General features: G+C 46.1%; 4 protein-coding genes across 11 annotated transcripts; 3 read left to right on the forward strand and 1 right to left on the reverse strand.

The window, feature by feature from the left end:
• Positions 1-401: 401 nt before the first annotated feature.
• LOC120895753 (mitochondrial potassium channel ATP-binding subunit) lies at positions 402-3,144 on the forward strand. The gene is made up of 4 exons (XM_040299342.1): positions 402-642; positions 723-1,092; positions 1,160-1,257; positions 1,325-3,144. Exons 1-4 carry the CDS (start codon positions 587-589, stop codon positions 2,955-2,957), a joined length of 2,157 nt encoding a protein of 718 aa, XP_040155276.1. The 5' UTR covers positions 402-586; the 3' UTR covers positions 2,958-3,144.
• A 47-nt stretch (positions 3,145-3,191) lies between these two features.
• On the reverse strand, positions 3,192-4,587 carry LOC120895754 (zinc finger protein 25). Of its 3 annotated transcripts, none has more exons than XM_040299346.1 (3): positions 4,467-4,587; positions 4,017-4,361; positions 3,192-3,954 (listed from the first exon to the last, which is right to left on the reverse strand). In XM_040299346.1, the coding sequence occupies exons 2-3, from the start codon at positions 4,279-4,281 to the stop codon at positions 3,266-3,268; spliced, it is 954 nt and encodes a 317-aa protein (XP_040155280.1). In that variant the 5' UTR covers positions 4,282-4,361; positions 4,467-4,587; the 3' UTR covers positions 3,192-3,265. The 3 variants fall into 3 exon arrangements, with proteins under 3 accessions (XP_040155280.1, XP_040155279.1, XP_040155278.1); XM_040299345.1 differs by having other exon boundaries at positions 4,017-4,408; XM_040299344.1 differs by having other exon boundaries at positions 4,017-4,587.
• Positions 4,588-4,928: 341 nt separating this feature from the next.
• On the forward strand, positions 4,929-94,651 carry LOC120898750 (tyrosine-protein kinase Src42A). Of its 6 annotated transcripts, none has more exons than XM_040305075.1 (10): positions 4,929-5,125; positions 8,473-9,263; positions 21,343-21,437; positions 84,448-84,569; positions 84,674-84,837; positions 89,958-90,126; positions 90,263-90,421; positions 90,509-90,677; positions 90,748-90,914; positions 90,995-94,651. In XM_040305075.1, the coding sequence occupies exons 2-10, from the start codon at positions 8,991-8,993 to the stop codon at positions 91,201-91,203; spliced, it is 1,527 nt and encodes a 508-aa protein (XP_040161009.1). In that variant the 5' UTR covers positions 4,929-5,125; positions 8,473-8,990; the 3' UTR covers positions 91,204-94,651. The 6 variants fall into 6 exon arrangements, with proteins under 6 accessions (XP_040161009.1, XP_040160999.1, XP_040160988.1 ...); XM_040305065.1 differs by having other exon boundaries at positions 4,929-5,087; positions 8,445-9,263; XM_040305054.1 differs by having other exon boundaries at positions 4,929-5,087.
• Positions 94,652-95,029: 378 nt separating this feature from the next.
• Positions 95,030-99,377, forward strand: LOC120895090 (GPI ethanolamine phosphate transferase 3). The gene is made up of 3 exons (XM_040298117.1): positions 95,030-95,521; positions 95,602-98,667; positions 98,737-99,377. The coding sequence occupies exons 1-3, from the start codon at positions 95,339-95,341 to the stop codon at positions 98,929-98,931; spliced, it is 3,444 nt and encodes a 1,147-aa protein (XP_040154051.1). The 5' UTR covers positions 95,030-95,338; the 3' UTR covers positions 98,932-99,377.
• The last annotated feature ends 24,676 nt before the right edge of the window (positions 99,378-124,053 follow it).

The following is a 124,053-nucleotide window of genomic DNA, read 5'->3' on the forward strand; positions in this document are numbered from 1 at the left end:
TTATCCCTTACCAACACTGGAGTTATGTCTAAGCACATATCGGCTGATTCCCAACCTAAACTAATCCTCGATCTGAACCCATATACTAATCCCGGTCCTGAAACTTATTTCAAAACTACACCTTTCTTGCCCGGAAGCCACACGGTTCCAGGAATAGAATCCGCACCCAAACTATTCCTAGAAGAGATCTTGAACCCAAATCGATCCTGAAAATGCTTCCTTTCAAGCCAGGAACTACATTAACTGTACATTTTGAAAAAAAACGGAAAGATTTCACAAAACATTTCAGAAAACATCGAAACATTTCAAGTTCCTGCCGTTGAATGTCACGCTGCACAACCCTTCCACTGCTCCACTGTGCGCAACTGACAATCAGCTGTTGTTTACACCGGTACTTTTGACATGTACCACAGCTACGAAAAAAGCAGTTGGCAAAAAGAAAAACAAATCACAACAGTCTGTGCAACAGCGAAAGTGTTGCGTTGTTTTCAAACCAACCGGACACAAGAAGCGTCCACCGAGCGCGGACAACAATCCGTGGCTTACGAGCTACGCCCGGACGTGTTTTGCACTGGTTTCGTGAGCAATGCTGAAGTTGCTACTCTCCCCGCACCGACAATGTTGCTGGCAGGGACTGACACGGTCGGTAGTGGCCGATTCTGTAGAGAGATTGCATAACCTCAACCTCGTTCCCGTTGCTGCTATGTTTTTGTTTGTTTCAGGACTTCTCCATACACCACGGAGGGAAGGAATGTGCTGCTCCGCAAGACGGTTCAATCATTCGGACTGGGGAGGAATGGATTCCTGCAACCGATCCGGAACACCGTTCAGCGAACGGTGGTCCGACCCTCGCACACGGTTACGAAAACCGGTTCACAGGGATCGCGGCTGATAAGGGTGCTGCTGGGTGGAACGGTCGTAAGCATCACGCTGGGCTATCAGTACCGGAAGTCGTTCGTGCACTGTGAGGCGTCCGTAAACCGGCTGGCCGGCCAGCGGCAACTAGTGGACGACGGGGCGGTGCGATTCGATTGGTGGAAGTTTTGGCATTACCTGAGGCGGCATTTGGGCAAGCTGATTGGTGCCGTTATGGTGAGTAAATACTATTTTAAGGACAATTTGGACACCATAATGCATTAACAATGATTTCGATTTGTAGGCTGCCCTTGCCGTGGCATATTTCAACATTCAAATACCGAATCTGCTCGGAGTGATCGTTAACAAGCTGGCCCGATATGCAGGCAGCAGCCTTAAAGAGTGAGTGAAATCGCTTTCCCAATCATGGGGAACATAAATTCAAATGATCTTCTTCACTTTCCCTCAGCATCAATACGGCAAGCTTCTTTCGGGACATGCGGGGCCCTGCGCTGCAGCTGTTCGGCATGTATCTGGCCCAGTCCGGCTTTACCTTCCTGTACATTCTGCTGCTCAGCCAGATCGGCGAGCAGATGGCGGCCAGCATCAGGCAGGACCTGTTCAAGCAGATCATCATCCAAGATCTGGAGTTTTTCGACCACAACCGTACCGGCGAGCTGGTCAACCGGCTGACCGCGGACGTGCAAGATTTCAAGTCCAGCTTCAAGCAGTGCATCTCGCAGGGTTTGCGCAGCTTCGCCCAGCTCGTCGGTGGTGGCATTTCACTGTTCTGGATCTCGCCCCAGCTGGCCAGCATTGCGCTCGTGTCGGTCCCGGTAGCGGTGGCCATGTTTTCCCTGCTCGGCCGCTCGCTGCGCCACCTAAGCAAAAAAGCCCAGGCCCAATCGGAGCGAGCCACATCGGTGAGTGAGGAGGCACTGTCCAACATTCGCACCGTGCGGGCCAGTGCCAGCGAGTACAGCGAGATCGAGCTGTTCCGGGTGGAGACGGACAAATCGGCCGTCCTGTCGCAGCAGCTCGGTGCCGGCATTGCCGTCTTTCAAGCACTGAGCAATCTGTGCCTTAACGGGATGGTGCTGACGACGCTCCTGCTCGGCGGCCACTTCATGTCGGCGAACTCCATCAGCGCGGGCGACCTGATGGCATTCCTGGTGGCGGCCCAGGGCGTTCAGCGATCGCTCGCCCAGGGCTCCATCCTGCTCGGCTCGGTCATCCGCGGCATGACGGCGGGGGCGCGTGTGTTCGAGTTCCTGAGCCTGGAGCCGCGGGTCGACCTTAAGCATGGCCTGATCATCCCGGACAGCAATCTGCGGGGCGAGATACGCTTCGAGGGGGTTCAGTTTGTGTATCCCACTCGGCCCAATCAGCGCGTGCTGAAGGACTTCAATCTCGTGCTTCGACCGGGCCAAACGGTGGCACTGGTGGGCGCGAGCGGGAGCGGCAAGTCGACCGTGGCGGCGCTGCTGGAACGATTCTACGAACCGACGGCCGGCCGCATCACGATCGATGGGTACGAGCTGGGTCATTTGGCGCCGAGCTGGCTGCGGGGGGAACTGATCGGCTTCATCGAGCAGCAGCCGGTCCTGTTTGGGACCACCATCTACGAAAATATTCGCTACGGCCGGCCGAATGCGACGCGGGAGGAGGTGATGGAGGCGGCCAAAATGTCACAATCGCACGAGTTCGTCAGCCGGCTGCCCGATGGGTACGAGACGATGGTGGGCGAACGGGGCATACAGCTTAGCGGGGGCCAGCGGCAGCGGATCGCGATTGCACGGGCACTGCTGAAGCAGCCGACGATACTCATCCTGGACGAAGCCACCAGTGCGCTCGATGCGGCCAGCGAAGCGGTGGTCCAGCGTGCGCTCGATGCGGCCGTACTCGACCGGACCACGCTCGTTATTGCGCACCGCCTGTCGACGATTCGAAATGCGGACGTGATAGTGGTGCTGGATCAGGGACAGATCGTGGAGGTGGGCACGCATGACAGCTTGCTGAAGGCGCAGGGATACTATTACGAGCTGGTGAAGCAGCAGGAGCGCCAACAGCGGCAGGAGCACGATGCACGATCGTACGGTTAGAGGGAGGGCGGTGTGTTGCGCTTGGTTAAGGGTTTAGTTGTTACGGAATGGTTGGGGCCGGGAGTTTAGCAAAATCAAAAGACAATTATTGCTTAATAAAGCAACATCATGCACACTAGGGGCTATTTATTACACGAAACAAATGCTAACATTGGGTTTGGCTCGAATAAACGACGAGATAAAGGAATTTTTGTGCCTTTGCTCATAGAAGAAAATTAAAACAAATTGCAAATGTAACGTTTACAATCGTTTATTTCTATTGTCTTTTCAACAGTTTCAGGTTTATTGGTTTCGTTAACGTACAGTCTTTACACAACTTTTCCCTCATCCGCCGTTTGATGCTTTGCCTGATGAACGATCAGCGTTCGTTTGTTGGAATACGTTTTATCACACTGCTCACACTGGTAGCTTCGGCTTGCCTTAACACCTAATCCACCGGGCGGATGCTTCCGGGCCATGTGCTTCTTTAGACAGCGCGCCAACACCTTCACCCCACACTCCGGACAGTTCTTCGACAGATGATCGCGCTGATGGTCCACGAGCAGCGCCTTCGTGCCGAACACTCGATCACACTGATCACAGGGAAAGGTGCAATGTTCGGTCTGCGACACGATCGCCGAATGTTTCCGAGCGATGTGCATGTTGAGTACGCGCAGCTTTACCATCTGCTTACAGTAAGGACACTCTTTCGTTTGATGATTGCGCTGATGATCGATCAGCAGCGTTTTGCAGTAGAACAGCTTCTCGCACTGATCACACTTGTAGATGCGCTTCTGGGGCAATGCGTCGGATTTGGGATGGTTTAGCGCTACGTGCTCCTTGAGGTACCGGGCAACGATGGTTTTCTTGCATACGGGACACATGTCCAGCTGGTGGTTACGCCGGTGGTTGTTCAGCTGGCGAAGGTTCATGAAAGAAGCGTCACAATATTCACATCCAAATGGAAGCGACTGGTTTTCTGCATCCGTTGTACTTGTAAAGTGTTCAGTGGTATGATCTACAAAAAAAGAAGATAATTTGTACAGATATTCTACTAACTCTTTTTATTTGGCAACTTACCGTCCGTCATTAGCTGCTGTTCCATCGACCCTTCGTCGGTGGAGCTGTATTCCCTTTTGATTTGTACATTTTCCTCAAACTGAGACGCAATCGTTGTGGCACCGATTTCAATCTCACTCACAAACGACGATTCTCCGGCACTGTCCGTTGAATGCGCATTGCTTGCCGTCAACAAGTAACTTTCGCTCACTGTTCTATCGGCCAACGTTTGCGTCAATGGTTCAGTAGGATCATTTTCCCTTTTAATTTGATAGTTGGCGATCATTTTCGCGTAGCTGAGTTGAATTTCGGCGTGTGGAATGCTTTCTATCTTGATTCGGCCTGGAAGCTGCAACGAATTTCCATCTTGGTGTCGTACCGGTGTTGTGTTTGTCGTTTTGGTTGTGAAATAACTGCTCGTGTGTAGTTCAGATTGCATGGTGTTATTGTTTGAGCGTTGATTTAACTAACCTTCTACTTGTTTTCTGAAGTAAAATCTTTAGCCATTGCTAGAAATTCTAACTTTTTTCGTTTTCTGTAATCGATTTGCTGGTGCTGGAATGGTTTTGGGATTGTTTTGTTTACCAATAAGCCTGCTTGACAGTTGGCAAGTGCAGTACTAGCAGAGTGACCAGAAATACCGATTTATCTGTATTGCAACGTTTTCGAAAAAATAGCTGTTTTTAATCATTTACAGCCATTACAGCAAACAAATTAACACCATTATGAAAAGATTGATATATTTCGATAAAATGTACTTTATTTTAAAGATAAATAAATAAATAAATAAAATGCTGATGAACCACAATTCGCACGGAAAGTATACAACTCACTGCCATAAACCAAAAAACCATTTGACGTTTCGGAATGACACAGTCGGACTGAAAGCAACGCAGTCACACACACACACGCAAATCCGCCAATCCGTAAACACAATACCCCGACCAAACGGGTCATACGAAAATCAGCCAGCCCAGCGAAGGCAGCGCGTGTGAGTGTGGCAGACCGTGAACGTGAGCACAATTCACAAAGAGTCAGGCAAACAACTCCAAGTGGTGGGCGCGTCGTGCAGCGCTTCGTTTCGGCCGACAGGTAGGAGAAAGAGAAAATCAACCCAAAGCCTTGCCCAGGTGTGTGCATCGTCGTGGCGTGTGATTCCGAGGCTGCCTTGACTGTGTGCAGTAGCTGCCCCGTGGCTTCCAGAATTCGGCCCAAATTTGACAAGGGCAGGGACGGTCTGTGCGTGCAGTGTGAGAAAGATAGTGAGCGATACCTTCCCGTTCGGTAGAAAAGTGTCTCCTTTCGGGTCCGACTGCTTTGCTGATTAACTGCTAGTGAAAAGTGTGCATTCTTGCAGAGTGTGTGGTTGTTCAAGTTTCTATCCATTGGGCTGGTTTTTCGGTTCGGTGAAAGGCTAAACTTGAACGATCCACCACCCCTATGTCCCGTCGTGCGTGCTCTGTGAAAACCGTCCGCCGTAGTGTGTGTTGCCCAAAAAAGGGGCAACCAAAGGCAGACAGAACTGCTGCTTCCGGGAACCCGGGGCCGTTCCGTGCCCGACCAACTGGGCCAGTTTTCATTCAATAAAGTGCATTTACGTGTTTATGTTTCGCTGCAATAGAAAGTAATTGAGTGATTGGACCTCTGGTAGGGTGACAAATAAGTAAGAGGGAAAGAGAAGGAAAAATACACCACAGCCACGACACACAACGACGACGACGAGAAAGGGGCCACATAGCAAAGTGGATACGGTGTATGTGTGGGTGAATATGTGTATGAATTGCGAGATTGCAGGGTTCTTAAGACGATTTGTTAAAGGCATTGAGTTGGAAGAATGGAGTTTTGCACACAAAGTATTCTGGTAAAGTGGATAGTGTTTAAATGTTTGCCTATACTTGCCGAAGCTTCACTAGCAAACTAGCTAACTTATTGAAGAATCATTAAATGTAGTGCGGGAATGATTTTATTTCAATTTTCTTGGACAATTTGCATTGTTCAGTGTGGTAAAATATTTGATATTGTGTCAACTCTCTCTTTTTTGGAGCCGCTGGGATTGTCAAATAAGATGCGATTTCAAATTACCACGGTTGAAAGTGAATAGGTAACTTTCCACGGAACGATTGGTTTGATGGCGAATCTTTCCCCTTCCACCGTCAAAAAATGATTCGCGAACCATTTAGCATTTTTATGACACTATTATTCTGTGGATTCAAAAATGGTGATTTTATGAACGTATACACATTAACACTTGTTTCTACCGAACAGAAATCACTAAAACCCTCTAAACGAATGTTCTCCCATGCGCAGGAATCCCAAAAACGAAGTAAAATATACTGCTCGATTTTACGTTGCTATAGCAAACGATGGTTTTGACAGGAGTTTTCAAGCAGAAATCGTTCCGTCGAAACGCGACTAATGAAAAGCTCATACAAACTAGAAAGCGATAGAACATTTAGTATGCAACCTTGACTGTTGCTATAGGAAACTAGGAACACACTTGCAGATTGGAGCATATATCATTTAATAACCACGACAACATCATGTACAGATAAGAGGTTTCACAGATTTCAGAGGTTTTCGAAATTCTTCTTCTATGGCTCCAGTACCGTGGTCGGTCAATGCTTACCACTAGTGGGTTTGGCTTTCAGTGACTTACTAATTACACATAGCAGGATTGTCAGTCCTACGTATAGGGAACCGGTCCACTCGGGGCTTGAACCCACGGCTGGCATGTTGTTAAGTCGTACGAGGTAACGCCGGTCGGCCTGGTTTTCCGGGGTTTCCAAATTAGAAGGACAAAAAGGTACTGTCAAAACTGTACAATTAGGAGTGTTTTATTCGTATTGATGCTGTCTCAGATTTGAGAGAGTTTACTGTACATACTCTTGCTAGAAGATATTCTGAATATAACGCCAATGAGCTTTAAGTTTAATCACATAAATTTTAGCTTAAAAGTTTAACCTAAAATACAAAAGCAACTGCCTGAAGAAATGACTGAGTCAGCCTCAAGAAATCGATTCAATGTTGCATTCTTACGGTATCAATTACTGTTGTCCTTCTGCCTCTACCTATTTGTTGAGAAATTGTATTTAACAACTACACATCTTAACCAAAAACATAAGATAGACAATAGTTTATATTGAGTTAAATCATGACACGCTCCAACATTATGCTAGCTGCTGTCAAACCCTGCAAGCCAATCGATTGAAATGAACGAAAGTGCAGTGGTGTGCGTGCCGGCTTTCCTCGCCCTTCTCGTGCGCGTGTATGTGTGGCGCAAATGTGTTGGTGGTGCGTGATTGCAGCAGCAGCAGCAGCAGTAGCAGCAAAAGCTAGCTAACCAAAAGGAGTCGCTAGATTGCCTCAAGTGTGTATGCTGCTTGTGTTTCTTTTTCCTACATCCCAACAGCACAGTCGCACATACAGTGAAAAGAAGGGACGCTCTGCTTGTTATTTCGGTGTCGTGTGCCGTGCCGTCCAAAACTCAAGAAACTCCAAAGAAAAACGGGTGGGCAGTGGCCGTGAGAGTGCGTGAAGGTGGCGGGATGCTGTGTTGTGTGTTGCATTCTTCAGCGTACAGTAAATCACAAGTTTGGCATTGTTTTGAGCAATTCCCCTGATGAATAGGGTGTGTGCGTGTGTGTATGTGAGCGTGTGCGTGTGTGATACATGTTTGATAAAGTTGGAAGGGCAGGGAAGGTGCGCTGTGTCGGGTCGGGTTGGTTTTGTTCATGTTCAAACTGGTGCGACAACGCTCTCGGGATACAGCAAGGACGACGACACAGAGCGTCAAAAAAGGGAGAATTTATGAGGTCAGATGAAACACAAAGCACAAGTGCACAAGTGCACCATATCAGGGCAGCATATTTATGCTCCCGTGTGTGTCGTTGAGAAGTAAAACTTTCGAACAAACAAACAAAAAAGTACCGCTTTGTTTGTATTTTCTTTGTGCAAGTCGGGATATCCTTCCCGCGAAAGGGATGCTGCATGTTTTGGAGGGGGAGGGGGAGGTGAAAATTTCGAGGTCATTCGCGGGAGAACGGTGGCGTGGTTGCTCTCTTGTTTTTTGGCGGTGGGATGAAAATGAGCAAGTAAGCAAATAGAGGAAGGGTCTCAGGGCTGCTTTGATTGTGTGTGGTGTCAATGTAGTGGAACGGTTCGAACGGTGTGTGACAATTATCCTTCCCGAACTGCAGCGGGCGTTGCGTGTGTGTCATCATGTGTTTGCCCTTGTTTCTGCGAGTGTGTAGGTGTACATGTGTGCATTAAAATATGTGAAGAATTTCGAAAAAATAAACAAGGCAAACATACCCACCCACACCCGCGAGAAAGAGTGTGTAAAAGAGGCGTCCAATAGGGCCTCGCCTAGGTGTGAAGTCACAAAATTCCAATGTGGGCTCGCATTTTTCTAACAAGAATCCTAATAAAGTGTTTCGTTTCATTTCAAAGTGTTTATTCTTTCCCTTTGTCCCAACAGCAACAGTGCGTGTTTGTGTGTGTGATTTGTATGTGTGTACATGTGAAATGTAATCGTCTGTAGACGTGTCAGTGTATGTGAGCATGTGTAGTAGTTAGGCTGCTAGAGCAACGGGAAAGCTGGAAAAAACCGTCTCTAAAGTCAACCTCCTCCGCACCAACAGGTGAAATGACAGCGTCGTGGATTTGTGCGGATTAGTGCAGTGCAAGAAGAAAGTGTAGCAAAAAAGAAGAAGAAGAAGAAGAAGAAGTAGTGCAGAGAGAACGAGAGAAAGCAAACACTCCCGTCCTCCCATCCCATCGGCTCAACGGTTTGGGGAAAAGCATCAATGTAGAGTGAAGTTATCGAGGTGTGATTACACTTGCCAATTGTTGAATAAAAGTTCGCCAACCCAGCAAAAGGGGAAAGGCTTAAGTGTGGGTGCGTGTATCTGTGAGTGTCCGTAGTTTTGGCAACAAATAATTCCCGCAAAGCCACGGGAAATATCGTCGATTTTGTAAAGTGCTTCCGACAGAACGATGGGCAATTGCTTCAGCAGCACGGCCAAGGCCGACCCGAAGGACCCGATCGGACCGGGACCGATCGACAGTGAGCCGGTGCTGGCCGGCAATCCGGTGGCCACGCCGCCCCAGGAAGCGATCCGCCAGCCGATGCCGGCCCTGCCCGATCCGGGCAACGATTCGATCAGCACGGCCAAGATCTTCGTCGCGCTGTACGACTACGATGCCCGCACCGACGAGGATCTGAGCTTCCGCAAGGGCGAACATTTGGAGATACTCAACGACACTCAGGTAGGAGGGGACAAGGGAAAAACGCTGTGGGAATGTGGAAGGTTGTAGAAGAACTCCGCCAAGGACCACAGGAGAGGTCGTGTGGTCGGTTTTTATTGAAGATTTTTTAAATGCGCAGGATCGAAATCAATTTTTTTTTCTTGGGAGGATGTAGATGTGAGAACAGTCAAATTTCGGACCGAAGACTAACCCGCATGCGGATGTTTGTTGGTGTTGGGAAGGAGGGATGGGAAGCGAACGAGCAGAAGGACCCGCGGGAAGCCTATAAAATTACCAAATCCTCACGATGATTGCCCAAGCTGAAAGCCCAGAACCCGAAGGAAGGGAACAAACAAACAGCACAAACACACAGAAAGGGAGAATGAGAGAAGCGCAGCAAGAATTGGGCTGTGGCCTGTGCTCTCTGCTGACGGCCATCGGGGCCCGATCGTGTCTTGTGAGAATGGCTCGATCTAAAATTATCGCCAGCCATCCAGCCAGCCATCATCAGAAGCATTAAACGCAGGCTGACGATGATGATGGAGAATGGAAAGTTGTACAAGTTGCCGCAGAGCAACAAGCAACCGACAAAAAAGCATAAACCAGGGACAGAGGGATGGAATTTGGTGCCTTTTTTGTTGGTTTGTTTGATGCGAGCGGAGAATGAGAATGAATAGAACTTGTTCCCAACACACAAACACACACACTCATACTCGTATCCGACCCGATGATCTTTCATTAAAAGGTCCACCGATCGTGGGCCCATAGTGTGCTCGCCCCCGGTCCCCTGGCCGTGCCTGCTCTACCGGGCTGTTTGGCGTTTTTTCCTGTTTTGTTTGGTTCTGTTTTGGCGCTGGCCTGGGCGCTGGATTTGATCATGACGCAAGGGGGTAGTAACACTGATCGTGGGTACTGCTGGGAGTGTTCCAGGGTGCATATGTTTATGTTTTTGGAGCTCGTTTCTTTTTTGTTTTGCGAGCTGTTGTGGTGTCGCTTTTGGGCCTTTTTTGTCGGTGTGTGTGCTATGTTTCGGTAATCCGAAACTTTGATGGAAGGTTTTAGCTTCTGGGAGAAGAGCGGGAAGGGTGAATTCAAAGCCGGGTGGTTGGGTTGAGGCCTTTGATGTTGGTATTTCTGTTACTGTTGTTGCTGTTGTTGCCGCTATAATCACCACATGACGAGGTGAAATTGCCGAAAGGAACGATTAGTGGCAGTTTTTCTTTCGTCACAATAGAAAGACACCTTTTTGGCGGGCTCAGAACCATTTGATGGCTGTAAAATGGTTTCTGTTGCTGGCTATTGTCATTTGGTAACTATCTGTACCTAAACCTTTGATTACAGCGCGAATTATTGAGTGACATTCGGTTGTTGCTTTTTAGACTGTTTCAGTTTTTCTTTGGTTCTTGAGTTGATAGTGGTTATTATATTAACATAACAAGCTGATCATCTATCAGGTCTAATGATCCACAGAAAAAGATATCACTCAGAAAATGAAGAATAAAATGATATTGTGTTTGCAAAACTGTAGATAAAGTTCAGGAGAACTTGTTGGAAGCCTTATGGTAGCCGCAAGCTGGTGCGTAGACCTTCTCTCCTTTAGCTATGGATTAACTACGTGGTAAAGGGTTCCAACATGTCTAGAATGCCTTATAATGCCGGTCAGACTGCGTAGGGTGCTATGCCATAAAGAAGAATTCAACGAATAAACTTTACCCTTTCATCTGAAGGGTCGTTGATTAGTGATCATTTATGAGTTTGATGAATAAGTAATTCGGGAATATTGAACTGGTTCTGAGAATCTACTTTCACTATCAAGCTGAATTGCTTCGGATGGTAAGAATGAATCATTTTTGCAAAACAATTATCAATGGAATAATCGAGTGTCGATTGACTCATCCAAGTGACTAGATGTCTTTGAAACATTTGAAAACAAGTTAAATTCAGACATTTTTGACAATCCAAATGCATGCAGCATTGGGACATACACTACCCTTTGCTTTTTGTTACGCAACTTGGGAACTCGGACAGGTCCCATGCATATTGTGTACAGTAATTTGTTCAACATGTCGGCAAGAGCGAACCCTCCGAGGGACCCCGGAACCCGGACCGAACCAGCAGCAGCAGCAGCCGCCGCCGGCTTGACTCGATGATGTACCAATGCAACGGTTGAAAGTATATGCCATCTGGTTCCGCTTCGAAGGTTAAATATATCTCAAACCGTAGCAGCCGTAGTTTCGTGCAAGTTTGATCACCCTGCATTAGGTTCAGCCTCGATTGGTTCGGTTGGCAACCATAATGAGAGGGAGAGAGAGAGAGAGAGGTATAAAGAGAGGGAGAAAACTGCCCCGGACTACTAAACCTCATTAGGGATGAGGAACGATTTGGCCTGACTGCTGCCTGCCTTGCTCTGGGTGTTGGTGGCAAACGTTCTATAATGAGGGGTATGTCGGTATGTCGGGTTCCTGATCGACCACATTCCATTGGATGATGATGCTGATGAGCACATTTGCTGCGGGTAGTTATTCCGTGTTCTGCTTTCTGCCCTGGTGCCGTGGAATGACGAAATCGTTCAAGCAAACTGGGTAGATCTCTTGTCTGTTATCTATTTTGCTCGATGCAGTGGATAGATATCGAAGATTCGGTTATGTGTTTGTTGGGGAAAACTGGTTAAAATCAATACATAAATCATATCATGCAACACGTGTAAACGTGCGTGTTGTAACTTGCGCTATTTTTACACACCGATATATGGAACTCACTGGTTGGCAGGATTCGAAAGGTGTCTGTCGCAATCATCCGACTACATATCGCTCTTTCTCCCTCTCACACATCTCAATTACACGCGGGCTGATGATGTTCAAATCGGAATTATAATTTGTATGCCTTTTCATCTCCGTCTTTTTCCATGGCTTTACTGCGGCCAATGTTTCTAAAATGCTCACTATCGATTGTGTGTTGCCCAACGGACGGAGCGGCAACCCTGGTCCCGTGTATGCATCGAAAGGGAAAGTTTTTCGGCTCGACCGATGGCGACCGCTTCTCCGATATGTTGTGGTACCGTTTCGGTTGAATGCGAATCAAGAAGCCCCCCCCCCTCTCTCTCTCTCTCTCTCTCTCTCTCCATGAAATCGTTATCGGCTGCTCTACTCAGCTCTGTTCGGCCCGCTTGGCCCTCCTCCTTCCTGCACTGATAGCTGCAAGCCTGCCGTCTAATCGCATCATAACGACGGTACGCTTTTCCAGCGCTCCTCTTGTTGTACCCCTGATAGGGCGCTGACCGGGTGGCGTCTTTAACAGTTTGTTGCAAAAGTTGCGTCCCTCCCAACAACAGGTGGCGGTGCTGGTGGTGGTGCGTCAATTGAGAAAACATCGGGGCGGGTGGGAGAGACGCTGTCGAGAGCAATCACGGCGTGCGAATGGACCGACCAGTGGCCCCCAGTCCATTAGCATTATTAGCAAACTAATGGGCCGAAGCAGAAGACGCTTTTCTAGGCCTTTCTTTTCGTCGGTGAAATGAAGAGTGTTTCGCCAAACTCCCCCCGACCACGCAGAAAGATGGTGGTGGGGAGAAGCATTTGGTGTACATCTTGAACATCATCCACTCCCCTTTGTTGGCCTTCTTGTGGTCCCCGTGTTGTGGAAAGTGAACGTTGGCGGTTAAGCTTTTTCTGCAAGGTTTTTACACGCTCCGTTGATTTGCAAAATCGAAATATCGTGGTGTTTACCCCTTTTTTTGAGCTACCGTATGTCAATATGTTGTGCAAATCCTTCGCAGAACATGATAGCGATTAACATTGAGCATTATCTTGCCTTTTTTTTACCTTTCATGTCTAATCGGGTGGATTTGATTCCTGCTTTGACAGATATAGACGTAAAATTTAGGGATTGCTGGCAATGGTCTTGCTTATCAGTCGGTATGCTGTATTGCCTTTTGAGAAATAGCCATTTTTCTGGCAACTGATAAAGTAACTTTATTTGTTCATTACGTGTAACATGTATTTAGCGAGCATTTAGTGATAATTTATACCATTTCATCAATTCCAGTCCGTTTGATACCAATACGTTCGTGTGGAAATAGCAAATGTGTCCAAATAAGCAGTATCTTAAGCAAAACGTGTCTCTCAATCGCTTCTTTTATCTGAACTTTTGAACTAAATGCATCTCAAGTGAATGGAGTTTTCAAATGTGCGTTGATTAGTTTCGAACCATTTGCTATCACGGCTTTACTAGCGACTAGTCTACTCTCTATAATTGGCTGCCCGTTTAGTTTGAGCCGGGCCGCAAAATCACAGCCGATTGGGGAACGCTGGCTGGCTAGCTGGCTGGCTCACTAATTGTACGGCATCGCTGCTCATGCGTGACTGAAAATCCGCACCCCCTCCCCCTCCCCCTCATTTTCGGCCATGACTTCGGTTTCGGTGACAACTGTTTGCGCTGTTCGTTAAGTGTGTATTAGGCCGTGAAAAACGCAAACATTAAATTAAACGATGAGCCGAACAGTTTTGGTTGTTCATTTTGGGTGGACAATTACAAACAGGGTAGTTTTGTGTTCACAGTTCATAGTTTGATTTTAACCGTTTATGTGTGACTCATTTTAATGACATATATTTGTTGTTTTTTTTTGTAATAGGTTTTCGTCGTTAGTTAAAGTGTGATTTGGATAATTTATCTATTTTATGACCGTTTTCCAAGGAAATTTATGTTCTTTTCTTCCCGTTAAAGTCATATTTTGTCCATGTTATGTTTAACATTTAACATTTATCTCATATAAACTGTCCAAAACTGAAGAAAAGATCAAACCTTGTAAAACAAACATTGTTTGAACATTAGTCATAAATTGAGCTTTACTATTGCTGCGTGAGTAATATGCTACGACCGTTATAGCATAATGATCTTAATCATCGCACACATACACATTATCAGCAGCCCACAGCTCTCGCCTCGCTCATCCTTTCATGCCATGATTTTGCCGCAACAAACAAAGCGCGCAAAATTGCAACGTGCCTCGTGGAGCGCGCGCGCGGTGGGTGTGTGTTGGTGGGTTTAAGTACAGTGGGTTGCACAAACACACTTATTTTTTGCCCAATGTTGCACGTCAATTTGTTGTATGTATGTGTGTGTGTGTTTATGCGAGTGTGTGGTGGGCAATGAACCGTAACATTATTCAATGTTTTTTTCAACGATTGTACAAGGCGAATTAGTAGGCCCGGGACCCTCCTTGGACGGGGTGGCGAGGGGTGTGCACCAGGGTGGTCTAGACTGGGTGTGAAATCGGTATTGATTTTTTAGTGATTATATTTCCCCACAAGTTTTGCTAGTTCTCGATAGTTATCTTCTCGAACAATTGTGGCAAAACTCATTAGCTGTTCATTGCTTGTTTAAAGTGGGTTAAGTTAATCATGCAACTATGCGCTGCTTAAGTTTACCGTAACCAATTGATTAAATTAGGCTTCATACAATTGTTATTCAACTGTGAACATCGAGCTCATTTTTTGGTTTTAGTTTATGCAAGGTTTTGTTAATAAATTTATTTTAAAATTGCAATGTTATTGGATTTTGTGCTTTCAATAAACAAATCTCGCTGCATGTTGTACAAAGACCATAATGCTCCAAATTCCTCTGGTGTATGTCATGTTGTTGTTATTTTACCCTTTAGTATAGTCATGGAAACAGTTTCGCATGACACACACACACACATACCGTTATAAAGGGACAACACATGACCACGACGATGAGCAATCGCAGCGCAGGACGGCCCATGTCTGCACCGGAAACGAAAGTTTCTCCCTGGCGCAAATCATATGCTCCAAACGAAGCGAACGTAGGGAAAGGAGTGCGACAGCCGGAGAAAAGTCAAACGCGGCAGAAGCGCACCCCACCAAGCACACTGTACCAAGTAGAAGTGAAAAATCGTTGCAATGATGATTGGTCGTTCCGTGCGCCGGCTCATCAAATCGCAAGGCCCTGGATGGTCTGTCTCCGTTCGGAGCCGGGGAGACACGGTGCCAAGAAGGAACTGTCTGCTCAGCGTTCGCATGCATAGCCACACACTCCTAGTGCGGGTGGCGGTTGGGAGTGCCGGTTATGCTTTCATTGCCATTGCCGTTTTTTCCGCCTCGTGAAGCGCATTCGTCCCGGCGGACCCGGTTGCGTTGATTAGATAATGGCCCGAGCTAAATGGCGGTGCGGCAGCGCGTTCCGTGCCCTAGCCCTAGCGATGGGCATCATGTAGACACGCGGAAAGGCTGGTAGTTGAGCGAAGCTGGGGTGAAACGAAAGCAAAGCAACGGTTGCAGTTTACTTTCTCCTTCGTGTGGATTATGTGAGTTGTTTTTTTTTGTTCACTCGCTTGGTGTGTTGGTATATGATTATAGCTGTGCCTGCTGATTTAGTGAAGCTACTAGCAGGAGAATATGATTGATATGTGTGGAATTTGCTTATGACGAGATTTCGATTTAAAGCAACACTTTGAAGCTTGAACATTCAATTAGCTTAGGTGTTAAGTATGTTTTGTGTTACATGGAGCACATCCTTTGAAAGAAGGACTTTCAGTGCATGTATTCACTCACCATTTTAGGAGAAGCATGCTGATAAGAGGATGATGCATCGGAGGAAATTCCTGCATCCAAGTTAGTATCTTTTTGGTCAACATTTTAGAAGAAGCATGCTGATAAGAAGATGATGCATCAGAGGAAATTCCAGTTAGTAAACCATTCAAGAGAAAAGCTTTTTTATGTGTTCAAACTACTGGTGTGTTCATAGGAGCGCCTCCTCGATTCTGATCCGACTTCGACCATTTCCACCCAGAGTCGGAGTAGTCTGTAGTGAGAGTTGTATGGAGCTGGAGTCGTCCGGAATCCGGTCGGTGTCCGAGTCCGACCGACTGCCTCCGTCCAACTCAGATCGATTCCGATACTGGACGACTCCGGATGACTCCAGACGACTCTTAATGACTCCGGATGACTTCAAACTTCTCTTAAAGGCTCCAGATGACTCCAGACGACTCCGACTCCGGAAGACTATGACTCTGGATGACTCCAACCGACTTCAACTGACTTTGGATGACTCCGGAACACTCCGACTCTGGATTACTCCGACCCCGGATTACTCCGATTTTGAACGACTCTGGATGACTCTGGATGACTCCGAGCGACTCCGGGCGATTCCAGACGAGTATGATAGGAGTCGACTACGGATGTTTGCCAACTTTTCCCACCACTAGTACTAACCTTGCTGCACGATGTGTAAATCACGTCCCTGCATTGCCAGTACCGGTTCGCCCGTTGGGAGTGCGTACGTGTAGTGACAATAAATTAAAGCCATTCTCCCGTGGGAAATTCCCAACTTGATTGTATCGATGCACCACACCGTGTTTGCTGCACGTGGCTCACTATCAGATGCACTGGGCAGAAATTGCAAGCGATCAATTTATTTAGCAGAAATCTCGAAGTGGTCGTGACAACAGTGGTGATCATTTTATTGTCGCGCAATCTTCTAACCCCGTCTCTGGCCACGCCAGCAGCGTGGCTCAACGTTGGAGTTGAACTCGAAACACGTCAATCATCCGGGAACAGGCCCGGACTGGCGATGCGACGGAAGTCATCGGCCATTTTGCATTTGAAATGTACAGCCACACAGGCACGCCGCGGATCGATTACCGTTGGTCGCCGTATAGTAGCGTTAGGCGTGAATTAAATTAATTTGTCTGTGCGTGTGCTTGTGTGCTATGAGCAGTACAAACGGCTGTTAACCTTCTTTTTTAGTTGTTCCGGTTTGGTTACTCACGCTCATGCGATGCTGTTCGATTGCGGCAAAGCGTTATGTTTGTCAGATAAATTAGTTGCTTTTAAAATGTTGTTGAGTCTTGTAAAAGCTTTATAGGACAATTAGCAAGCAATTCGTGATTCTTTGAAATATTATTTGTGTTGTCTCTTTACAATATATTTACTGTTTTAAAATTTAGTTATAAATGTTCAGTGATCTCAACATTATGAGTGCAGCAATTGTAGACACTAATCAAATAGCACTTTGTCATATAAAAGTTCTAAGAAATGCAAACAATCAGTCCAATCGTTATTACCCTTTCATTGGTCTGCATAAGTTTGAGCGCGAGCATAAGAAACGGTTTTGATCAACAAACAGCAAAGGCTGTTTTGCATTCTCGTACGCCTAATGTGACATAAACAACGTCGTCGTCGTCGTCGTCGTTGCTTTCTCCTCCCAAACCTTATCTCCCAATCCCATCCGATCCGTCGCTTTCCCGTTCCAACAGAACGTGAGAGAATGAAGCAAGTGACGCAGCGATGCAGTCGCTGACTTCCGTCCAAACCGGACTTTTCCTTTTGCGCTGGGTCCCAAGCCATGGTCCCGCGTGTCTCCCGGAGGTTTTGAATCCATTTGCCGACTTCTTGGTGCTTGGTGAGACTTGGTATAATAAATGTCGGGACACGAGGGCACGATTGTTCGCAACAACCACCACCACAACGTGCTTTGCATCGGTCTTTGGAATATGGTGCTCGCTTCATTGTGTGTGTGTTTGTGTTGAATGATGGACTGCGGGACCTCCTCGTACTCCAAAACAACAACAACGCTTGGGAATGCCCTGTGAAGCAGCATAGGCCGATCCATCATGGGTGTGTTGCTCCTATCCGGGACGTATAATGTAGTACTTGTGCGCGTGTGTGAGCGTTAGAGCTGGGGCGTGGAATATTTCAATTATCAAAACGCCACTTCTGCCACTTCTGCAAGGCCGATTCTTGGTGCTTCTAGTTGCCTATGTACATAAGTACGCGTCGGCGAACTTTGATAAAAGCTGAAACACCAAAAACATACCCTTGCTGATTATCTTGCCGTGCTGACCAACCGACCAAGGGAGTGTGGCACACGGGTTGGGTGGAGTGGAGGCGTTGGGGATGGAGCCATCTGACCTTACATGTGCTCGCCCTGTTCTTCTACTGTCGACAGACGGCCCCCACGTCAACGATGATGGTGGAATGGAACCGGTTTGGGAAGACATCTCATCCGCTCACGCTCGACATGGGCCCCGGCTGGCTGACTTTGCTACTTCGGCCTGTCCCAGCTACTCGATGCTGCTCCAGTCATGTATATGTGTGTGTTTGTGTGCGCGAGGAGAATCGTTTTGTTGCTATATTTGTTGCGCTGTTGTATATTTTCACCTTTTGCCTATACTATTTCTATTCGTTTCTCTCGCGGATGATCTTCTCCTCCTAGCCCGGCAGCCCAGAACAGCATACAGACACTCCGTGCGAATGTACGTTTAGTACGGGGTTCGGTCTCATTGTCATCCTTGTCCGGCGATTGTAGCAGTGCCATTTTGTTTCAAGCGGACAAGCACGACCGACCCGGCTTGACCATACCGGATGCTAACCGGATCGATCGCTTGTGTCGTTCTGTTGCCTGACAAATGGCTATCCGGTGAAATATTTCGCACTGTGTGGCCCGTGTGGGACGTAAAAGGGTGCAATGTGAGGGGAAGCTATAATGGTGTTTTATGCTATCCATTGTTCCGTTTGAATATTACGGTAGAATCATAAAGCTGCTTTAATGAGCGATAAGAATAGTTTCTGTTACACAACCTTTCTAAGGAAAATTTCATTTTTTGGGTGCTTTCACGATATCAGTCAGCTGTTTTATATGGAGTTTGACAACTGGCGGCTGAAATCATGTCAACACTCCATACAAAACCACACACAAAACTTAGACTTTCAGTCTTGATTATTTCAGCCTGAAAAAGAATGCAAATAAACGACGATATTGTCGCAGGCGCGATCAGATTAACTCATAAAATATTGATTTTTTTGCTGAAGCATTTGCTGAAGTATATTGTCAAGAAAGGTTAAACATTGTTCGGATGATTTGTTTTGTTGCGTTTTATAAGTAGTCATATGTACTATTAATCATTTTTAACCGAAGAAAAAAATAACAAAACAAATTTAAAATGTATAATTGTTTGTATTCAATTGATGAAATCCATGAAATAAATACCTTTTTTGTTGGATGTTTCCTTTCGAGCTGTTTTGTTGCAACGGTTGTTGCGTCCAAATCAAATGCAATGAATAGTTTTTGATGTTTAAAAAGCCCTAGAACTAACATGTCACCAAAAAGTGACCAGCACTGTAGCGAAAGACACACGGACAGTGCGATAAAAACAGGTGGATTCGAATGGGAATAAGAATGAAGCAAATAAAAAAAGTTGTAACAACGGCACGGCTGTCACCGGTCCGACCCGACTCTCCGTCCGTCCTTCCGTCTGTGTGTGTGTGTGTGTATGTGTGTGGAGGGTTGGCTTAGTTCTCACGCTGGTGGATTGTGCAGGGCGCAAAATGCTGTGTGTTGCATTGTTTTGCACCAGTTATACGGTGCGAAAAGTGGTGGTCTCCAAAACAAAATAAAAAGGGGAAAAAAGGGTTTTTGCGGCAAGCTGCCAGCCGCCGCAATATATGCACACAGACCCACTCTTTCTCGTGTGCAACAATTGCTGCATGTGTTCAGGAGATGAAATGAAAGGAAACGATTGGCTGGTGCCATTCTGATGTGTCCGACTCGGGTGGTTGTTTCCTAGGGGTCGATGAAGCGTGGCGTGATGATAAAATGTGGGTACTGACCACACCAGCTCCAAGGTCGTCGCAGGTTTTGCGCAAATCGGCCCCGGCATTCATCTGTTTCTGTCCAGCGGAGGTTCGTATTCCCTTCTCTCCAGGAAGTTGCGTGATACGTGGGGCCAATGTTTCCTCTTGAAAGGGGCCGTGTACGACGTGTAACATCATTGAACCAATAAACATTTGGCGCATCAAATAAAGTGTAGAAATGTCTTTCTTTCTGTACGAATAGACGCATGAGATGAAGAGATGTGGAGAAGCGTTATTTGTTAGAAATTGCACATCAAATTGCAGACAACTTTACACCCCGCGTCTGGTGTAATTTTGCAAACATTTATTGCTTGCAGCAGATGACGTACACACGGTTTAATACTTTTATTGTGAACAAGTAACAATTTTTATGGTCTTTTACCTGATGAAACCTCTTGCATTCGTCCTGATTGTTTTGGTGTGGCAAATGTTCTTGTTCTTGTTAAAAGAATTTAATATTACTTCTAATTTTTGTCTTTTGGCTCTAATGTTAGGTATTGAAACATATGTGAAAGTTAGTTTTTTGTTTACAAATCCTCTATCTTTTTTGTGTAATGAACCTTTATGATCACAGTAATTTATGATTGATGATTATTTTAAATCCAAAAACTTTTCTTAGTCTTCTTTTAAACCTGTTCTTAGATCATATCTTCATGTCGATCGAATGGATACATCGATAGCCTGTTGGGCCTTTTGTCTAACCCTCACTCTACCAGTGTGTTGTAGGTGGAAGGGCACTACCACTACCGGCGTGTATGTTTGACGATTATTCACTTCACTGAAAATACACTGGCACACGTCATCCAATCCCAAGTGCACGCGAGTACGGGGGCAAGACACGATCGCTCTCGAAACGTAACGCGAGCGCACGTTACTCGTAAGAAGTGTGCATAACACACAACAACTCGCATACATTCCCACAAGCCCGAGCTGCATCGGGCGACAATTACAAGTGGTTGCTTCCGGTTTGTGCAAAACACACAGAACGGCTGCTAGTGCCGAGTGTTAGCTAGGGTGTATGGTACATTTTCACTAGCCCTGGCCCGGTCCCGTTCACCTAAATGTGTGCTTACCTGAAGTGCATTGGCAGCTCCAATCGTGCGTGTTACACGGAGGTGCTCACTGGTGTACCACACACGAGGAAACCCTACAGAAAGCGGTAGAAACCGTATCACATATGGTAGAAACCGTTTCTGGGGTTGTAGTTGGAGAATAGTGGAAGGTTAACGATGGAAGAGATTAGAGAGTGAATGAGGAAAAAAACGCACCACTGATTGTGCGTGAAAGTTCTAATTGCCGCTCGCCGCTGCTGATCGATCGTTCGATCGCTAATGAATCGATCGATAATTAACAAATTCTCAACTGGGTTCCTGATTCGACCATTCGTTTAATAGCTTCTGCTTATTCTCATTGATTTATCCTCTCTTGTTCTTACTCTTTTTGCCCCACAGGGAGACTGGTGGTTAGCTCGCAGTAAAAAGACACGACAGGAAGGCTACATTCCGTCAAACTACGTTGCCAAATTGAAATCCATCGAAGCGGAACCGTAAGTATTGTCTATTTTAATTCAGTTTTTTTGCTATCAAAAACAGGCCCAAAAAAACTTTTTATTATTCGATTTTAAAGCGATGAATGTTTCTCAACACTTTTATAACAGTCTTCAGCTTGAATTTGACAAACGACGATCCACCCAATGTTTGATTAGACCTCGATCGCCGGCTGCGTTATCTGCAGCTATTAATTACATGTATCTAGCCTGCTCGTTAGTGTTGCCTTTCAAAGATTCACTCCGTAAATCCCATTCAGTGGCCGATTGCGCGATGCTCGCCGTGGTTTCCTTCGTCTAATCTTCTCGCGTGAGTGCAGCTAATGCCGCGCGACCCGCGTTTCGTGCTCTGCAAACTAATTCATTTATCAATCACGGTCTGATTATTTTATGATTTTTTGCTCAGCACTTTACAGCACACGATCGTGTTGTCGGTGCAATCGGCTTAACGTGTTAAATCATCTCCTCCTTTTTTGGTCGGTGATTTGATTTGAGCATTCAGGTTGTTGTTTCGGCACCTCAACAACTCATCTTTTGCTTTCGGAGCTTTGCTCATTTGAACATAAACCGTTGGATGAAAATCGGAGGCCAATCGTGTTACTACTACATCAACGCATTTGCTCGTACATGCATTGTTGTGTTTGTTTCATCAGGCCGCACTTTCTTCACACACTGCGGTATGGAAATCCCAGTGTGGAAAGTGCATTCTGCGCTTCGCTCTCTGCTGGAATTTGGACGCTATTTAAATCATCGTCCCTCCTCCCTGCTCACAAACAATTGGGCATCGTTAAATAAAGAAAGAAAAAAACGCATTCCACATCGCAATCGTCATATGGTGCGTGTGCGGGCAAAAGATCGCCGCCGCCGCATCAAGATGTGTGTGCAACGACCCGCGTTGAAGCAGATGATGAAAAACGCGTGCACCCAGCCCAAACCATCTTCGGGTAATCGGGTGCCGCCGGGTGCGGCAAAGTAGAGCACAAACAACGCAGCGGTCGGAGGGAAATAGGCGCGCGGCGTCTTAATGAAAAGCAACAGCGCTGCATAGTTTTACATCTCCCAAATGGGACCGTCACAGCAGCAGCAGAAAGTCTCGCCAATTTGTCTGAGTTGAGCGAAGTAATAAGATGCTGCAAAAGCAACACGCATATTAAAGACATACGCACACGGTTGTATTTTGCTTTTGTACACTTCAACACGTTCAATAAGGGGTTATATTGTTGTTTTTTTGGAACAAGCTTCGTTGAAAGTAACAACAAATAGAGAGAGAGAGCGTATGGAAAACGACCGCCGTGACCCATCGTCTCGAAAAGTCGGAAACAAAAATAAAACATCGCTCCCCAAAAAACGATGCCAGCTGTTGCACGGATTGGTGAGCCGTCCGTGTTGGAAGCATAAACACGGGCCCAGCCCAACAGCAGCATAAAGATAAATATGCAACGAGTTCAACTCGTGGATCCAGCAGCAGCAGCAGCCACCGCGTCCCAAAACAGTTGGTAAGAAGGAGAGATGGATTTGGCAAATTTTAGGCTCGCGCTCACTCGCGTTTTTTTCTTTGAACTACGGCTCTCCAAGGGTTAACGCGATGGGTCAAACATGCGGTGCAGACGGTTACGGTTCAAGGTGGTTTGCAATGGGGATGGGGAAGGATTTTTCGTTTTCAAAAGCGTAAAGTATTTCCATGGAAAACGTTAAGATGTGGAGCGCACGAGCGCTTTGCTGGAGATGAAAATGAGTCTTGGTTCAAGAAGGAAGGGAAGTATGTAGGTCGCTTGAACTGAATTTCCCACGTGAACATCTCCATTCTGAGGTTAGCATATCAGATGGTGTGGCCGGTGCCGGAGTTTCTGAAGGATGAATAATTAAATTTTCGATTATATGCTAAGGTAAACGAAAGTATATCCACCTGCGCCCCGTTCCACACGGGTCGGGTCACACGCTGCATAAATTAGTTGCCGTGTCTGGTCGGTGTCATTTTCCAGCAGCTTTTTACAGCGGTTTGCTTCCATCGGAAATAGGACGATGGGAAATTAACAAAAATGTCCTTGAAGTATAACAAATAAGCAGAATAGGCTGTGAAAGTGAAGCAGTGTCGATAATAGATATGTTTAATATAGCTTCTCTTATATTTACAGGTTATTCAAACATAAACAACTTATTCAGCTCTCGCTTGTCGTCTATTCCATTCACTTTTGTAAAAAACAGATTGACAATTTAATTGCTAAACGCGCTGCCAACGTTTGCATCAAATTTACCCATTCACGTACAACCGGGTTGCCTATTATCATTTTCCTAACTTTATCCTCTTTTCGTGTCTGACTGCCGACAAAAGATGCCGCCTTATTTTGAATTACTGCTGTCCGCTCTGCTTACCCTACCCCTCTCAAAAGCTAACGACCTGTAGAAAAGTGAAAATTAAAAATTTAAAGCCAAAACTTTCCTTACGCATTTCACCCGCTTCCCGGCCATTTTTGTTTTGTTTTCCTTTGCTTTGCCGAGTGAAAATGTAAGCCGCTGGGCGAAGAAAAGCGAGAGCACGGTTGATGATAAACAAGTGCATTCATACAGGAGGCATACAGCATAATTTAAACGACGGCCAGTCCATGGTCTCGTATGAAGATGATGGCACGAAACTGCACTGTAATGTTGGTGGCGTTTCGGCATGATTGCTGCTCATGCATTCACTTTTGCTGCGTTGAGCTTGGCTGTTGCTTCGCACCCGTTTCCTTTTCATCCGGAATCTTTGCAGCTCACTTACTCTTTTTTTCTAGTTACATTTTTTTGCTGTTGTGTTTTTTTCTGAGCTGTTTGGAAGATTGTGTCCGTTTCAACGGTCCGTTAGCTTCGATGTTGCGGTTGGAAGGAAGGAGTTTTTTAACGTTGTGAGCGGTAAACGAAGCTTGCGGTTTAACCTTGGTGGCGTCCAACATGAGGTACGTCGCTGCGTGGAGCATGTTTTTCACCAGCCACGAAGACGACCACCACTGGTAAACCGAACCGTTTTTCCTACCACGGTCCCGGTGAAAGAGCAAGAGAAATTAGTTCATGAAGCTGTTGGTGATGGACGCTGAGGAAGCGCAGTCCAGTTGGGGTGCAAACTCACTTCGAGGAGTTGGGATGGAACCTGTAATTGATAAATGATGATGATGAGGATGTACCTCATGTTGAAGTGAACAGTGAAGCTGAAAAATAACTACACTCCCTCGGCCAGTAAACTGGAATCGATCGAACAGTGCACACAGTTTCTTTCACGGACGAGAGGAGAAAACTATTTTTGAACTTCGCCTCAAAACCCTTTCACTTGCTGTCCCTTTCCTTCTTGGCGGCTTGTTTAGTGAACAACACAATAGTGGAACGTTGAACCACGGGTAAAAGAGTTTAGTACCGACGTAAACGAAACTCCCATAAAACCGAGCGAGGCCGCCAGCATGTTTACGTTCTCGACCGCCGGCTCAGTTCCCATAGAACCATGTGCCTGAATGTTCCAGTAAGACAAATCGTTCCGAGCAGAGCCGCGCGCAATGAGTTGCGGGAAATTGAGTTCGATTTTTTTCGGGGGTGATTTATTCAACTTCCTTTTTTTACCTTTTTGGCATGTAATTGTAGTTATTGTACCGTACTGTACCTTTGATACTTGTACCATGAAATGAAGTACATTATGCCTCGTAAATGCTAAAGCTTCAACTACTGCTCGTTTCCCTTCATTTGCATCAAACAAATACGAAACGAGTGTAGAAGGCATTAAATGTTTGATTTCGCTGTTTGAAAAAAGGTACGAAAACCTTTGCATAACATGTAATTTTACAGTAATGCTTTATGTTAGTTTGTACATTTAAAAAAGAGAGTAACAAATCCTTTAACTGTACCTGTTAACCGTATTTATTTGAATATTGGTTTGTTGATTATTCTTCCAACTTTGTTTACCTGGTGTGGTTTAAAATGTATATAAGACACATTTGGCGAAGTCAACAATAACCTTAAAAAAGAAAAGAAAAGTAAACATACACAACATCTGTTGAAAAAGATGGCAACGACAAGAAAATAGAAACATCTTCACGAATATCTTATATTTCTGGTTCTGGAATTCTGACGGATGTATGGTCGTGGATTTAGCAAAAAGTATGCACTTCAATTTGATTTGCTATCAACTGTAATGATAATTATGTAAGATTTTTATAGAACGACACTACATTACTTTAGCTTTTGCATAATTAAACACTTCTGTTGTGTCGTTGCTGATGAAGTCCTTCAACCACCTGCGCTCCTGCGCGGATAAATTGTGCCATGGTAAACAGTTTTGCTCTACCGGCGCCCAACGGCCATGTAATGATACACAAAAACCTAGAGGATGTTGTACCAGAACAGCGCCATTTAACGATGACTTGATGACTACACCAGCAACGATAACGACTGATGTGCTTTTGCCGCCATGGTTTCGTTGCTCGGTAACTTCCGCTTCGAATTATCCACCGCTTACATCGCTTAGACGTATCGCACCATATGTGCGGCTGGGTGTGTGTGTGTGTCTAGTCGACCATCTAGTCCAAAAGACGTTGGTCGAACTAATGGGTAAATTTAACGTTTCACGAGTCTTTACGAAACCATTTCCTTCCCTCCCCCCGCTCGCGCACTGTAACTGTCCTTTTGCAGGCTTTTGCAGCTCGTGTGCGAGTGGGTTTGGTTGTGCGATTGCATGTGTTTTCGCTACCGGGTGGTGGCGCCGCCGCTCTATAGTACCGATTGTCGAAATATTCGCCCCCGGGTTTGCTCGGTTTGCCAAGCAACCCAAAGCAGAAGGCACTGTAGCGTGTAGCGGCGAAGTTTTGCCTGCCAAGCACGTCCTTTGTGCTCATCCAGCCGATTAGAGCCGCGCCGGAGTGGTGTGGAGTAAGTGTGTTATTAAATATGTGTACTATGACGGATTGGATTGGACGGCGATCCGCTCACTTCCCCGTTGCGTAGCGGGCCGTTTTTTATATAACAGTTGGCATTATTTTGTTGCTTCCTCATCGGGCGCGGGAGGAAGTATGCGGTGCACTTTGACCTACTGAACACAACGCATCATCATGCGTTTTTTGCCTTTTGCGTCTAATTTTGTTTACGTTTCCGTGCGCTTTCAATCGGATGGAATGTGCACAATGCACCAACCTGTCCATACGCGTGGAAGTTGTGATCAAGTGTATTTTTTTTATGATCGTGTGACATGCAATTCTCACTTTGCACCGGTCAAAAGCACCCCATGGCTTTTAATAGTCATTGCTCGGTGTGTCATCAATGGGTATGAAAATGTGATAAAACGAAACGTAACGCGATGTGTGGATACTGTCGTCGTAAACGTAGGGTGAACGCTGGAAGTATTGTCCGATAGTAGTTACGGCAATGTACTTTACAGATTGGGTGTTAATGCAAGACATTTCCAGTTTTTCAATTTCATTTTGATTCTAAACATATGCTATTAAAAGCTTGTTGCAGCATTTAACTTGTCTTATGATTGTTTTTCGATGGTACTCAAAATGGCATGAAGAAGACTTTGACAAATTGAAATAAGCCAATAACGGAATGAAAAACACTGTTGAATAATTGAGTTTTTTTTGTGAAACTTTGCTACATGAATCTCACTAACATGCATTATTGAGTGTTTTAAAATCAAGTTATCAGATCTGTGGTGTTGAAATTGCATCACTCTCTTTTTTTTAATTTATTAATTTAAAATTATGAAATAACGAGCAACTACTGAATTGACTCTGGGTGATTTTAGCCATCACTGTACCTTCGATCTCCTCGAAATAAGCGCCTGAAGATAGGCAATTCCCACTGCCCGTTCGTGCGCAGCACGTTCAAGCTTGCACACAACATTGCATTCGTGTTCGTGTACGGCCTTCGCCCAAGCCAGACAACAAAACAAGTCGACATTGGGGGGATGTGGGTGGTGGGAGCGTTGTGCGGTCGTGTGTTTCTGATTCATCATCTCGTTCGATTGTAGTTTCCTTCGATGCGTATGAAAGAATTTTAACACGAGCCCCAGAATCTAGACGGGTGGGAAAACCAGAACAACTTTTTCAAAGCCAGCTCCGTTGGCGATGCCCTCCATCGATTCTCGGAAACGATTACGCTAAATTAGAAGCATACACATTTGTTCAGGCGTTGTCGACAATTTTTGGTAGTTCAGTTTCAGCAGAGCAAGTATAGATACAGAGCAACAACTTTCAATTAGCACTAAAGTGCACGAAGTTGTTGATTCATGTTGTGGGATCTTTCAGTGCCATCTCTCTAAAGTACCGACCGGTTGGTGTCCTTATGTGGTTACCAAAAAAAAGAAACCCAACATCATTCAACCCTTTTTTGATACTTCGTTACTGTTGCGCAACGGCCGGGGAAAGATGCCTCCCACATTACGACCTTTTACTCGGTCACGAACAAAAGCCGTTAAGAAAAGCCGGGTCTCGTGGCATGGGTGGACGTTTCGCCGCTCCATCAGGTTGCGCCAGTTCACTGTCAAGGGCAGAACCTTTCTCGCTATGGTAATGAGCCAAGTGTGTAAGTGGCAACGGAATGGATGCCCTATGTGTGTGTGTGTGTGTGTGTGTGTGTGTGTGTGTGTGTGTGTGTGTGTGTGTGTGTGTGTGTGTGTGTGTGTGTGTGTGTGTGTGTGTGTGTGTGTGTGTGTGTGTGTGTGTGTGTGTGTGTGTGTGTGTGTGTGTGTGTGTGTGTGTGTGTGTGTGTGTGTGTGTGTGTGTGTGTGTGTGTGTGCGTGTGTGTCTGGTGTGCAGGATTCATTTTTGTTTCAGTCCCTCGGCCCCAACGACCTTTAGCTGTCGGTGGTTGTATTTTGGGGTGCTTGAGGATTACGCAGAAACAACCACTTTGGACGGAGCACGGAGGTGTTGTGTTCCGTTGGGACGCAGTGGTGGCATGCTTTCGTCTTGCCTTTCGGTGGCCCTGAAGTCGGTCAACTGTACAGTTCAATCAGCATGATTGGGCTCGTCAGCTGATGGTGCGATGGCGTTGATGGAACCGAACGACCACGCGGGGAGAAGGAGTCTTTATGGACCGCGCGTAGTGGTAGTTGCTTTAATGCACCACTCCCTCTCGTGGGGTTGCCCGCAGTTGTGGGGTTTTCCAATTCCGAATCGAATTTTATGTGCGAAACGCACGGAAGAAGTCGTTGCAGGTTTGCTGGAGAGTAGCTGATGGCTGGCAGCTTTGGATGGACATTTCTGAGGACTTTCCAGTCAAATATTTGCACTCTGCAACAGTTTTTTTTTTTGATGATGATTGTTGAAACAAAAGTAATATGTTGTTGTGATGTTTACCTTGTGGATATGTTGAAATGCTCTGTTAAGAAGCCATTCCGTATGCCATGCTCGTACCGCCGATTCTATGCCGTCCTTCTGCTGATCAAAACCATCAAATGATACCATCCATTTTTAATTTCTACCACAAATTCTACCCTCAAACACCATCCGGATCTGATTCGGAACATCATCATCACCATTGAACACCAAGAGTCTTTGGTTCCGATTTGGAGTTGTACCTCTTCCGGCGCACGTAGCCAGTGGTTTGTGTGTGTGCGCGCGCGCTCGAGGTATTGTTGTCCGTTGCCTCCGGGTCCAAGGAACGTTTGGTGGTAAACAAAACCAGCGTCGTGTCCTGCGTGCCATGCATCCGTGCTTCGCCGCCTCAGGGTCAGCCGGGGACGACGGGAAGTGTAGCCGAATTTCGCACCCACCCTAAAACCCCGTTACCGTTGCGTGCGTGTGTTTGTGGATGGATTGGAGTCCGCTTTACCTCAACATATGATTGATTTTGCGTTTTCCTACTTGTTTCTGTACGGTGTACGCTTATTGATTGTCGAGTAAGCATGCATGTCGGTATGTTTTGGTACAAATGGTGATAAATGTCCCAACAGATACCTCCCCGGACTCTAGAAATGGTTGGTTTTGATTCCGGCATTGTAAAATATTCTTGTTCGATTCTCACGTGGAATGTTTGTCGGGTCACATTTGACCTTCCGTCTAACAAGTCTGCGTGTGTGTTTCTGTGTGCTACATGCTTAAGCTTCCGAGACGTACGTAATGAGACGTGCAACAACGCGAATGTCATGGCGACCCGATGCCCGCACAAGATCGTCTTTGCGAAGGGTGAAGTGGGTGTGGGGGCTTCTTTTTACATTCAGCAAGGCAAGCGCGCAAGCAAACGAAGCAGCATTCCTGCCACCGCGATTGGAACGTGGCGATCGATAATTGTTAGTGCAGTTCAATAGCGCGTCGTCTGATGAAGACGTGGTGTGTGAGTAGTTTTCTTCAATTTTGTTTGGATCGTCTTTATGTCCGGCATATGGAAGAAGGGTAACTTGGACGGAAAGTAAAGAACATATTTGGAAGATCTAGATTTGGTCGCTTTTTGTTGGCCAATGCTAGCCTTATGTAAGATTGTTTTGGCATCGTTTTGTACAACGCTCTGTTGCAACAAAGCAATATATATTGAATTTTCCCTTCCAGCTTTAAACGCAACTATCTGTCCAAGGCCTTTGACCTCACCAACTGTTCTCTTTGAGTTTTTTTGCCAAGTCCTTTCTTCATAAATACGACAAATTTAACGGTACACCAGTCGGGTCGCGTTTCTTGTGCTGGCACATACATATGTGTGCCCGTTGTTATGCTCCGCGGCGGCAGATATGATCAATTCGAGTGACTTTGCGATATCCGCCGCTGCCCGTGCCTATGATCGCTCCACTTGTTTCCATTTCGCAACTGTCCCGATCAGTAGAATGACCTGGAAAAATGGGCTAATGGATTTTGGATTCTGAATTGCTCAATCCCCTTTCGAACGAGTAGTTTAAGGTTACGCTAAACAGAGAGTAAATTGTGAAGAAGTATTGGATATTGTTGTTGCTACGAAACCGCTCTCCAAATCCAAATATGTTAATATGTTTGGATTTTGTAATGAAATTTAAACATTTTTGGGCACTAAAAATGGCATTACAACCTTCAAATTTGCTCCCCACCCGTTTACCCCAGTTGCATTTAATTGTTTCCGCTGTTCCGCTGTTAATTCCGTCGTTTAAGGAAAAAAGCGATGTTTTGCTTCCGTCAAACGATTGCGCATCTTGCGGACACTGCACTTCGGTGCTTCGCGGTCCCACCACCGTGTGTGTCAACAGCATTAGGCATGCCCTTTCATCAACATCACATCAATATTATATCGTTTTACATTATCATAATTAAAATCGTTCGACATCGGCACTGGGGAAGCCAACAGCCCCCCCGTCCACGTTCGCCGTTCGGTCGCATCTTAATTAATTCCGCTATAATTTGGCCTCGTGCAAACGCGGGCATTCGTCGTAAACTACCTTTAACCGCCGCCGGTACCGGCAGCAATTGTGTAAATATTTTTCGCCGGACGAATATATATGCGACTAGGAAATGGTAGCGCGCCAACGTCAACGTCCATCCATACAACCAACCGGTGTGGTGGGTTGGGCTGCAAATGCAAATATGAGATATGTATCCTTCGGGACGGGCGCCAGGGGCGACCGAGACCCTTTTGTAGGCGAGCTTTGTTTTTGACATTGAAATTTGTGCAATTGTTCGTGTGTTGGTGTGTATTGTCGCGCTGCGCGGACAAATATTGTTTTATTGCGCTGACGCGCTCTCCTCCACCCATCGGTTTTGTGGCACGGCATGTTAAAGCCTAGAACTGCCAGAGGCCCCGCAAATATTGGCATTAAATGTGCAATTACCGATTGGGCGGATCGATTGTTCGCTGCGTGTACCCTCCCCAGCAAGGACGCGCGCACTGTAAAGTTCTACATTAAGTTTTTCCTTCGCTTTCCATGCAAATTACACACTGTCTCTCCCGAATGTGTCTCATTATTTGCGCGTACAGTCGTCGTCGTCTTCGTCAAGCTGCCAATACATTTTCAATATTTGTTCGGGCGAAACGGCCCCATCCAACCTCCCCTTTGATGCTCGCTTGCGGATGATGCACCACGGACGAAGCGGAAAGGGAACGATCGCGGCCCGCGCCACGTATCAATAAATTATTGAGCCTGCGGTGTGTCCGGTGCTGCGAACGGGGCAGAGGTTTGCGACCGATTTATCGTGCCCGTGCGATCGATCGGGCAGGTAGATAACAGGTCGTCGGCCACCGCCGTCCCATTGCGGGGCCACAAATCGCGCCGCGTTGTCCGAGCCCTTTTGCTACCGAGATCAGTACACAACGGTGTCGCCAGTCCGATGTGTGTGTATTTATTGAGCGCGATTAAATTGCAATATTATCCTTCCCGAGGCAGGACGCGACGGACACACCAGTCCGTCCCGGGACGGGAATAATTTGTCGCGCAAGCTGTAGGGACGGGTGAGCTGTGATTCACGCCCCGCCGCCGTACAACGAGCCAGTCGAGTGAAACATTTTAATTGAAATCGATTCTCGTTACACGGCGGGAGAGCTGTACGTGCGCTGATTTGCTTTTTGTTTACAGCACTGCATTTATGCGTATACAGGGCCCTTTTTGTGTTCTATTTTGTTTCTGGTGTTGACCGCGGGCTCTGCCAAGGCGCAGCCTGGACGGGGCCGATTAATTTCTTCGATTAATTGCTTTCGCACCATTTGCGCACCCGGAGGACCAACTCGGGCGCGCCTGTGTGCGAGTTTGTTGATGACTTTCGCGGTTGATGACGCTCTTTGGGTGTATTTGCGGTCGGGCCCGCGGGAATGGATCGATAAACTTTATGGCCTTTTCGTGTCACTGGTGAGATGTGTCCCACTCTGCGTCGTCTGTAATCATTCTTCCACTTTGGGTTTTATGAACCACTACAGTCAGCTTTCTTTACGACAGTAGAGTACTTCATTTTGAAGTGGGAAAATTGTTTCAAATATATTTTTACATTATTCTTATGTGCAGTGTTTGTTCCTAAATACTTGCATATTTTAATGCATGCATGAATGCATTTGAAAATCCATTTATTTTTATAGCAGTAGAACATGTTTTCAAACGATTTTACCCCTCCTGATTACGATTTTTGCAGAGAGAAAAGACTCATTCCTATCATAATTACACTGCAATGACGCTCTTAACATTTCACCATTACACTAATTGCAGAGAAATGCAACTTGCGCCTCAAATGTAGAAAACAAATCTACGTAGCACCACATCACTGTTTTCCCTTTTTTCCGTACCGTCGAAAGCGAACCCTCGAAGCTGCCATTTGCTTTCCAGGTATGGTTGGCTAGAATGGACAGGAAATGGAAAATTATTTTCCCTGCTCTAGATTCTCTTCGATTAAAAGAGGATTTTGCTTACCTTTTTCCACAAGCTCTCCATCTTACTTCAGCAGACGAGCTTCTATATTCGCTGGTCCTGAAGGTGACATCACGTCGTTGATGGGAAATATGGAATGTCTCGTCCCGTTTCCCCACCAAAGCTTAAGGAAATGGCATTTCCCGGAATATCCTCATTATACTGTATGCTTCTTTCCAATGACGAGTTGGGAATGTCGTGGGCAGCAAGTGCGGTGGTGTGAGAAAAGGAGGATTACGTATGAGCGAGTATTATTTTATCTTTTAAGGGACTATCTTGCGCACGTTCCTTTTCGGTAGATTGCCGTCGGAGCAATGGCACAAGTGTCGTTGGAGATTATGTTTTTTTTTTGCTTCTGTCGCTGTAGACTTCTGGCTTTCGTCAATATTATTGTTTTCGTTGAGGATTAGAGCATAGCGATAGCTTCAGGAGCCTTTTTAAAGCAGATGAGCTACCGCGCGATGTAGGCTTTTTGGATTTTACCTTTTGCCAACTGTAAGCGCTGGCGTCAGGATAATGGGAGCTGACAGTTAAACTTTAACCTCTTTCTAAAGTTGTACATTTTTCGGTACCTTAAAGGTGTGCGTCATTTGTATTAGTAATGCAACATTATTCTAGCTGAAATGTTAAACAAACTATCTACCATATAGATAGATAATTGACCACAGTAAGGTTCTTTGTTTTCATACTGCTCTTTTTCAACTGCAATAGAACGCTCTCGGGGAGTGTTTGCCTTAGCAACTTAGCATTTCTATCGATTACCCTAGTCCCCTTCGACCGCAACATGCCTTCCCCTTCAAGCATGCTGAGTAATTAAGCGTCCCGAGTCAACCGTGATTGCGTAAAAATCACTTCCCTCAACGGCCTCGCTGTGGTCCGCCACGGTGTATTATGCAATTTGTCAGAGCTCGTAGCACAAATCATCGCCTGTCAGTGGGCGGGTTGATTCTTTTGCATCATCCAATGCTTCGGTTGAGTTGTTTGCAAGTGAAAAGCAATCACTCTTTGCTCTGGACTTTTTTTTTTCATTGCATCGCACGATGACAATAGAGAGGAATTGTGGTCGGGCACATTCTCCAACGGACCTCTGGTAGGTTCTACCCGTCAAAAGGGGTGAAAATTATCCACGCGACAAACAGATGCACTTCATGGCCGGTGCATTGGGAGAAAAAAATACCACCCATCGGGTGTAGCAGCGCGCTCTTTCCATACGCCGAGAATGGAAAACCAATCGATCAAATGCACCGGGCGATGATCAAGCAATTAAGTAATATGGCAATCCATCGGCGGGTCTGTTGTGGCCCCTTGTTTGGCCCGTCCTGGGGCCACCCAGAGCGCGCGCGCGCGACTAAGTGCAACGATCAATCGTCTAATTGTGCTCGGCTACTGCTAGGCGGAGCTGGGTGAAACGAGCAAGTGGCCGGGACTTTCCCAAAACCATGTGTACAACTAACCGTTTTGCCAATGCAGGTTTAGCATCATCAACTCGAAAATAAAAGGCTCTCCTTCTCGATGGTTCCGGCTGATTAAGAAAAGCTTACAAAGAGAGTAAAACCCTTACAACAGACAACCGCTTTGATTCGTCGAACATTCGCAATTTGCACAGCTGGACTGTAGTATCGATCAAGCGAGGGTGTGTTTTCGTGTGCGCAAAATGATACACAATTGTCGCAGGAAACGGGATACACACCGAAAGAGGGTGTAAGCGTGTGTCGCCCCACTCGTTTTGGGCACCATCCGTGTGGAGCCGGGGTGCAAATATTGTTCTTGCCACTGCCACTGGTAAACGGGAGTTCGTTGTCAGCTCCACGGCTGGTGACATCCGGACGCTCGGCTCTACTAACCAGCGTGTAAGCCGGCACATGATGAGTAATTCTTTAAACGGGTCTGTTTACCTTCGACTATACGTGGCTCCCGATAGTGTCGCCGTACGGTTAGGTTAGAAACCTAAGAAAAGTCGTAATATGATGGAAAACAAATCAAGTCAACCGCTTTTTATCGTTGCATTCAGCAGCAAATGGAGACTGCTTGCATTGGAAATGAGCTGAGCAAAATGTTAAACATGAACGGTCGTTTGATTTGTTGATTGTCGTTATCCACGCTTCTATAAGGGCCTAAGGTACCTCAGAGCTGTCTCAATGATTAGCATTATCGTTTTTGTTTCAAGCCCCGGAGTGGAGCTGAAGCTGTCTCACAGAAGCATTTAAACGCATTATTACGAACGAATAAATGTCAGCACCCCGCGCACTGGACCCAGGCGCACTATGGGACAGAGTGTGGAGTATGAATAATTGCATTTAATTATATAAAAGTGTCTGACAGCGTAGAATAAGCCGCGTGATCTAGATTCTGCTCTATAAAAATCAAACAATCAACGAGGAAAGTATTCAGTGGAAATAATTAAACATTACATTTCGTTTTTTTTCTGCCATAGTGATGATACTAAATGACAAAATAATTTGTGTTCACAATGACACAGGCGCGCAATTAAGCGGCTTGAGTGAATGTCAAACCGTTTAATGTGCGTGGAAAGCGAACAGGTTAACCCTACCTAACTCGCGTGTATGTTTGAGTGTGTGCTGAGCTTGCAAATTGTGCACGACCGTGACAATCGAGTTCACGCACAAGTTCAATGGAAAGGATTAACGATTTATAGAAAAATGTTCCATTTTCTGGTCTACTGTTGGACCTAGCGACGGTAGAGAGAGAGAGGGAGAGAGAAAGAGATCTTGTAATTCTTGTTTATGTAACAAAAAACTGTGTCAACAACAATATGGGTGGAAAATCCATTACAAAAACATACACAAATGTTAAATCGAAGACTTCATATGTAGATCTGTCCAATATCAGCGATTGTGTTTCACCTGATTAAACTTTGACCTAAATAAAATCAGCTTCGGGAATGGTTTGCTTCCTGGAAGTGTGCTGTACAAAAACCCCTATGACGACAACAAAGGCCAAAGCAGCCAAATGTGTGATAAAACAGCTGATTGTGTGGCACACTTATCGATTTAGGGCGCGGGGTCCGTATGAGATGAGCTGCTGCTGCTTCGCCGCCGATACACGGGGGGGGGGGGGGGGGGACACAGGATATGTGTGTTTCGTGGCAAAAATTAGCACATCGTTTGCCATAAAGCATTGGCTTAGGCATAGAATTAGGTCACCGAAAATAGGGAAGGAACCACCAAAATCACCATCGTGCGCTCGTTTTCACCCGTTTCCTCCGTCTGTCATAAAGTCATTTCCACAAATTTAACAACCAGCGTCTGACCAATTTACATTTTATTGAAAGGTTGGTAGCGATTCTTCTCGTTTATATGACAGCTGGAAAAGCGCACACGGATTTGTGTGGCATCGTCAAAAAAATGTGGCAAAATTCTTGTTCCTCGGCCGGCTGTTGCTGCACTCTTTCTCGCTCTATCTGGGCTGTCTGAGATCATCTCGACCGATGGCCGACCAGCGCATCAGGTGCACACCCTTTCGCGCCCTTCGCTGCTATCACTAAATTCGAAATATTCTTCGCAGTACGTGCCTGGTGCGAGAATGCTCTATCCTCTACTCTCCCGCCACCGCTCGATGCTGCCGCATGTGTGCTCTCTGGAGTCGTGGCTCGGGCCGCTATTGCATGCGCACACATTTCCGTTCCGTGACTGTGAATGTGAACCGTTGGGCGGTGAATCATCGGCGGGCAGAATAGAACTAGAGTCAGATTGTGTGCGTGTTGTTTGTGCGTGTTTTTTTTTTCTTGTTTTTTTTTGCTCACACAATTTTTCTCCAGACGCGTGTTGTTTTGTGTGCACAGCTTCGTTCGCCGCTTCCCACCACACGCTACAGCAGTCCAACACAAACTCGTTGGTCGCCTGCCTTCCCTATTATCGAACTGTCCTGTTTGTTGGACGGTCCCTGCTACACGGCCAATTTGTGGTTGGCGTTTGGGTGGCTCGGTTTTGATAGATTTTTACAGTTTCGACTGGGGTACAGCCCGCCGTTTGCAGCGAGACACCGCGCCAAACATTAACCGGGGCATGCAAGCGCGAACAACCAAACCCGCCAAACGATCCAACAAAGAAGGAAGACATAAAAGGGAGAACAATCGCTCGTTGGTTTTTTTTTTTATTTTGTTTGAATGATTACATGCAAACTTGCTCCCATGTGCGTGGTGAAATGAGAACGGGGAAAGGGGGGGCGGTATCTCCGTGTGCGCCATGAGCCATGGGGTGGGGAGGGCATTATTCATTCCGATCGCCAAAATGACATTGAAAAAGGTAACGGAAGATCGCAACTTACGGTTTTTAGTTTTCATTTTCGTGGGGCTCAAGGGGGGAGGGAGGAGGTCTCTCTAGGCATGGGTTTAGCTTGCGGGTGGGTAGGTAGGTAGGGGTATCTGCGGACGAATGCGAATGTTTGCTAATTTGCTTGGTAAACGTTAGGCAGCGGCAGCGCAAAAAGGAAGGTTAGTAACGAATCGAATGTTATTCGCAAGGGATGATGATGTTGTTGTGTTTGGTGAGTTAGATGGCGTCCGAGAGATTGGTGTTTTGATTCCGCGGTGGCCAGACACGTGTTTGACAACATGAGATAGCAAGAGGTTCAATAGCTTCGATTGGCATTCGATCGTATTTTTATTTAATTTAATTAGTGAACAGTGAACATTTTTACAGTAAAATACGATATAATATTAACAACTATCTTGAAATAAAAATCAATTCGTATTGTAATGTATGCGTACGATTTACGATTTTAAGTTTTTTTTTTTATCGATAGATAACACAAACAGATAACACATCGAAAATTAATAACAATTTTAAGATTAATTTTAAATGTAAATAAGTGTTACAGATCGATTTATTCTTCTAATCAAGTAACTGCAACCCCGTTTATCTTCAAGCACGCTAGTTATAACCTGCATTAATATAGGAGATCTCACGAAGATGTCATGCCGCTCCCTAACTTTAAATAACTGTGAAGTCTTAGCTTATAAATCGATTCTCGCACATGGGGATGATCATGCAAAAAACTGTTGTCGATCGAGCCGCTTTTATTCAATGCATATGATACCGTGCATGTAAATAGAAAAGAAGGAACTACTTTCATCGTAATTTCAAATCAATTCTGTCTTCTAACGCCTGGGTGGCTTTTAATGTCTGTGCAACTTCACATCAACGGACGGGCGCGCGCTTGCGCGCACATTTGTTAGTATGACGTTGCAAATCGATGTCAATGACATCATTGCTTCAGACGTCCTGCCCGCCGCCCCTGCGGTAGAGTGATGCCTCTGGCGGAGGTAGGCTGGCTGGCTGGTTCAGTCTTGTTACAAGATCAGTTTTAGATCCTGGTCGTGAGGAGTGTAATGCCGACGACGAGCAAAGCCGCTCATGCTTGTCTGTGCACACGGATGCCAGCCACGAATGTGATTAGCCTGTGCGGAAACGATGATAAAGCTGTGCTGGACAGTTGTGCCGTGTCGTGTAAGCTAATTGGAGGATTTATGAGCGCTTTATTTAATTTATTTAATTTATTTCATGTAAAAATTAAGCCTCTTTGACCGGAAGCATTATATTAAAAAAATTTTTTTCTATCTTTTTCTCGTTTCAGGTAAGTTTACAATACCCTCATCTAAAGTGGTTAAGCTCTATATCAGTTAGTATTATGGTAAGCCCTTTTTACATCGAGTCCATTGGAATGAGATCTCTTATACCTTATATTACTATCAACAACAAAAAACTTAAAGTAAGCCCAAATGTGGATCTCTTCATGGTACCCGTTCCTTAAATCTCTGTTTCCTCTGTTCTGTTCTCCTAATAAAAGCCTATGGTGCAGCTCTAAATCCATTTTGCATCGTTTGTTGTGTTTGCTTCGAACAGCAAATCTGCCACTTCAAGAAGAAGACCCCGTGATGCATCTTCGCATGATGCAGCAGCAGCAGCAGCTAGCAACAACCAGACGCAAACGGGGTTTGAACCATATCGAATTGCCAGAGGGAGGGGAGATAGTATGCAAAGGTTGTGAGAAAAAAATGTTTTTTTTGCTCGCGTCCTTCATTAGCCGCATCATGGAGAAGTTGCTCGTTCGAATGTTGGGCAGCAGCGCTCGTCATGGCAAAAGCTTCCCAGCCGCGTGAGCTTTTGATGAGCGTGGAGCTCTCTTTCTCCACTGCTTTGCTCATCTCCTATGCTCTCAGCAAAAGTAATGCTTTGGAGAGACCACTTTTGCAGCATCGAACGAGATGATAAACCGCTTTGGGAAAACCGCACTTGAAATTAACCCTCTCTGCAAAAAGCTGCACCATCCCCTGGTCACTACTGCGATCGCGCTCCGAACGCTCAAATTGACCGCGATCGTGCCTTTTCCCTGCGAGCTCGACTCTCGGGCACTCTCTCACTCGCTTACGAGAGTTTTCGCTCTGTTTTCGCTCGGTCGCAGCGGTCTCTCCGCTCTCTCGTGAGCCGGAGCCAAGCGCCGGCACTACACCCCGGCTCTATGACTATGGGTGCATGCGTGAGCGCTCCTACCACTTAGTCAGTTTCGGAGGCGCGCTCAGTGAAGACGTGTGTCGTCTGCGTCGCGACAGTTTTACGGTTTTTCCAACAAACAAACAAAAACGCTTCAAGTTCTAAACACACCCCCTTATTTCGCGCTCGGGCAGCACTAAAATTGTGCATGCTCGTTTGTTTGGTCTGTCGGCGTTGTTTTACTCCCTCGCAGAGCACCACCCGTCGTCCGGGCAAGTACGCGCGAAACCGTAACGTCTAAAGTAGTAGTGCTTTCCCGTCTAAAAAGCAGTGCCTGGTGTTTTGTTCGAGCTAGATTTCTGACCCAGTGCTTAATAACACACCAAAACAAAATTACAGTTCGTTAGTGCATTGTGCGCCTCTGGTCGTCTCTGGGCGCAGGGGGTAGGGCAGCATATATACTTGGTGCCAATGGCGCTTTTCCCCTCTTCGGTTCTTGCCTAACCGCTCACGACGTATCCCCTACCTCCAACACGGTTACATTTTAGTCGCCAGCGCGCCTTACCGAGTAGTGAACCTACCCACCCCATCGGACGACCGGGGGGAGGGCATGTTTTGTGAGTTGCGCGCGTGTACGTGTACGCCATTTACTACTGCTTAAGATATATCTATTGCCGATGTGTTTGTGGCCGCCTGGTCGCAAACACACTGGCTTTTCCACATTTCGCTTTCCACAGAAGCGACACAGTTCATGGGTGACGATGGTGGTGGTGGCATAGAGTGTGTACGTGAAATCGTGTGTATATGTGTGTGCGCGCAATTGGTCCACGGTAGCTTGTGGTTGGTGGGCCCCACGACGGTATTTAGGTGTGTGTACGGTGGTTCTTTATGATGTCTCGATCAGCCCCAACATTAGCGCCGCGATCTTGAGCAAGCAAAAACTGCAGCAACGTGAGCATGGTGAAGCAAAAGAGGAAAATTTCGACCCGTTCAATTAGCAGCAACTGACGGCGGTTTGCAACACCCACCCTACAACAGCAACAGAAGCGAAGCTAACAATTTGACCAAACATAAATAATTAAACAAAAAATCCGTGCCAGAATTTAACGTATTTTTACGGGTGGAATTCAACGCGGAACGCTCAACAGGGAGAAGAAGAGGCAGAAGAAAAAAAAATCAAACAATTTAATATTGAACAATAGACTTAAAGCGACGAACTCGCCGTCACGGTAAACGTGAACGCGCACCAGAACCATCACGAAGGAAAAGTAATTGGTAATGCTTGATTGACTCTTGGTCGAGTGCTACGGGCCTATGTGCAATGTGTATCCATGTGCCCTGTATGTGTACATGTGTGAGAGTGTGCTGGAGTATGATCACGTTATGGGGGGCAAACAAACAAACAAACGCGGCGCTGCTGCTGCTGCACCTCTTTTTTAATGTTGATGTGTATTTTTATGTTTAGTTTAGTGGTTGTTTGAGTTGGCAATACATTGAGGGAAGCTGGGGGAATAGAGTACGCAGGGTTTTTTTTTTGCAAATGGAAATAGAGATTGTGTCTTTGCGTAAGATTAGACCATCGTTCAATCGGCTTCCCCTCCCGGGGAGGTGCGAAAAGTCAGCCATCCAAGAGTGTTGAATATTTATACCCCCCCCCCCCCCCTTCTCTGCGTCGCTCACTTACTGCTAGTAACACCGCGCTGAGGAATCTGGTTGTAATGGGATAGTCGCACGGGCAGAAACCGCTGTGTACTCCCAGGAAGCTAAGCCACCAGCAGACGGAGGAACTTTGTCAGCTGCTTGTGTGTGCTCCTTCGGTTCGTTTTTGTATAGAGTGGGGGAGACTATCGATCCGTCTATTTACTGTTTTTTTCTTCTATTCCTGAGCTACTCCGGTGCCGTTTTTTCTTTCTAAAACGAACTAAAGCCATCATGTTCTGCCCGTCGGTCGATTCGATCCGGTTTCGATCTTGTGACGGACTTGCCTCCCTACCTCCCTGCACCCTGGGTGTGTTTCACGGCAGCCACAACGGTTGGCGAGAACCGCTAACACAGACCGCCGGGCCTTGGTGGCTTTGGTGGAGTTGAACTGGGAATGGGAAAAGAAAAGCAGAAACCTCCAATGCTGAGAGCGGAGTACAATTTCTTCGGCGGTTTTTGCCGGAGTGGTTACGGCTCGGAGTGAACGATGGGGAAGAAAAAACTGCCCGACTACGAACTTATGATGGACAAGACACCCCTTTTTTTAGTGTGGTGACTGTGGGGAGAACAGGGGAGTGCATTGGTAGACGCGTCCAACTCCATTTCGCTGCCCTCGGTTCATCGGTGGAATCTTCCATTTGTTTCCATTTGTACGGCTGCGCGCAGTACACGACGATGGAGGTGACGTTCCAACGCGTGTATTTCAACCCTGCTCATGATTAACGGTGTAGGGTCCGCCCGCAAGACCGAGAGAACCGAAAACCATCAAACCACCGCTGGGACAGACGGGGATGATGGGATCAACAACTCGCTTCGGCCGCTGTCTGCGTTTTGCTCTGGGCCGTTGGCATCCAGACGAGACAGCGCAGCGCAGCGCACGGTGTAAAACACGCGGAAGAACAGAAAGGTGCAAGAGTTTTGGAGCCAACTCCAACTCCAACATAGCGATGCTGGATGTGTGTGTCTGTGTCTGTGCGCGCGCAAGTGTTTGTTTCTTTATGTGCCAGCTTCGCAATCAGCATATCAGTTGTTAGTGTTGCACAGCTAAACTCCAGACCACTTCCCGTGAAAGTATGCTAAGACGAACGCGTACGAGCTGGGTGTGTGTGTTGTGTGTAACTAAACGCCGCCCAGGTTTCTCACCATAAAAGTATCTTTGTGTGTGTCTTGGAGTGCTTTTTTTCGTGTTCGTTATTACTTTTATTGGACCCTTTTTTCTCGAACCCCCGTGCCGAGCGATCGACGCTACTTTAAGCCGGCGATTGACCTTCAAGACCTTCGCCATTGCCATTCGCGATGAGTTGAGGGATTTTTATTTCCCGCATTTCCCGCAGCCTCTCTGTATCTGCACACAAACCCCGCTTGGCCTAGCGCCCTCTCGGAACACAACGTGGCTGTTTCATTAATCAATCATTAACGTTGAATCGTCGTTTTCCGATGGGCGTAGTGTGTGTATGAAAGGTTTTTTTGTTGTTGCTTCTTCATTCTTTTTTGGCTCACATGTAGGAAGCGGGCAAAAAAGATGAACCGATCGGGCTGGCGTATTTGCAAAAATTTGCTGCCATAGACCCCATCCCGCTGCGGGTGTGCGAGCGCGTGTGGGATGAATATTGGCGAAAATGGCAATTTTGCAACGATCGGGCATCGAGTTTGTCTGTGGCTCTGGCTCTGTTACGTAAGCGTTCACATTTCGCCAATTTCTAATGCAAAATTGTGAATTCAATGTGCTTCACTTTGCTGCTAGCTGTGTCTTTGTGCCACCTTTGAGCAATCAGTAGAGAAGAGCTTTGCTCACAATTTGCTTCAGGTTAAAAAGCTCCCTTACTGTCCCTTTTCACTCGCAGGTAAAAGCAAAAGTAACGCCCTTTCACACCTTCGCGCGCTCCTCGTACCTCGTCTGCCTTGGGCCGATTGGAAACATACATTTCGTCTTTCTTTCTCCCCGCTTGTGTAATGCTACCTTCTCCACCTCGCTGTGGCCTCGCAGCAGTATCTTTTCTTTTACTTGTCACAGTGCGATGCGTCTCCACGCGCTATGTGACATGATTTTCAATGCATTTAACGCGCGCGCGCGCGCTCGCTCGCGCCGCTGACCGCATTGAACAGCATGCCAAGCGACCGGGCCAGCGCTGCAAAACCGACCGGCCGGAGTTGCCCATGGTGCCATTCAACTTTGGAAGCCCTAAGCAGCCCAGGAAACGCTCTTCAATCTGTACAACCCCTGTCGCTGGGGGAGCGTTTTGTAACAACGAAACAACAGAGAGCTTGAGCAGCACACTGGAGTAAGAAGGCGACCACCGCCACCAACACTGATGGGTTGGTATGATACGATCAAGTGGAAGAAACATCGCTTTGTCTAACGTTAATTGAATGAAAAATTCGCATTGCCTGTGGGCCAACGTTTTCAGTTTTGCACATATTCTCCTATTTTGGCGCGGATTGTAAAGCCCAATCCAGCCCAATAAAACAATAAATGTGTCGTGGTCCCCCTTTTTCCCAAAGCATGATGATGGCCACACGATCACGGCGGTTTGCCGCCGCTGCAAGGCTATTTATTCCTTCGCCTAGACCCCCTTCGAACGATTCCGATTGGAGCTGCAGTCCTGTTTCTGCGAGTCTGGTAAGATTTATTTTTATTGCACCACCGGATGTGTGCATTTTTATTGTACTTTCCACATTACCATAGGCCAGAGCCTACAGGCTGGCCAGTCTCCTTGGCTGCCAAGGCGGATGTGGGAAGGTTGGTGTGGTTAGTTTGATTTCTTTTTGCTCAGACATCACAGGCAACCCACAGGAGACGACAAACGTCTGGCATTGGTTTCTTGCAATGGTAATATTTTATGCAAAAACCAAATGCTTAAATTATTATTAGTGTGTTTATGTGTGTTGTATGCTTAACTTTCTGCAGTCATTGTGTTTTGCCGCATCGCTCGTTTCAACTTTGTTTGAACGTTGCCGGAATGAGATGAAGCTTTGCGTGATTCCTGTGCAAATTCTCACGCATTCCGGAAACGCTTTTCGCTTGTAAATTCACTCATTTTCCACATTTAAGCCTGGGGTTTTGGGTTCACCTGTTCGCCTGCCCTTTTCCGCAAAGAAAGCATTGGGCAGGTAATTGGGAACAATTTTGCTCCACGTTGTTCAACGCATGTTGTACACAACCGTTAGCTGATGAATCGATACAATAGCACTCAGCCTTTCCTTTGCGCTGGCGATGATCTGTGTTTTAATGTGTAACGCAACTGCAAGGGGCTTAAATAGAGTCAGCGAGAGTGTGCGTGCCGCTTCCCATACTCTCCCCCATTGGTGGGCCTTTTAGAAGGGGTAGCAGAGGTTGTCTATCAACGTGATCGCGCGCCTCGCTAACTGTCCGGCGATTAGCGATGGAATGCATCGTGCAGTGTGAATTGATCGCTTCGCGGGCGTGTGTGTGTGTCTGCTGTGCTCATCCCTGTACCAACGTGACCCGTTGGATAAAACAAAGCAGGGAAAAAGCGAAATCCCGCCCTACCCTGAGGAGTTGTGAACGCATCCCGCGCAACCGGGAAGATGCAACGCCAGCGCCAATGTTTCCCCGCCAGGGAGAGGCATCGGTGTTAGGGACTGCAATCAAAACGATATTTTTATTTGCCCATTAGTTGGTGCGCATTACCCGTCATTAATGGCATCAGTGGCAAACCACTTCGTTGGTGGCTGGTGGCAGCTGGCGCAAGTGGTTCGGTGTGGCCCGTGCCATATCGTTCGTGACCACCCGTGGGATACCATTGCCGATGTTCGTGACTAATCGTAAGGGAACGTGCAACACACCTTTACTGTTGGAAGATGGAGAAGGTACATGGGGAGTTTGCAAATGACGGATGGTTTGGTTGAGATTTAGCTGCAATTAGGAAAGCACACGCTTTTAAGAATATGCATCAAAACAAATATTGAATGAACATTTCTCAATTAATCCATATTTCGTCCAGAGTCGTCCGAAGTTGGAGTCGTCCGAAGTAAGAGTCGTCCGAAGTAGGAGTCGTCCGAAGTAGGAGTCGTACGAAATCGGAGTCGTACGAAATCTTAGTCATCCGGAGTAATCTGGAGTAATATGGAGTAATATGGAGTAATCTGGAGTAATCTGGAGTAATCTGGAGTCATTTGGAGTCATCTGAAGTCCTCTGGAGTCATCTGGAGTCATCTGGAGTCATCCGGAGTCATTCGGAGTCGTCCAACTCAAATTGCTAATTGCAGACGACTCCGACTTTGGACTACTCCGCCCAACTCTAGCAGGCTCCAAACGATTCCGACTTTGGACGACTCCAGAAGACTCTGACTTCGGACGACTCCGGATGGCTCTGATTCCAGGCGGAACTAGATTTTAACAGAGACGAAATTGAACTAATAATAGCTTGGTCGTGGTTCCGGTCCAGAGAGCACAACACTAGTATACATGACACAAGCGCATTGTGATTTTGATTGCATTATAATTTCTCAAAAACATCGAGCATTAAATCAAACCTCATCATCAAACCACAACGCAAAACGCTACTAAGCAACCGTTCTAACACTCACGCGATCTGAGTGTTATTCTAAACATCCAATTGAATAGAATATCTTTTCACACCCTACCGTTGGTCCATTTGAAATGAGAATCAATCCACCCAAACCGTCCAGTCAAGAGGGGGAGGGATCGTATTGTAAGTAAATTACGCTGATTGCAGAAACATCTCACCGTTCGTGTAACGGCTGCATCAAACGGAACGGTGGGGTAGCACCTCAAACACCCCAGCGTACTTACAAACACGCCTACAATGCTCCCCTTCCATCATGCGTGCGTCGTTTTACTGCGTACTGGCTGGCGCATGAGTTGCGTGTGTAATATTTAGTGACTTGTTACAATTTTCCCCATGTTTTAGTTTTCTTTTTTCGATTGTCACATCGTTTTTTGTCCGATATTGCATCGCAGCGAATGCTCTCTGACTAATTAGTAAACTACGCGGTCAGTTGGCTTCGTCACAGTACGTTTGAATTTTAATTCCATCGCAACATGTATGTGTGTGTGTGTTGATGTCTTTGAACTCTTTGGAAACTCCAACGAACGGAAGGGTTGCAAAGGTACCAGGGAAAGGTGTACTGACGGTGCAACCGAAATAAATCGTGTAGCACCAAAGCAGCATAAAAGTGCATCCAACTCCCGAGCAGCAATTTGCAATTTGGTTCGCAATTAAGCTTCCGGTGTTGTTGATTCGCTTCCTACCATTTGTCCGTTCCATGACTCTGTCTCGCTTGCACAGAGGTTTACGTTTGAACAACTACCACGTTACGTGAATGGTGGGAGCTTCTGAGCAGTGTATTTAGGCTGTTGCTTTTAAAATATAAAAGAAATGGGTTTCAATGTTGATGCCTTTACTTCGCTGTATGAAACGATTTCTAATTTTTATTGCCTACAATATCATGCAGAAATGTTTAAACGTTAATACATCATACTGCTTAATGCAGAATTAAATTGCAGTAAGTATAGTTTGTCATCCTTCTAATTTTCCCTTGAGCTCACTAACGATGTATTGATTTACCCTATCTTCAATGCAATACTGCTGAATGCATTACTGGGGCGCTCTTTAACGCGAGTGCTTGCTAAATCGATCCTTAATCACATTCAGCTGTGAAATGCCAATCCAAACAGAGAACGCAACGCTCAATCAACGGTCGCTCAATCGATCGCACGAAGCTCTAACGAGTCTCTAAGTGTGTGGTGTAAAGAAAGGGAAAATGGTTAAATTGTCGGCGCAAAAGGGTGTTGCTTTCCGATCGAAGACAGTTTGCTGTGTCCGCTTTTCCTCGCTTTGGTTGGTGGTACACGATTTATGCTCTCATTTGTGGGCACGCCACATGGGCCCGTAGCATACAATGTTGCCAATCTCGATGGGTTGAGTAAATTTCACCTAGTTCGCTGGTTGGTGCACAACACTTGGTGGTTGATCGCAGCTGTTTCGCAGCTTAAGCTTGCGGAATTGTTCCAGATTGTCGCCGTTTCAACGAGGATAGTTTGCTTCAGTTTTTTTTTTGCAGACTGGCGGCATAAAGCTTGTTAGTAGCTGCACTACGGATTCTCGTTAGCGCGAGCGCAGTTCTGCAGTGTGCTGCGTGACATTTAACGCAGCCTGGCTGGAAATCGAACTCCTCTGCACCAACGAGCGGGAAAGGGAAGGGGATGGCATTTGCCAATGCGTCTCATTATCGCATTGCGCACCCTTGCCGAGCTGTGCCCTTTATTTACCTTTACCAGCGTCGAGCACAGTGAAATCAATTAGCATAAATCTAATGGATGTTAGAATTTTCTCTTTTCACTCCACAAACCACTCCCGTTTTCTTTGTGTGTTTGTGTGCGCGCGTGTGTGTGTGTGTGTAGGCTGGTTTGTTGAAGTGCGTTTCCTGTGACGGTGTGTGTGCAAAGTGGTTTCTCCCATTTTACGTCAAACAGAGGGTTTGGCCCTCTGCGAGATATTGTGGTTTGTGCTTTGTGTTGATCTTGCCCCGCCAGACCAAAGCAACAGCTTCAGCATGGTCGGTGACGATCGAGTCGGCCTGCGGTTGCCTTTTCAGCTTCAGGTTCAGGGAGCGAGCGACCGCCGATAGAAAGTTCGCAGCAAAGCCGCGCGAATGCCGATCCGCTGCTGCTGCTGCTGCTGCTGCCGGGTCGTGTTTCGCGCGATTATCCTTGAGCTAACCAAACGATCGTGATCGTGATCGCGGGCTGTGTGGTTGTTTGTGTACCGTTTTCCATCGGTGTTGGTGCGGCGGTTCAATCGAGGAAGTGAGTGGCGTATCGCTTGCATGGAAACAGCTGATTTTTAAACCCCCACCGAGGGGGTATAGCGTGGTTAGAGCAGAACAGCGCTCCTCAAGCAGTAGAACTACATTTGCTGTGGCATTTTTGCCACTTCGCTCTCGAGGGGTTTAGTTTGGAAAGGAAGGCACAAAACAGACACGGTGGAATGGAGTTTCATAATTTGCAAAACAAAAGTGTGTGCCTATAAGAAGAAGCAGCAGTTGGAGTTCTGGTGTACCGCTCTCTCATACTCTGGTGACGATTTTTGGGTCGCTTGGGAGCCGTTTTATGACTTTTTTCATAAAAGCGTTTACGGACCATTAAGTTATTACCGGTGGGCACCGCTGGAGCTGTTGCCTGCCTCCAAGTGGAAGTATGTGAGTGTGCGATTTGGATTTCAAGGTTAAATGCCGTCTCAGAGGAAACCGTATGAGCAGCTCCAGCTATTGGCCCAAAGGTTTGCAAGGAGAGCTTCGACAGGCAGCAGCAGCGACAGCAACCGTTCCTTTTTTGTTGTTATTTTGTCGTTTGCGTTGTTGCTGCGTTTGCACGTACGCGGTTCCGTTGATAAGCGGCTGCTGCTCTGGTGCTTCGCGCATCGAAGCATTTGCTGGGTTGAATAATATCTTACCATTAAGGGAACGTCTTGTGTCACATTGTGAAATAATAATGCGGCTCGGGGCAGGAGCGTGGGTGCTGTAATAATACGTCTGAAGCAAGAATAAATTATGAAGAGTATTTTATTTTTTCTCATTCTATCGAGTAAATTTGTATTATTTCTTTTAACTTTGCTCTAAAGAACTTCCATAGCTTCAAGCTTGAGTTCTGATTTGTTACTTCGCATCACTTAGAGGCGCGTGCGGCAGCTCCGTATCTGACTTGAAGCAGAACAAAAAAAAACGCAAACACACCTCCTCCAATAATCGTTTGACTTAATGTGCACCCTAACACCACTCCCCAGGTTGCATACGATTATCATTCCGGTAGCAAATAGTAGACGGCGGACAAGGCAGGATAGGGGAAAAAATGTCACAGCAAAACGAGAACCACTTCTCCGTGGCAGCCACAAGCGCACACAGCGCCCGTCCCGTGCGTACACACAGAGACAAGTTTTTGTGTGTGTGTGTGTGTGTGCCCCTGTTATGAGTCAACCCTTTGGAGCTTTACGCCGTCAGATGCCGGTAGAGTTGGCTGCCAGCAACAAATTAATCCTAACCACCAGCAAGGAGGAGGAGGAGTAGTAGACTGGCTTTAACGTTCTGCGGGGAAGCCAGAGTTGTCTCCGTTTCGACGCACCGCTCACAACGCCGATCTTATGCAAATCAGTGTGTAATCTTGATTTTCCACACCACGCTCTCCTGCAGCCTTCCCTCGTACAGCTCATCAGAACTATTTGTTGGCTCTTATGCTAATGATTATTGCTAGCGACGTGCGAGATTCACGCCATTCGTCAACGTTGACAGCGCGCGCCGATTTCCCTTTTGGCATGCCTGTGACTTGGTGCTGGTGCGTTTGAAAATGTCTACGTTTGGATGCGCACAGCAGCGGTATTTTGCACACAGAACAAGTTTAATTTATGATTCTTGCGCGTAGATATGGTGTACAATGCTAGAAATGCATTATTACTGTACCGTTTATGTACGCTGAAATGCAAACTATTACTGTTAATGAAACAATAAGGAAACGATTGAGCGTTTGCAAAGAGAGTAAAAATATGCACTCAAACTGTGCATTCACTGGGCACAAACTATTCAACCCTTCCAACGCATATAGATCGCACACGAAAGTGACAAAAGTTGTTGGTATTTGTGTGCTGAGCACGTTGCTTCTATTATTAACACACATTTTCGCACAATTCCGCTGCGGACGGGGGTTTGCGTGCAATGTATGGGGCGAAAAAGTTTGCCAACTAAACACTGGCCTGGTCTGGCCATCCACCGACACCCCCCTCCCCTTTCGGCAAGGTTTTGCGCGCGCTGCTTGCTCACCCCCAGCACATTGGCGTTTTGGGGTTTGGGCGAAGGGTTTGGTTCTTCCAATTCTGTCGCGTGAAGCTGTGATTGAAGTGCTCTGTACAAGCGTGTGTGTGTTGGATGGAGTTGGAGTCCCTCTTACCACCCCTGTATGAAACTGTTTCAAGGTCACTGTGCACTGTGAATCGATTGTATATCGAAGGCACAGAGGGGCAATCTCTCGGTTCGAGCGCGGTTACTCTCGAGCTCAACACACTCTCTAGCGTGCGCGTCGTCGTCTGCACACACAACCCTTGATTTTCCGCGCCCCATTACGCTTATGATGGACCACGGTAGTGTAGATAGACTCAGTCGTGCTTCTGTGAGCGTCACATTTCGATTTCACCAACAGTTTTTGGTGATGGAGCGTTGGGGGCGTAGAGGCGGTAATGCGGCTCAGTGAATGGTGTTGGGGGTGCGTACCTAACGAGCCGTAGTTCATGATCGAGGCTTTAGTTGGCACGGTGATCGAGGCCTAGACTTAGCGGAAAGTGATGAAAACGAGTTTTTGATTTTACACAACCACTCATAACGACGAAGCGCCTAGAATACATGTGTATGCAAGAGGGTTGTTTTTATATTAGAGCATCATTTTTACTTGCCTGAAGATAGTCTGAGTGAATAAATAGGTTCTTGCCCTTATTCGTGAATTAGAACAAAAAAAAGGTTGAAGTAAAAAAGGCATCAACTGAAGACATAAAATTATTTACGTTCATCAGAATTCAAACAAAATTCATTTGAAATACAAAAGAACAAAAACCGAACTCATTTCCTGTCTGTTACTATTAGAACCTTTTTTTTATTTAGTACGTCGCCTCTTAGAAGTATTTAACACTTCTTGTGCTAACGATAGATTTAATGTCCCCAGGAATTTCAAGATTTTAGTTTGTTTAATGGTAGTGATAATGAACAATTAGAACCTTTAACAGCGTGAATTTTCACCTTAAAAGATATTTATTGTTGACATATAAACTCCTCAAACAGCACCGAGTTCGTGGTGTCTCAATAGATTGTTTCAACATTGATTAAATCGTTTGCATCATTGCTCGAAATAACAAAATTACCGAAAAAACCGAGTTCAGAACCATCTTCTCAACCACATCGCATGAGTATGCCAACAAGGCGGTCTAGCATGACATTAAATTCAGGAAAATTCCAACCTTTTACGATGCTTTTTAGAGCAAATCTCCAACAGCAGCATTTAGGGACAAAACAAATCAGAATCGCAAATCATACATCTTACGCTACACTTTATACACGCCTGTCTATGCAACTTATGCCTGTCTATGCTTGGAGTGCACCTTGCGACACGCCTAAAACGCCCCCAGAGCTCCCAAGACGCCAGCAGTTTCGTGGACACAATCTTTTTTTTCGGTTGTGTGTTGTTGCATCGGTAGCCAAAGGGGTTCGTCGCTTGGCGTTAGTCGTCGCTGCCGCCACCCATAAAGTAATCCACCATGACAGAGCGCCGATCCGATCGACTTTGAAGAAGGGGCTTTAGGGGTGGAGATGGAGCGGAGGGAGGGCTTCACCCGGTGTGGCACACGCTCACCGTGAAAAACTTTTCGGACCTCCTTTTTCGCCCACCGGTAGATGACCGGCCGAAGGTTTTTCCACGCCATCTTAAATTGGCTAACCTCGCGGCGACTGCACACGCGTGCGCACGATCGAGTGTGTGTGTGTACGTACGTGTGTGTGTGTGTGATGCAGCGATCGCGGCTACTAATCCGCTTCGCTCATCGTATTGAACTTAGTGGCGTTAGGCTGAACGTTAAGCGGAAAGAGAGGGCACACAAGGGTGTTTGGCCAACCGCTTGGTGTGTTTTTGTGGCGAATATTTTTTCATACATCTCGTCGCCGTCAGGTGTGTGTGTATGAGTGTTGTAAATATGCAACAAAATTATTGACATCTAACCCCGCTGAAAAACACGAAAGCAACATTTTCCCTCCTCTGTGCGTTTGTGCGCTTGGACCACACTGACTTTTAGTTTCAGACCATTTGTAGACCGCTCTCGAACAGTGCGGGCAGTGTTTACTTTTCACGCTTCGGTGCACCCCCTAGTGAATAGTGAAGGGCGGGGAGGAGTTGCTTTTCTTCTTTAGTTTAGCTTTATTTCACCGTCGATCCATGGCCGAACGCGCGTACATGCTTCGGCCGGCGGCGGCCACCACCAGCCATCCGATTGCATCGCCGTATAATAATGCTGGCTGGGAGACAGGAAGAGGCAGCCGAAATGGCCGAGCGCGCTGTTGTTGGGTAGCATTGCAATGCCAAATCGGGGTACCTGCGCAGGGTTAATAACGGTAGCCAGGGCGTGAGTGATGGGCCGCCGCACGGGTGGTGGGAGCCGCTTTAGTAGAACTCATTGCCGGAATACTAAGTACGCAGCACCACAGGCAGGCTTGAAGGGGTTTCACCTGATCACGCGGTAAGCACGTTTCGTGTATGTGTATGTGTGTGTGCGTGTGGTTTCCCTTGCAGCGGGTCGTGGTTTTGGGAAGGCACTGCACGCCACCAATTATATCGCACCGATAGGCAAATAATGGCATCGCATCGAATTGGATGTGCATCAGGTCGGTGCACAAATCATCGACCGATAATAGCGTCGTCCTAGTTGTGCGGAGGCGCTTTGGAGTGGGGCGAGGCATTGCGGTTGGCATTATTTCATAAATTATCTGTCGTTACTTAATTTGTGGCTTCATTCTTCTTTTCGGCTACGTAATATTCTTCTTTGACTGAAATTAGCCTTGTTTGGGATATTTTATTTGAGATTATAGTGGTTTTGAGATCTAGGTCACTCTTTGCTCATTCTTTTTGTACTTTTTTATTGGTGTTATACAAAATCGTGAAATTTCAAAACAAGTTTGCCAACTATCATATAGAATAGACAATAATCCTATGGATCAATGTCTGGGCTACACAGCGGAGGAGATACAATGTCCATTTTCAGTGTTTCTTAGTATTTTGTTAAGGATGTCGTTGCAGCAGTTCTTTAAAAAGTGAACTAACGGGGTTCGTCGCTTGTTGACAAATACCAAGATTTCCCTTTCGGAGAAATTTCCTAGCTTTTAAGCGATGGGTAATTATTTGCTAATATTCTTGTAATGTGTCCAATAGGATCCTCAGGAACATTTATCCACATTTGTATTAGTAAAGCAGAGATCCCTGCAATAACGCACTTTTTGTTACATCAGATTCCTTGTTTAGCGTGTTTTTTGTCTATTATTTGTCTAATAAGAGTGACCTTGTCGTATCAAATATTGAGTGGAACTGATGTCAAGATGTAAACTTTATGGTTTCGCCAAACGAATTAGCACAATTTAGTGAAATTGATGCAAAATGCATCCCCTTCCCGGTTGAAACAAAATGTTGAAATCGCCATGTTTGGGCAATAAACACGATAATCGCGGGCAGTCGTTGCTGAATGTCAAACACTCGACAAGCGTTGGTGGACTATCATAAATGGCGCTATGGCGCGCACACTCCCTCCCATCGTTGTAGGAGACACGATCAAACCCACCTGCCCACAGCACCGCCCAAGAGGGTGTCACGCAATTAGTAATGTTAGATAAGTTTTGGCAATTTCAGCAGCAGCTTGAACCTTCCGCGCGGATGAATGAATTTGAAGTCTCCTCCACCACATGGCGTGCTACTACTGCATACCAAACTAGCTGCTCCCCCGTCGGATCTATATTTAGATTTACAGCCAGCTCACTCCACACACACACTCGTCCCGTGTTAATGCACATAAAAGCGCGAAGTAGGTTGAGTAGTGTTCGATCGTAATACATTGCACAAATAATGCCGCAAACGAACGCGCGCACAGCGACTTAAGGATCTGGTGTGATAGCCCCACTGATCGGGGTTCGAAAATAGGTCTGCGCCGCGGTAACACGTACACACACTAATGCTACCACCGCGTCAGGGATGGGGTCGACGATCGTAACGTTACGACATCGCAACTAATCATTTTAATCCTCCCGCAATTCCACAAATTGCGTCGCGTGTACCCACAGAACCCACAGTAACATCGTCCATCGCTCTGTGACCTCTACGAACGTGCAGAACGTGCAGTGTGATAGCAAGTGTTTTTTTGGTGCAACGACGACGACAAAGCGACGAACCCTATTTTTCTCTCTCATACACGTGCGAAGTACAATCGACAAGCAGTGATACGAATCCTGTAACCATCTTGCCATTAGCTCGTAGTTCCTGCAAGGAATTGCTCCGTTTTGTTCCTAGTGTGTGTGTGCTAGTGCTCCCTTATTATATTGATCGTGTGTGCGCAGTGCATTAAAACATAGTTTAAAAAAAGCATCTTACAAAGGGAAAGAAAGAAGACTGCGTGAATTCACCAACCGCCAATATCAGTGCCCGCCCAACCATAATTCCATTTGATCGATCCGCAACGATTGTGACCCATTCAAATGTGACTGATTCGTTGTGCCACGCTGTGGAAGTGATTAAAGTGTGTAATTTCACCCTCGGAGTTCAGTGCCTTAGTAGCAACAGAGCAGTGGCAGTACAGTGTAGCGAGTAAGTGAGTGAGCGCAGTACACCAGGTGCGTTGTTTGAGGAACCGCGCCCCGAAATCGAACTGTATTTCATATTTTAGCGCGGATCCTTCACACCGTCAGCCGCCATGTCCGCGGTACCGGTCGTCTGGTGCTCGGACCCGAACTCGTCGGAAAAGAAGCAACCGTTCGCGCTGCAGGGCATCCAGCTGCAGGGCAACATCACCGAGAAGCATGTGCTCGCGATGAAGGAGCTGATCAATGCGGCGTCGGAGGGCCGGCTGCTGCTGCCGACCGACGGTGCCATTGTCCTGCTCGACTGCGGCCTCTCCATCGGCAGCATGGTGATCGAGGGTAAGGCAGGGAAGGAGGTAGCGGCCGCTGCAGCCGCTGGCAACCACAGCACGGCAAATGGCGAGCTGCTACTACCAGCGGCCGGCAATCATAAATCAATTCTGCCCTATCGGCCTGCTGCCAATAATTGTGACCAACCGTCGCCGGTCGACGGGGTGGAAGGAGGAGACTGTAATAATCATAATAGTAGCAGTAGCGACAGCAGCGATGAGTCTGATAGAATAGCAGCAGCAACAGCAGCGACTAGTAGTGATAGGAGATGGCGGCTCGAGGCGGCCGAGAAGCTGCGCGTCATGCTCGAACAGCAGCTGGACGGCCGGGGGGACATTGATCCGGATCGGGCGAATGCAACGGTACCTCGACAGCAGGACGAGGAGGACGTAGAGCATAGTCGAACCGGTGCAGAAGACGTAGAAGAAGTGACAGACGCTCGAAACGATCGTTTAGGTGCTGGTGAGCAGCAGGAGATGATTGATTTTCCAATCGACGACGCTGCCAACCACGTGGACGGTGAAGAGCGGCAGCAGGAGCACCGTGATGGCGAACAGCAGCAGGGAGCTTTGGAGCGAAGCGGAGGTTCGTCGCTTGGTGCCGAACTGCTCGGGCCCGAGCTGCTGTACGAATTTCTGTGCTGTGCCAAATGCATGAACGACCCAACGTCCAGCTGCTCCAACCTGCCCAGCCAGCGCACGCGCAGCCTGACCGCACTGAACAACAGCTCCAAGCTGCTGTCGCGCGTACTGAACGGGCGGGCGAAGGCGCGCCTCTACTGCGACCCAGTGTACAGCATCTCCAACCTGTACTTTAAGCGCTTCATCAATTACAAAATCACCAAAAGCCGTCGCCCGGTCATACGCAAAAGCTCCAGCCGAAGTGATCGATCCGGTGGTGGTGTTGTTGGTGCGGGAGACACTACGCCAGCAGGTATTACCACTGTCCCGGATGGTGGTGGCGGTGGCGGTGGCGGTGGCGGCAAGAAGAAACACTTCGCCGAAGGTTCGCCAGTGTACGCGACGGTCAACAAGAAGCTGAAGCTAAAGTCGCGCCTGGACGCGCTGCGGCGCAGCGGCCATATGGTGGAGGGACGGCGCATGCGCCCCAGCAAACCGCGCGACAGGCAGCAGCAGCAGCTGGTGGTGGAGGAGGAAGTCGGCGCCCATCCGGCAATGCCGGAAATTTTCATCTCCGGCGCGTCCGGTTCGCCGCTCAAGCACCCGCCGCTCGGCAGCACGAGCAGGAAGACAAGCTTCGACTCAACCTGCACCGTCAGCTCGATGGATTCGGGCTTCATCGACCAGCAGCAGCGGCAACAGCTGAAGCAGCAGCTACAGCAACAGCAACAGCAGCATAGCACGGTGGAGGAACGCCAACCGAAGGGTGGTGCCAGCAGTGAGCAGGAGGAAGACGATGGAAACGATCGGTTGAACGATCTGTCGCAGGTGCAGATCAAAGAGTGTCTGGTGACGCAGTCGCGCAATCGGCGCAAGTCGTACGAAGAGTTCAAGTCGCTGTTCCGGCAGGAGACGGCGGCGGTGGCGGCGGCCGCAGCACCGGCCAGTGACGTTGTTGGGCACGCTGGACGGGCCAGCAACACGGCCGGCCTGCCGCTGCCGAGCGTGGACGAGAAGGAGAGCGTGAAGGCGCGCCGCAAGTCATACGAGGAGTTCAAGGCGTTAGTCAAAATTTGTGATACTAGCTTTAGCAGTTTGAAGTCGACGGCCGAGGAAGAGCCGGACCGGGAGTCAAGGGAGCAGCAGGAGGAGGAGCAGGATGCGCGGGCGCAACGAGCGGCAACGCTGCCCGCATCGGCAGCCAGCACCATAACGGGCGCCTCGGCAGTCGGCAACTTGTTTAAGATGAAGCGCAAAAACTCGCGACGCCTCAGCCTGAAGAAGCCGCCGACGGTGAGCGGAGGCGGCACGCCCGCAGCAGACATTCAGCGGTCGGCGTCGGGCCGGGAGCTGGTGAAGGGGAGCACCATTTACGACATTCTGCGCAGCGATCGTAAGTCATCGGCACCGGCAGGGACGGCGGCAAGTCCGCTGATCAAGGATTTGGGCCAGCTGGCACTCACGCGGCGGACGGCGGATGAGATCTACCGCAAGAACTACAAGATCTACGACAAGCTGATCTCGTACGGCAGCAAGGCGTACAAGCGGTACGACAAGTACATGACGTACGGCACGATCTACGAGATACTGCACCGCAAGTCGGACGCGGCCGAGGACGTTTTTCTGCGCAAGCGCGCACTGTCGGAGAAGTACGCCAAGCGGAAGGTCGGCGGTACGGCCACGCACTACGGCTCGGTGAAGCTGGGCACGATCTACGACATACTGCAGGGCAAGCACCAGCACCAGCAGCAGCTACCGATAGGGACGAACGCGAGGAAGAAGTCTGCACCCGCCGGTACGGACGATGCTTCGCCGCCGACAACGCTGTCCACGATCTACGACATCATCCACTCGAAGAAGGCGGCCGATCCGGCAGCTTCGCCGAAGGATAAGGCCGGCAAGAATCGGTTCCTGGTGAAGAAGATCACCGAGGAGGAGCTGCACCTGAGCAACGAGAACGATCGCAACGAGCTGAATCTAGCGGCGATCGGTACCGCAACCCCTGCCAAGGGGAGTTCCCTGGAAGGAGCTGCTGCACAAAAGACTGGTGACGATACGGCACCACCATCACCCGACTACACGACACCGAAATCCGTTGGTCAAGCGAGAAAGCCGACGCGAACGCGCCGCTTCTCGAACATTCTCTCCTACAGCTCGTCGCACTCGCCGTCGCCGAAGGTATCCTGCCCAACGGTTAGCCTCACAGCGCCGGCCGAAGAGCCCCGGCTGGACAGTGCCCGGCTGAAGCAGATAGCGGCCAGCGATGAGGACCTGTACAAGAGCGCCACGGCGAAGCTGCGGGCCGCCCAGCAGCAGGTCCAGCGCCATCAGCTGTCGGTCGATGAGCTGTACGCGCGCATCGGCAAGATGCGCAAATCGGCCACCGTCGCGTCGGCGCTCTGCACGAAGATCGACGAAGTTGTTGGCGAAACGGGTGAAGCAGCGGCGATGGTGGAGGGTGGTGCAGTGAAGGTGCTGGAACCGCTGCAACCGACTCGGCCGCAACAGCAGCACCATCTGCTGGATGTCCCCGGTCGGCGGCAGTTAGCGTCGGCGGTGGATGTCGTTCAGCCCGGGACGATCTTTAAATCGAACTCGCTGGACATGCTTGCGCCGAAGAAGCTGTCGCGTACGGCGCGCTGGAGCAAGCACGTGCACGATGCGGCCAGCGGGCTCAGTGGGCCGATCCGCAAGCTGTCCCCACTGATCATGCCGATGCGCAAGGGCGAGCAGAAGAAGAGCACGAGGCGGCTGTCCGAGTTTACGCGCGGCGAATTTCTCAACGAGAAACCGTAAGTAGAGCGCTTTGGGGGGGTGAATTGTTTATATTGTATGCTTTTGATATTTATGAAGAGTGTTCTAAAGTAATTAAAATAGACGAATTGAAAAAGATTTTAAATAGTTTAAAATACATTTTAATATGAAATGGAGGCGCATGGTCGTTGTTACCAAAATTAATTAATTATTATTTGTTTTCTCAGCAAAAAGGTTCTGTAATATGTTTTAGAACAAATGATGCTTCGTGCCACTGTTTTTTCTTCTTCTTAAAATGCCTTCCAAATTGAAAATTAAACCACACAGGAGCTCTCATGGTTCGCATTTCTCCCTGCTCAACATTCATTTCCGCCCTATCCGAAGAATAAATTAGCTCCGGATGGTCAATTTATGCTTCTTTTTTGGGGCTATTTTAAGCACTGCTAAACCGATCACATAAATAATCGGCCTCCAGTCGGCAGGACTCTGACCTTTGCCAGTGCAACATTTTCGCAAGAAAAAAAAAAAAACATCCAAATTTGCAGCACGATCAGCATCATCATCTTCGCTCGGGACTTGGTGGTGGTGCATTCGATTTTAAACGCTCAAAATCACGGCATGGGGTGCTTTTAGCTACTCCACCTTAATGCTCCTCAATGCCCTATTGTGTTTCTGAAGCATCTTCTGCAAAGGAAATAAATATGAATAATGCACCCGCCGGCCGAGGACCGGTTTGTTCTGCGGCCTACCAGCCCCTTCGGGCAAAGTCGTAAATATACACCACCAAAACGAAATGAAAAGTTATTACTCTTCCCTACGGCCTAATGAAAATTAAAAAATTGTTTCCAAAACCCGAAATGGCCCGATGTGCAGCGAACTCGTCCCGTTCTGTTTCCTCCGGCGGCGCGGTACGGTGTTCTTCATTAGGTTTTGGGTGTTGGTGTTGGGCCCTAGGATGCAATCTTAAGCCCTCCTGTTCGCCCTCCTCCTCGTGCGAGCAGAGAGTGTACGTTTGCTCGAAAAAAGGAATTGATATTTTCTTAAACTATCCATTCTGACACGTTTCTGGCAGGTTCGAGCGAGATGTGCAGTTGGTTGACCACAAAAATTCAACCCCAACAGGAGAGGAAGAAACGCAAACCTCTTCTCTCTTCTTACCTTCAGGGCAGTAAAGTGGGACATACAGAAAATATGCGAAACGAAAGAAGGGAGAAAACGTCCTGCCAGCATGCGCAAGACGAGCGAAAAAACGTGATCGGTTTTTGGGCGTACTGCGGGGTTGGGGCTGGTGTTGTTAAATATTAATTTTTCTGAGAAGGGATAAAACATGATCTTGGCCCTGAGTGGCCCGGACCTCCTTTCATGGGCAAACGCACTGAGTGCGGCCTTGCGAAGCGTCAAAAAGGCATCGAAAACGTTTTACGCCCCGGTTCTCTTTCCTCTTCCTTCCGATACGGTGCTGCTTGGAGTTTGATTTCCAGTTTTATTTTGTGGGTTTCTTTGCTTCGGTTGCTTTTTTCCCTCGCGCGTTTGGCTTGGTTAATAGCCCGAAAAACCTTCCGAGCAAAACTGGAAACACGGGATCGCCTGTTGGGTTGGGTTGATGGTCGAGCCAACTTCTGCGCCCAAGTAAATATTGATAGCCCGTTGAACACAGTGCTGGGGCTGTCCACTTTTCGGCTGCTGCAGAACAGGTTTTTTTTTCGTCGTTCCCTTTTGCGCTTGAGGGGTTTCCCGTGTTTCCCAACCACCAGAATCGATGCATTCTTCTTCTGGTTTTGGGTTTGCTTTGCATCTGGTGCACTCAACAATCGCTCCAACATCGAGCAAAACTGCACACGCCGTATCAGTATTATCACTTTTCTGTCCTCCAGTGTGTTCGTTCGATTGGTCGATTATTTAACGACAGGAAACAAGACACCAACATGGCTGGGGTTTTGTGCCACGGGCTTGACCTTTCTGTGCACGCACGCACCTTGCCCGACGAAGCAGCATATCCGTACGGAAATGGAAATCCTCGGTACAAGTGTCGGAGCGGGCCGACGACAAGTTGTCAAGGACTTTCGTAACAATTCACTCACTGCCCCACACAGCAGGACAATATTGTTATTTAATTAGCGATTGGTGGTGTGTTTTTAGTTTGCGCCTAATGGTGGCCAATCAATTTTAAGCTTCCTTAAATGTTGAAAACATTACACAAGCTAAGAGCCTTTTGCTTTGCCCATTTTGAAGCTGACCAATCGTACGTAATGTTGGACACAGGTAAAGGGAAAGCGTAATTTTCTCTCGCCATGGGATGCGTCTTTTTCTGCATCTCGATGTAAATTGCGCTCATTCTCGCAAGTAACACACACACACACAGTCAGCTCGATCAATGATTGTAGCGCGTTGATTATTACAAATGTGTTGACACGATGAATGAGCAAACGGATCGTGGATTCGTGACAAAACGATCTGCTGATGCTGCTGTTGACGATTATTCATTCGACGAAAGGTGATGAAAGGAATGTGGTAGTAATATTTGCTGGTGTTTTTTAAAAATAACTTTGATTGCTGAACACACCACACCGCCGGACTTGCTGTTGCTCGGCTCGACAGAGATTAATCACTTGCCTTGTGTGTCGCTTTCACTAGACCGGCCAGCGTGTTCGGGAGGCGCATCATATCTCCGGTTGAGCATAATGGACGGTTAATGTAGGTTAAACGAAAATGACTTTCATTCTTACAGATGCTGGTGGTGCGAGCAAATGCATCCGCCATGAGAGGTGAAGCTCCGGCTCGGGCGGGTAAGGGCAATAGAAAATTGCACAAAACTGGTTGCACTTTTCTTTGTGTGCTTTTTCATTAAACATTAAACACTTTCGCTCGGGGGCACTGCTGAGACTGCGCACCGCGGCATCCTTCTTCTTCACTCCTCTCGATCGAATTTCTCTTGCTTGCCGTGGTACACACAAAAGACATGCACCACCAAAATTAGGCCAGCTCTATTAAATGTGGTGTGTGTGTGTGTGTGTGTGTGTGTGTGTGTGTGTGTGTGTGTGTGTGTGTGTGTGTGTGTGTGTGTCCACCGCGGAGGGAGAAAAGAGCGAGAGCATTTTCTGCCCCGTTTTTCCCCTCCCCGCCATTACTGGCTCCCGGAAACGCAACGGTAACGGTGCGCGACTGGTTCCTTTCTTAATGGCATGTTACGTTTCCCCAGTGCTGCGCGTATTATGTTAATTCATGTCACGAACCCCCTCACATGAGTATGCCGTGGTATGCGACCGATTAAACTGGAAATATTACACCCTCATCGGTTATCGGACAGCCGCCAAAAATGCACCGGTTTCAAGCCGAAACGAGCATTTTATTCTAATGAGGGCGGCGGAGGGATTTTCCTATACCCACCAGAGCGCAAGCACACATATTATCGAACGCTTCGGTGTTGTTGTTAGAGAATTCCAGCAATGCTGAAAATGAATGCTGCATTTATGTCTACGATAATCAACAATGAACCCGGTTCGGTTGGAGCAAATGTATTGTAATGGGAAGGGCCTTTCGCCCTGCCAAGACGGGCTGTTGGCCCCTCGATTGGAAGCCATTATGCTTTTAATAGACCTTTCGGACGTGGATAGTATCAGCGCAGAATAGCTTCCACTTAGAAGAAGCCTGCCTGGGCTCTGCTGGAAGCAAGCGACGAACGTTGCCGAGCGAGAGAGTGCATCAACTCCTAACGGCAGAATTTATTTTCCCTTTTGGTTTTTCACTGCGACTATGATTATGTGGCCGGTGCCGTGCGTCATCGTGCCCCGTAGCTAGGCGCTATTGTATCGCATCCCATCCGGATGGACACGTATCGATGACTCGACCGGCACCCCGAACACTCCGGAGCAAGGAGAGATGGTAGTATTATTATGCAATGGTACGGCTACGCCGAAGAGATTCAGTCCGGTTGGTGGTGCCGTTGTTGTTGCTGCCGCTGTGTGGCTTCATCCGCGAGCGCACAACACTTTCCGGATGCAACGAGCAAAAGCATCCCGTTCCCCGCAGGCGGAGTGGGCAGTAGGGGGAAAGGCAAAAAAAAGGTTATGCCATCGATCGACTTGCGATGCACATTGCTGCAGGGAAGACAAAGCGACACAGTCTCCTCTCCACCGGACACGGGCACGCGGGGAAACATCGGCAGAAGGAATACGGCCAATAAACATACTTTAGCCTCCGCCTCGAAACCAGTTGCAGCAGCACCGACGGCACTCGTTTGCCCTCTATTTCTCCCTGCTTTTTTGCTGCTGCTGCTGCTGCACGGCAAACGACCCCGTCCATCCGCGGCACAATGCACCAGCTATCGGGGGGAGTGCATCGGCCATCGAGTGCAGTAACACCACGCGGGGTTCGTCGCTTGCACAGCCCATCTCTCGCGGCGGGTGCGCCTTCGCGATGCTGTTGTGTTCTGGTTGCGCGCGTTGCTAATGGGTGATGGTCGTCTTCGTCTTCCTTCCATCCCGGATCCCGGTCAAGAACATCATCCTCCGGTGGGTGGAGCGAGAAAGGGTAGTGGAACCCGACTACATTGCGTTTTGCGATCGTTTGGCTTCGCGCGTTTGTGTTTGCCTCTTTGTTTTGGTTTTCTTCGAGCGCGCGCGCGCATAGCGGCGACAGAATGATGCAATGGAAATGATGCTGCTCACCGCCAGAATAGTGTGCCCCGTTTTGTTCGCGCACTGATCGGAGGGCATCAGATCACATTAAACGAATCATAATTTATAACGCGCACACATGGTGTGTTGTTGGGGTGGTGGGAAGAGAGGAGGGGGAGACGTGTGTGTGATGTGTTCCCTCTGTTCGCTTCTTGCGCTTACGATACGTGACGAAAAAAGGAATCACGCGGGGCCCTTTAACGGCTGCGATTAAAGCACACACGTACAACACAAAAGTGTTCCCTTTATGTGATTACAGGAGATCGAGAGACAGAGGGAATGAGGGATGGAAAGCGGGGTGGAAAATCTCGCGAGGTATAATACCCTTTGCCCCGGGGCAAATGAACCTCGCGGGGCGTTCGGTTTCCAAGAATAGAACGGTTTTCCTTTTTTCACTGCTGCGTTAGAGGTCGTTTGGCGGGGGTTTGGGAAGAAGGCGGTGGTAGAATGATGAGGTAAATTAATATCCTTATGTTAATGGGCATACGCGTGCATAATGTTACACACGCAACCAACACTGTGTAGCCGTAGGATAATGATCAGCGGGCAATACTTTGTAGCTACTTTATTACGACATCTTCGCGCAGAACAACGCCCTGCACGCTTATGTTCCCTTTCAATACTTTCTATTTCCAGAACGCCAAGCGCGTGTGATGCTCTTGCTCAAAGACTTGTATAGTACTTATGTCTTTATTGTTTTGAGAGTTTGAATATGTTCAACATACGTTTCTATTTAATTGTTTTTAGTACTTTTTATTGATTTCTTTTACGTTTTACTGTCGGTGTCACAACATTTTGGCTCTAACTCACATATTTTTGTCTGTAAGGCACACATGTTTGACAGTTCTCCTCAATTTTTGTCTTTAAGGCATCAATTTTCGACAGTGAGAGTCAATCGCTTTATTTACAAAATTCCTTGCTGTGTGTGCCAAACTTATTCTAATTATTTTTTGTGTTTAATAATAGAACTGATAGAATTTCAAAAAAAAAATCAACTATTTTGACAATTTTGAATGTTTTAATAGAGTGAAAAGAATGGCATGTATTTTTAGACGCAAACTATGTGTTGATAATTTATTATATTTCTTAGTATTTTTCAAAACATTGAAATGAATTTATAAATTTTTGTACTGCTTATTAAACAATTGTCATAAATCTGCTCAAATACCTTGTAAAATCATAATGATTCCTACAAGAGTCAACAATTGTTGACTTACAAACAAATATATGTGATTTAGAGTAAAAAATGAATGCCTTGGAGTCAAAAACCAGTGCCGTTAAGCCAAAATTTGGCGTCAACAACTGCAATTCGATAAATTTGATCATTCCATTGGATCATTGGTGTAAAAAGGGCAATTTATTGACTGAAATATGTAGTATTATTAAAATATTATGAATATATTACTAATGGATGTTCATTTTTTTGCATTTCTTCTCTTTTTTAGGTAAGTTTGCCAACCTTTCCCAACCTTTGTGTGCCTTTCAGTGTATGGCTCTATCTCCGCGGGTAAGCTTAACCAAACCAAAACCAAACACAAGCGAAAAGAAAACATTCCCCTCAGCAAGCAAGCAAGCAACAACCGTTCTGTCTGTCATCCATCCGTACGCGTCATTAACATCTGTAAACATCAGCCTAGCTGCCAGGCTCAAATGCCGCCAGAGATGCCGCTATGTAGGACAACTGCACCAACTTTCCATAATGACCATCGGTGGCGTTGTGCGTGCAAGGTGGTTGCTACTACGGGTGGTCCGCTAAAAATACCTACACTCCCGATATGGTTCAGAGCTTTTAGAAGCGATCGGAAACTTGGAAACCGTGGTGCGCCCCGATCGATCACGCGACCAGTTTCCGCGACCACAGCCAACGGCGCGGTTGATCGTGTCGCAGCACATTTCTTTCTACGTACATCAAGTGACCAGAGACACGGTCCATTCTGGCTAAAAATAGTTGCCGCGCACGAGAGGACACCAGGTGCGGACGATTCAGTGCCGTTTGATGGTAATTAGAAATGGCATGCGCGAGCGCGAGCACACCAACCAGGATGTTAGGATGAGGAAGCATTTCTTCTGCGCTAGAAGATACGTGAGGGAGCTGAAGAAAAAAAAAAAGGGTGCACAAAGAAAGAGTCTGTGTGCTGCTAAAGATCGATGGCAAAGCAACGCGCGCGCCTGTTTATGACGGAGGAAGACGCATTTTTTCACTCCTCTTGCAGCAGCAGGCACTGTACTCGCTACGGCAGGGGAGTTTAGAGGAGAAAAAGGGGGTGATTGGGGGAGCCTGTGTTGTCGCCCTGCCAGCGGACCCTGGCCTTCTTGCTTGGGACACCTTGGGACGTGGCTAATCTTTCACTTAATGGACATAATTCTCCGTGACTGCAGCAGGAGCTTTCGTTCGAGGAGAGAGACGAACCTGAACGCTTCTCCACAGACAAAGAGGGCGTCCTGACGCTGTCCAAGCACACACACACATACCAAGGGTAAATGAAATGCAGCGAAAGAGACGGTTCCCTCACTCCTCACTGCCCTTTGGTGGCCTCGGTTTGGCGGCCGAGCCTGGGCGATGGTGAAGATAAAACAGTTTAATTATCCGTGCACTATAAACAGTGCAGTTATCCAGCCAGCCAGCCAGCCAGCCCCACCGCTTTCCTTTCCCCAAGCATATGTCACTTCGCTCGATGCGCACCTCATTTCCTGCCCGCTGGCTGTCGCTTATCAAAGCGGGCGATTTGCTGCATTTTAATTAGAAAAGAAAAAATGCATCGCTAAAAATAGCAGGCGCTCGGATCCGCGCCCTGACTTCTGGCGCGGTCTACTCGGCGAGCCTGGTGGCAAACCGTGACACGGCCGCTGCAACCTTTCTCCACTTTTTCCACACGCTCGCCTGAACTAACCAATCTGGACAGGCGGGTAACAAACGGATCGGCGAGGGACAGGGCTGTGGGGGGATCGATTTGTGCTGGGAAGCGTTCGACGATCGACGAAGCATCTGGCGCCTGCCTGGAAAGGAGCAGTGGGTTGGGCGGGGGAAATATTATTAGTTATCTATTGCATATTTATCGTCCAGTGGATACTCCCAGTGCGGCTGTTGCGGCGGTATGAGCTATGTGGTCCCGGCGGGGGGGCTGTAGAAACAAGTCTCATCTCCATTGCTTCGATGCGCTCGCGGAGAGCCCGCTCGTCGGAGGAATTGCTGACGCTCATGATTGACGAGATATGGGAAGGGATACGCCTTCTACTTACTCTCCTTCCAAGGGGACACCGCATGCCTTGCTGCGTTAAAATATGCTCTAATGGTTAGACCGAACCTCCTCTGTGGTGGTGAGCAGGGAAAGCAGAGAAACAAAAACAAATGGGTATTTGAAAATCGCTCGACGGAAGTGGACGTTGCAGCGGGGTTGAAGCTGTGCGGATGTAAAGCGAATGACCCTTCGTGTTGGCAAGCGCAGTTAACGATGCATCAGCGAACAGTTTTATGTCGTGTAAGTGCATTTGAACATGATGTTCTCAACTAGTTTGAAACAGATTGAACAAATATCATTATTTTGGATAAAATTTAACGAAAAAATCCAACATTGGTAAACGGTGGCAAAATTAAGCAAATTTTCTTACGAATCACGAAGCACTCAACTAGCTTTTAAAGCATTTGTTTTTTTTTTTTATCACTCAAGTTTAACTTGCCATTCCTCGGGCACTATCGCTTCACTGTAATGAAAGGAAACTGGTTCGCTTGCCACTTGACATCGTGTCAATTCGCGCCATATCAATAACTTTCATTTTTATGCATTCTTCTACCAACGAACGACCGACACACCGATGGAGAGATGGTACCATAAATCCATTTGCCAACGTTTGCAAAGCATATACACGGTGAAAACGGCCACATCGCTCGCAAAGTGTGTGTGTGACAGGTTATAAACGCGTGCGCGCTCAGCGATAGTGAAGAATAACTTATGCGATCCATCAACGTTGTCAGCCATCGCGTCGAGCCATGTCCAACAGAGCCAGGTATTTGACTGACTGACTGACAAGAGGCATGCTGCTGGCAGCACGGGACAGCTGAGTTTGGCTGGCCGTACGGGACGGCAAGGCTGCGGCCGCAACCTCGCAACCTAGTACTATTTCATCGGTACGGTTTTCCAACGGTGAAGGGGACGGAGAAGATCTATCGTGTTTAAGAAGTTGTTTTTCTGTTGTTTTGTCGTTCCAATTTTGCCCATTCAGTGTTGCCATGCTTATGAGAGCCGTACCACAGTGCCAAAACGTAAGGTCGCTGCCGTAAATTTGCTTGCCGCGAACCCCATGCCCGTTTGTTCTTTGTACGCGAAAATGCCATGTGCTGCTCGAGCCGGCGACGAAGGACACAATCGTTCGTAGCTTACAGTGAAGGTATTATGCGCTCTGGTACCAGCGATGTGTGTCGCCCGTGCAACAGTCGAGTTTCACTTTCCGGACGGTGTGAAGTATGCAATTGACGCGCTGCTGGGGTTTTACAGGAACAAAAGGCTAAACTTCGCTTCAAATGAAACAGCAATTGAGCTAAAGTTTCACGCGTGATCGCGTGTGTTTGGTTAAGCAAAAGCTGGCCGGCGTGCAAACGGACTAAGCAGAGAACACACCTAATATCATCTCCAACAACACCCTTTTTGCTCATCGCGTTTACATCGCGCTGTGCTGCTAATTGAGCGACGCTCACAGGTTTGTGATTCATGGTGGGTTTTTTTTTTTCGTTTGCTTTGCTATTCTCTGGAGCTCTGCCACCACCGCCTCCTCGTGTTGTCGTGACCGATTTTCGAAGGCAGAGAAATCAACTGATCAAGCACACAAGATTGTGCACCACGTTGCGTGCAGCAGCAAATCACACTTTTATGAATGAAGTGTTTAGAAGCTGGTATTGTTGTGTGGTGTGATGGTTGCAGCTGTTGCTAGGTGTGCTGTTAGCTCCCCCTCCCTATCGAGCGCGCAAACGGGAGGAGACTGGTTTGCTACTGCGGAAATTTCATTCATTTTGCTATGGCTTAAACATGGAAATTTGCCTTATGAGGAAGCGTTGTGTGTGTCTTTTTCTGTTTTAATTTCTCAGCAGGGTGACGGAAGCGCAGTTTTAACCTTTTTTTTTTGCAACCGATCGCTAATTGCTGTGCGATTAATTCTATCAATGGAATGTGCACGACTTACCTTACCCCCGGATGCTTCACATTGTGTTTTGAAAATGACGGCATTTTATATGAAGAGATTCGTCATTCCTTCCAGGCTATTTGTAATTCAATGTTGTCTATGGTCAATATTTAATAAATTCCTGCTTTTATGTCTTTTTGGTGGATTTTAAATGTTGATAATTGACATTTCGTTTGGAAAGCTTCGCAAAAACCTTTTCTATGAAGCTCTGATTGATGGATTGTATTGAATTTATCAAATTTTAACTGGCTGACACCTAGGAAGTTGAAACCAAATGCTTGTTTCAATTTATTAAAAATGCACGAATAAATGACATTACAAAAAAACATAAAAATAGTTCCTAAAAACAAAAATACATACAACTAAAACACCATAAAACTAGTCCAATTTCACATGAAGCTAGAACTTTAACCGTTTTCAAGCCTAAATTAAGGTACTTATGGTTGAATAATGTACAAAAGCAGCTCAACATTGTTTATTTGGGCTCGAAAACGATGTAAAATGATTATCTATCTAAGCTATCATAAATATTGCACAACATTCAGTTAATCCACTCAACCTACGCAAGGTTATTTCCCGCTTGTCGCTCATGGATTTTTCGCGTGTTCAAAACGAAACTTCCCCTCTATGAAGCGCAAAACCAGTTCCGCCAAATTCTCTTCCATGTTTGCGAGGGCGACATTTAGAACACCGTTCTCTGCAAAAGACGGGTTGCGTTGGGATTTCCAACGCATCGCAAACGCGATTTGGCATTGCAGGTGAGAGAAAAAAAAACCGCTCAAAAAACTACATGGCGATATTCCGGTGACGTCACAATTATTATATTCACTGCAGCAGCATTACAGATAAGGGTAGTTAATGTACCAGCAAGCTAGCTGCGAACTGCACCGTGCGACTGTGGTTTGCGGTTCAAGTGCATCGTGGACGACAACGACGACGGCGCTGATGCAGCAGCAACGATAACCGATACCACCGTTGACAGGTTGATAAATTTATCCACCTCGCAATAGGCCCATTACGCAACTGCTGGCCTGTGCCCGCACCTGCACCATTGTGCCACCTTGGTTGGTGGAGGTTGGTCCCCCGTTGGTGGCTTCCACCAGCGGCTGGGCAATCGGCGTTTAGCCCAGTGGTGGTCAGCTGACGCGACCGGTGCGGTGCGCGATTTTGTTATGTTGCTGTGCGCCGTTGCCTATTTTTGTTTCGTTATTTGCTTATATTTAGTGCGAATCACGATCCGCGTGTTGCCCGGCGTGCCACGGCGTGTACGACCGTTCATGTGTAGAAATTCAATTTCTTCCAACAAATGCTCTTTACCAATGTCCCCCTTTGGGCGTAAGGCGATGGCGACAAATCGACAAAAGTTCGCCGACACAAATCAAAAGTCGGTGGCGTGTCAGGCGGCGCCAAGATTATTACACCGAGCGCGCGCGCTATGCAGTGAGCCTTTGCTCTGGACAGATCAGAGTTTTGGGCAGATTGTCCGGCGGGATTTATGACGCGCTGGTAACAATCCACAACGGTGAAACAGAGCTCACACTTGATGATGGTATGCCAATGGTGAAAACATGCCACGCTGTGGGAGCTGCGTGCATTGTGTTTAGCCCAATGTCGACACTTCAATGTTTCGATTGTATATTTGTTGTTCGCGCTCCGTTTTTGTGTTGCACAATCTGAAACAATTTTGCCAATTGTTGCACCCAGCTACCGTTCGATTCGAGTCCCATTCGCCGCTGCCAAACGATAAGCCAACCCGGCAAATGGGTTTATAATGAGCACAGCCACAGCAGCTACTGCGCCCCTCGCTGACTGATGGCGGTGTCTATGGCGTGAAAGTGGCGGCGCAGGCGGCTCGTCACCACCGCCGCCGCCGTGTTGTTTGTGCAGATAATAATGGTGCCACACACACGCACAGTAATTGTAAATGTCATTCTTTCTGTTTGTGCCGCAGAAGCAACCACACAATCGCAGGCTTCGGAATTGCTGCCAGGTAATTTCTCGGCTCGCAGATCGAACCCGCAACAAAAGCACCCCCCAAATCACTTTCACCATTAGTGTGTGTGTGAACTTTATGTGGGTCGAAAGATGACACCCTTTTCCGAGCCCTTTTGACGCCCCATTCACAGCCGTGTGGTAAAACGTAGGCAAATAACAACAACAATTCCATCTCAACATCGCTGTGGCACGGGGAAAAACTTTGTTTATCCTTCACCTTCTTAATGCTAACTTCCTTCCGGCGGACCGACACACGGGGGCTCGGGAAACGGTCGATCGCTCACGCGAACCCGGACCTTCTAAACCACACACACAAGATCTCTGCGCTCATCGCGAATGACAGCCGTAATCATCGTTCGGGGCGCAAAGCTTACGCGCGTGTTTCTTTCGATTCCTCGAACCGTGTGACAGGCAGGGCGTATTTCCCCAACACACGAGAAATTAGTTCATCGCCTTCTCCTCGCGGTGCCCTCGGGTCGGATGGAGGGGAGAGACGAAAAAAATGCGCCCCTCTAGTTGCCTCCTCTCCCGTGCATTTCTCCTGCATATCTTACCGGCGCCATCTCTTCGCGCGCCGGGCGCCGACGACGGCCCTGGAAATCCATCTGTCTCGCTCACCGTTCAATAAACTAACCACCCCATCGGCCATGCGTGGGGAGCGTCAAATAACAGCATCATCGGGTGGTTAGCATCATCAAAAAAACAAAAAAAAAAAACAGTCAGAGAATCGCCACGAGGTCGCGCCACTCTACGAGGAAGGAACTAGCTGTGAAGCGGAGGGAGAGAGGTTTATGTGCGGGATTCCATATCATTTGCAGCAAAATTACGATCCCCCCTTTCTCTGCCCCTGTCCTGTTTGTCTCCTCGTGCGTGTGGTAGCAACCTTCGGGAAACGCCCCGCACTCCTCTCTGTCCAGCTGTGTTTTTTTTTCTTTCATTCGTTCAACTATTGCTTCATTCGATGTGGGCTGGCGCCAGGCGCTTTCACGTGGTGCGACCGTCCTTGCAGCGAAGGAATTCTTCGAGAGAAATTATTAGCGTCATTCCTTCCCCCACCCACCCGGCCGCTCTGACCGATGGACCCGAGGGAACGCGCCAATAATATGTGGTCAAGTAGCACTGCAACATGTTTTTTGTTGTTTTGTTTCGTTCCTCTTCTGGCGCCCTTCTCGAGGACGGAAGCGGTTGCGAATTGATTCGTTTGGATTGATTATTCATTAATTGGAAATGGGGGAGGGGAAAGGTGGGTAGAGTTTTTCAACCAGCCAGCCTAGATTGTGTTCTTCGCGAATTAAAGAAAAATATTTATCACATTTTCTGCTATCAAACCTTCATGGTGAACATAAAAGACTTAAAGCGACGAACGTCGTTTTTTTTCTTTTATGAAGATTAATCTGTGTTTTTTTTTTTTTCATTGATTCATAGAAGTAGCAATTGCATCCAAAAATTTCACCCATAAACAAGAAAGAGATTTCCAAGCATGTTTTATTATTTTTTTCCAAACAATATCCTGTTGAAACGGTCATCAACGAAACGGAAGACTTTAAGCGACGAACCTCATCATTCTAGCACGCGTTTTTTGCGCATTTTTTTTCGCCCTCGCTCGCTTCCTTAAATGTGGAAGAAAAACAGTGTCCAATCGCCGCGTTAGGACGAGATTTATTTCGTTGCGCATTAACCTCATTTCCGTGCGCCAGTGCGATCGGAATGTGAAGATGCGTTCCGCTGCCAGCCCCATATCAGGGCAGGCAGGCAGGCACCACACCGTCAGGCCATGATGATGATAACATGATCTTCTCTCCGGGCACTCGGGCCGATGCCAGCACCTTCGATGGCCTATTTTCTGTCGCTTCGGTCGCACACAATCTCGTGTCTTTCTTCTTTGCCTGCTCGGCGGCGGTCGCTTGTGGCCGGTACCGATGCCGTGCTGGACCGATTAGTGTTTTGATTTCGCCCGCCAGCACTACTATATTGGCCACGATTGTGCAATTCTGTCAGCTTTACCAGATACGCGAGCGAGCGTGCAAAAAAATAAATAAATAAAAACAGACACACACGCGAAGTAGCAAAGCGCCAAACGATCGCGGTCGGACTGCTCAGTCCCACTATGTTTCGAATGTGGATGCATAAACGCAATATAACGCTAACGGTGCTTTTGCCTCCATCTTGCTCCGGCTCAAATGACAGTAGCAGTAGCAGCAGTATCATCGTCCCACAGAAGTCACAGAACAGGCCTGCGCTCTGATCATGATACCCACGATAGGGGAGCGAGAACTCCTTTCGCCCGGGCCAGTAGTGATGTGCGTAATTGTCGTGCAATTACAGTTGGTCGCGATAAACAAATCAACTGGGATGAGGCGTCGGCAGGGCACACACGCACGGGCGCATACGAATGGTCCGCGGAGGGAAGCATCATGTCCGTCCTTCCGAACGGCAATTCAGCGCGACAGAAATCAAATTACATTACTTAACACAGTCACAACAAATGGTCGTTCCCGCTCTCGATGCTCGCGACACGCGAACTGCCATTTGCTATTTTTAGCAGGCCACACGACTTGTTTTGCTTGCTTCCTTCTGGCGACGGCCCTGCCACACACACACACACACCTTACCCTTGCCAACTGCTCTGCTTTACATGCTTTGCTGTGGCGATCGCAAAAAGACATCGCTCAAAAACAACAAGCCCGCCCGTGTGTGTTGAACTCCTCTCTGCCGTGCTGTTGTGTTGTGGGCATCCGTGTTTCATCTCGCGCAGTTGTCATATAACTTTCTTCCTGCCCCGAGGGCGCGCACACGATCGTGGCGGCATTTCTGCCTTTAGCGCAGGGCAAGTTTGCGCGCGCCGGCCACGATCGCGATCTTAATCGCGCCATCGGTTCGCATTTCCTTTGCGACATTTCTTCGTGCCGCTTGGGGTTGGTTTTTTATTTCATGTTTGCGCTATTTCGCACCTGCTACAAAGTTGTGGTGGGATGGATTGGCAAAGGCAGAAACGGATGCTCGCTTAAATGGAGGCTGGGAGATTTTTTTTTTTTTACGTACGATAGGGTTGGCCACCGGTTAGTAACTGTGTCTCTCTTTTGGCGATGTAAAACATTTCAGATTCTGCTTGCAAGCACGAAACATGTTTTGCACGGCGTGGTGGGGCTGCAATGAGACTGAATCTGGCTGACAAACCAGGCCGCACCGGGTCGCAGGCCCCAAAACTGTCGACCGGAAGCGCGCAGTAGTCGTCAGAAGTTTGCTTGTTCAGCGATACAGCATTTTCTGATCGCGATCGGGGGTTTTTTTGCGGGAAAAAGTAGTAAAGGCTCGGTTGCGGTGTATGGAGGCTCTGGCGCGAAGACAGAGACGGATGAAGAAAAGTGAACGTAACCTAGTTTCGTACGAAAATGTGGAGAGTGTGGTGTGTCGTCCGCCTGGTGGCGTATAGTGGTGGCTTGTTTTTTCTCTTCCACCCTTTTTTTGCTTCTAACTTTTGATTTCCATCCCTAAAACACACACACACACACATATATTGGCGACATCAGTGTGTGTATTAATCGAACGTCCAACAGTCCAATCGTTCGTTTGACAGTTGTGTGAGGTGTTCTTGCCCGAAACACGCGAAGAGAAACACTGCTCTGCTCACGCGGTGCGCGTGAAAAGAGCCATTAGTGCGGCACAACGCGTGAAGAGTAGCGTAATAACATTGGTAAACATGTGCTTCTCCTGTCGGGTTGAGTGCTGTTAATATGCTTTGGAGATTTGTTTGAGTGAAAACTTCTCGTTTACCTTTCTAATCACGGGAAGACGCCTTAAGCTTAGGAATTTGTGTAGAACAGAAAAGTGACAAGAAATAAAAACCAGTTGGCTTCGTTTTATATCAAGTTAATTTATTTAAACAGGGTTAGCCATTATGATAATCTCTTCTTTTGTATAAGTTTCGCAGTTTATTTAATATAAAGCAATTAGAGGGGCTTAGCTTTACTTAATAATTTAGCTACGATTTATTAAATCGATTCACTCTAAATGGCTTAGAACTAACGATTTTTGTGCCGTTCAAAATTTTGCAGTGTTCAAATCGACCAAAGGTGTTCTTTTTGTACGACTCAAATAATACTCCGTTTCTAAAGAAAAATGCAGGAAACTAGATATGTTTTTAATTTTTTAAACATAATAATTTAAAATACAATATAGAAACCCTTAATTGAAAAGATCTCTAATGCACAAATGAAAAGTTTGCAATGTTTCGCCGATAAAAGCTTAAACAGATTTCTTCGCATCTTCGACAGCCATTGACAGCGAACGGCTACAGTCGTTCCGTGTTCATCTGAGTTTAAAGAAATCATAAATTTATTCTGCAATCGGTCAGATCGGCCAGACAACTTTCTTTCCCGGCGAGCATTTCTATGGTCGATAAATCTGACCATTTTCTATCGGCCATTCTTCGCCTAATCGCGATCCTACCTCCAAAGCAAGCAGCATGATTATGTACCGTTTTTCACTCGTTACCCGGGCCAACATAAAGGAGCATTTATTTTCAATTCGTATCATTTGATCGTATCTTCTGTATATGTGTGTGTGTGTTCATTGTATGTCTATTGGTTTTTTAACTTGCCCATGCCTCTCTACCTTCGATTGATGTCAGTATTGTCGATTGTCCGCCGGGTGTCATAAAGTGGGTAAAGGGAATAGGCACATCACTCGGGAGCAGCACAGTAGGGACGGCCACAGGGAAGTGTTTGTGTTGCTTTTTATGCGGGAGATACAGCATAGATTGCTGTACAAGCGGCATCAATCCTTTGGGATTGATTCTGATTCCCCCCTGTCAAACGCATCACTGTTATTAGCAGGCAGACTCTCTCTCTTGCGTGCGGTGATGAAGTGCTTTAACATTTAAAGAGCTCACCAAGACAGATGTTCAGCACGGGCGCCAAACGAACAGGCCAACTCCCCTGGCGCCAGACATTGATCGAGGTGTTTGCTACTTGTGGGACGAATTTGAGGTCATACGAACGGACGAGACACCACACCTCTTTTTCCAATCAAACGCGATTCCAAATTTCAAAACCTGCTCCCAGGGAGGAAGGGGGTAGGGATGAGAAACTGCTACCGTTCTATGTAGCGCTTCACAAACAAACCAAACCAAAACATTGGCAACCTTGACTCTTCAGGGGAAGTGGGTAGCACCAAAATCGTGCGAATTAAATTCATCCAAACTCGATCAACTCGATGCCAAAGTCGCGAGACACGAATCAACAGTCAAGAGGTTTTGGATGCAATAGATTCCTTCCCTCTATTTTTCTCACACTTCATCCACCCTGTCCCGTGCCTTTGTAACGATCGTGATCTTATTTTTGCGTGGCAGCCTGTGTGTGCGAAACATTACACTTACTCCGCGGATGCATCTCGCCGATTGCATTGCGCGCATCTCGTGCATATTTTTCGCCAATTATCGAGCGCACATGCTGCTGCAGCAACGGAATTGATAGTGATTAGAATCGACCAAGCTCCCTGTTGACGCGGTGTTGGAGGGACGGAAAACGAGTACGGATGGAGTGAAGTGTAGGGTTCGTTTGTTTGTTGCGAGATTATTTTTCCCATCGACGAATTGCGATTGAATTGAACGGACACAAAGCAGCAGCAGCAACAGCAGCAGTAAAGGATGAGTTCGAAACACTGGCACGACGCTCAATCCAATTATGACTCTGCTCGTCCGTCGTCAGCCCATTCTCACAGGCCCCAGCTGGCGGCAAAACGTGGTTGAAAATGTGACTTTTGATGTGCAATTACTATTGGGCGTACGATCGTTTCGGTGCATCTTCCGCCGCCCTGGAAGGCTGCTCCTGCGTCCGGTGGTCGTTAGATTGTTTTTTGTTTTGTTTTTTTTTCGATTCGCTCGTGAGCCTATTAGCTCTATCCGTGTAGCCTTTTTTGCAGCCCGATCAAGACGTTCTAATGACAGGGTAGGCGCTTGAATTGATTGATTTAACTTCATCGCTTCATCCCCGTGCACGCGAATGCAGCTCATTCTTCCTGCGTCACTAGAAATCGGGATGGGCAAAATAAGATTGCGTGGTTTGGCTTTTTTTGTGCACATAATTGCCTTCTCTTTTTTAATGATCTTGGTGCAATCTAGATAAACGCGACTACGTGTAATAAATACTGCGAATTGAAATTAATACCACTCAACAGTTTGATTTACCCCTTTTTAAAATATCATTACAATAAAGCGAGCTTTTAACGCATTTACTACGCTAAAAAAGGCCATTTGTCGATTACTTTTACACTATTTACACATTGCCTGTGGGGTGGTGTTAATTTACATCCTTTTCCGAAAGGACACACACACACACACACACACGATCCATTAGCGACCGTTGCCGATTAACGACTCATACTCCCTTGACGAGCATGAAGCAGCCATTCGCGCAAGCTAATTTACCCTCCCACGGAACGGCACGTTTAATATTTCGATTTCCTCGCCGCATGATGGACCGACCTCCTCGTGGCCGGACGTGTGTGATGCAATTATGTGTGTGCAGCATTTGTGTGTTTTGCAGAAAAAAAAAAGAACAGTGGAGAAACATTTATTTCCTCTTCATTGTCGTGCGCCGGTGGTGCCCTCTGCTTACCATCCGCACTAATGCGAATCTTTAACACATCTCCGCGTCCCGTGCATCATCATCATCAACATCGTCATAATCGCACAATAAAACATTCAGCAGACGGGGGAGCGGAAGGTCAGAGAAGAGAACACAAACACATGGCGGTCGCGCGGTTCTCAGTGACACATTGCGGAGGAGAAGCCCCGTACACACACAGTCGGTGGTGACACATGGGCAAAGCGCGTTTTGTAACCTCCCCGACCGAGCGGATGGAAGGAAACAAGCCCATCACAACCCCATTACGCATATCGGCCACGTGGCGACGACTGATATGCAAAAAGCAACAATGGAGGTGTGGTGGAAGGGGTTGAAGCGGGGGTTGGTGCAGTTCTGTGCGACAACTGCTGCTGCAGCGATGGAAAACGAGGTCAACGCACAATGCTCTTTTACGGCTTGCCTAGGTCATCGCCACCCTCGTTGTTGGCTGTCAAAATAATTCATAATTTTTATTGGCGGATCCAGTTGGGGGAAAAGTAGGGATGGAAAAGTCAGTGCTTTGTTTCACGCATCGTTGAAATTCTTTCCAGTGCTTTAACCCTGCTCGAAGCGATTTGAAAAAAAAACACACACACACACGAAAATAGATAAAACAGTAATGCATTTGTTTTTACGGGTTCAACCCTCATCTACAAAAAGTGGAGAAACAACAAAACACAAAACTATGCCAAACAGTGTGCAATTGCACTTCAAACAATCTACCACCCCACTCCCCCATTCACTCTGTTGCTTTATGGCCCAGTTGGAACTCGGCTGCGCCCCCTGTCTCTCTCTGTCCCCTGTTTTCAGTTACCCTTATCGGTGCATTTGGCATTGGCCACTGTGACGTGCGAAAACCTCCGATTGGCACCATAGCTCCAATGTACACGTGCGTGCGTGTCTGCTTTTTGGCACATCCACCTGCTAGACGGGGAGGGGAAGATGGGGGATTATGGTGCATTGGTTGGCCACATCGACCTGCAAATTCAGCAGCAGCAGCAGCAGCATTGTTGGGGAGGAATTATGACGCCAATAGGTCGCCACTACCACCCATTCGTTTGCACTGTCGTATTGTCTGTTGGGTTGGGTTTATTTCGCTCCCAAATAAATGCTTTCTTTTGGAGTGCATAATGCAGTGTGTGTTCTTCTGTTGTTCTGTTGCTCCTCGGGTCGAATTAGAGTCCGCTGCACAAGCTGGGTTTGTCCGCAATAAAGTGGCCAATTATATGGGCTCACACTTTATCGCGGTGAGTTTATCGGGGCGGTCGTGTAATGAGCACATAAGTTTTCCGTTTTTGGTCAAATGCCAGACGATTGTGTGAGAAAGTGTCTACCGTGCATTTGTGAAGGAGACATTTATAGTTGTGTTTTAGCTGTTCATGTTCATCTTTTGCGCTTTGCCTTTGTTCTATCGTGGAGTAGCTTAGTTTAATTTAGTTTTTTTTTTTCATTATATTGTTTTAGTTTTATTTAAAATATCATGAATTGGTTCATTCTTTTCGATTCATTGGTTTCGTTTCATAAGTTTCTGATCAATCTTAACTTATCTTTACATCCTTTCTTGTTGATTTAATTAATTCTACTAAATTTTTGTATTTAGAAGAACTTTCTCGCTTCTTCGTTTAATTTTCATGCATTTGTAAAGGATATATTGTTGTAACTGTTCATGTAAATCTCTTGCTATTTGTCTTTTTTCCATCGTAGAATAGCTCAATTTGGTTTAGTGTTTTATCTTTTTTTTTTGTTGGATGGTATCGGCTTTGTTTTATTCAAAAAAGCATTTTTTTGTTTCATTTGTTTTGTTTTATTCAAATTTTTGTTTTATTTTATTTTGTTTTTTTTTTTTCAAACCTAAGCCATCTTTACATTCTTTTTGCTTATTATATTTATTATACTATTTTTAGTTTTACTTCTTAATCGTAACATAGACAAATACAATAATGATTCTATCCATCTAAGGATAGTTATTTTAAATCTCTCAATTAGTGGAAAAGCTCCTTTCAACTCTGTATCGTGAACTTAATATAAATATGACTTCATAACTGTAAAAATAACATCCTATATGAAGCCATTTTTTCATCATCTTTTTTTGCAAAACAATATTTTTCTAACTGCGCAACTAATGGTCATTTGTCTTTAGCGGTGCTGGTGATCTCACACTTCCGGCACACACGGAACACCGGTAGGCCTGATGACGGCGGCGCCGGGTTAAGCCTACACCGCCCGCCAACCGTGATTAGTCTCATTTTCAAATGCACGATCCCTTTTTTTCTGCGTGAACTGCGTGTGTCTATACATGCTTTATTTATACCGTCATCGTTTGCCTGCCCAAAAGTGCAAATTAACTCCGAGTTGGTGCCGCTGGGCCGATGTAAGAGGCTTTTTTTATTAGGGTATTGTGGATTACTCAACGCCCAGCGTATAAATTGCATGTAATTTGTTTTTTGCGTCTCTAGTTCGTCCGTTCAATTGATCGCACGCCATTCAATCTGTGTTTGTATTAGCAGTGTGTGCTGTTTAATAATGTGCGAATTTTGCCTGCCCTCAACTGTGCCAAACAAATGCCAAACGGCAGCAGTACAAGCAGGGAGGTCTATTAATCATTTGCGTATTGCTTTCGGACGGACAAAGAGATTTTGATAATGAAATAAGTCGTTTAATGTCTCACTGCTTGCTCTCCAGTTCGGAAAGCATTTCACCACATTACGCAAAGCTCAACCTTGCATTAGATTTAGATTTGCAATAGAGGAATCAGAAAGCTTCAAACAAAATTCTTTCCATACTCAGTAACATCTCACAATTCCCACTGCTGAAAATCCCGGAAAGAACTACGCCACACCTTAGCCACGATAATTCAATTAAACGGAATGATCTTCACAATTCTTCGTTAATCGCTTCATCATTGCTACTGTTTTCGTCCGTCCGCCGGTTGATTTCTCTTTCGATCGCGCCATCACGGTCCGGGTTGAGTCTTTCCGCGTTGCTGTGTTTGGATTTACACAGGCTTCTTTTTTTTTGCCACACGAATACCTTCCTTCAATGAGCTTCAGACTGTTCCTATTCGTGTTGGGCTTCCAGCATTTACAGCAAATTCTTCCCAACAGTTGCGTCAAGACACGGATGCAAAGAGCATTCACACACCCGTCGACAGCGAAAATCAAACAACGCACGGAATCGCACCAGAATAGATCGGATGAGTCTTAAGAATTGAGCAACTGAGCAATTTGAAATTAAGGCTTTGCCTTTACAGGGTTTCCCACGATTTATTGGTTGGTTCCCATCAATTTTTGGTGGGTTCCCATGTTTGTTTGGTGCGTTCCCACGGTTTTTTGGTCGTTTCCCAGAATTTGTTGGTGCAATTGTATTGATATCCAATCGGAAAATACCAATAAATTATGGGAACGAACCAAAAATCTATGGGATACGACCAAAAAATCGTGGGAACGCACCAAAAAATCATGGGAACTGACCAATAAATCGTGGGAAACCCTGTAACACAACCGCCACAGAGGCAGAGATGATGAGCTGCCACGCTGATCTCAGCGAAAATTATTTCGCCTCGATGATGTAATGATTGTGGTATGTTGAAGAAATTAAATATCAAAATATTGATGATGCAAAGCAACATTTTGAAGCTCCGTTTGCACCGCCATTGTTGCTTCTGTGGGGGTGTGTGTATTTATGCTTTTTTACTTACATTGTTTGCTTTACTTCTCCACAGCCTCATAAACAACGCTGTTACGTAATTCCAGCAATAAAAGCGAACTTCTAAGCTGGAAAATCCCTCCAACAGAAACGTGTGGCATTTTCCAGAAATTCTATACATGTTTGTACCCTCATTTTAACGACCATCGTTCTTGTTTTTCGCTGTTGTTTTGCCTTTTCAATAGTGGCACAAACACCGACATTAAAAATAAAGATCAGCGCCACTGTACATCACTCACCCTATCTGCGATCTGTCTGCTTTTGTCTGGTGACTGTTCTGGAAAATGGTGGAAAGTTTTCACGCCCTATCAGCCGATCGTCGTCACCTCCCCGGTTAGGGAGGCGACATTTCATTGTCGGCGGATGCACGATGGTGGTTGGTTTGAAAAATTTCCACTTGTAAGCTATTTTTAGCCTCACATTTGCACAATTTCACGCTCTCGGGGTTGCAATGTTGTAATTTCCAAGCTAAGCCTGATAAGCCGTGCATAAATGTAAATTAATGGCAATTTACAGGTACCACGCGCGCGTGTGTGTGTGTGTGATGATTTTGATCAAACTCCTCCTCTTTGTCATGTGTCTCTAATTCAATAAGGGAAAATCGCAAAGATCTCTTTCTATTTTGTGCTGTCTGGTGTGTCTGTGCTCTCTTCCGAACAAAGCAACTGACGATAACAAAAAGATGTGTCTGTCACAATTCGCTAAGCTGCCAAAGTGCTTCCAATTACCGTACACAATTACGTACCGTTTTCGTGTTTAACACACCTTTTTACGCGTTCATTTAGACTAGTTTTTTTTTTCTCATTTTTATTGCTTAATGCAAATAAGCTCCAGACACTTCAACGTTAACGTGTGTGGTTTATTGCTCTTTGGGTTTGTTTTTTTTTTCTTACAATCAATTTTTGTTTTGGCGCCAACCAACCAAACCAGCAGCATTACATTCAACAACTGAGGGCATATAATTACCAGTAAACACACACATACATAGTGCAGTATAGAGTGGCTGAACACAATCTGACAAACAAATAATTGTCCCATGAGTTGTGAGTTTCGTCTCGCTGTCTATCAGCCATATGATGGCAGCAGCACGAAACAAAACAATAAATTAAATAAACAGCAGCAGCGCACAGGGCTCGCCGTCTCGTGCGGAATCATCATCGACAAGGCGCAACTGTGTAGAAGTAACCCTCTTTTTTTTGCTAATTGCGTGCATTTTATCGTGTGTGCGAATTTTTGTGCTTTATCATACAGTCACGAACTTGGAACCTGAACAGGTCTGAGCAGGGTCTGATTGATGCGTAAATTGAGCCCCGTACATAGTTACTGTTGTCTCAAAGCTTGCTGCTAGAGAGACGATAGAGAGAGGAGGGTTCACAATTTGTCTGCGCCACACATCGTGTGCTGCATCGAAAGATATTAATTGCATCGAACGGATGTGGATGGCACCGAGCGTCTCGCGGTCGTGGCAAATTAATTCGCTTATTTCGAATAATTTAGCAATGGATTTAGCTTATCTTTTGTAGATGTCCAGATAAATTGTGTGCAAAACAATTACTCTTTTGCCGGCAAGTGCCGACAAGCGCTGGCAAGATTAAAGCTCGGTTACACGCTTGTTGCTTATTCGAGCATGTACATCATTGATTATTATTTATGCCAATGATGATCTTGTACCCATGGAAACAGTGTGCTTTCATCCTGTTCGGGCTTGGGTTTTATGTAAGCCTGCACAGGGTTTACAGTGATTCTACTCGCACGCCACCGGATGATGATGATACACTTAGCCGCGGCGGGGCTTTGATACTGTTGCACCACCACCACCACTTCATCGCTCTGCTACATCTCTCTCCCCGCCGCAAAACAGGCTGATTTAATGTGGCGTTATTTTTAACCTGCACTTTGTGTCGATAATTGATCCCCTCGGCACAAACTACATCAGTTGCCGCAATGCGTGAGAAACACACATGATGCACGCGTGATCATCTCACCGAAACCTGTGGGGCGCACTGCTCGACAATTGCCAACGCAAACACTATCCACACTATCTTGTTGTACGCATAAATTTCCAGCCACCAACACTAGAAACTAGTTCCCAATTAGATGTGTAAGACACGAATGTGTCCCCTAACAACAACACCATCTATTTGTGGATGGCAAAGAAAAAAATGATGGTCCTTTTCGATCGGTGGAAAATTGCAAAACATTCCCCATTGTCACATTGTGCGGAGAGGAGCATCATCATCAACCGCTTTGGGTGGTTGTACTCCAATAGAAATTGTTTAATACATCGACAAGCCCCCCATGTCGAGAGCTTTCCAAAAACGCTTCATAGTGTTAAGAGCGGCAAGGTTCGGCGTAAGGGCCTGGAAGGCAAAACGCAGCTTATGTCACTCGTAAGGATGGGGACCATTTTGTCTCCACCTCACCCGGAGTTGCGTTGCGAAATGGGCAAAAATGCATCTGCCGCCCTGATGCCAATTAAGGGCGAGATAGGGTCGCGCTGCTGCTGCTGCTGCTGCGAGCCTTATCGTTGCGAATTATGCACACCCGGGCCCGCCGTATTTGTATGATTAGCTTTTTTTTAACCGTACCACAGAGATGCAGATTTGCCACCACCATCCTCATCACTGCCCCTGTATATGTCAAACGCTGATCGCCCATCCTGTGGTAAGAGAAGCAAAAAGGAGCAGAGCTGCGATGGAAGGCGCGGTACGGGAAATGTATCTAATACACACCCTGCCTGGCTGCCTGCCTGCAAGGGATGGGTAGTAGTGCTGGGTAATTATAGACTTTCTTCGTAACAAGCGGGTGGCGCGCGCGCGCTCACTCTCCCCTCGGCCCTTTGGGAGCGATTGGCGTGCTGTGATGGGAGAAATGGCCATCCTGCCAGCCCGCCCGTCAACCGCCGCCGTATAAGGGGTCTACCACACGTGGTCTAGATTGGCCACGTCCGCCTGCATGATAGTCACCTGTCCAAAATGGACAATTTCCAACGACACCCATGGGCAGCGGCTGCTGCCGGCCCTATGATGTTTCGGTTGCGTGTGGCAGGCGCTAATTAACTTTCCTCCGGGCCTTTCCTTCGGGGAGTTGTTGCGGTCGTTCATTCCAGCAAATGAAGTCCGGCAGTAGAGTAGTGTAGGTAGTGGTGGTGGTGGTGGTGGTTGCTGGGATGGCAACTGCAATCAAGCCCTCCTAACACCATCGGAATGTGTTGCCCTTTTTTTCGCGCGTGTTACAATTTTACCCTTTAATGTCGCTTTATGATTTCCTATGAATTTTACACCTTGTTTTTGTAATGCAATTAGGTTTTTTGTAATGAATGTTATTAGGTTAGAGGAAATATAAAGGAGAACACGTAGTGTTTGTCCGGCCTGTACTTGAGTATTGTTCAGTTATTTGGTGTTCCTATTCGATTGTCTGGGTCAATAAAAGGTTGAGCCTGTTCAAAATATACTCTTTTTCTGTAAACACACTGCCTTCGTGTCACACACAGTGCTTAATGGTATGCTCCAATCATTAAAATATCGACACAAGGTTCTCTAATGTGTATTTGTGGCGAAATTACTTTCAAACTCAATTGACTCCTCATATCTGCTGGGCAAAATTAACCTCAATATACTGAACTAGGACACTAAGACGCGATGGATTCTCAAGTATTAACATTTGGGAGAAGTCAGTAAAACTGTAATGATCCTTTTTTTGTGCATGGCCTATCCTATGTGTATTTTCATTTGAATCGTTCTATTGATTCTTTAAAAAAAAAACATGTTTTAGCTCTTTTTACTCAACTTAACTCCAATTATTGATTGGATAGTAAGTGATAGTTCAGAATAGTATAGGATAGATTTCAAGTTACTTGGGCCGCATAGGAGGCCATTCAGGTTGTTTCCAATACATAAATAAATAAATAAATAAATAAATAAATAAATAACAAAATTAATAAATAAATAAATAAATAAATAAATAAATAAATAAATAAATAAATAAATAAATAAATAAATCGCTTTTCACTTTATTCCTTCAATTCCTGGATCAAAAATGTATCTTGGTTGTGTTACTCACTATTTTAGGAATGATTACAGTCAATACACAAAGTTTATGTAAGGTTATGTTTGCTAAATTGACCTTAAATGTAATATACAAAAAAAATAGATTGAAACTACCAATTTCAGCTCGAAAAATCTAATGTGTGCAAAAATTCAACAATTTGTCTACACAAAATTCCACCGATAGAGCCATACTGTACTGAATAAAACTCTATTCACCACACCCCTTACGTCATTTTGCTAATCTGTTCGTTTACTTACTCCTTCTCTCTCGTTAGATGGTACTTCCGCAAGATCAAAAGAATAGAGGCGGAGAAGAAGCTGCTGCTACCGGAGAACGAACACGGCGCATTCTTGATCCGCGACTCGGAAAGCCGTCACAATGATTATTCCCTATCCGGTAAGTAAATCTTGAGGTTTCCTGCTCCTCCTTTTGATGGAGCAGCAGCAGGGATATTGACGGTTAATAATTGCTAATTCGCTTAATTCCTTTTCCATTTCCAGTGCGCGACGGCGATACGGTCAAGCACTACCGCATACGGCAGCTGGACGAGGGCGGCTTTTTCATCGCCCGAAGGACCACATTCCGCACGCTGCAGGAGCTGGTCGAGCACTACTCGAAGGATTCGGACGGGCTGTGCGTGAACCTCTGCAAACCGTGCGTACAGGTAAGGCGCAAGCGAAGTGTTACTCTTTTATTTTCCTTTCATCGGTTTCATGCAAGGAATTCGCTGTCCTTCTTCCCATGTGAGATGCTTCGAGAGTTTGCTTTTTTTTTCTTCTTTGTTTTCTATGTGAAATCGTTCCATCGGTCGCTTCTTATAATCGGTAGAACTTTTCTATTATTTCGCGCAAGATACTTTTGTTCCATATGGGTTGTGTGTTTGTGATGCTTTGGTCGTTTCTTGCGTTAGTTTTGTCGTTACGTTTTGTTGTGGACTTTGCTTTCAGTTTCGCTTTCCATGTTGGATGTGTTCTTTTACAAGCAAAATAGAACAGTTAATGACAGCGGTTCTTCTCTGCGCCACAAAAAGAAACGATTAATGTTGATAGATGCTTATTCTGACTCGTTAGACACCCACATGTGCGTCTTCTGCACTCTTTGCTTTGATTTTGTGCCATCCCATATAAATCCCAAAACGGTGGAATTCACAGCTCAGTACGACATCTGACAATTCCCGCATACTGTTCCTCCAGCAGGACAGCACATGAATGACAATGGTGCTTTCTTGGTTGATTGATTTTCTTTGCCTCCAAAAAACACTCCCCTGTTTAGATTCGGTTTATAGCTCCTATTCCTTCTTTTCGCCAAATCTCTTTTTGATGAAATTTTCCTTTTCCTTTTTCACTGTCCCGTTTTGGAGCTGTCGTTGCCATCAAGCAATAGTTGGGTAGATTTAACACAATAAAAAATGCTCCCTCCCCTACAATGTCCCTCCGTGGCTCAACCCACCATGAATGGTTAAGTTTTTGACGGCTAAAATCGACTGAACTCCCGTCGCTTTTTGGAAAACTAAAAATCCAATTAACCCAACTCGTAAAAATGACACCAGCTATCCCGCCGACCGCCACACCTGTCTGTCTGCATTTTATGGTGGGAGAGTTTGGAGGTGAAGAGTAGGAGCACACACCACCCCAACGCCATTAGTGCTGCTCAGCTGACCGAATGTTTCGCGATGATCGCTCCTTTATCGCTCTCCTCGCTCATCGTCACCTCAAATGGTTTTAAATCTTACGTCAAACCGGCCGAACGGACAGAGAGGCCGAACAAGAAACGTTTTCGCGAACCACACGGCGATTGTCTCGTCCTGGTCACGCGATCGGTGGGTGGGTGGGTGTGTTGGAGTGCGTGGCTCACTCATTCGTCTTTCGGAAAGGTTCGTCGCTGGGCTTTTAAATAGTCTCTTTTAGCTTGTGCGAACGTACTTCCTCCTCCTTAACGCGTCCGTGCTCTGTCTCTCTCTCCGCTTTCAAGGGCGTCCCGAGCTTTCTTCTAACCAGATCTTTCTTTCTCTTTCTCTCTCTCTCTCTCTCTTTCTCTATTTTCTTTTGCTTCTCTGTTTAACCTTCGGTTGCGGTGTATTATCGTCTTCATTTTTTTGGTGCGCCTTTTTCACTGTCAACATTTTCACCATCATCATCAAACTAAAACACAAAACAAACCGGATTAAACGCAATAACATTCGCGGGCGCAATCAAAATGAAAAAACGATCAAAATCAATCAATTCAAATCGGTTAAAATAATCGACCTCACTTTTGAACAAAACAAACGACCGAGAACCAATAAATGGAATTCTCAAAACGACCATAAAATCAACCAACCGATCAACTACAACAACCTCCACCATCTTTTCTCTCATTCGTCATCTCAACATATCAACATCAATCATTCGCACAGTCAAGTCGTTACTATCAGCTGTTTGAGGTAGGAAGCAGTGTTTGTTTGACTACAGCATACTCTCCCGCCATATCCACTCCGTCGTTGATGATCAATTTAAAAAAAAACAACATTAAACATAGAATTTCCATGCAATGCTCCATTCCAACGTCTTCAGCTATCCGTTAGAATGAATTTGTGTACAGTAAACGTAAACATAGGTAGTTGATGTTGCGTAGTTTTTCTCCCTTAGTGTACAAATGGTAACAGATTAGGCCTGAGTGTTGATTTTAATGGTTACAATTAGTGTTAAACTTTGTTCCTTTTTAGAGCCCCTTACCTTGTTTTATAAAAAAGTTTAAATTTTACTCCCTAAACTTTTATGTTTTCTATGTAAATAAACTGTACAATCTCTTGCTTTGTAAATAAACTGCTCCTTCCAATAGAAGCTTTTCCTCGTGCAAGGCTTTACCGGCACAGTTGATCCTCCTTTTTTCCCCAACCTAACGGTACCCAGCTCTAGCTCATGAGGGGTTGTAACTCAATCATTCTCCCTACCCCACCCCACGTCCCGAAACGTCATCTTCGCGAATGACGCCGCGATCGTGCGGCGTTGTTCCAATGCACCCCCAACGGCCTTGGATCCTAACGGGCCAAACCGCCGCCGAGCCAAGCCGCTATAAAAACACACCGAAAAAAAAGAAACGCGTTCAATGGCTTCCTGCCGGCTGCTCTGGGGGATTGGTGGAAGGGGAAGGAAGGGGAAACAACCACACACACACACCACCGGTAGACATTCCCGGGCCACGTTGTTCCTACCCTGTGTAGGGTGTGCTGTTGGTGGTGTTCCGATCGTTCGATCGTGGCGTTTCGATGGATGATCTGTCATGGCTTGTTTTGCAAGCAAGCATGCGAGCAAAAAAAGGCACACAAAGAAACGTAACGTCATGAAAACGGAGCATCATCATCTCATTTGATATGCGATGCTCGACTCAAGACATAAAATACACACACACACACGCGAACGCGCACCCGTTTAACTGCCTCCTGCGACCGTTCGATCGAAGCTTCAATCGATCGCGGTACACAAAGCTATACAAGAACGCGATGTCGCACATGGATGACTATCGGATAAAGCTTCATGCTGCGTATTTGTGCTACGTTCTAGAACAAGTTCTAGCCAATCCGATTGACCACATATGTTTGATTATTTTAATTGAAACATAAATTTCGCTCCGCTTTATTATCCGCTTTCGATTGAACAATATTTCACAACTGTTTTACATACAATTGTGTGTGGTTAATTGAAAAGCACCCCCTGCAGCTCAACACACGGAAGTGAACGAACCGCATAACGCAACGCAAATCAATAAATCGTATGAAGAAGCAAGCACGGTCAATTTCCAGTTTCCAATTTAGCTGGTAGAAAACTGAACAGCAACCCCATCGGCCAGGTGTTTATGACGTACCCGGGGAGACTGCCCGCAGCAACCACACCAAGGAATGGCATATGATAAATGTACTGCAATTTATCATAAAGAACAAAACAAAAATCAATAACATACATGCATGCAGTCCACTGGCGCATACCTGCTATCTGCACTGCATACATCTTCTCTAGAAATGCAATTGTTGCTTTGCGTGATTATTGCTGCCGATGGAAAGGAAATAAAACGACGGCTCAATATGTGCCCGTATCCTGATTGATCTCTTCCTGGTGTTTTAGTTACAAGATTGAAAAATAACTTCGGCGCCTTTTAATTACACTATTTTCAAGCAAAAAGGCAAGGAGCAAGGGTAAACGATGGTGGTACAGGATGATGGGCACATAACACACACACACACACACACACAGATCAATCTCTCTCGGACGAGATTGACGTACACGACTCTCTGCGGTTGTGTCGCACGAAACTCCGGAAACGGACGTTTTATTCAAACGATGCGCGCGAATGCAACAAAGCAGCGCCCAGAAAGACTTAAAGCCACGAACCGCAATTTGCAAACCCAAACACCCTCAACAAAAAACCCCCTTGCGATCGTGATCTTCGCTCAGTAAAGAAGCAACCCTTCTTTGGGGGATTTGGTATGAAGGTTAAAAAAAACGTAAATTGTTTATTGCTGGGAACAGAACAGAATCGAGCGATATAAAGTTAACGGAGTGTGAACGCTGCTTATTGCGTGACGTCAATGGGGTGTACACGGGGTGTGTAGTACAAAGGTAAGGCTTTATGCGGTTGTGCCTCTGTCGCCAGCGCGCGTTCACTTTCATTTCAAGCGGGAGGAATTGTGCTACCTGTTGCTTAAAAATGTTAGAACGAAATTTACAAACAACAAAGCAAAAAAGCAAGACCACACAAACCGATTGCGGAAGCGTACAGTATGTTGTTACCCCCTTAGCAACGCACATTCCGAACGCGTTTTCGTGTGTGCGCAAGAAGATGATCCTCCTGTTGCGCCTACTACCCTACCCTTCATGCGCGCGAATTTATTTGTACACTGCCGGAAGAAACGCTGCGCCTGCGCGGCCAACGACACAGTGAGCGGATGTTTTTTTGTTGTTGCTTCCTCGCCTACTCAGCCTAAGGTGCGCTTTAGTTGACACACACGCACTGTTCGTTGTTGGGTGTGTGTCTGTCAGCGTGGTACAGCTCATCTTTCTGCCACGGTGCAACACACCAAACCGCTTGTGTCTTGTGTGGCGTACCGGGACGCATTTGCATTCAAACGACTTTCTTCCTACCCACCACACCTCTTCGCGCACACGCACACACACGATCGTTTTGCAAGTTTAATTACACTTTGGGCGGGACACGACACGGCGATCATCGAAAGATGCGCGCGCGCCTTCCCTTCACGAACGAGCAGAATTCGAATTCGAAGCGGGTTGTTGGCGTCGCTGTTGTTCTGTGACCTGCTTGCTGGACATTGACCAAGGAAAGAACGTCGTCGTCGCATTCCACCGTTCTTGGCTTGTAGTATTTATTGATGCTAGCGCACGATCGCGCGCGCGCTGGTGGTAGAAGGTGTTCCGAGCTGCTGCTGTCGCCTCGGTGTCTAATGGTTGTTGCGAGGCGCTTCTTACCCCCGTGTATGTGCTTGTTTCGTGTCTCACAAAACCAAATCACACCAGTGTCTCTTTCCGGAACGAACCTCGCTGCTTTGTACGCATAATTGATAGTGTAAACCTTCTCCCGTCCTCCCCGTTCGTTTCATTTGTACACGTTAGTGTTGATTTTCAATGTGACTGTTTCTACTTAAACCGTTTATTCCTTGCTTGCTATTTTTATAAAATATTTTTTCCCCTCATTCCCTTGTAATGTACAACGCCTAACGCTATTAAGTATGAAGCACAACAACACACCAAAACGAAACATGTGTACTAAAACGACCCTCTTCCTTCCTCACAGATCGAGAAACCTGTCACGGATGGTCTATCTCATCGCACACGCGATCAGTGGGAAATCGATAGAACGTCCCTCAAGTTTGTGCGCAAGCTCGGCTCGGGACAGTTCGGCGACGTGTGGGAAGGACTCTGGAACAACACCACCCCGGTTGCCATCAAGACACTCAAATCAGGTAAGGAAAGGAGCATTGAAAAGGCTTTCCTGTCAAATACCTAACCCATTCTTCGCCCTCTCTCTCTCTCTCTCTCTCTCTCTCTCTCTCTCTCTCTCTCTCTCTCTCTCTCTCTCTCTCTCTCTCTCTCTCTCAGGCACGATGGATCCGAAGGATTTCCTTGCCGAGGCACAGATCATGAAGAAGCTGCGGCACGTCAAGCTGATCCAGCTGTACGCCGTTTGCACGCTGGAGGAACCGATCTACATCATCACAGAGCTCATGAAGCACGGCTCATTGCTAGACTATCTGCAGGGTAAGTGTGTGTGTGTGTGCTCACACTCCTGCTTTTTGTTTGCTAATCATTAATTTTTCTTTTTCCTCTCACAAAAACGACACACAGGTAAGGGCAGATCGCTGAAGCTGCCCCAGCTCATCGATATGGCGGCCCAGATTGCGGCCGGCATGGCGTACCTCGAGTCCCAGAACTACATCCATCGTGACTTGGCCGCACGTAACGTGCTGGTCGGTGATAACAATATCGTCAAGATTGCCGATTTCGGATTAGCTAGGTAAGTTTAGGGAAAGGAGACTACCAAAAAGAGAAAGTATTTGCTTACTAATATCTCGTCAATTTTGCAGATTAATCAAAGAAGATGAATACGAGGCACGGGTCGGTGCCCGGTTCCCGATCAAGTGGACCGCTCCGGAAGCGGCCAACTACAGCAAGTTCTCGATCAAATCCGACGTGTGGAGCTTCGGCATCCTGCTCACGGAGCTGGTCACGTACGGCAGAATACCGTATCCGGGTAAGTGCTCTTTGGGTTTCTTTTTTGTCATTAAATGCCTATGCTAATGTATGTACCCTTCTTCATTCACCCTTCTTCAGGCATGACAAACGCGGAAGTGCTGACACAGGTCGAGCACGGGTACCGCATGCCGCAGCCGCAGAACTGCAACACCCCGCTGTACGAGATTATGCTCGAGTGCTGGAACAAGGACCCGATGAGGCGACCCACGTTCGAGACGCTCCAGTGGAAGCTGGAAGATTTCTTCACCATGGACCCAAGTGAATACAAGGAGGCCGCACCCTTCTGATAAATGTCCGGCCGTGCCACCGATCCCTCAACGTCGCTACCGTCGCCGGGAGCGCAAACCTCGTCATCATCATCATTAACAGCAGCAGCAGCAGCAGCAGCAGCAGCAGTGATTGCAGCCCGGAACTAACAACCGGTATCTCTGCGCCTTCCCTCCGGGTTTAGTTTTCTTTCTTCTTCTGCCCAATTCCCCCTGCCAACCGGACCGTGGCTCTTCTTCCGCTTCCCCGTTCATCTACATTGTACACCCGAGTCCGGGTCGGGTCGTTTGTTTTAATTGAGACGCAGAGACGCTGCGAACTACATCACTCATATGCGGTGGGGCTCCGGAGAGCGGAATGGTGGGGGCAATGCAGCAACTATTCGGCTATTTATTTAGGTTTCTACGATGCATTCACACACACATTCACAAAGTCACCGCTGCTTAGCTCTCATATATACATATACTGTAATATGTAATATGGCGTATTAAAAAAAAACTAGGTTTACTACGAGAGCGGGAAGACGACAAACAAACAAAAAAACTGTGTCACAGGCGCGCACAACCCGGGGTGTGGGACAATTCAAGATAAAACGGGAAAAAGCAAAAAAGCGGTTTGAGTCAGGGAGGGAGTTTAGTGTTTTGCCAATGTTCAAGTCCCCCCCCCCGAATCGATTAGCTAAAAAAACAAAAACAAAAGGGAAGGACGCAACCCTTCCCCGGACTGAACGTGGAAGCGTATTTAGTGAACGTTAGAGAGAGATATATATGCCAATCGTGCACGGTCAATCAGTAGTAGTGTGATTTATTAGCGCAAAAAAAAGCGGAAAGGAAGCGAACACCGTGCGGCACCGTGCGGCGTCTGTCACAGGGGTTTTTGTGGTATTTTGTGTTAATTTTTGCCCCCCTTTCCTTAACACCCACCCGTTGGTGTGCACATAGATGATTTTTCTATTAATTCTGCTTTATTTCGCGTTTATGATAGTTTATGCTCGCGTTTTGTTGCTCTCCACGTACGTCCACTACTTTACATTACAGTTCGCGAATGTAAGTGAATGCTTTATGTGTGCTATGCTGACTTCGGATCGCAGTTCAATAGTAGCTTGAAGTTCACAGTACTACTCTGTGTATGAGATGTCCCCCTTTGGGAGGATTGTTTGTTTTTGGTGAAGGAATCGGCGCGCTTGTTTCTTTTGCAAATCGTTTGCTTACTCTGCTTTTACTCTGTGCCGTGGACGCTCTGTGCTATTTTGCTGTACGTTTTTGCTTGACCTTCGTCCACAGGCGTGCAGTGTTAGCTTAATTGAACAACATCAGTTCGTGTAGGTTCTACCTTGTGTATGCTGCTTTTACTGAGTTTTGTTTTGTTTTTTTAAATGCACATTAATACGATTGCTCTAATTGTTACTCCTCGGGCAGCTGCTTCATGCGGGTGTGTGCGTGTTTTAAAGCGTTAGAGCAGCTTCAACGTCTCTATTTGTCTAAACACTTACTAACACGAGCCTGTCGTATCATTCCTGTCCTGAAGCTTTACATCGTAACGCGGGAGGAAAAGAGCAAGCTTAGCGTTAACGAGAGAACGATGGGTTAGAGGGAGAAAGCAGAGAACCAGCAACGACAATGTGGTACTGAATATTTGTTTGTTTGTTTCTTTTAAACTGTAGCCATGTTTGCTGATAATTTAAAACGCTTCTCTTTCTTTCCTTTTTCCAATTTTGTGTCTTGTTTAAGTTACTAAACGAAAATAGCGCGCGCGCGCGTGGGGAACGAACACAACGAGATTAGAGACACGTGATGTGGATGAAACAATCAAAAGTCAATCAATCTCCTAATTCACTCGCGTTCATCAGAAGAGTTCGGAGTTCGGATGGGGGAGGAGGGTGGGTAAGCAAAAGGAAGCAACAGTGGAATGCGGGTGCATTTATGTTTAAGCAAACTCTCTCGGTACGTGTTAATTAATCGTTTCTCAGTATCATCAGCGGTAGCAGAGTTTAGTGGTTAGTGGTAGTTTCCTCCGTTTGCTTCACCACCATCCCATTACTCATTTAAAAAAAAAAATGGAACTTTATACGACGAAAACACACACAAGTATATAATGTAAGTGTAAATATGTTACGATCGATGCTTTTACTACTATTTTTTCGAATGAAGATCACTCTTTTTCATATTTTCCCCTGCTCTCGTACACATACCCCCTGTTAGTGACCCCAGTAGCCGATATCGGTATTCATGTACGTGTTTTTTTTTTATTTCAATCTTTAATCTTGAATTCAGTTTGTCCCTGATACAAAGTTCTTAACGGATATAGGGATGTGACGTGTGTTGGCATGCTAGTAAAATGAATGATCTTCAATTGGTTTTGCGCGCCAAGAAGCAGGAAGAAGAGAGAGAGGAGACAGGAAACATAATAAAGCAAATTTCACTTGATATGATGATGAAACCTATTTACAAATGCTATTTGTAATGGAAAATTAAACGAAAAAAAACCTGACCCCTTCACAATAAATCACATACAAAGACATTGGGACGAATGCAAGGACACACTCAACGTAAACAGAAATACAAATGATATTAATATAACAAAAAAAACAGTGAGCCCATATTGCAACCTTCACTAAAGGAGAAAAATGCATCACAATTTCGTAATTGTGTGTGTGTTTGTTTTGTGCAAATATATATAAATATATCGAAAGACGCGTGAGAAAAGAGAGAACAAAAGCCCAATTGTATGTTTTCCGTAGGGTTGATCGAGTGATCGTTTTGAGCAAGTGATCCGGTGTAGTAGGGAGAACGCGGGGACAAACTTCGACAAACTTTTTCAACACACACTCTGAACAATGCTGAAGTCGCCCCACCCTGTATAAAGCTTTGCAAAGTTTCATCTTCTATAGCATATATACGCAATATACATACATACATGCATACATACACATATATTTCTCTCTCTCCAAAAGCACTAGGCTCTCATTAGTAGGCGGTAAAAGGAGCAGCAGCAGCAGCAGCCAGCACCATCATACACATTCACGCGTTCTTTTTTAAATGTGAAGGCAAGCAGAGAGCAGCGCGTGTCGAATATAATACACTATGGATAGGATTTTCTCTGTTTTTTTTTTTGGTATAAGTGTAAATGTGTGTTGATGAAACGGGCAAACAAATATGCAAGTAGCTGAGTTGAAGCAAAGGCTCGGCATAATTATAGCGATAAGTGAAACGGAAAAAAATGGAAAACTATTATCTTTTGACACCAGACAAAACCGGGGGAGAAGGGATAATAGAGACATCATACGAAACAGAACAAACGAAAACAAACGTGTACTGCAGCAGGATGATAAGAAGGATAATGACATGCGGGTGGCCGATGGGGAGATAGTTGAAGGTTTCCATAGTCTTCTCCCTCTCCATCGGCGTCACTCGCGATTCAAGTGCGACGCAGAAAACTGAAATAAAATATAGAACTATATGAATATTATGCGTTTTGCGGTCTGTTTGCTATCGCTTCCGATTTTAGTTTTTTGACAATTTGTTCGAATACTTGTTGTTGTATTACGATATAAAAACAAATTTAAATCAATTTCATTATACAATCCGTTTAAATTGAGCAACAATTGCACAATTTACATGATTTTGTAACGGTTTTTCTGCTTTTTGAATCAATCAGCTGATTTGTACAGTGCACAGACATACGGCACACCGTCTAGAAGAGAGCTCAATCCGTGCGCATAAACAGAGCCGCTCGCGAGCGATGACAGCTGAACCAAAATACAATGCACAACAAAGACAGCATTAGCAACACTCGCCATAACCCCACGCGAAAGAAAGAGATAGGCCAACAAGTCGGCTAGCAAGAAAAAAGCTAACAACTCTGTCTGTCGCTGTGCCTGGCCGCAAAACTTCCCTCCCCGTCAATCCCTTAATATCTTTATTATCACCGTAATTAGCGCATTCGTGCGGTGGTGCTGCTGTTTGCTCTGATAGTGGATTGCGCCAGACGAGCACCACACCTATCAGTCGGCTTTAGTTGTGCAATATCCGTGGACAGACGTGCCGCAAGTTAGATGATTTGCTAAGGAGGCGAGCGAGTGAGCGAGCGAGTGTGTGTGGGCCCACCAAACTCCTAAACTAAGGTGACCGGCGGTCGCCGAGGAGAAGACAGGCAATGGCCAAGAGTAGAAACTTTGTGTTTGTGCTGGTGTGGTTCGCCCTGCTGATCAGTGCCGGCATACATCTCTTCTCCAAGGGGTTCCTGCTGACCCGGGTCGCCCAGACGAACGTGAGCAGCTGCATCAACTACGACCAGTATCGGTGCGAAAGTGATGGCAAAAATGGTTCCACCCAGAAGGTAACCCCCGGTCACTGGGCGCTCGTTCCCCTTCGTAGTTCGATTTTGCTAATTCCTTTTTCCCCCCTTTGCACGCACAGAGTGAATGTGCCGGCGCGGAGAAGGCGTCCTCGATACTGCGTGACGTCGACATTGCGGCCGGCATTTGCTTTCCACCGAAGGCACGCGTCATCCTGCTCGTAATCGATGCGCTGCGGTACGACTTTGGCCTGTACAATCCGGACAATCCGCAGCCGGCACCGTACGAAAACAAGCTTCCGATTATGACGGAACTGCTGCGAAAGCATCCGGATCATAGTAGGCGGTTGAAGTTTGTGGCAGATCCACCAACTACCACAATGCAGCGGTTGAAGGGCATCACGACCGGGAGTTTGCCCACCTTCATCGACATTGGTTCCAACTTTGCGTCGCCCGAAATCAACGAGGACAATCTGATCGATCAGGTGGTGCGTGCGAATCGCACCAGTGTGTTCCTGGGGGACAGTACGTGGACGGAGCTGTTCCCGCACCGGTTTACCCGGGAGTACGCGTACCCGAGCTTTAACATCTACGATCTCGACACGGTGGACAGTGCGATCGAGCGGCAGTTGCCGCGGGAGATGGCCCGCGGGGATTGGGATCTGATTGTGGCTCACTTTCTCGGCGTGGACCATTGCGGGCATCGGTACGGGCCGGTGCACGATGAGATGGGGAGGAAGTTGGGCGAAATGAACGACGTTATCCGGAACATTACCGAGCAGATGGCGGACGGTACGACGCTGCTCGTGATCGGTGACCACGGTATGACGCAAACCGGTGACCATGGCGGTGAGACGGAGAATGAGGTGGAATCGCTGCTGTTCGCTTACTCGAAGGGAAGTCCACTGCTGCCTCGGGCGTACGATGGACACGCGGACACGATGCAACAGATCGATCTCGTGCCGACGCTTGCCACCCTGCTGGGCGTACCGGTGCCGTACTCGAACCTCGGACAGATCATGTTCCAGCTGCTGCCCGACAAGCGCGTTGACAGCTTCCTGCGCTACCAGCTGGCACTGGTGCATCTGTGGCAGAACGCGCGTCAGGTGCAGAACTACTACCAGCAGTACGGTGAACCACACCCGATCGCCGACTCAACCGGCCCGCTCGAACCGGACCAGGAGCAGGAGCTGGACGACGCGGAAAACCTGTTCCTCATGCTAACGCAGCGCGTGAACAGCGTCTACACGGAGGCCGCCTTCCAGAGCTTCTCGGGCGATTTGCGTCACTATTTGCGCGGCATTCTGGACGGTTACCGGCGCATCTGGGTCAAGTTCGATCCGCAACTCATCTCGCACGGACTGCTCATCACCTTTCTCGGTTGTTTCTCGATGGCGATCTTAATTGTGCATTCATCCGCGCACCAGCTAGTGGCCATGTTTACCGAGGGCAACAACAGCTCGTACGCCTTTTTGCTGGTGGTGTTTGCCGCCCAAACCGGGTACGCTTGCCATGAGCTTTTTGGGCTGAGTTCGGCCCAGCACGGTGTGATTCTGTTCGGATCGGTATCGAGTGTACTGCTGCTAGCTCTACTCGCCATACGCCACTGGGCGTCCATCTCGGAGAACATGGCAAGTTGGAAACGATCCTCCAACCTACTGACGCGCGTCTCGTTCGTCTTCACCACGTGCGTTTTCTTCGCCAACAGCTTCATCGTGCAGGAACAGAAAATCCTTTCCTATGTGCTGATGGGCTTCTTCCTGACTGCACTCTACCAACTGCACCGCCTAGGTGGACGGTTCGCCCTCCCCCGTATGCGCTGGGCGGCGGTGCGTAAATCAACGCTTGCGAAGCTGGTTGCGCTTACCCTGTTCGCGCTGGTGATGATACGCCTGTCCGGTGGGTACTTCCGCTGCCGGGAGGAGCAAGCGAACTGTACGGATCATCTCGTGAAAGCCCCCAGCGCAACCTCACCCACGGAAGGGCAACGAAGGCGTGGAACGAGCGCCGACATCGGGCTACTGCCATGCGTTGCCCTCGTCCTGTACATCGTTTGCAGCCGCATGTACCTGAAAGCGTGCGGCAATCTGACCGGCACGAGCGTGAACGTGCTGCTGGCCCGGTACGGCCCAACCGTGGCCGTCGTGTGCACCTGTGCGCATTTTACCGTGTCGAAATCGGGCGTCCAAAATGGTGTGCCGCAGCTGCACGTCGACGCGCTAGCTTGGGTCGTGTACGCGCTGTTGCTGGTGCAGGTGGGTGTGCTGGTTGGCTCGCCGCTCCTCCTGTACGTCCTGCCTAAGCGCACCGACGTGCTGAACGTCCTGTACGGTGGTGAGCGGAGCAATCTGGCGCCCAAAATCTATCGCCAGCTGAAGGAAAACTTTCGCGGTCGGTCGGCCAACGATGTCAGCCCGGCGGAAATACCGATCGTGTGCGGTCTTGGGACGGTCTATTCGTCCGTGTTCGTTGCGGCCGGTGCACTGCTCACCATCACGCTAGCGCTGCTGCTCGGCTCCCACGGCACGATGGGACTAATCATCGTGAACTGCGTGGCCGTTGCGTACGGCATTATCGCCTCCATCCTGCAGTACGAACAGTCGCACACCAGTTTGGCCGGATGCATTCAACCCACCTTCCCGACGCTCCTCACCTGGGTCATACTGCAGCAGTACGGGTTCTTTGCGACCGCTCACCAGCCCACCCTGTCGCAGATCGACTGGAATGCGGCGTTCGTGGGGCGGACGTACCACTTCGACGGCAGTAACCTCCTGTCCGGTACGCTCGTCCTGCTCAACACGTTCTCCGTGACGTTTCTGCTGTCGGTGCTGTTTCCGCTGCTCGTGTTTGTGCCTTTCTGTGTGTACACCATGTGGCCAACGCTGGCACAGCGACCGATCACCAGCGCTCCCAGGACACCGCTGGGAGCGCCGAACGCTTCGACCACGACGCCGACCGTTCGCGGCGGAAAGGGGGAGACGAGCAATACGCTGAGGAAAACGACGGCCGACGGTGGCAGTGTCGAGTATCGGAGCGTTACCGTGCACAAGGCGGAAGAGACGGGCGAAGTGTCGGCGGCCGATTTTGACATCACCAAGGGGGAGCTGAATCTGTACGAGAATGAGAAGCTGTTCATCGGCACCGTGTTCAAGACGGGCTGTCAGTTGATTCTGCTGCAGTCGCTGAGGGTAAGTTGCTTAAAGAACCCCTAAAAGGAGAGCAAATTAACACACCTTTCTTCTCGTTGTTTTCCGTAGATATTCTGTGCCATGTTTGCCTGCACGCTGCACTGTCGCCATCTGATGGTGTGGAAGATCTTTGCCCCCCGGTTCATCTACGAAGGTATCGCCAGCTACGTCATGTTTGTTGGGGTGGTGCTGGGTTTCCTGCTGCTGCTACGGGTGCATCGTTCCGTCAGTGGGCTTATAACGGCCATCAACAAGAGCCGATAGGACCGGGGACATGTAGGCAGCGAGGGTAAGTTAGGGTAGCGCCTTTTGCATTTCTTTCCCCTGGAGGTAGGATCTCCTTTCCATCATCCTCCACGACGACCATCACCACCTGCTCTAGTCTTGTGTTCAGTATCTCAGCCTTCCGTAATGCTCGTCGCTGTAGTAAGGGAGAACCGGTCCCCGTAATGTATGGTATTGTATCTCACTGACCATAACAGGATTTCTTGAGACACCATTGTTAGATAAGGTTTTGTTTTTTTTAGTAGAAACTAGTAATGAATTTGACCGACAGTTTGCTGTACTGTGTGGAAGGAGGTGAGTGAAGTTTTCACCCCAGCACGTCCGGCAGTTGTGTGTTATTGGAGTTAGTGTTTTTTTATGTTTTTTTCGTTGTTAACTTTTGCATTTGCACAAATACAGCCTTCGATTGATAGAATTAATTCTAATTGTTCTCGGTGTTTCATGTGGTTGAAAGCCGCTCTTCGTTTCGTAATGATAAATATCACACACTGACAGCTAGAGGGCGCTAGCAGCAGCGGCAAGCGTTTCGCTCTTGAGAGGAAACGCTTCATGTGCTTTGGGTTCAATTTTCAAAGTTTTTAATATTTTACATAATTTTCGCAATTATTTGAATAATAAGCTATTATCTTAAAACGAAGTAAGTAGAAAAACATGGTAAAGAAATATTGTGTAAACGAATAATTTGTTTTGCGTATAGGCTTTTTAGCCTTAACTTATTAAAATAATCGTTGTAAACTTAAATCGTTCTAGAGCCTATGCCAACAGCCATCAAAAATCATCTGTTTAGTTATAAGTATGAATTTTTTTAGTAATCGCTATTAAGAATATGAAAAAAAAACAGATCATCGCAACACAAAAATGGCAATAATAACGCAAGATGTATCAGACAACGATATTTTTCTCCCCAAAGACGACATTTTGGCACTTTTCGGAATGTGATTTTTTAAACACATAAAAAAGAGTTAAAGCTGTTGTTTGTCTCACCGCTACAAGTTCCGCTCTTATGCTGTGAGGCTGTGAGCCAGGGGCACTGTTGATCATCATTCCTCTACCATAGACACTGATTGACGGATTTTTTGTGAAATGATCAACATGAGATAATATTCATAAGTTTCCGTGGATGTGGAAAATTTCCTAAAAAATATGTGGAGGATAGACTTTAAAAGGAGAGATAATCTTAAAATTTTATCACAAACTCTTATCTGATAGGACCTTAACCGCTTAGATTCTTCTTTTGGCACAACAACCGTTGTTGTCGATCAAGGCCTGGATGTACCACTTGTGGGGTTGGCTTTAAGTGACTTATGGATTAGCCCTCATAGCAGGAAAAGTCCTACGTGTGGCGGCACGGTCTATTCGGGGCTTGAACCTATGACGGGCATATTGTTAAGTTGAACGAGTTGACGACTGTACCACGAGACCGGCTGATTAGACGGTCGCTTCAATTAGACGTTTTAAATGCTGTCTGGAGTCCTTGTCAATTGCCAAATCATAAGAAACTACTTCAGTTATGCCTATAATAACACGATAAAGGGTTTTCCAGGGGTTCTCATAGTTGTGGGACACTTCCTTGCCTCTTTCTTATTGAAAGTGAACTTCATATAATGGAAATTGGACTCTATGGTAACCTTTTTGGTCAGGCTCCTTGGAAACTCCTCTTGGATTTGTCCAACAAGGGTGCTATAGAGTCCAATTCCCCTTTACATGAAGTTAATTTCAGGTAAGCAAGAGTCAATAAAGTGTCCCACAGCTATGAGAACCCTTTAAGATGACAGAATACATAAGAATTGCTATAAAACACATGTTTAGACAGAATTCTCTGGAGATAATGATAGTTGTGTTATGTACTAAACTGATCACAACTAAGTATAGTTAACATCTGCTTCTAAAAACCATAAAACTCACAAAATTTTCTTGGCAAAACGCGTTAAACTAATAGAACCGCCCTTGCATTCCAGGTGCTGAAGCCGCATACCAACTATGAAACAATGCAGTACACACATCGATCGATGCGAGATTTCAATCGCATCATTCCTGGCTACGCCACACTGAACCTATTGTTTTCCTCCTAGAAAAGCCCACTTACTAGATCACCTTCTGGTCCAAAGTCATTAACAGTTAGTCGCGTAGAATCGACCGCATGGTGCTGCGCTGGTGCACTACGAGTGCCATCGAAGCAAAGCGCATTCCCCATTTTTCCTGTTTGTATGCAAAGTACGACGCCGATTGACTGCGGGATCTGCCATCATCGATATGCATCACGTGCTGCCATCAATTGTGTCAACTAGTTTGCGCACCGCCCCATCAGCACCATCCACCCCGATGGGACCACCAGCTGGAGATGGATGGTGTGCTTGCTTGATTGGTGGTGTGATTTTGCGCTTTGCCATTTTTGTGGCCAGGCTAGTCAAAAACGATCCATCTTCATCGCTAAATGGCGTGTTCGTTGAACGGGTGGACATGGTGGACGTGGAGGCTAGGTGTAGCCACCGTTGTAATGGGAGCGACGTGCACGCCCAACAAGATGGTGACGCAGTCGGTCGGTGCACAAGCGTTGCAATTGCATTAATGTCGCACTCGGAGATCACGGTCAGTGTCTAGTGTCACCGTTCGTTCGGTGCGTTATGCCGTATTATAAAAGCGAATCAAATGTAGCCTGATGAGAGATACCAATTTCATGAGTCAACGATTGAAAGATGATTAATTTTCACATTTGCTAACCGGTGAAGGCACAGCAGACACGTGTACACGGTGAGCTAGATGATTAAGACGTATGAGCGTGAGATCGTGATCGAGATCCATACGCCCCTCTCCTCATCTGGTCGTGTACTTACCGGTACCGATCTGATCCGAGTAATGGAGTGTTTAATTATGACGTTGCGGTTCGCCGATGGTGCCGTTTGTCTGCCACACTTGACCTGTCTCCTTCGCTACACACCTGGGCCACAGCTTTTGACATCGGCCTGTCAGTGGGAAGAAGCGTCTCCATTAGTGTTAAGTGGCGCTAGACACGGGGCAGCCGCCTGTATTGCTCGCTAGCAGCTTTCGAGGAGAAAAGAAAAACACCCTTGCGCGTTTGTTTACCACACTTGATCGATTTGATGCTTTCATCACACGTACGTTTGAACGCAGAGCGGTGAACAATGATTAATGACGGAGTTAGAGTGTTGTAATTTAAATATTGTGAAAATGTTCGTGTCAGTAGATAGAATTCTTGGAGCTGTTGCAAAATACTTTTTTAAAAGAAATTGTTTTTATCATTTATATCATCAACCATTCATTTAAAGAAAGGAAAAGGCTAAAGACAACAAGGGGGAAAAGTATTAGGGAGGGGAGGAAGATGTGTAGTTGCAAAGCCGTGAACGAAAACAAGTTACATAAACGTTATAGTCCAACAAGTGGTACGAATCGCCGATAATAATGCCCTTAAAAACGGGTCATTAGCACCGCAGCGAGAATGGCGTGATGGGACAGGGTTTGTCACGCAGGCGACGGAACGGAGCATATGGCTGAATAAAGGATATGAGGAAAGGAACATCGACGTCGTTGGATAGGATACTAGCAATAAAGCATTTTTGGATGTGGGAATGCCAGACTTCAAGAAGACGATAGCGAATAGGATAGGACGGGAGAATATCCTCTCCTACGATAAGAGCATGTGATAAGCGTCTAATAAGAGAGAGAGTAAGCTATACATATTCTCACACTAGAGAGAGAGAGCGCGAGACATGATGAGAATGTGGATCGATAGATCTTCCTCTTGAATTGGATGATCTCCCGTTAGGCATCATCCATCAATTACGTAACGCTTATTGGTGTAGGGGGGAGGTAGGGTAAAAAATTAAGTTTTGTAATTAATGGATGACGCTTTATGAAACATTACCGGAAGTGAAATTCTGAGCTTGATGCTGAACTCATAGCGAGCTTGAATAGGATCCCAAATCCAAACAGGTCCTGAAACTAATTCCTAACATATACCGTGCCAGGAACTGATCCCCAACCAACCGATACCGGTTCTAAAACTGATCCTAAACCCTAACCAGTCCATATTGACCATATTATTTCTGTAATTTATACTGCACCAATACTGGTCCTGATCCTGAATCCTAGAACATATCCTTACTTCATACTGATCCTTGAACTGATCCCAAATCCGTACCGACTCTGGAAATGGTCCTAAACTCATACCAGTCCTCGAACTGATCTTTAACTGATATCAGTTCTGGTGGTAATGCTGAATCCATATAAGTCCTGGAATTAATCTGTAATCCATACTCACCCTGGAACTTATCCCTAACCTGTACCGTTGCTACAACTGATACTGAACTCACACCGGACACGCATACTGGATCGGGTTACCCATACCATTTCTGGAACTGATCCAGAATTTATACAAGTATTGCGATTATTCCTGAACATATACAGATACTTAAGACGGATGTGAATCCTTTTCTATTCCTGGAACTGTGATGATCCCCATCCTATACCGTTCTTACAATTAAAGCCTCATCCTTATATGGAATTCATCTTACATCTGTACACCTCCTAGACCATATCTTTACTTCATACTGATCCTCAAACTAATCTCAAACCAGCGCTTGAAATGTTCCTTAACCCATCCTAGTCTTCAAACTGATTCTGAACCGAAGCAGATGCTGGAACTGATACTGCACTTCTTGTGATTAGATAACTATATCTGGATCTATTTCTGTCAAGGAGCGAATTGCCAAACCGATCACCATACTACTGTACATCCCAGGAAGTAAGTACTACAATTAGTACTGGCTACCCGATTGCGTGCTGTAGGACACTCCTCCACAGTTTAAACTGATACTAACTATACTAAAGCAAACGGTACTGATTAAACAACAACAGAGTAATCACAAACACGCATCCTTTTTGCTAAAATCGTTCCAATTCTTTAAATAGAACACAATCTATGGTTGTACAATTGCACACATTGCTCCTCGTTGGTCTGCTCCTCGTCTATTTGCTTTCCCTACACGCTCCCTCTTCGTCCTGAACCGCGAACCGAATCAAATCAATCGACTCTATTCACCCAACCACCACTCACCAGCGTATCGTCACGCAGGAACATCTTGTTTTTGTTTCACGGCCAACGGAATTCCACCATCGGCCGTAGGGGTAGTAACCGGAAACAGAACCCCTAGCGATCAACAGTGCCAGTAAACGCACAGAGTTTTGCGCTGTCAAAATACGATGCGTAAATAAACACAACCACAACGCAACTATTGAGAGGAACACGGCACGCACGCACGCACTCTGATAAATTGTTACGTTTCAATGCACCAACACCACATCCCCAACAACCCGCACCGGCCATTGCTAGTAGTGGTACATTGTGCGAAAGGCAATAAATTCTAACCCAATTCCGCTGACAGAATCGTTGGTCTGTTGCCATTGGGGGGGGAGAAAAAAAAACCCACCCGGAACGCCACGTGGCTGGTTGCCCTGGCTGGCTCAAATCACGCCCCTGTCAAAGCTGCTGCCTCGATGGCAATCTTTTGATAAATGGTCACACACACACACACAGTCATCATACACAGTCGCAAGGGAAGGGAAAGTTCTTGTTCTTTTTCCGAAGATGATCACACACCATCATGGGGGGGGGGGACTTTACCGCTTTGCTGTTGTTTGCTTGGCGACGTTTGCGCAATATTCGCTCACAGCCACGTGGTGGAGCAACAAATTGATTGATTATCAGAACTCATCGGAAGCCCAAGAAGGGGAAAAGATGGAGGGGAACAGGGTACGTTTTTGCCCTCGTGAAAGTACCGTTCTAACTGCCGATGGTCCGAATGAAGATCGGAATGTCTCCCGAGCCAACATCTGGGCGTTGTTAGGAACGCTTCCTCGAGTTGCCTGTTTTTGCGTTCGTGGGGTCTGGGGTATGCAGTGCATTCACTTCTCTTTTTTTTGCAAATGTGGCATTCATATGTCCCACAGAATGCTGCTTTCACCAGACACACACACACACACACACACACACACACACACACACACATACACGCCAGAAAAAAGGCAAAAAGAAAGAAAACGAAGCGAGCGAGCGCACGCACGCACTAGAAAACGATTGCAAATCGGGTTCGCACCGAAGAACGCACAAACGGAAGAAGTCATGGGTTGCTTGCGCACATGTGCGTTGGCTGGGTGGTGTGCCGCGGGTCTGTTTACGTTGGCCCTGATGGGCAGGGAAGGGCGCACGATTCGCGCATGGTAGAAGAAGCGTTATTAATGAGCTGTGAGCAGCAGCGAAAATGGCACACAATCTTGGCCGTAGTCGACAGCCGAATAGCTTCCGTGCATCGCCGGTTCAATTACAAAGGTGCTAATGTGTATTCAATGCGCGCGAAATGGGTCGATCGAGAGAGATAGAAGAAGGAGGTTTATTTTTGGTGTTTTTTTAAATGAAAATGCTGCCCTTTAACACCGCTCTAATTGGGTTTATGTTGTGTGTTTTGTTATATTATTAACTACGGTTGAATTATTATGTATGCTACTATTACGAAACAAGCACTATTTGACTATTTTAAACCATCCACAAAGTAATCAAGATGATACCCAAAGATCCATAAAATATTAAATTGTAATAAACATTGCAAAGAATGGCCCAATTCAACACATTTTCTAAAGTTTGACGTTATCCTTCAGTTGCTCGCACATCGAAATGGGGGCCCATCGGGGCTCAAATTAGAACCTCATTATTCCATTTAAAGAATGGATTAAAAATAACGTTTTACTCTTTTTATACTTGTGCAGTCAGAAGCATCCCGACCGATCGAACTTCGTGAAATTCTCCCTGTTCTTCGGATATGGTCAAAATCCACGAAAAAGTATTCTCATGTTGGCTAATTTCCCTTTTTTGTTTGGACAGGCGTGTTGAGGCGTGAGGCCAAGATGAAAAAGCGTATGGAATGAGCGGAGACCAAACCTGATATATCCGGTGTAACGGTGAGAAAGTATTACGGTAAGATCCGGCACTGGCCTTCAATGTCTGTCACGGTTCAATGTTGACGGTAATTGGTGAGAAACATTGTGAAGCTATGCCCCTTCAGACGCCACCGTGTACGTCAGGTTTAGCTTGCCCCCAATAGTTCCGGTGGACAAAATTGACTCACAATTGAACATCAGCACAGTGATGCATTTTCGTAGAATTCACTGACACATGATAAAGATCATTTTCAGATTTTTACAGGTATTGCACAGTTGACATCGGAGGTACTGCCTGCTAATGTCTATTATATAGTCTATTAGTTTACAGCTCGCCAATACTAGTTCTTTATCATGAACTAACTAAAAAACGGTAATCTTTGTTTTTGCCTTAAGTTCGATCAGTCGATAATGAAAGGAGCACAAGTGTGTCTTTTTGAATTTATAAAAACTGATATGGTTTTTGCTGTATTGTCCTACGCATATATGAATGATGTGCCTTTCTACTATCTACTAGCTTATGCGACTTTCTTTGAGAAACTAAAATTCATGGTCTGATTGCCAAATTTGGAGGATCGTGTGCAAATACATTGGGAAGAATAATAGTAACAACCAGCGTTAAGAGTTCAAGTCTATAGAACACCCAGTGTTTAAATAGCTTGCAGAAGAATCATAGAAGTATCTTCAAGTTCTCACGATTCTCAAATGGTTATCTCAACATAGTATGTTTGAACCCTGATCCAGAGCAATCAGTTCAACTTCTGGCACGAAACATATTCCGTGTGGTAAGAGACTACGCACCAAAATTAATTACGCTAATAATAAAAACAGTATTAGTTTTGCGCTGAACAACATAAAATGGTAAAATAAACATACTACTACACAACTAACCACTGCTCCTCGAATAGAACACCGTTTTGTTTTCGCCGACCATTTGTACCCATTTTCCATACGGCAGCATTCAAAACATTCCCTCCACTTTTACGGCTTATCATATTCGTCGGCATCTAAACGTTGCGTTTTACGCAAATGCATCCCCCCACCCCATGTGGCGTATAATGAGCGCTCCCTTTTGATGCCATTACGTAATGCCTCCCTGAAGTCGATGGGAAGCGGTGAAGACAGAAGAAGACGTCCGCGAAATGCACCGGGAACGCATTAAACGCCGCGAACATTTTGATGTTTACGTACTGTTTGTTTTTAATTTTATTTCATCTCTCTCCTCTACCTCACGGGTGTGTGTGTGTGTGTGGCAGCAGGAAGGTTAGCAAAATTGCGCTGATCCAATCCACAGGCCCACAGGGTGACCGTTTGACGACGACGACGACGAGGACGACTGCACAGACATCGTGTCGTGTCGTGTCATTTCACGCACAGTGACGGATGGACGGATGGTTGGATGATAGGAACGCGGGGGACAGCTGGTGGACATTGAAAGGGGTGCGGATTCGCGAACGCCATGGAACTGCGCTTAACGTCCTCGTCGTCGTCGTCGTCGTGCGTTTGCGGGCCGGGTAGTGAGAAGGGTTGTGCTAAAAAATGCATGAAAATAGAACGGAACATGCCACGGCGTTCTTTGACACGGTATGAGAGGCCCCCCAGGCCAGAATCAACCGGTGGTTTCTTTTTTTTCTTCTTCTTATTTGGGGGAACGTCGACCCCTGAAACGGTGGAATTGGTAGCATGAATCGTGTTTCGTTCTTATTTTAATTTCCTTCCTTTAACCATCCACGAAATCCACGGACGCTTTTGGCTCTTACAACCGTTGACTCATCATATGCCGCCCAGTTGGTTGATTAGTCAGTCAGACACACCGTCAGACACCGTCGTGGTACGTACTTTCGCCGTCACAACCAACGTTTGCCACCGGCGAAATCGGGGCAAGCCAAAACCGTCCAGCTTAAATATTCGGCGCTCGGTCGTGAATCAACAGCAGCCAAAGCTTCGAATCCAATCCAATTTGGACACACGCGCTGTCTGCGGACCGAACGTGCTGGGAAGCGAAATTCGAGACCAAATGAGCGTTCATTTAAAAACACAGTTTTTCGGTGGGCCCTGAACCGAGGGCGGACACGCGTTGATGAACTTTAAAAACAATTATTCGCACATTGCCCGCTGGTGGCGGGGAGAGGTAGCTATCGGAGCACACCAGAATGATTGATAAGTTTGTGTTTTTCGGGGAGTTTGAAAACTGTATTGCAAATGCAGATGCTGCAATCCAAGTGGCGCAAAACATTGTGTTAAAAGTATGTTTTGCTCTGTGCGAAAAAAACTGGAAGCTGGAAGGTCGAATGATCTGGGTATGTTTGCGATGCGCTGGGCATGTTTCTTTCACGCTTTACGCTAACGTTTGCATATCTGTGCGTGATCGCATGGTAAATTGGTGTTGGAAGCAGATTTATGTTGAGCATTCGTCTAACAGCGGCATAGTAAGGACCTAAAATTATAACAAACTTCAAAATGTGCGGAAATAAGATAATTTAACCATGACGAGAAGCACGATTCAACGCTTTAAATCAAATGGAAATCATCATATTTACACATCCAGCCCATAAAACAATCACTTATCCAGAGATCCAAAAATTTACTCAAAAAACTAAGGTCAAAAGTCAAAAGTCTTAAAGGAAGTAAGATTCAAACATCATATTAACAATCATTCTCCATGAATGTATCGATTTGCTCGGTAAATTATGCATCGAATTTAAGAATTTAGAATTAATCAAGATTAATTGGTATTTTTTCATCATCTTCAAACAGTTCTGAGATATTCAGCAAGGCGCAAGACCGTGGACAGTTTCGGACACAAGAGCTGCAGCAGCCCGAGACAGGGCAAGGCCTCAAAGTAAGAGATATTCAGAACGAAACAAGAGATCCCAAAAACGCACAAAAGTACATTAAAAACAACTTGAGAGTCACCAGTCCAATTACTTTATAAATTCCTCAAATAACTGTTACAAAAGTGGACAATAAGACCAACGAATCTCTGGCTTTTACGCTGTAGACTTTGTTTATTTTATCGATCAGTTCATCGGGATCTTCTGGATCCTACATGAATTTACCAAAAGATACTACTTTAGGGCTATATTATGATTATTAAGGTTCGGAAGATGTATACGAGATATGCCCAAAGAGACAGGCCAAAGCGGTTTCTGTGTCGATGGATGGTAATATATTAACGCGTACGTAGATTCCAAGTTGGAGCATTCAAGGCCGTCGTATTAAGTAGCGTTGGAACTTGAATATGTTTTAGGTTTCTTTCTACAACGTTTACCAAACGGCTAATTTAGAAATATTATTCAGTGGGAACGATAGGAATTGTTACTTTGAAAGGAGTTTCACAGTGTACTTAGTCGCTTTTCTTTCGATAGCTTCGATTCGATTACTCCATTATTCGGCGTTATGTTCACTACCTATACACCGGCATTGAATAAGTAGTGTAGGGTATGTATAACCCTTCAAGCTACTTTTGTAGAATTTGTTTAGTTATTTAGCAAGTTTTACCGAATTTCAAATCAAATCTGTATGTAACAGGGATCTTCCATCACAACATGTTAAAATGTGCATATTTGCACATTTGCCTTTCCTGTTGCTGATCACTAGAAAGTGCATGTTTAATAACAAAATGCACTACTATTGGTACATTCAATCCATGTACCGCGTAAACCTATTCTAATAATACTAAAATAAAACTTTACGTACGTCAAAGGGTACTCTGAATACAGGGAACTGCATCATCGCGTGGCCTGAACGTGCATCGAGGCTAAATATTTGGACCGATTTTTATAATTATTCTATACCACAAAAAGTCACAAAGTGTATTATTGTATTTCCAGTGAAGTTACAGGCAATTGCTAGTATAACGAAATTATTCACTAGCAACAGAGAACGTCATGTCGAATGCCCTTCCCAGTAAGAAACATGATACTAAACTTTCATTTCTAAATTTCATACTTTGTTTTCACCGCATTCGCGGATTTCACCGCATGGGTAACTATGCAAGACTCACGCAATTCAGTAACTCTTAAGGCATAGGCACCATGTATCGCGAATTCGTGTCGCTCAAATGGGATATTAATATATCTGCAGCCATCTGCTCGCGCTAGCAGCTGCATGTTGACCGCCAATTCAACCAAGTACAGTTGATTTAGCAAGCTGTAAATTTGATATTTGTTTACAAAACGATAAAAAAGCATACATTTTGATCACCCTTTTAGGGAAATATAAGAAGGATGACATCATTGAGGATCTATCACAATGCAACACTGAATTTGGACTTGGAAAACATCTGAGCTCGGTGCTTAACATCCGTTCCAAGCCCTCTTTTCTTACCATTGATCTCGATCTTGAGAAACGATTTCACTATCGCGATCGAACACACTCAACATTGTGTTTGGTGCACCGACACAAAGCCGACGACGATGCCGATCGACTACTTGATCGGTGGGTGAAACGCCATAATCAACCGTAGCGGAAACATAGCAACCCTTCAGGGGACACTTTCCATGATTCCAGCGATGGCGTACGATCAAAGACACAGCACACACCAGCAGCAGCAGCAGTACTGGGCGCATTGTTCCGCGATAACATCAAATTCGCTCGCGTAAAATCCGATCCCGCGATCGCGGGCAAATGATCCACGCACATAAAAATGTTTGAATGTTGGTTAGAAAAGTTCGCACCGCCGCAAAGTGCCATAGCATGTTCACCTTTTCGGCGTGCAAGGTTTCACTTAATAATTATACCGCTTGTTCCCTCTCCCTCTCTCTTTCTTTCTCTTTGGTGTGTCTGTGCAGTATGCGCTGCATTCTGTTGCTATTGCAATGCCCTGCAAACATGACGCAACCCCGTGTGGCAGTGCTTTGGAAGCAGTCTTGGTAGACGTCTTACCCTAACAACGACTCATACCGGGAATGAATTCGCGCGTATGCAAATCAAGTCACCAACAGCACCACCACCACCATCAAGTGTCGCGGGAATGCATGCTGCACATTATGGAAATGCATCTGGGCAATACCAACCGCGAACCGCGGTAATAAGCGACACGCGATGGTAAAAATTGCATCCCAAAATAAATGTATTCGTGGAAATACGTTGCGTGAGATCAGATCGCGCGATCACACTTGACATCCTTGGAACGAGGATAGGAGAAGAGCGGGGCGACCGGCGGGGAAACATTAATTCCCCGACGCCTTATGCTTTCGGTGACAAATTACCACTCTAGTACCTAACCTTGCGTACGTTTTTGCGCTTTGCACCATGCGTCACTGACGTTGTATTGAGGCGTCCATCAAGAGTTTGTGCGCTGCTGCTGCGGCGTTTGAAGCGAGCAGAGGCACAAGAGAGGTGCGTTAGAAATCGGAACAAATCCTTGGAATGTGCATAGTGCTGAGGAGGAAGAGGGCAAAATCCGGCCGCGACAAACAGGCTTGGCACAACGAGTTGGAATGTCTGGAAATCAAATTATGATACATTGTGTATCGTGTTCTCGAGAGATGTTAATCGCTCGGTATCTACAGCGCAGTCTGGACGTTGTTTCGTAATGCCACAATAATAACAATAATAATTAAGAAGATAAGAAACCATTCCATTCAATCGCTTGTTGCATCATTCTAATCAAAGCTGCTAACGAGCTGCTTTTAAAACAATCCACATTTAACGACGAAGCTGCTCGTACAAAGTAATGCATCTCGGTAACAACCTACACCTCGACGGTTGATTGCGACCCACCATCGTGATATTGCTCGCGGCGACGAAATTGCTTTAGAACGGGCGCGTTGTTGATAGCTTCTATTAGATTCCGTCTAAACAGATTACAGCGTGATAACTGAGCAGCAGCAGCAGCAGCAGGAAGAGCAGCAAGAACAACAGCGCTTTGGCAACACCTTTTTTCCTCCCTAACGGTATGGGCGTAAAAGCGTGAAAGCAGTAACCATGAATGGTGGTAGGTTCGACCTTTCGACAGTACAAAACTTGACCTAACATAAAGCCGGGAGATTCCAACACGTTTGTGTTGGAATCTTCTGAAACTCCACAACATCTTCAGCATTAATGAAGCTCGTTAATCTCAAAAATAGTGATAAGGAAAAATGATTTAAAGAAGTACGATGTTGCAATAAAATATATTCTAATGAAAGATTAAAACTTTTCAATATCTGGAAGTGATTCTTCTCGACTTGCACTCGACTTAATGGATTGCAAATGGAAAAGGTTCTGGTAGTTGCTCGTTTGATATGAAAATTAGTTCCAATATATGCAAGAACTTTCTGCATGATTTAGATAGATCCTAACATAGATTGTATAAGTAGTAGAAGTAGATTAATCTTGCTGGATTTTTCTGGGATTCTCATATTAATGAGACACTTCCTCATTATTTTAGACATGCTCATTTGAAAATCCTATCAGATTAGAATGAATGGTTGAATGAATCCAAACTGGATACTATAGAGTCAAATTCCCTAATATATAAAGTTTACTTCCAATAGGAAAGCTTCGAGGACTGTGTCCTACAACTATGATAACTACTAGAAAACCTTGTTAATTGCACTTTCTTACTGACATTTAAGCATTTAATGTACCATACTATTACGTCCTATTTCAACAAATCAAATTAAACCAACAGTTAAGCACCATTCGCCATCCCTGCAAAATCCAATACACCAACCTATCCTACTGTTCCGTACCACCCACCAGCCACACCACCCGTGCCCCTCTGCCAATGTCTTGGGGTTTTCCCAGCACAACTAAAAGCGCATTACTACTTTCCCCTTTGGCACCACCGTCAGCCCAGACGCACGGTGATAGCCGTCTTCTTTTTTGTTTATTCCCATTTTTCACCCATCCTCGTTATCGACGCTTTGGTGAGTTCTTAATTATCGCAGAAACCATTTCGCTCCATCCTTTTAACATCGTCGTCGTCGTCGTTGGATCGTGATTGGTACGCGGTCGCCACTTTCGGTCGGCGATGAGAGGGAGATTATCATCAGGCGCGCTCGTTTCGCTCGCAGGTGAAAGATGTTTACCCCACCGACCACAGCACACATGACCAGAGTGCCCCGGTGGTTTTAAAGTTTGCCCTCCGCTGGCGCAGTACACGGTGAAGGTCGATTAAAGTGTGAAGCGGTGGGCACGGCTTGCCTTCGGCAAAGGCAAAGAATGGAAAGAAAGTTTTAGAATGCGCCACCACCGATTGCTACTTTGCTGCAGCACGCGCAATCTGCACAGTCTCAACGCCCGACGAGGCTGTGTTGTGCTTGGCAGAGGGTTGATAAGTGGCAATGGGTGTGCAGTTTATACCCCACCCATATACATCATTCTTCCTCTGGTGTTGCTTTTTTTTGCAGTGCGATCTCATAATACCGACATCGGGGCTTAGCTTCAGCAAACAGTTTGAGGAACTGCTAGTTTTGCGGTGCTACCAGCCACCAGCCACACTGTCTTGACAAAAGTCAGACATTAGCGGTGTGAACTTTGTGCCAGAGTTCGGGCGGGTTTGTTTCCTTTTTTCCTGCCCCTCTTTCTGTCTCTGAGTGTGCAACATTTTGCATTCTGAACCCACAGCCCACAGCTGAGAAAGGTCTCGAGGGTGTACTTATGTGAGCGTTGCGTATGCGTTCCGCGAAGCGCTCGACGAAAAGAACCCTCTTAAATGTGAAAAATCCTCTGAGTGGGTCTGCTTTGTGGTGTTGCGCTGTGATAAAAAAGATGGAACAGATGGAAGTGTTGCACTTGCACTGAGTTTCCCGGCTTCAAGAGTATCCTGATTGTTCTTGAATTGTGTTGGCAAACAAAACACAAGATTATTACTAACCATGGAATCATGTTTAAGCATTTAATCCCGGTCTCTTACAGTTCATGGCCATGTAATTTAATTGGAATTGTGTACTTTCATATTACTTTTACAAAGAAAATGTGTTAATAATACATAAAAATAACAGATCGTAATAGCTTAACTATTTCCACATCTTCAGGTTCAGACGCATAAATTTTGATCTAAAAATTAATGGATGGAGTTCAAATTAGCTGAGATCAATTTTCCTTCACTTGGTATGACGTAGCTCAAGTTCAATAAGAAGAGTATGAGCTAATGTAGTATTTGAATTAGAGACTATTTTTCTTCACTTAAACTCCACTTAAAACACTTAAACTCCACCTAAATTAAATGTCTTTTTGAATTTTATAATAAGAACAATCACTGGAACTGAGATCGTATTCTATTCTCAGTGTTGAGATAGGACCAAACACAACAACAGAGATAGAAACCATGACCTTGATCGAGATCAACAACAACTGTCGTTAATGACTAAGGCAATTGATAGGGGAGACTTAAAGTTGATACCGATACAGGATCAAGCATAGACAAGAACCTGACCAAAAGCTTAGTAAAAGTAGTTGAAAGCAAATGTTTTATGAGAACATTAACATGAAATTAATGTGTTTTGTTCAATTCATCCTTCTAACTAGCGATGAGTCGTATCAATACGTTACGTTTATTAAAGATAGTTTCCTTCATTTTGGGATACTGCTCGGACACCAATTCTAGCAGACATTTCGTGTTCACATTTTCTGCAAGGGTTAATATGCTTTAGTGCTACCATTATTTAACCTCCCGAAGCAACAGGCAGTACACCACAAGTTGAGTTTGTATCTAAAAAAGGCACTCTACGTCCCGATGCTCCGAAACTCCGTTTATTCGTCGCGCCAAATGCACTAAACTCCAAATGCATTCCCCCTCGCCGCATCCAAACCGCATATCTAATCGCTTAGCCTCATCTGCACACACAACCAGTACGAGTTGTGCCACATGCAAACATCCGCCAAGTTTGTTCGCCTTAGTGCGATCAATTAATTTATTAAAAAGAGATATAAATTCATCTTTCCGCAATGGTAACAAACCCCTGCTTCAAAAATACCCCACGACCGACTGCCCGATTCCAGCGCGTGTTCTGCAGAGTTCATTGCAAATAATTGCAACTATGCGCACGAGATAAAGCTTTCGCAATCGTTTGCGGCTGTGTTGCGCTTTTGCGCTTACATTTCTGACACTTGTGGCTGATGGCAGCAGATGGAACTAGCAGCGGGTAAGTGAGTGGAATGTGAAGATTCCTCGATACACAATTGGTCGCTAAACACACACGCACACACCAACTTCCCAGTTCTGATGCAATTCTGAGCTGCTTTCACTCGAAAGTGAGGCCAGCGCTGCGTGGCCAACGTCGAGCAACGGGCATGTAGGGAACAGATGGAACACGTTTCATTGACTCTCGGCTTGCGCTTCTACGGTTCTAGGTCAGTGGTGAGACACGTCTCGGGGTGCATCGCGCGTCTGCGTTGCTCGTACGATACCGCGTGAACTGTCAATTACTGTCCCTGTGCGGTGTTGTACAGTGTGAGCTCACCAGCTTCCTCCGGCTTCCATGGACATGAAGACACACACACGAGCAATCGCGCTGATGTTTGCTTAATTGATATCGCAACGATTGAAACGCTTTGCCACATTCCAGTAGGGGAGAGGGGGATGGAGCGCGCTTAGAACTTCGATTGCGTAATTGCTACACGCGAGATCACTTTCTTCCGTATCGTATCGTAAACATCGTGTTGCTTTACATCAGTTCATCTAAGGGTGCTATTTCTATGATTCTCTGTCGTCGATTAAGGTCTAATTTAAAGCTCATTCATTAGCACAGCAATGGCACAGTCTTCAACACAAAATGTAGCAATATTGTAGCAATTAGGTAAGAGTGGCATACAATTTATGCATTGTTGAAATCTCTGTCAGGTATGGAAGAAGAGTCATAAGACTTAATATGGAATGAATATGAAAATTTTATTAATTATGATGACAACTTGGCATTAGGCACTTGAATGGTTCGTTTTGGAAGATGAATCCAGCTGAGATAGATTGTTCTTCGTTTGCCATATTTCATCGATTCTATCGATTTAAATTATGTATTGTACGTACGACCAATTACACGAAGGATGTACTTGAGTTACAATGTCTGATTAAAACACATAAAAGAAATACGAACGATGTAGATTGGTTGTACTGGTTGTATTGTAATTTATAAAAATAGAAAAGAAAACTTAGCCAGATCTTCAGATCAGATATACATTCAAATGTAATCCTTAATGATGTAAGGTGTATATGAATCGATGTGATAAAACGGCGTTATTTGGATACATGAACAAACTGTTACAGACCTACGCAAAACTACAACTTCTACTACACGTTAACAAACAAATCAACTGATCAACTAAAGCCAACACAGTCTTAGTCATATTAATGAAGGCTTACAACCAGTAAGAGAAACAAAATCAATTTTCTAGCTACAACAGCATCCGAAACCAACCAGTTGCAGTTAAATATAACAACTGCAGACCGAATCACAAAATGGCGCGCAAAAAAAGGCATTTCACCGTATCCATACGGTGATACCATATCAACGTCACCTGATAGACTTGGTGAAAGACATTATTTTTAGCTTCAAATATTTTTATTTTCCTACATTCGTCCGTTGCGCTTGATCGTCTCGTTGCAATTTCAAGTACTTGCTTACAAGTGAGATGCCATTAGGCTGAGCTTGTTTATTGATGCTTGTTCTTGGTAGATGCCGCTGTTGTGATGTATTTATTGCAGATTTATACTTTGTCTGCTCCTAACACCAACAAACAGTACTTTCGGTATTGATATGTTTATTGCTTGCTTTATCTTAAATCTTTTTCGGGCCCTATTGGGACACGTTTTCAAACCAGAAGCCTTCAGAAAGACATTGCTTTGGGACAACACACTCGGTCTTACTGGGACTTATTTTTCGACTCTTCAAATTCCTCAGCTGCTCAAGAGAGACGTAGATCGATCGATGTTGCGAAGAGCACGCCGTTCCTGTGCAAATGAATTCTTCTCCCAACGATCTGTTTGACGATCGCCGTACCATAAAACGCAGCTCATCATATCTAGGCCACTTGGACATTCCAGACCAAAGTGTATGTGCGGAGGGAAGTATTATGTTTTATTTTTAAGCATTCAAATCTTGCATTCTATTCGCATGATGTCAAGCGCGCTTCAGGCATTGACTGAATGATGAAGCCAACGCCATTTTTATAAACAAAACAAAACAAAAATGCAAACACAATGTATAAATGAGGAAAACTCGTTCCCCTCCCAATCGGGCAACGACGCTTTCCCTGACCATGCATTCGCGCACACACAGACGTACACATTAAACTAATCCGCATCTGGTCAGGCGCAGTCGAGTTAGAATAAACATTGACAGTAACGCAAGAAAAAAAAGAAAAAAATGTGAAATTACAACGTAAAAACTGCTCTCGCGTTTAGGACGCAGTTGCATGTTTACCACGATTCTGGGGGCACCGCTAATATTTTCGATGGACAACACACAAACACTGACCACACCACCACCGTGGGAAGGGCGTGTTTGGATGACGCGTGTGTCCGGCATGTGGCACCACTAATGCAGGCGAAGATATTAGGATGATATCATTCAAAGAACGGTCGACCCCGAGGTGGAGTGGATCGTAATGAATATCGTCTGGCGCTACGATGCTCTGTAGCCGGAGGGAAGTGTGTGTGTGGCCGATTTACTAGCAGACAAACACACAGAAAACGGGGGTAGATGCGTTTGGCCAGTACGATTTGCTGCAAAAAGATGAGCTTGTTTGAATTAGTACGCCGATCACAGTTGTTTCGGTATGTCCCACTCGCCACCAACTGCCACCAAGGATCGACTTTGCTACATTCGTTTTAGCGCAACTGTTTGGTGTGTTGCATGCTGTTGCGGTGCATAAGACCGGGCGATTAGTCAACGAATTTAAGGTTGGAATTTTTATGTCATTCATCAAACACAGCTCCAGAAGTTGTATCTAGTTGTTACCATGTCTTCTGTTGACCCTAATTTTTCTTACGTCATTCGATCAAAGTTGCATCAGTTCAGTTTTTATATATGTCAGGTTTTATGTTATGTTGGTTTTTTCATAACTGGAATTTCGAACCGATGATTTCTTGAGACTAGAGATCGGGTTGACTTGAGATGATATAGCTACCAAGAGATGTAAGATGTGTAAACTAACTACAGCCTAACACGTCTGTTTTGAGCTCATTGTTGTATTTCATATTATTTTCGTAAACGCACATATTTTTGTCTTTTTAAACCATTTTTTAAGCTTTCCAAACCCGGACAATGTGACAATGGCGAACGATCTTCAACTAATTTTTAACAATGTTAAGGCGGTTAGGTGTGTCTCCTTCACTTTGTACTGCTTCCCTTAATCGCGACAAATTGCTTACATCTAATCGCTCCAAAAAATACACACCACACACCGATATCCCATCTAGATCCACTGACACCAAAAATTGGTTTAGTGGATGTTGTCAAATTAATTCGATTAGCGCGCTCGTTTTACCGGCGACCAAAGCGGGTACGACGAGGCGCACACGCGAAGAACCGTACTGCCGTGCCGGTCCGTAATTATGATCGATGGGGCATTGCGTGTGTACGTCCCTCATTCACATTGCACGGAAGGAATCGAGGTTGAAACAACACATCCCAAAATGTTCCACACCGGTGGGTAAATAAACTGGTGCGTGAAAAAACATATGTTGCTCTGGTGTTTTGGTGCTGCAAAACGACGACGAAACCGTTCTTTGCTAAAAGCAAAGAATTGGATGAGAGGAAGCGATAAAAAATGGAAAACTCATCACGGTCAGTACAATCGGAAAATTGCTTCGTGAAACCGAGGAACAAAACAACATGGTAAAAGGAGAGGGGAAAATCCATCTTCATCGCGCACCGCAGACGAAGAAAGTGGCGTCTGTGAGTAATTTATTATTCATTTGTGTCGTCGTCGTACGCGTGTTAACGGGTTCGGGTCGGGCGGGCGGGCGCACGGGTTTGGTTTTTCCTTTACGACAGTGTGTTGCATTTCAATTTTTCATCCCCCGTCAACATCCGCTTTCATTTCACGCCCAACGGTAGGTCAATAGAGCAGCAGCACGCAAGCGGCGGCGAGATTTATGATTCCGTACCGAAATTGTTCACACTCGGCTCGCTCACGAGGGATAAAATTTTTAACCGATGACTTAACGCCAAACCACTGACCCTGACCAATTCCGCACCGGGATCGCGAGAGCCAGCCGCCCGGCACGCTGCACGTCGTGGCATGGTCGTCGCGCGTGCTTTGCAGTGAACCGCAAGCCAACCCGCGAGCAGAACATGATGTCAGCTGTGTTCATGACGCAATGGGAGCCGTGCAGTAAAACACGGACGACGTAATCGTTAGCAACGGACAGAACGGACCAGAGACGTCTCGTGGGTCACGCATGCAAATGAATGAATTTGAATGATTCGCAGAATTGATCTTTCATTACCAGCAACAAAAACAACTGAGGAGACTTGGCACGGGCTGCGGTTTGAACACGCGGCTCATCTCGACGAGCCGATAAAAATGCAGGGGAACTGGGAACGGATGAACATCATCATCATCCGATTTTCGAGGAACGTCAACGGCTGATTCACTTCCTTCCGGGCACGTGGGCAGGTGGTTTATGGATTGTTGGTCGGTTTACGAAAATAGCGCAAATGGATTACACTTGTTGGATTTCAAGTTTGGCGTGAATTGATGTCTGTTCTGGGTAGCCCATTTTAATAGGGTGCGAACCAAACTAATCTGTTTGAAGGGATAGATTCGCGGAATTGCGAACGTGTTTAGTAGATTTATTTCGTGACTGTGGTTAAACATTTGTCGGTGATTGGTTAGTTTCAATTTCCTAAAATGCTAAACAATGTTCCAATGCACTATCGCTTGAAGTTGTAAGTTGCAACTCTAATTCACACATTGTGTTCCAAAAAGACGATATAATTATTCTTTTCTTAACAAACGGTTGATATTGCAAGGTCTTCCTGTGGGATTATAAATTGGCCACAACATGAAATAAAACATGCGTGCGCTATTAATTTATTGCAAAGTCATCACTTCTGCACACTTTGCGAGACGCATCAAATCGCTTTAAAGTGCACTTGAAGCTTTCAACAAGGTGAAACAAGTCAAGTGTATGCATCACAAAAAATGAAACTAAATAAAACGATCTCAAACTGATCTTTCGTAGATGATGTAACAAGGAAATATAAAAGATTTCATAATTGTTGCTTGTTCAGTATTTTGTTCCAGTATCTAGTCGTATTAAACTGTAAACGGGATATTATCGACCACAGCAAAGAATTATATACAATTCTAATACATAATTCAGCTTAATCCTGCTAAGACACAGTGCAGCCTAATAATGATGGACCAATAATATCGACGAACCTTAGAATGGGGGTTCTATGTGATTGAACACATTACCAACTACACTTCAATTTATTTGTACTTTACTCTTAAATGTCTCCAATTAAGATGACAAATAAATCTCTACATACCAACTCTTTTTTTAAACGAACAAACCACCAACAACTCCCACACTTCAAGATATACACAATAAATAAGTATTACTTTCTACTTATTCTTAATCATGTACTCCAACCCACGGACTCGCTAATCTACAAGTAGCAGCTACAAGTTAATCTTTGCCTGCTATCTTTATCGCTTTTGGAACACGCTGTAAAGCAACCGCCTCCTGAAACGAAGACGAACGTGATTATTCCCCAACTTGGAATGTCACAAAGGCGCTAAACGGCGGTTTGAAACGACCCTTAAATTTATGTCTCCATTGAACTCCGTAGCCTACACACAACTGCTGCTTTGGACACAACAGCCAGTTGTGGCACAAAAAGGTTAATTAGTGAGTTGATAAGTGTGGTGCGTGTTAACATGTTTGTTGCCACCACATAAACTTCATTGATCCTGCTCCTAAACGGAGTCGAAAGCCTGTGCGCTGGCGTCTTTCAATTGCCAGAAATCGTTCATTAAAAAGTTTCCTCCGGTTTTGGGGGACACATCATCCTTACACTCTCTCTCTCTGGTTCTTTCTTTAGTTTAGTAGCACAATAAAACGGAAACCGGAGCAGCTCGAGTTTATTGAACTTACTCGTCTCCCATCTATAGCGCAACAGTTTTCAAAGTTCAAGGCTTCGGGCATTGAATTGGGTATCCCAATCTTACCAATCATTCCGGATCTTCCCTGAAAAAGGCACCGCGAGCGCGAGCGCGACAAGTGTTTTCACACCAGCGCCACCATATCGGGGACACAAATGACGAGAGAGAGAGGGAATCGTTCAATCGGCCCGAAACCGAATTTTATTATTTATGTTTTATGATCGATTGTTACGAATTGATAGGTACTGGGGGAGGACGCGCCATTGCTACTTTTGGCACCGATTTTATTGCCTCCCAGTTTTTTGTGCGTGTATGTTGCTGGTGCACCTTCTCACACCCTGCAAATTAAAACAAAACAATCCGGCTCCACAAACAAGCACGAATCTCGCAATCATAATCATAAAACGGGGCCCAAACCAGTGCTGATGCTGGCAGAATCGTCTGTAGAATACATGAGTAGAGGAAAGAGCAAGATAACGTCCAGCTCAAAACGTGTTGGAAAATCGGCCACAATATCAATCCATCCATCCCTACGTGTCAATGCATATTGGCTAAAGGGAATGGGGTTTTGCAACGCATCGAACGCGGGCATCGAAAGGACCGACAAACTCATAAAATTGGTGTTCAATTTGTGAAACAAAACAGTTCATTCAGCTGCCGTCACAAGTTTCATTTCGCGCTAACTGTGGCTGTGCGGTCAACGTGCGTTTGTGGTTGTGGTTTGGTTTTGAAAACATTCAAATCGTTCATTGTTCCAAACTGATGTTGTTTATTTATGAAGTGTCGTGGCATTGGTACTGTTTCTATTTTAACGCTTTATGGCCGTTGGTGGAGGAGTTGTTGATTGTTGTTTTTTGTCGTTGTTTTAATTGGCTAATATTTCGATTGTATGATTTACATATGGATTTGTGCGTGTATGTTCTAAAGAAGAGCAATTAAAAAAATCAAACATCAAATGTTGTTTGCTACACAAATGTGGTGTTTTTGACAACAACTCGAAAACTGTTAGACACAACCAGTCTATCAAAAACTGCTTGTTAGATCCAGACAATCCATTTCCATTTGTAATAATTTTGAATCTTACTAAATGGTTTTGAGACCCCGAAATTGGCCATAAAGATGCTGAAAGGTTTGAAAGCCTGATATTGCCATATGTTTTGCTTTGACAAGATAACAATTGGTCGGTATTTAACAAAATTAATTGATCTAAAAATGCATTCTCCACTGTGAAATCGAAGAATATTCAAATAAATTGGATGTCCACTGGAAAAATTTCTGGTTGATTTAAGGACGATTAGAGTTCGATAGATCAGTTTTTCAACAACGATAAGTGGATATGGAGTATTTCTAATTTGTTTAGTGGCTAAGAAGATTTTGGTGTAAGGTAGGACACACGGATAGGATCTCAAATCCAAAATCATGACCAGACATGTTACTCCAGTTCATCTGATTGATGTAGATCTTTGGTGAAAACCAATATGTTTTGTAAGTAAGATAGAGGTGAGATTATTGCTAGAGTCCAGTCAGAATATGAGTAGAATTGCAGTCATCCGTCTTCACCATATTTCTAAAACAGATTACTAATATGTTTGTTTTATGAAGCTGTTCCTAACTTACAATATCTTTTTTTGTTTTTATCTATATAAAGAACTATTATAGTTCTAAAGAACTTAAAGAACTAGTTTTTATAAAGAACTATTAAAGTTGAATCCTTATTTCGCTAATTGAGAGCAACAATGCATGCAACCTCTTTCTCATCAAACATAACTCTAATCTAACACGAGCAGGTTTTATCGAAGCAATTGACTCCTGAAGCTATTTTAAGCCTTCCAAGATCCCCCCGGACTGATAAAGGTCATAGTCATACATCAACAACTCATGCACCAGCCTGATCTAGTAGTAATCGATTGATCTGAGCGATGCATTCCTCATACAGCCGGCAAAAGTCAACGGTTAAATGCACTCCCACTGCACACCATCGCCCAAGGGGCAAATGGTTACGCTATCCTGCCTCCGATTTTTTCGATTGTTTCAAACAATGCGGTAGTTAAGATTCAATCTTAAAACAGCAAAACACCCCCCCCCCCTACCCCTCGCCATTTATGTACCGATTGTCGGATCGCGACCAGTACATGCCGACGCAGTACGATAAATAAACCCGATAATTATTCGCCATCGGATAGTGTGCGCTGCTCCAGATTCTCGCATGGGCGAAAACCGGCGTTTGGTGGACATATCGGTGTAACGTTTCATGTTCGCCGGAATGAATGAAGGTTAGGGCTGGGCAACAGCAGCAGCAGCACCGTCACCCCCAATCAGATGGTCAATTTGTTCCGGAGCAGTAGCCACCGTAGGAGATCTTATTACCGAATAACGTAAAACACGGACAACAAAACCACACCTCCCTGTGCTGCTTGCTTTTCCCATTCGTCGTTCGTCCGCTTTTTATCCGCTTCCGCAACAGCTAACACTACCGACACTTGGCGGCTGGACTCTTGTCCACGTTTCCCGTTGGCATGCAACCGGATGCAGTTGGAGAGCGAATTTTGTGAAAGGTAAATTCTGAAGCTTAGCGGTACATCATCCATCCAAAAGAAAAGCTACAAGAACAACAACGAAAAGAAAAGAACTCCCCGACCTGCTGCAGCTGGCAAATAATGATCAACAGCAAACACAAAAATGTAATGCCACAACAAGAAAGTAACCTGGATGGCACGAAGATATCAGCAGCTTCCTTCTGCTAAATCGCGACCATAACTCATCATGATTTATTGACGGTGATTTATCCCGCTCTCGTCCTTCGCTCAGATGGTAAGATAAAGCATTGGGACAGCGTGGGGTTGTGACCTCCCGTTCTCACTGCCTCTTTCCCGGCTTCACACTTCCATCATTTGCCTTGATTGCTGCAAACCGGAAGAACTGGCGGGCATGTTTCGCACGAAGAAATTGGAGCTGCTTAACGGGTTGGACTCACAAAAGCCGGCTTAAACTTTACGATTTTTTGCGTTTGTTTTTTTTTGCAAAAAGGGAAACGATAAATGGGAAAAGGATATACTGAGCGGAATATTAAATTCAATTGAAGTTTGGTGGGATCAAACGTCGGTG

This window comes from Anopheles arabiensis, chromosome 2, assembly GCF_016920715.1.
Source record: "Anopheles arabiensis isolate DONGOLA chromosome 2, AaraD3, whole genome shotgun sequence".
NCBI classification, from domain to species: Eukaryota; Metazoa; Arthropoda; class Insecta; order Diptera; family Culicidae; genus Anopheles; species Anopheles arabiensis.

Excerpts from the sequence above, each read along its gene's own strand:
- LOC120898750 (XM_040305028.1), top strand. The coding sequence starts at position 54,356 with ATGTCCGCGGTACCGGTCGTCTGGTGCTCGGACCCGAACTCGTCGGAA. Across the intron at positions 90,422-90,508 it reads ATTGCTAGACTATCTGCAGG|GTAAGGGCAGATCGCTGAAG; the intron begins GTAAGTGTGTGT and ends AACGACACACAG. Across the intron at positions 90,678-90,747 it reads GCCGATTTCGGATTAGCTAG|ATTAATCAAAGAAGATGAAT; the intron begins GTAAGTTTAGGG and ends TCAATTTTGCAG.
- LOC120895090 (XM_040298117.1), top strand. The coding sequence starts at position 95,339 with ATGGCCAAGAGTAGAAACTTTGTGTTTGTGCTGGTGTGGTTCGCCCTG. Across the intron at positions 95,522-95,601 it reads AAAATGGTTCCACCCAGAAG|AGTGAATGTGCCGGCGCGGA; the intron begins GTAACCCCCGGT and ends TTGCACGCACAG. Across the intron at positions 98,668-98,736 it reads TTCTGCTGCAGTCGCTGAGG|ATATTCTGTGCCATGTTTGC; the intron begins GTAAGTTGCTTA and ends TGTTTTCCGTAG.
- LOC120895754 (XM_040299344.1), bottom strand. The coding sequence starts at position 4,434 with ATGCAATCTGAACTACACACGAGCAGTTATTTCACAACCAAAACGACA. Across the intron at positions 3,955-4,016 it reads ACAGCAGCTAATGACGGACG|ATCATACCACTGAACACTTT; the intron begins GTAAGTTGCCAA and ends CTTTTTTTGTAG.
- LOC120895753 (XM_040299342.1), top strand. The coding sequence starts at position 587 with ATGCTGAAGTTGCTACTCTCCCCGCACCGACAATGTTGCTGGCAGGGA. Across the intron at positions 1,093-1,159 it reads AGCTGATTGGTGCCGTTATG|GCTGCCCTTGCCGTGGCATA; the intron begins GTGAGTAAATAC and ends TTCGATTTGTAG. Across the intron at positions 1,258-1,324 it reads GCAGGCAGCAGCCTTAAAGA|CATCAATACGGCAAGCTTCT; the intron begins GTGAGTGAAATC and ends ACTTTCCCTCAG.